This window comes from Salvelinus fontinalis, chromosome 10 (assembly GCF_029448725.1).
Source record: "Salvelinus fontinalis isolate EN_2023a chromosome 10, ASM2944872v1, whole genome shotgun sequence".
In the NCBI taxonomy this organism is placed as follows: Eukaryota; Metazoa; Chordata; class Actinopteri; order Salmoniformes; family Salmonidae; genus Salvelinus; species Salvelinus fontinalis.
Genome location: NC_074674.1, coordinates 22,234,518 through 22,378,696, shown reverse-complemented (window position 1 = coordinate 22,378,696; position 144,179 = coordinate 22,234,518). Strand labels below are relative to the sequence as shown.

The following is a 144,179-nucleotide window of genomic DNA, read 5'->3' as shown; positions in this document are numbered from 1 at the left end:
AAGACAAAGAAACATCTATCCAACAATCTTTGGGTTGCTTTGAAATCAAAGCCTTCTGACGATTACCTCATTTCAATTACTTGGAGAACATACCGTTTCAAAGTCAAAGCGTATAACTTCTCTGAAAAGGAAGTGGTTTGCGGGTCATAGATTAACAAAGTAATGATATACGAGCTATCCGTGGATAATTGATGGCACGTTTTAATTAGAGATCGATATGGGGGAATAATATCATACTTTCTAAGGGATAAAAAAATGTAAACCTCTGTGATGCTGTAATGTAATTTTACCTATAGATGACAGCCTCGATCTCAAGATACCCAGCATTGGTGTTTTTAATTCACTTTCACTGAAAGATGACAGTCCACAAGTGGGCCTGAATATCTAATTGCGCGTGACTGATGGTACAGTACAGCAGGGTGTCTTTCTCTGGTCTCTGGTAATCAAATAGGCACTGTGGAAATGACAGCGATGGCATTAGCTCTGATTAGTGAGAGTGAATTGTAGTACTGTATGAAACACGGGTGTGTCGCCATAAATTACGTTTGGTAGTGGCGTAATGCATGCATTTCACAGGGCTGACCCGAGATCAATGTGTGCATTGAACAGGACAGAAGCTTTGCTGTTGTCCTATGGTTTTGTAACGTCTGCTTTAAAAGAAATCCTGTTTTAAGGGCTGCAAAGGATTTTATTGGTCATGTCTGATTTGGAGAATCAAATAGGCCTATTTGCAATGACCCTAATTCACAAAGGATCCATAATGTCTATGAGTGATATCTTAAGGACATAGGTCCTTATGTAGCCTACCCCAGACACTAACAAATCATCCTACAACACATTTAAGACTGTGTTGAAATTGAACAAAGTACAATTTCATGATTGCATGGCGTGAGATTTCTTGGCTTTAGTCCCCTGCTGGTTTCATGAATTGAGTGCAGACACGGGTTAATTTGGGATTATGGATTAATTGTAGCTGCCTCCACCAAAAAAGGCTGGCTCTTCAAGATACATTTTGAACTGACAGTTTTGTATTCAACTGTCACCGCAAATCAGTTTTCTCCATCAGAAACTGGTTCCGGATAGCTATCCTCCCCTCCAAGTCAACCAAGACATGGAGACAGGGCTGGGGCTGAGGCTAAGATTTGACTATAGGCAATGGTTCTTCTCTGCATGTACAAGTCTAACCTTTTACATTTCTGAGACATTTGCAAATTGCCAAAGGCTGTAGGGCTAACCTTTAAGGAAATGTTGGAACTTTGAATATGAAGAAGGGCGATAGGTCATCAACAGCAGAAGGATCCATGATCAATATACCAATATTCTCCGACCATAAGATTAGTATATGGTAAATGATCTGTAAGCAGCTGTCACGAACATCTGAGCTACCCAAAGTCCAATATAGATGTCCTATATTTGCTCTGCAGTATTACAGTATCTCTTACAGAACTGAACGGACGGACGGACAGGTAGGTAGGTAGGTAGGTAGGTAGAGGTAGGTAGGTAGGTAGGTAGGTAGGTCACCGATAGGGGAATGAGTTTTGGGGGAGAATGAGGCTAATGCTGACTTCCATCATCTTATCCAATGTTGAGTGGCATGCTTGCTCTTCACCTAGTATACCAACTCCTTGCTATTTCCTCTCAATGGGAGAGGAAATAGACATTTGAGTTATACACATTTCAAATGAGAATTCAGCACTATTAGCCCTGCTCAATACTTGATTATTACTTATTTTTGCATTCCATGGGGTTCTTGAGGCATGGAGCTAAGGTGAGTTTAAGGAACCTGGCGCAGTGGACATGATCTACATTCAGTATCACCAACAGAGACAGTTGTTGAAAAGACTACCTTCTAGTCAACATCCATGGTGCGTGCCTCTAGCATTCCCTCCAGTTTCAGTACCTCCCAACCTAAAGGCACTTAAATGACTGTGCCCTCTGATATATGGAAAACAGTCTGATGTGAGGCGTAAAGAGAGTCACCAGCAATATAACATGATGGAATTTCTATGTGTCCAGTAATACAACCTTAAATATTGTAACATGTCTTTTGCTAGAAGCATTTTATGTTTGGTGTCATGCATTGTGTAGTGGGGTCACCTTTGCATTGATGGTTGGTTCGGCTTTAATAAGAGGAAATAGTCAGTGGAGATGTTTACCTCGTAATGAGGATATACAGTATTTCATAAGAAAAGGTTTGGCTTGGAGGAGTAAATACAAATTCTGTCACTGACCATGCAACAATAACTATTGCTCTGTCTCAATGCAGCTGATACATTTCTTCACATACTGCAAGTTCCAATGGAAAATTGTAGTAAGTTATTTATGTGTCACGCCTACTCCCACTCTCCCACTCAGGCATCGATGTCGCCGGTCTACTAACCATCCGGTCCTGGCAACCCACATTAAGCACACCTGCTCCCCATCGTTATGCACACCAGGAATTCATCATTACCTTGATTACTTCCACTTTATTTAGCCCTCAGAAGCCTCAGTCTTCAGGCAGTATTGGTTTTGTTTCCGTTCGGTACGCTACTCCTGGTTTGATATCTTCATGTTTCTTATTATTAAACTCACCTTCTGCACCTGCTTCCTGACTCCCTGCGTATATTACAGTATGTCAGAGCATACAATGCCGTGGAGGTCTTGAGGTGGCCATTGGGTCTATCCTAACCTTCTTCCGTGCTTATAGGCAGCAATCTTTACCTCCTGAGTAATCAATAATCACTTCAATGACCAGTCCTCACAGTCCTGTTTTACTGATACGTTCTCCAGTATTACCTTGATTGGTTATCTTGTCTCTCAAGGTGAAGAATAGCCTTTATAAATATCCTTATAGCAGTAGTATAATATAACACATATTTCATAAGCCATAAAACTGATACATTAACTCTTCGTGCTGGGATATATATCAGAATTACTTAGAAGATAACCACAAAAAGCAAAGTTGCCAACTGAAAATGTTTTTCCACTGTAGAGATAGCCTACAGCTATAAAAATAACATGACACAATTTTCTTTGTAGCTGTTCTTATGTAGGCATTCATAAAGCCTTTATAACTGTCACATAAGAAGACATTATACCTAAACTTGGCACCTCACATTTGAACCCCTACACAACTATCTGCATTCATACATATTTCACCATCACCATTACTCAGTATGTTTTCTAATCATTATTTCTTAACTTTTTAGGGCTGCAGGGGCAGTATTGAGTAGCTTGGATGAAAGGTGACCATTTCAAACGGCCTCGTACTCAATTCTTGCTCGTACAATATGCATATTATTATTACTATTGGATAGAAAACACTCTCTAGTTTCTAAAACCGTTTGAATTATATCTGTGAGTAAAACAGAACTCATTTTGCAGCAAACTTCCTGACAGGAAGTGGAAAATCTGAAATCGATGCTCTGTTCCAGGGCATTCCTATTAATTTGCTTGATATGTATTAGTATACATGCACTTCATACGCCTTCCACTAGATGTCAATAGGCAGTGAGAGAAGAAATGGAGTGTATAGCTTGATCTGAGGTCGAATAAGAGCTCTTGGCATGACGTGACACCAATTTCCTGTTTTCAGGAAGGTGCGAGAAGGAACCGGGGATTGCCTTCTGAAAAGCTGTCGTTATAGACGGCTACTATCTCTGGCTTTGATTTTATTTGATAAATGTGACCATATCATCGTAAAGTATGTTTTTTCAATATAGTTTTATCATATTATTGAATTTTTTTCGGGAGGTTAGGCGTGTTGCGTTCTTTGCGTTTGGTGACGAATGAGAGCTTCGCGCCACTTGGCTAGTGTGCTTGCTAATTCAAGAGGGAAAAATGCCATTCTAAAACCAAACAACGATTGTTCCCGACAAAGGACCTCTTGTACAACATTCTGATGGAAGATCATCAAAAGTAGAACCTATTTATGATGTTATTTCATATATCTGTCGAACATGTTTACTATTAGTTTGCGCCCAGATTTTGTGCGCTCTCTCGCTATAACGTAAACTGGATGTCGTAATGAAGTTATTTTTCGAATTCTAACACGGCGATTGCATTAAGAACTAGTGTATCTATCATTTCCTATACAACATGTATTTTTTAGTAACGTTTATGATTAGTTATTTGGTCGGAATAGGTGAGTGTCATAAATATACCCGGACATTCTGGGAAAAAGATGCTACGTTAGCACAATGTATAACCACGGATATCAGCTCTAAATATGCACATTTTCAAACAAACCATATATGTATTGTGTAATATGATGTTATAGGACTGTCATCTGATTAAGTTTATGAAGGTTAGTGAAATAATTAATATCTTTTGCTGGTTTTGTCGCTATCGCTACCGTTTGCCTTGAATCAATGCTGTTGTGTGGTTGGCTATTGTAGTAAGCTAATATAACGCTATATTGTGTTTTCGCTGTAAAACACTTAAAAATCTGAAATATTGGCTGGATTCACAAGATCTTTGTCTTTCATTTGCTGTACACCATCTATTTTTCAGAAATGTTTTATGATGAGTATTTAGGTATTTCACGTTGGTGTCTGTAATTACTCTGGCTGCTTCGGTGCTATTTGTGACGGTAGCTGTGATGGTAGCTGCAATGTAAAACTGATTTATACCTCAAATATGCACATTTCTCGAACAAAACATAGATTTATTGTATAACATGTTATAAGACTGTCATCTGATGAAGTTGTTTCTTGGTTAGTTTGGTTGGTTCTTGGTTAGTTTGGTTGGTTTGGTGCAAGCTACCTGTGCTGTGAAAAATGTCTGTGCTTTTTTGTATTTGGTGGTGAGCTAACATAAATATACGTGGTGTTTTCGCTGTAAAACTTTTTAAAAATCGGACATGTTGGCTGGATTCACAAGATGTTTATCTTTCATTTGCTGTATTGGACTTGTTAATGTGTGAAAGTTAAATATTTCTAAAAAATATCTTTTGAATTTCGCGCCCTGCACTTGAGCTGGCTGTTGTCATAAGTGTACCGACATCGGGCTTGCAGCCATAAGAAGTTGTTAACCTGTACTGCTCTGGCGTTCCGCCAGCGGAACTCCTCCCACATTCCACTGAAAAGGCAGAGCGCGAAATTCAAAATATATTTTTTAGAAATATTTGGCCCTAGCCCTCACCCTCCGATCCAACAGGTCCCATACGTGCTCAATGGGATTGAGATCCGGGCTCTTCACTGGCCATGGCAGAACACTGACATTCCTGTCTTGCAGGAAATCACGCACAAAACAAGTAGTGTGGCTGGTGGCATTGTCATGCTGGAGGGTCATGTCAGGATGAGCCTGCAGGAAGGGTACCACATGAGGGAGGAGGATGTCTTCCCTGTAACGCACAGCGTTGAGATTGCCTGCAATGACAACAAGCTCAGTCCCAGACAATGACGGAACCTCCACCTTTAAATCGATCCTCTCCAGAGTACAGGCCTTGGTGTAACGCTCATTCCTTCGACCATCAACGCAAATCCGACCATCACCCCTGGTGAGACAAAACCGTGACTCGTCAGTGAAGAGCACTTTTTGCCAGTCCCGTCTGGTCCAGCGATGGTGGGTTTGTGCCCATAGACGACGTTGTTGCCGGTGATGTCTGGTGAGCAGCTGCCTTACAACAGGCCTATAAGCCCTCAGTCCAGCTTCTCTCAGCCTATTGCGGACAGTCTGAGCACTGATGGAGGGATTGTGCGTTCCTGGTGTAACTCGGGCAGTTGTTGCCATCCTGTACCTGTCCCGCAGGTGTGATGTTCGGATGTACCGATCCTGTGCAGGTGTTGTTACACGTGGTCTGCAACTTTGAGGACGATCAGCTGTCTGTCCTGTCTACCTGTAGCGCTGTCTTAGGCGTCTCACAGTACGGACATTGTAATTTATTGCCCTGGCCACATCTGCAGTCCTCATGCCTCCGTGCAGCATACCTAAGACACGTTCTCGCAGATGAGCAGGGACCCTGGGCATCTTTCTTTTGGTGTTTTTCAGAGTGAGTAGAAAGGCCTCTTTAGTGTCCTAAGTTTTCATAACTGTGACCTTAATTGCCTTCCGTCTGTAAGCTGTTAGTGTCTTAACGACCATTCCACAGGTGCATGTTCATTAATTGTTTATGGTTCATTGAAAAAGAATGGGAAACAGTGTTTGAACTCTTTACAATAAAGATCTGTTAAGCTATTTGGATTTTTACGAATGATCTTTGAAAGTCAGGGTCCTGAAAAAGCGAACGAACACACACACACACACACACACACACACACACACACACACACACACACACACACACACACACACACACACACACACACACACACACACACACACACACACACACACACACACACACACACACACACACACACACACACACATACACACACAAGATGCTTAGATCTTGAGCTAGGTGGGGGCAGAATATTTTTTTTTTTCCTAATGCTAACGACCCTGTATAAAAAAATCTGGTATGTGGTTCTCGGTAACGGCCGAACGGATCAAGATGAGTTGATTTGGGAAGTTTAATCAACATTGGTGTCATTTTGGCTTAGATGTGATGGAAGGAAGATTTGCTGTTGCCCCCACAATAATGATGGTGTTGAATTAGAGAGCTTGTAATCAGTGAGAATGCTCTAACATGGAAATTAGGTCAGAAAGGTCACTGCCCCAGATGCCAACTGTGGGACCCATTCTGTATAGAAACAGAATGAGGTTGTGAGCCTCCAATGGACTAGTTTGCCGTTATTGGTGGAATTGTAACTAACTGCATGTCATGCTCCAGTTGCAATCCTCTTAGGTAGGCTAACTCTATATTATGTGCATCGTGTACAACAGTACTTTGAAGGGCACGTTACATGATATACAGTGCTGTGAAAAAGTATTTGCCCCCTTCCTGATTTCTTATTTTTTTTGCACATTTGTCACACTTAAATGTTTCAGATCATCAAACAAATTTTAATATTACACAAAAGATAACCAAAATAAACACAAAATGGAGAACATTTGGAACAGAACCTTCCCAGGAGTGGCCGGCCTACCAAAATTACCCCAATAGTGCAGCGGCGACTCATCCAAGAGGTCACAAAAGAACCCACAACAACATCTAAAGAACTGCAGGCCTCGCGTTCCTCAGTTAAGGTCAGTGTTCATGACTCAACCATAAGTTCCAAGGCGAAAACCACTGCTGACCAAAAAGAACATAAAGGCTCATCTGACTTTTGGCAAAAAACATCTTGATGATCCCCAAGACTTTGGGGAAAATATTCTGTGGACTGACGAGACAAAAGTTGAACTTTTTGGAAGGTGTGCGTCCCGTTACATCTGGCGTAAAAGTAACACCGCATTTCAGAAAAAGAACATCATACCAACAGTTAAATATGGTTGTCACGCCCTGGCCTTAGTATTCTTTGTTTTCTTTATTATTTTAGTTAGGTCAGGGTGTGACATGGGTATTTAGCGTCCAGAGCCGTCAGCCAGCCATGAGCGTCCAGAGCCGTCAGCCAGTCATGAGCTGTCCCTCAGCCCAGAGCGGCTATTTATTCAGAACTGCCCCTCAGTCCAGAGCTGTCTCTCTGTCCGGAGCTGCCTTTCAGTCCGGAGTTGCCCCTCCATCCTGAGCTACCTCTCTATCCTGAGCTACCTCTCTATCCTGAGCTATCCCTCTGTCCTGAGCTATCCCTTTGTCCTGAGCTATTCCTCTATCCCGGTGCTGCCCCTTGTGTCGATGTTACCCAAAGGATTAAGTGGGGGTAATATGAGGGTGGTCATTTGTAGGGGGAGATATAAGCTGGGATTGACTATGGTGGGGTGGGGACCTCGCCCTGAGCCTGAGCCACCACCGTGGTCAGATGCCCACCCAGACCCTCCCCTAGACTTTGTGCTGGTGCGCCCGGAGTTCGCACCTTAAGGGGGTGGGCTATGTCACGCCCTGGCCTTAGTATTCTTTGTTTTCTTTATTATTTTAGTTAGGTCAGGGTGTGACATGGGTATTTATGTGGGTTTTGTAGTGTCCAGGGTGATTGTAAGGTTTAGGGGGTTTATTTAGAGTAGTTGGGTTTATGTTTGGTATAGTTGTCTAGCTGTGTCTATGTTGTGTGTAGTTGTCTAGGAAAGTCTATGGTTGCCTGAATGGGTTCCCAATTTGAGACAGCTGGTTTCTGTTGTCTCTGATTGGGAGCCATATTTAGGGTAGCCATAGGCTTTAGTTTGTTGTGGGGAATTGTCTATGTTGACCGTTTGTAGCATGTGTACTACGTTTATAGCTTCACGGTCGTTTGTTGTTTTGTTAGTTTGTAAGTGTTTTGTTTCGTTTTTTCTTCTATAATAAAAGAAGATGGCTTATTTGACAATGGTGACAATGGTGGTAGTAGTGTGATGGTCTGGGGCTGCTTCAGGACCTGGACGACTTGCTGTGATTGATGGAACCATGAATTCTGCTCTCTACCAAAAACCCTGAAGGAGAATGTCCGGCCATCAGTTCATGACCTCAAGCTGAAGCCCACTTGGTTTCTGCAGCAGGAAAATGATCCAAAACACACCAGCAAGTCCACCTCTGAATGGCTTAAAAAAACAAAAAGAAGATTTGAGTGGCCTAGTCAAAGTCCGGACTTGAATCCGATTGAGATGCTGTGGCGTGACCTTTAAAAGGCGGTTCATGCTCGAAAACCCTCCAATGTGGCTGAATTAAAACATTTCTGCAAAATAGAGTGGGCCAAAATTCGTCCACAGCGATGTGAAACGTCATTCAGGCGGAAATTGAGAAAAAACAGGCCTAACCCTAACAAAACTGTAACTAGGCCACACAAGAACTTACCAATGTCATATTGGTAAGCAACTCCAGTGTGGAGTTGGCCTTATTTTAGGTTATTGTCCTGCTGAAAGGTGAATTCGTCTCCCAGTGTCTGTTGGATAGAACCAGGTTTTCCTCTAGGATTTTGCCTGTGCTTAACTGTATTCCATTTCCTTCATGTCAATGACATGATGCAGCCAACAACTTGCTTGAAAATATGAAGAGTGGTAACCATTAAACTATGTAACCATTTTAAAATCATCATTGGCCTCATGGTGAAATCCCTGAGCAGTTTCCTTCTTCTCCAGCAACTGAATTAGGAAGGACACCTGTATTTTTGGGTGACTGGGTGTATTGATACACTTTCCAAAGCCTACTTAATAAATGCATGCACCAATGGATATGCACCACCCTATGGGACTCCCAATCACAGCCGATGTGATGCAGCCTGGATTCAAACCAGGTACTGCAGTGACACCTCGTGCATTGAGATGCAGTGTCTTAGACCACTGCACCACTCGGAAGCCCACCAATTTACACATCTACCAATCGGTGCCCTTCTTTGTGAGACATTGAAAAACCTCCCTGGTCTTCGTGGTTGTAATCTGTGCTTGAAATTCACTACTTGATTGAGGGACTTAACGTGTGCACTACAGAGATGGAGTAGTCATATTATTGAACACAGAATGACTCCATGCAACTTATGTGATTTGTTAAGCACATTTTTACTCCTGAATTTATTTAGGTTTGCCATAACAAAGGCGTTGAATACTTATTGACTCAAGGCGTTTCCGCTTTTCCTTTCTCATTAATATAAAAAATGTTCAACAAACAAAATTCCACTTTGACATTATGGGGTATTGTGTGTATATCAGTGACACAAAATAAAACATTTAAATTCAGGCTGTAACACAAAAAGTAAAGGGGTGTGAATACTTTCTGAAAGAGCTGTGGTACTAAAGTGCCCAAAGAGTTTTGCCATGTTATGTTGCTAGCTAGTAGATGATAAAAAAACTAGGCCATACAAAACGAACTGGACTACTGACACGGATGTAGCATGGAGTTAGGCAATGGAATAAGCTAGCTAGAAAGTAAGCTATAACAACTCCATCAACAGAATACGGCACGTTTTGCAGAAATGAGTGGTTAAATACCAATCGGATTAATGTCATTGTTTATTTCAAGGTGTGTCTTTATTTTCGCTGAACTGCCCGATCTTTATTTGCAAATATAACTTACAGGATATCATGGCAGCCAATGTTTGTTTTAGCCATTGTACCTGGATTTACTGCTGCTAGTACTAGCACTCAGGTTAGCATGTGGCTAGCTATAGCTACCAACCGCCAACAACAGAGTTTAATCCATTTTGGTTATAGACGCTCAATGTCTACTATAATGGTAACGGCAATTTTAGTTGCGCACGCGTTGGTTTTCTTGCTAAACAACCAATCCTGTTTTGTTAGACTTCAGTGCGGCTTTTGACATTATCAATCATAATCTGCTGCTGGAAAAACATATGTGTTATGGCTTTACACCCCCTGCTATATTGTGGAGAAAGAGTGCAAGACTTAACAAGAGCTGCAGTTAGTTTCAGAATGGGTGGCAAGGAATAAGTTAGTCCTAAATATTTCAAAAACTAAAGACATTGTATTTGGGACAAATCATTCACTAAACCCTAAACCTCAACTAAATCTTGTAATGAAAAATGTGTAAATTGAGCAAGTTGAGGTGACTCAACTTCTTGGAGTAACCCTGGATTGTAAACTGTCATGGTCAAAACATATTGATACAACAGTAGCTAAGATGGGGAGAAGTCTGTCCATAATAAAGCGTTGCAATGCCTTCTTACAACACTATGATCAGGGCAGGTCCTAAAGACCCTAGTTTTGTCACAAGGACTTAGGAGAATTACAATTGGCTCAGAACAGGTCAGCTGGCCATTAAAACCTTTTCTCAATAGGGGGTGCTGTTGGGACTTTGTAATATTTACGTTCCCAAATTAAACTGCCTCGTACTCAATTCTTGCTCGTACAATATGCATATTATTATTACTATTGGATAGAAAACACTCTAGTTTCTTAAACTGTTTGAATTATTTCTCTGAGTGAAACAGAACTCATTCTGCAGCACATTTCCTGTCAGGGAGTGAGATTTCAGAAATCGAGGTCCCTGTTCTGAGGCCAGTTTATAAGTCCCCATGTAAGCCATCGGGCTACATGCACTGCATACGCCTTCCTCTAGATGTCAGTAAGCGGGGAGAATTTGAATGGAGTGGATTGCGCAATCTGGGCCACTATAAATGATCATGGAACGGAAGTACCATTCTTTTCAACTGGGAATCTGGCGCAAGAAGACATCACAATGGCGTCCTGCAAACGCTTTTGTTTTAGCAGTTCTATATCTCCGGTCATGTTTTTATTCGTTATAGGTGTTAAAGACATCATAAGGTAGTTAATTTAAACCGACTTATAGCAGTTTATATCAGTTTATTGCGATTTTCCTGGATTTCTTTGTGACGGGCTTTCACTAGTTGGGCACCTCTCCAGTGGGTGGCTATTGTTAGCTGCTATTTCTCAATGAGAAGAGGACATCTTTCAACCAAAAGACGATTGTTCTGGAGAAAGGACACCTTGCCCAAGATTCTGATGGAAGCTCGGCAAATAGTAAGCAATCTTTATGTTGTTAATTCGTATTTATGTTGAAAAATGTCAAATAATAATTCCGCCATGAATTTCGGTGCGGTCTTGCTTTAGCGCACGCTGTATGCTGAAGTAACGTTAATTTAAAAAATGTAACACAGCGATTGCATTAAGAACTAATTTGTCTCTCATTTGCTGCCCAACTTGTATTTTTTAGTCAAGTTTATGAATAGTTTTCGATTAGAATAGGTGCCTCTCCAAGATGGCGCCGGACAGATTGCTTGAAGTTTTGGCCACTAATCACGTTGTATAACCACGAATTGTGCCGCTAAATATGCACATTTTCGAACAAACTCTATATGCATTGTGTAATATGATGTTATAGGACTGTCATCTGAAGAATTCTGAGAAGGTTAGTGAAAAAATTAATATATTTTGGTGGTTTATACGTTATCGCTATTTTTGACTTGAATCACTGCTGTTGTGATGTTTGCTACTGTGGTAAGCTAATATAACTCTATATTGTGTTTTCGCTGTAAAACACTTAGAAAATCTGAAATATTGGATGGATTCACAAGATCTGTGTCTTTCATTTGCTGTACGCTGTGTATTTTTAAGAAATGTTTTATGATGAGTAATTAGATGATACACGATGGTCTCTGTAGTTATTCAAGTTGCTTTGGTGAGAGTTGTGATGGTGGCTGCAATGGTAAACTATGATTTATACCTGAAAATGCACATTTTTCTAACAAAACATATGCTATACAATAAATATGTTATCAGACTGTCATCTGAGGAAGTTGTTTCTTGGTTAGTGGCTATTTATATCTTTATTTGGTCGAAATTGTGATAGCTACCTATGCAGGGAAAAAAAGTTGTGTCTTTTGCTATCGTGGTTAGCTAATAGATTTACATATTGTGTCTTCCCTGTAAAACATTTAAAAAATCAGAAATGATGGCTGGATTCACAAGATGTGTATCTTTCATCTGGTGTCTTGGACTTGTGATTTAATGATATTTAGATGCTACTATTTACTTGTGACGCTATGCTAGGCTATGCTAGTCAGCTTTCTTACTGGTGGGGGTGCTCCCGGACCCCGGATTGGGAGGAAGTAGAAGTTAAAAGTACACGGGGAGCTAATATTAATGATATGCAAGTCAATCTCTCATGGCTTAAAGTGGAAGAGCAATTGACTTCATCACTACTTGTGTGACAAGCTGAATGTACCGAGCTGTTTGTTTAAACTACTAGCACACAGCTCAGACATCCATGCATACCTCACAAGACATGCCACCAGAGGTCTCTTCACAATCCCCAAATCCACAACAGACTATGGGAGGCGCACAGCACAACATAGAGCCATGACTACATGGAATTCTACTCCACATCAGGCAACTGATGCAAGCAGCAGAATCAGATTTAAAAGAACTGGTACAAATACACAATTTTGAACAATGGGGACTGTGAAGAGACACACACAAAGGTACAGACAAACGCATACGCACACAAGCGCTAGCACACGCACTCTACACACACGTAACATTGTAATATTGTTGTATGGTGGTATTCTTCATTTTGTATTGTAGGTATGTAGTGGTGTAATAATGTTATATGATGTACTGTTTTATATTTTGTTTTATATATAATATAATTGACTCAATGGGGCGACAGGTAGCGTAGTGGTTAGAGCGTTGGACTAGTAACTGAAAGGTTGCAGGATCGACTCCCCAAGCTGACAACGTAAAAATCTGTCATTCTGCCCCTGAACAAGGAACACTGTTCCTAGGCTGTCATTGAAAATAAGAATTTCTTCTTAACTGGCTTGCCTAGTTAAATAAATGTTTTTAAAAAAGTGGACCCCAGGAAGAGTAGCTGCTGCCTTGGCAACAGCTAATGGGGATCCATAATAAATTCAAATTGGCTGCTCGTGTAGTGTGCCTCTTTACACTTTTCGACATGACTTTGATCAAATTCAGATCAAATAAAATTCGGATAAAAAATGTTGTATTGGGACTTTTATGTTGTATTGGGACCAGCAACAGTGTGTGAAAACCTTGTGAAGACTTACAGAAAACGTTTGACCTCTGTCATTGCCAACAAAGGGTATATAACAAAGTATTGAGATAAACTTTTGTTATTGACCAAATACTTATTTTCCACCATAATTTGCAAATAAATTCATTAAAAATCCTACAATGTGATTTTCTGGATTTTTTTTCTCATTTTGTCTGTCATAGTTGAAGTGTACCTATGATGAAAATTACAGGCCTCTCTCGTATTTTTAAGTGGGAGAACTTGCACAATTGGTGGCTGACTAAATACTTTTTTGCCCCACTGTATAAGGTCCCACAGTTGACAGTGCAAGTCAGAGTAAAATCTAAGCCATGAGGTCGATGGAGTTGTCTGTAGAGCTCCGAGACAGGATTGTGTTGAGGCACCATTGTTCCTGTACCCAAGAAAGGTAACTGAACTAAATGACTAGCGCCCCGTAGCACTCACTTCTGTCATCATAAAGAGCTTTGAGAGACAAGTCAAGGATCATATCACCTCTACCTTACCTATCACCCTAGACCCACTTTAATTTCCTTACCGCCCCAATAGACCCACAGACAATGCAATTGCCATCACACTGCATACTGCCCTATCCCATCTAGACAAGAGGAATGCATATGTCAGAATGCTGTTCAGCATTCAACACCATAGTACCCTCCAAGCTCATCATTAAGATCGAGGCCCTGGGACTTAACCCCGCCCTGTGCAACTGGGTCCTGTACTTTCTGACGGGCCGCCCCCAGGTGATCAAGGTAGGAAACAACACCTCCACTTTGCTGGTCCTCAACACTGGGGCCCTACAAGAGTGCGTACCTAGTCCTCTCCTGTACTCCCTGTTCACCCATGACTGCGTGACCAAGCACGCCTCCAACTCAATCATCAAGTTTGCAGTAGTAGGCTTGATTACCAACAATGATGAGACAGCCTACATGGAGGAGGGGAGGGCTCTGGGAGTGTGGTTCCGGGAAAATAACCTCTCACTCAATGTCAACAAAACAAAAGAGATGGACTTCAGGAAACAGCAGAGGGAGCACCTAACTGACTAACTGAAATGGTACATCCACTCAGACAGTGTGGTGAAGAAGGCGCAACAGTTCCTCTTCAAGCTCAGGAGGCTGGAGACATTTGGCTTGTCACCTAAAACCCTCAAAAACCTTTACAGATGCACAATCGAGAGCATCCTGTCGGGCTGTTTCACCGCTTGAACGGCAACTGCACCGCCGTGACCGCAGGGCTCTCCAGAGGGGGTTGCGGTCTGCCCAACGCATCACCGGGGGCAAACAATTGAAATGTTTTATTTTTATTTCACCTTTATTTAACCAGGTAGGCCAGTTGAGAACAAGTTCTCATTTACAACTGCGACCTGGCCAAGATAAAGCAAAGCAGTGCGAAAAACAACAACACAGAGTTAAACATAAACAAACATGCAGTCAATAACACAATATAAAACAATGTATGTACATTGTGTGCAAATGTAGAAGATTAGGGAGATAAGGCAATAAATAGGTCATTGAGGCGAAATAATTACAATTTAGCATTAACACTGCAGTGATAGAAGTGGAGATGATGATGTGCAAGTAGAGATACTGGGGTGCAAAAGACAACAGGATAAGTAACAATATTGGGATGAGGTAGTTGGGTGTGCTATTTACAGATTGGCTGTGCACAGGTACAGTGATTGGTAAGCTGCTCTGACAGCTGATGCTTAAAGTTAGAGAGGGAGATAATAGTCTCCAGCTTCAGGGATTTTCGCAATTCATTCCAGTCATTGGCAGCAGAGAACTGTAAGGAAAGGCAGCCAAACTAAGTGTTGGCTTTGGGGATGACCAGTGAAATATACCTGCTGGAGTGTGTGCTACAGGTGGGTGTTGCTATCGTGACCAGTGAGCTAAAATAAGATGGGGCTTTACCTAGCATAGACTTATTGATGACCTGGAGCCAGGGGTTTGGCGACGAATATGTATTGAGGGCCAGCCAACGAAAGCATACAGGTCTCAGTGGTGTGTAGTATTATAGGGCTTTGGTGACAAAACGGATGGCACTGTGATAGACTACATCCAGTTTGGGAAGTAGAGTGTTCAAGGCTATTTTGTAAATGGCATTGTCGAAATCAGGGATCGGTAGGATAGTCAGTTTTACAAGGGTATGTTTGGCGACATGAGTGAAGGAGGCTTTGTTGCGAAATAGGAAGTAGATTCTAGATTAATTGGATTGGAGATGTTTAATGTAAGTCTGGAAGGAGAGTTTACAGTCTAACCAGACACCTAGGTTATTTGTAGTTGTCCACATATTCTAAGTCAGAACCGTCCAGAGTATTGATGCTAGTCGGGCGGGAGGGTGCGGGCAGCAATCGGTTGAAGAGCATGCACTTAGTTTTACTAGCATTTAAAAGCAGTTGGAGGCCATGGAAGGAGTGTTGTAAGGCATTGAAGCTCATTTGGAGGTTTGTTAGCACGGTGTCCAAAGAAGGGCCAGATACAGAATGGTGTCGTCTGCGTAGAGATGGATCAGAGAATCACCAGCAGCAAGAGCGACATCATTGATGTATGCAGAGAAAAGAGTCGGCCCGAGAATTTAACCCTGTGGCATCCCCATAGACACTGCCAGAGGTCCGGACACCAGGCCCTCCGAATTGACACGCTGAACTTTATCTGAGAAGTAGTTGGTGAGCCAGGCGAGGCAGTCATTTTTTGACGCCAAGGCTATTGAGTCTGCCGATAAGAATGCTGTGATTGACAGAGTCGAAAGCCTTAGCCAGGTCGATGAAGACAGCTGCACAGTACTGTCTTTTATCAATGGCAGTTATGATATCGTTTAGGACCTTGAGTGTAGCTGAGGTGCACCCATGACCAGCTCGGAAACCAGATTGCATAGTGGAGTAGGAACGGTGGGATTCGAAATGCTCGGTGATCCGTTTGTTAACTTGGCTTTTGAAGATTTTTGAAAGGCAGGGCAGGATGGTTATAGGTCTCTAAGAGTTTTAGTCTAGAGTGTCTCCCCCTTTGAAGAGGGGGATGACCGCGGCAGCTTTCCAAACTTTGGGGATCTCAGATGATACGAAAGAGAGATTGAATAAGATAGTAATAGGGGTTGCAACAATTTTTGCAGATAACTTTAGAAAGAGAGGGTCCAGATTGTCTAGACCAGATTGTCTAATCCAGATTTTGCAGCTCTTTCAGAACATCAACTGTCTGGATTTGGGTGAAGGAGAAGCGGGGAAGGGATGGGGACTTGGGCAAGTTGCTGCAGGAGGTGCTGAGATGTTGGCCCGGGGTAGGGGTAGCCAGGTGGAAAGCATGGCCAGCCGTAGAAAAATGCGAAATGAAATTATCGATTATCGTAGATTTATCGGTGGTGACAGTGTTTCCTATCCCCCAGGCAGTAGACAGCTGGGAGGAGGTGCTCTTATTCTCCATGGACTTTGTTCCAAAACATTTTGGAATTAGTGCTACAGGATGCAAATTTCTGTTTGAAAAAGCTAGCCTTAGATTTCTTAACTGACTGAGTATACTGGTTCCTGACTTTCCTTAAAAGTTGCATATCGCGGGGGTTATTCGATGCTAATACAGAACGCCATAGGATGTTTTTGTGCTGGTCAAGGGCAGTCAACTCTGGGGTGAACCAAGGGCTGTATCTGTTCTTCATTCTACATTTTTTGAATGGGGCATGCTTATTTAAGATGGTGAGGAAAGCACTTTTAAAGAGCCACCAGGCATCTTCTACTGACGGGATGAGGTCAATATCCTTCCAGGATACCCTGGCTAGATCGATAAGAAAGGCCTGCTCGCTGAAGTGTTTTAGGGAGCGTTTGACAGTGATGAGGGGTGGCTGTTTGACCGCGGACCCATTATGCGCGCAATGAGGCAGTGATCGCTGAGATCCTGGTTGAAGACAGCAGAGGTGTATTTAGAGGGCATGTTGTTCAGGATGATATTTAAGAGGGTGCCCATCGTTACGGATTTAGGGCTGTACCTGGTAGGTTCCTTGATAATTTGTGTGAGATTGAGGGCATCTAGCTTAGATTGTAGGACGGCCGGGGTGTTAAAAACCTCTTTGGGCTAGGGGGGCAGTATTTTCACGTCCGGATGAAAAGCGTTCCCAAAGTAAATTGCCTGCTACTCAGGCCCAGAAGCTAGGATATGCATATTATTAGTAGATTTGGATAGAAAACACTCTGAAGTTTCTAAGACTGTTTGAATAATGTCTGTGACTATAACAGAACTGATTTGGCAGGCGAACCCCGGAGCACAATCCATCCAGGGAATTCTTTTTGGAGGTCAATGTGTTTTCCATTAGGTTTCTATGGTAAGCCCTTTTTAAGAGGAATCTGCTTGCAGTTCATATGGCTTCCACTAGATATCAACAGTCTTTAGAAATTGGTTGATGTTTTTATTTTGAGAAATGAAGTAGTCCTGTTCTTCCCATGTGTCACTCAGATGGACTCAAGTCTTTTGGTGCGCATGACCTGGAACACATTTCACTTTGTTTTCGTCCGGTATTGAACACAGTATATCCAGTCTTAAATTTGAGTGATTATTTACGTTTTAGGATACCTAAATTTGGATTAGGAACGTTGTTTGAAATGTTTTGACCAAGTTTACAGGTAACTTATTAGATACTTTGTAGTCATGTTGGGCGAGTTGGAACCGGTGTATTTTCTGAATCAAACGCGCCAAATAAATTCACATTATGGGGATATAAAGAAGGAATTTATCGAACAAAAGGACCATTTGTGATGTTTCTGGGACATTTTGGAGTGCCAACAGAAGAAGTTCTTCAAAGGTAAGGAATTAATTATATCGTTATTTCTGACTTATGTGTCGCACCTGGCTGGTTGAAATATGATTTTCATGTTTGTATGCGGGGCACTGTCCTCAGATAATCGCATGGTCTGCTTCGCCGTAAAGCCTAAAATCTGACACTGCGGCTGGATTAACAAGAAGTTAAACTTTATTATGCTGTATTACACATGTATGTTTTGTGAATTTTATTATGACTATTTCTGTTTTTGAATTTGGCGCACTGCAATTTCACTGGATGTTGTTAAATCAATCCCATTACCAGGATTCGAGTGGGAATGGGGGTGAAGGGATCCCTAAGAGTTAAGCATGTACCAATTTAGGTCACCTAACAGTACGAACTCTGAAGATAGATGGGGGGCAATCAATTTACATATGGTGTCCAGGCCACAGCTGGGGGCTGAAAGGGGTCTATAAAAAGCGGCAATGGTGAGAGACTTGTTTCTGGAAAGGTGTATTTTTAAAGTAGAAGCTCGAATTGTTTGGGCACAGACCTGGATAGTATGACAGAACTCTGTGGGCTATCTCTGCAGTAGATTGCAACTCCGCTGTCACGATCTTCTTTAGGAGAGAGTGAGGACCAACATGCAGCGCGTGGAAAGTACATCTTCTTTTATTATAGAAGAGAGAAAAAAAAAGAAACTAACAACTATACAAAAACTAACAAAATAACAAACTGACGACCGTGAAGCTATACATATAAATAGTGCTGACACAAACACTACACACTGACATAGACAATTACCCACAAATGCATGATGCCTATGGCTGCCAATCAGAGACAAATGAAAGACATCTGTCTCTGATTGAGAACCACCCAGGCAACCATAGACATACCTAGAAACATACACTCCACCATAGACACAGCTAGACTTCTATACTAAACATAAACCCAACTACTCTAATAAACCCCCTAAACCTTACAACCACCCTAGACACTACAAAAAACACATACATTCCCCATGTCACACCCTGACCTAACTAAAATAATAAAGAAAACAAAGAATACTAAGGCCAGGGCGTGACATAACCCCCTCCCCTTAAGGTACGAACACCGGGCGCACCAGCACAAAGTCTAGGGGAGGGTCTGGGTAGGCGTCCGTCCACGGCGGCGGCTCCGGCACTGGTCGTGGTCCCCACCCCACCACAGTCACTACCCGCCTCCGTAGCCTACTCCAAATGGCCACCCTCCACATTAACCCCACTGGATTAAGGGGCAGCACCGGACTAAGGGGCAGCACCGGACTAAGGGGCAGCACCGGACTAAGGGGCAGCACCGGACTAAGGGGCAGCACCGGACTAAGGGGCAGCTCCGGACTAAGGGGCAGCTCCGGACTAAGGGGCAGCTCCGGACTGAGGGACGGCAGCTCCGGACTGAGGGACGGATCCTGGCTGGATGACGGCTCTGGCGGATCCTGGCTGGACGGCTCTGGCGGATCCTGGCTGGACGGCTCATGGTTGGCTGACGGATCTGGCTGCTCATGGCTGGCTGACGGATCTGGCTGCTCATGGCTGACTGACGGATCTGGCTGCTCATGGCTGACTGACGGATCTGGCTGCTCATGGCTGGCTGACGGATCTGGCTGCTCATGGCTGGCTGACGGATCTGGCTGCTCATGGCTGGCTGACGGATCTGGCTGCTCATGGCTGGCTGACGGATCTGGCTGCTCATGGCTGGCTGGCGGCTCTGGCTGCTCATGGCTGGCTGGCGGCTCTGGCAGATCCTGTCTGGTTGGCGGCTCTGGCAGATCCTGTCTGGTTGGCGGCTCTGGCAGATCCTGTCTGGTTGGCGGCTCTGGCAGATCCTGTCTGGTTGGCGGCTCTGGCAGATCCTGTCCCGTTGGCGGCTCTGGCAGATCCTGTCTCGTTGGCGGCTCTGGCAGATCCTGACTGACGAATGGCTCTAGCGGCTCCTGACTGACGAACGGCTCTGACGGCTCGGGACAGACGGGCGGCTCTGACGGCTCGGGGCAGACGGATGGCTCTGACGGCTCGGGGCAGACGGATGGCTCAGATGGCGCTGGGTAGACGGATGGCTCAGATGGCGCTGGGTAGACGGATGGCTCAGATGGCGCTTGGCAGACGGGTGGCTCAGATGGCGCTTGGCAGACGGGTGGCTCATATGGCGCTTGGCAGACGGGTGGCTCAGGCACCGCTGTGCAGACGGCAGACTCTGGCCGGCTGAGGCGCACTGTAGGCCTGGTGCGTGGTGCCGGAACTGGAGGCACCGGGCTAAGGACACGCACCTTCAGGCTAGTGCGGGGAGAAGGAACAGGGCATACTGGACCCTGTGGACGCACATTAGGCCTTGTGCGTGGTGCCGGAACTGGTGGTACCGGGCTGGGGACACGCATCTCAGGGCTAGTGCGGGGAGCAGCAACAGGATGCACAGGACTCTGGAGACGCACAGGAGGCTTGGTGCGTGGTGCCGGAATTGGTGGTACCGGGCTGGAGACACGCACCATAGGACGAGTGAGTGGAGGAGGAACAGGGCTCTCGAGACACACTGGAAGCCTGGTGCGTGGTGTAGGCACTGGTGGACCTGGACTGGGGCGGGGAGGTGGCGCCGGAAATACCGGACCGTGCAGACGTACTGGTTCCCTTGAGCACCGAGCCTGCCCAACCTTACCTGGTTGAATGCTCCCCGTCGCCCTACCCGTGCGGGGAGGTGGAATAACCCGCACCGGGCTATGTAGGCGAACCGGGGACACCATGCGTAAGGCTGGTGCCATGTATGCCGGCCCGAGGAGACGTACTGGAGACCAGACGCGTTGAGCCGGCTTCATGACACCTGGCTCAATGCCCAATCTAGCCCTACCAGTGCGGGGAGGTAGAATAACCCGCACCGGGCTATGAACATGTACAGGAGACACCGTGCGCTCTACTGCGTAACACGGTGTTCGCCCGTACTCCCGCTCTCCACGGTTAGCCTGGGAAGTGGGCGCAGGTCTCCTACCTGCCCTCGGCCCACTACCTCTAAGCCCCCCCCCCAATAATTTTTTGGGGCTGACTCACAGGCTTCCTACCGCGTCGTCGTGCTGCCTCCATTTGCCGGTATCCCTCCTCGCACTGCGCCAGAGAATCCCAGGCTGGCTCCGGCACTCGCCCTGGGTCAATCGCCAACCTGTCGATCTCCTCCCACGTAGTGTAGTCTAGATTACGCTCCCATTTCCATTCCTCCTTGCGCTGCTCCAGTTGCCGCTTTTCACGCTGCTTGATCCCGCATTGGTGGGTAATTCTGTCACGATCGTCTTTAGGAGAGAGTGAGGACCAACATGCAGCACGTGGAAAGTACATCTTCTTTTATTATAGAAGAGAGAAAAAACAAGAAACTAACAACTATACAAAAACTAACAAAATAACCAACTGACGACCGTGAAGCTATACATATAAATAGTGCTGACACAAACACTACACACTGACATAGACAATTACCCACAAATGCATGATGCCTATGGCTGCCTTAAATATGGCTCACAATCAGAGACAAATGAAAGACATCTGTCTCTGATTGAGAACCACCCAGGCAACCATAGACATACCTAGAAACATACACTCCACCATAGACACAGCTAGACTTCTATACTAAACATAAACCCAACTACTCTACTAAACCCCCTAAACCTTACAACCACCCTAGACACTACAAAAAACACATACATTCCCCATGTCACACCCTGACCTAACTAAAATAATAAAGAAAACAAAGAATACTAAGGCCAGGGCGTGACATCCGCCCCCTTTGGCAGTTCTATCTTTTCGGAAAATGTTATAGTTAGGGATGGAAATTTCTGGATTTTTGGTGGCCTTCCTAAGCCAGGATTTAGACACAGCTAGGACATCCGGGTTGGTGGAGTGTGCTAAAGCAGTGAATAAAACAAACTTAGGGAGGAGGCTTCTAATGTTAACATGCATGAAACCAAGGTTTTTTCGGTTACAGAAGTCAACAAATGAGAGCCTGGGGAATGGGAGTGGTGCTGGGGGCTGTAGGGCCTGGGCTAACCTCTACATCACCAGAGGAACAGAGGAGGAGCAGGATAAGGGTACAGCTAAAGGCTATACTAACTGGTCGTCTAGTGCGAGAGTCAAAGGAGCAGATTTCCGGGCACGGAAGAATAGATTGAAGGCATAGTGTACAGACAAGGGTATGGTAGTAGATAAACCTAGGCATTGAGTGACGATGAGAGAGGTTTTGTCTCTAGAGGCACCATTTAAGACAGGTGAGGTCACCGCATGTGTGGGGGGTGGAACAAAAGGGCTAGCTAAGACATATTGAGCAGGGCTGGAGGCTCTACAGTGAACAAAATACCATTAACACTAACCAAAACAGCAATAGACAAGGCATATTGACATTAGGGAGAGGCATGTGTAGCCAAGTGACCATAGGGTCCAGTGAGTAGCTAGGCGAGCTGGAGACACGGCGATTCAGACAGCTAGCGGGCTGGGGCTAGAAGGCTAGCAGATGGGCCTCCGGGGGACTAACTGCCCTCCAGGACACCTACAGCTCCTGATGTCACAGGAAGGCCAAAAAGATCATCAAGGACAACAACCACCCGAGCAATGCTATGTTCACCTCACTATCATCCAGAAGGCGAGGTCAGTACAGGTGGATCAAAGCTGGGACCGAGAGACTGAAAAACAGCTTCTATCTCAAGGCCTTAAGACTGTTAAATAGCCATCACTAGCACATAGAGGCTGCTGACTATATACATAGACTTGAAGTCACTGGCCGCTTTAATACATGGAACACTAGTCACTTTAATAATGTCTACATATCTTGCATTACCCATCTCATATGTATATAGTGTATCCTATACTTTTCTACTGCATCTTATTCTATGTCGCTCTGACATTGCTCGTCCATATATTTTAATTTTCTTATTCCTTTACTAGATTTGTGTATATTAGGTATATATTGTGTAATTGTTAGATATTACTTGTTAGATATTACTGCACTGTCGGAGCTAGAAGCACAAGCATTTCGCTACACCCGCAGTAACATCTGCTAAACACGTGTATGTGACCAATAACATTTGATTTGATTTGATTTGACAGCCCGCTTGGAGTTTGCCAAAAGGCACCTAAAGAATTTTCAGACCATGAGAAACAAGTTTCTCTGATCTGATGAAACCAAGATTGAACTCTTTGGCCTGAATACCAAGTGTCACATCTGGAGGAAACCTGGCACCATCCCTACGGTGAAGTATGGTGGTGGCAGCATCATGCTGTGGGTATGTTTTTCAGTGGCAGGAACTGGGAGACTATTCAGGATTGAGGGAAAGATGAACGGAGCAAAGTACAGAGTGATATTTGATGAAAACCTGCTCCAGACTGGGGCGAAGGTTCACCTTCCAACAGGACAACAACCCTAAGCACACAGCCATGACATTGCAGGTGTGGCATTGGGACAAGTCTATGAATGTCCTTGAGTGGCCCAGCCAGAGGACTTGAACCCAATTGAATATCTCTGGAGAGACCTGAAAATAGCTGTGCAGCGACACTCCTCGTCCAACCTGACAGAGCTTGAGAGGATCTGCGAATCTGTAGAGAAGAATGAGAGAAACTCCCCAAATACAGGTGTGCCAAGCTTGTAACGTCATGCCCAAGAAGACTCGAGGCTGTAATCGCTGCCAAAAGTGCTTCAACAAAGTACTGAGTAATTGGTCTGAATACTTATGTAAATGTATTATTTCTGTTTTTTTCTTTGTCGTTATGGGATACTATGTGTAGATTGATGAGGGTAAAAAAACTATTGAATCCATTTTAGAATAAGGCTGTAACGTAACAAAATGTGTCAAAGGTTAAGGGGTCTGAATACTTTCCGAATGTACGACCCTCCCATGGACTATATTCTCATCAGTAGATTGTCATTTAGGCCTACAGTAACTGCATGCCATGCTCTTCTAATACAGTTGAAATCTTCTTAGGCCATAGTCCAACATATACAATTCATGTACAGCACTTTATATAATGTACTATGTCAGCTATGCCATCACCTTAGATTAAATATTGGAAAATGCTTTTATAGAGTCAATGAGTTGAGTCAGGGTACTTTAGGGTATAACGGCATTTAGGTTATGGCCCTGCTGTGTGTAACCCTCAATGGACTGGCTTCTTCATGTACAGCAACTCCATTTCAATTTCCTTTGCAAAATCTTTAACTTTATGTGCTCCTTTTTCAGCACATCAAATTTCTCCATCACCATAGAATATTGGATGTACAATTAAGGTATTTTATTCTCATACATCCTGTAGTACAAGCAGGAATATTAATTTCACTAGTGCTGTTGTACAACCTAACAAAAGGAATAAGTATACCAATTCAACCAGAACAAAAGGATGAATTGTAATTCAACCAGCATGCAGCGAAAGAGTCTGAAATTCTCTCTCTCTCTCTCTCTCTCTCTCTCTCTCTCTCTCTCTCTCTCTCTCTCTCTCTCTCTCTCTCTCTCTCTCTCTCTCTCTCTCTCTCTCTCATATATCATCTATACAGCCTCATTAGCGTTGGTGTCGCGTAACAACAAACGTAATTGCCACGGAAGAAAAAGAACACGGCTTTACCATGCCATCATGTTTCAGACATTACAATGACCGTCGTTACTTAGAAAACGTAAATAAAATTATTAATTTACCATTTAATTCTGCTCCCGTCCCTCCCCTCCTTGCCCATCTAGCCCTATAGTGCCTGGGCACAATTGCTCCGCTCCACAAAAATGAACAATAGCAACAGAAATCCATACATTTGATCCTGAGCAATTAACTTAATGGGCAGCGTTGTTTATCTCGTATGACACTCCTTTGGTTTATTAGAGGGGATCATTCAGCCTTTTGATAGGCAATAACCTCCACGTGTGTGTGTGTGTGTGTGTGTGTATGTGTGTGTGTGTGAGGTCACTGATATTCTCAGCCACACTGATCATGCAAGGTCTACTCTTATTTTCTTACCCATAATTACGAGCACACATTCGTTATAAACATCCATTTTAAATCTCCAATATGTCAGCAGGTCCTGCAAATTATTCCTCATGACCCTTTGTGTATTGTGGACAAATTGTCTCATGTTCTCTGTTATCGATTCTTAAGTATGGGAATGGAAAAGCCTCTATGTAAGATAGATACTGATCATGAAAAGCTAATGAGAGTGTGTATTTTTTATGTAAATTGTAATATCCTAGCATGTTGTCGGATCATCTTTCACCTATGCCAGCCTATTGGTTGCATTATTAATGCACTAAGCCCTTGTAAAACACTCAAACCATCCCAGATAACCTTGACTATAAAGCTCCTATTATCTCCAAATACTCCCCCCTTTCATCTGGTGTCTGTTTCTGGTTGGACCAGGATGTCTTTGGGTTGAACATGGGCTCCATCCAACAACAAAAAGGATGGGCTGATCATTCTTGGCAGAGACACGTGAATTGAACAAGTGAGTTCCAAGAAGGCGAATAGTGTTCCTAGAAGGCAAATAGTGAGTTCCTTGAATGCAATCATTTCCAACTGGATCCCCAGGCTCAGGCTGTCTTCATCCTCAAACCTGTCATCTATGTCATATTTAATTTCAAACATGATGGATGTAGTTGTTAAGATTGGGAGATTTAGCTTTGGCTTCAATTCCAACCTAGCCTGTCTAGCTCTTTCTTGAAGGGGCATGACAGTGTTCTAAATTAAATCTTTTGTTTATACAAACACACATTTTTAAGCCTTTATGAAGGACGAAATGGAGTATTCCCTGCCTTATTTGGAATTTTTTCTATAACAGATTTCTTACAGTAGTGTGGAAAGTGTGGAAGTACAGTGACAGCCCTGTGTCAGATGTGTTGGGCCACAGTGTCAGGGACTCTGGACTGTGAGAGTACAGCCAATTCAAATATAACACAGACATACAACAAACTCTTGGGAAAAGATTTCCTTGAAAAACGTGATTAATGACAATCCAATGAGTTCCTCTGAGGCCACATGTGATGGCCAATGTAAACAGGTTCCCTCCGGACACACGCTAACCTTTGCACAATGTGGACTAGTACAATGTGGAAATGTGGAACTACTTCTTCATTGCCGATTTGATTCAATAGGATAAACAATGAAAGCGGAATACACTGGCATAGCACAAACCCGCAAGTCATGGGGACCCACGAGCTTTGGGCACGTCATAAGCCATGAAAAAAATGTTTAGAATTACAGGAAATTTGCTTTAAACTGCAACATTTTCTCTCAGCCTCGTGGCAAAATGTAGAATAGCAGGAAATTAGCTCAGAGATTCTTGAAATTCAGGGCAATCCCTATCCGAAAGGGACATTTTATTTTTATAGTTGAAAACAATTGATTTTGTTGCATTATGTGAGCTTAAAACTTACATTTAGGGGAATTTTATTAGGGAAAATATTTTCTTTTGGAATTTTCAAAATACTTTTAATATTATTAATTTCCATCGGCTCTATGCCTGGAAATGCCTTTGTCCAGAGCAAAGGATCCCAATTCCAAACTCTCCAAAAATAATGGATATTAACTGAAAAATGTTCTTATGTAGTTTCTTGCAATAGCAATCTGTGACTTTAAAGCATATTTCTCTCAAAACTGTGATTCCTAAAAGATGTGTCTGGAGATTTGTTCAACTTTTTTGTCTAAAATCCTAAATGAATCAGGACTGAGCAGGGTCAGCTATACCATAAGGACCCCTTATTCATGTCCTCATGACATGTAGCGCAACATTGGGGATTTTCAAATTCATAATTTTCCATATTTTACAAATGTTTGTATTGAACTTTTATATTTAGAGGTAAAAAATATGTCTGTTTTAAGTATCTGTTGTCAGTGGTTTGTCAACTACGTCACTGATGGAGTCAATGTTTTTTGTCAATATTCAGAAAATATATTTTAATCACTGTTTTGCAACATAAGCTTAAAGAATTGAAGTATTTGCTGTGCTAGAACTAAGGGACAGTGTTTGCTTTATAAATGTTGTTTTATGTTCTAAATCTAGAAAAACATGCCAAAATGCTAACGAAACAAAACCAAAAATGAAGTTTGGAGATTTGTATTACATATTTGAATAATATAATGTTAGAATTAAACAATCAAGGCCTTTAAACACTTGCTAGACAATAAGTGTGGGGGGGGGGGGGGGGCTAATAAAGGGGTATGTATCGGGTAATACAAAGCATTATTGAATTTGCATACAGAGTAGTTTACCACCAATGATAATGTCATCACTAATTTGCTTTTGATGAAGAATGGAAAATATGTACACATGCACATACATTATTATTTGACTCACATGACATGGGAAAGCAGAACAAACTACCAAACGTTGAAACTGGGCTTTCTGAAAAAGCACCACTGTTAGGTTGGATAGGTCATGAATTGCATTACATCCGTAGGAACAGCTTATCTAATAGACTCTTTGAGCAAATAATGACATAACTCTGAGTTAACATTGACAGGCACAATACGCAGCGGCGCCATGACAGTTCCTAGAATCATTGTCTAACTTTGGATCACATCCGTTGTATATATTGTGTTTTATAGTGTCCTGGGGGGCCTAGAGCCTTTCAGAGTGAGGCCTGCCTCTGTGAATGACTTAGGGATAACCTTTTGGAGGTGAGACGTTGCCAAACAAATGCGCTTTGTTTCAGGGAATACAGGGTAAATCTGAAATTACACCCTATTTCTCATATAGTTCACTGTGTTTGACCAGAGCCATATCATAAGTAGTGCACTATATGGGGAATAGGGTGTCATTTGAGTAGCCATTTTTAGTATAATTATCATGTATACAATATAATAGACATTACTATCAAATTTAAAGACTGCAATTACATACTGCAAATACCATGTTGTTAGTACAGTGTGGCAGGTAGCCTAGCGGTTATCCTTCGTCTGCGTTTCTGGACTGCCTACTTCAAGTCAAACCACAGATTTCCAATGGGGTTCAAGTCCGGAGACTGAGATGTTGATTTAGTGGTCAATTAACCATTTCTTTGTGGATTTTGATGTGTGCTTGGGGTTATTGTATTGCTGGGAGATCCACTTGCGGCCAAGTTTCTGGCGCCTGGCAGAGGCAACAAAGTTTTGGGCTAAAATGGCCTAGTACTGGGTAAAGTTATGGATGCCGTTGACCTTAACAAGCAAAATAGCGTTACAACATCAAAGATCCAGTACATATGGGGTTCTTATCTGCGTATGATTCCACTTTGTGACGTAAAATCCACCACTATTGTGCGTGGGGCTATTTTGCTTCCACTGGTTCTGGGGCCATTGTTAAGGTCAACGGCATCATGAACTTCCAATCCAAGTGCCAATGCCATTTATCAAACTCCAGGCGGTGCTATGGTCAGATTACATGAAAATAGAGGTTTTTAACCACGCAAAGCCAATGCAGAAAAGTACCTCATACTGACTGTAAAATATGATGGTGGATCTTTGATGCAGGATTATATTTTTCTATCTATCTATCTATCTATCTATCTATCTATCTATCTATCTATCTAGCTGGCTGGATAGACTCATATTTCTCATGACCTAGATTGCGATGACAGGAATCGGGTCAGGGCCCAGTTTCATCCAGATTACAATGCAAACACAATGACAAGGATCAAGCAGCAGCAGAAGAAAGAGAGATAGTAAACCATGGAGCTGGTTGAGGCCTGATCAGCAAGTAGAACATGGTGTGGTACAGAAGTTATGACTCACGCTGTATGAGAACTGACCTGTCCACAAAAAAAGTATAGTAGTGGATTTGTTCAATTATTATAACTTTTTTTTGTCAAATTCCTTGTTTGATCTGCCAGTCTGTTGGTATCATCAGAATGAATAGTGGTTCGGTTCATCCTGCTTGCTTCCTAACTCTTTACTATAGCTTAATTTGCCAATATCTAATTTACTGTAATATTGTCTGGGCCAGTACATATGCCTCCTACATACACAAATTACTCATCATACAAAATACATCTGCAAGACTAACCACCTCCTCTAATTACCTGGTTCCATCTGCACCTTTGTTTAAGAAACTCAATATCTTGTCTAGTTATGACATCAATGTACGCCAATTATTTATTTTTATCTACAAATATTCATACCTCCCAGACAGTTTCCCTAAACCCTTCCATGGATTCTTCCAGATTCATTCTGAAATGCATCTATATAACACAAGACACTGTGATAACCTTCACCCTCCCCACTGCTGCACCTCACATAGAGAATTGACTATCAGATACAGAGGTACCATAGTCTGCAATTCTTATCTTCAAATTGCAAAACCTCATCATCCATCAATAACTTTTGTATTTTATTATTTAACCTTTATTTAACTAGGCAAGTCAGTTAAAGAACACATTTTTATTTACAATGACGGCCTACCCTGGCCAAACCCGGACGACGCTGGGCCAATTGTGTGCCGCCCTATGGAACTCCCATTCACAGCTGGATTTGATACAGCCTGGATAACTTCAAGCTTGATGAACCAAACTACTCAGTAATCTCCTCCATATAGCCCAATTCTCACACACTCACATCCACGCATGCACACATGCACACACACATTTAACATTTTTGGGGTGATTGCTGATTGGTTCGTTTGTACATTTATGATTAGTGGGTTTTGTTATCTGTTTTAACAAACCACTTTTATTTTTGTACTTATGTATTGAATATTTTTTTTTTGGTGTGATTTTTATTTAAGCCCTTGGGCTTCCATCCACCCCTGCACACCGTTTTTTATATTTTTTTTATCTGTATTGTTGTTTATAACTTATTTTCTTTGGCGCAAATAAATTAAACCTAAACCTAAATTTGAGATGACAGTGATAAATCCTTAGCATGGATATCTTCTGTGGTTCTTTGATTTTTTTATGCTGTCAACAAATATTTTTTATTTATTTATTCTCCTAATCAATTAATCCTTTTGATTTCCCACTTATTTTTTTTATTGTTTACCCTACATTACAAAAAGACAACATTAAAGAGCCACTTTTACAGAAGAAGCCTAATTAGTTGACGTGTGCTATTGTTTTGTTGAATACATTTGCTATTTAAATTGTAGACCTATTAGTTAATATACTCTCAATCTGTGTGACGTTGCATACTGATTAGTACTTTTCTTATGATGAAGGCATGACACATGAAGACTCAACACTGCCATCTGCTGTTAATGGAAAACGGGTACTGTATATAAAGGGTACTGGTAAATTTGATATGGGCAGCCAAAAAACAAAGTATTAACAAAGTATCTTTTATTGTATCGAGGGTTACATATAGACATCTGTTTTTCATTCAGTTGAAAACAGAATTAAAGCATCATTTAAACCGGTATTCAATTATATCCGTGGTTCAAACCCCTACTGTGATCTTCTCAAGAACATCATTCAAATCGGTTGGAAATAATAGAAAATGTCATTCTAAATATCAATCACTCAACATGAAACAAATGCCTAATTTAGTCGGTATTTCCCTCAAGTCTGTTGAAGGATTTACTGTATGAATAGAGGGGAACTTTGTTAACCTATATAGCTTTATTTTCAGACCTCCTTAGGAAGACTGAGGGATGTGGCATCAAGCCACATTATTATTGTCACGTTTCTCTGAAATGTTGCTAGTTGAAAAGTTCAACTGTGCCGACTGCAGTAATGTACAATGGGTTCTGAATGCTCAGACAGCTTTTCAATCAACTACCAGAGAGAAAGAACGTGAAAGTGTGGGAGATTAGAATGTAAGAGCGAGTGTCAAAATTGGAATAGGACTCTTTTTACCCCTTCTGTAAAAATAGTAACTGAAATCACCTTCATTGTTTCACATTTCATAATCAATCTGCCTTATTGCTAATCGGCATATTCAAATATCTTTGGACCTATAAGGAGCCATGTTTTGCCTGTACATTTTCCAATGAACACAAACAATAAAATAAATCAAACACACAAAAGTCAAATTCTGCCGTTTTTGGTATAACGTATCCATCCCAATAGTGACAGCTAGTTGGATAAAAACACATTCAGTAACATGATTGTCCTTGCTTGATGTGCGACTTGGTGAACTGAAGATTGAGGGTCAAAAGAGGGTCAAGGGGTGATGCTCCTGGGAGGGGGGGGGGGGGGGGCTTGGAGAGAGCTAGGGGGGAGGAGGGCAGTATAAAGTCTATGATCTTTTCCTTCGACTTTCAAAGTTTCTGAAGTTGACTGGTCTAATCTTCATTTCGGCGAACTGTATTGAATGCTCGTGTCCCTTCCAATGGAACCAGTTGATACCCTGAAAAGAGTATAATTGTTTTACACACCGCAATATAACTACAAGCCTACAATAATCTTGTTTCACACTCTGATCAGAATATAATACTCCCACACACAACACACGTTGATTTTGTGAAGCAGAAAGATGGCTTCCGTACCTTGCTGTGACTATCGTCACCATATCTTCCCATAAGGTTGACACGATGGCAGTTCTTGTACCAGAAGGCACCCTTATAGGACAGGGCACAGTTGGTGACAGCGATGTCATTGTCATTGTCATACGTGGAGAAGGGCCGGCCCTGGTGATAAGTCATCGAGTCACCTAGGAAATACGGGGCACACAGTGACTGGTGTGAACAAATGTGAATAGGTCAATCAGAGTTATACAGTTTACTGTAAAGTGTATTGGGATATCTAAATGGAGTTGAACAAAATCCAGATTTGATTTGATGTTCTATACAGGAACACTAGTAAATAAAGCTATTATCATCATTGTCCTTACCTGCTGTGCCGCTGAACCCTCCTATGTGGATCTTGTAGCGGCTACGGGGTTCTGCGATCGTGAACTTGTCATACTGAGCATAGGCCGACTCCCCGTTGTCCCTCAGGTCCACACGCAGCTCGTACTGGCCTGCTGTTGTCATCTTGTGGAGGTTGGCTAGACCTGAAACAACAAGAAATGACATCACAGAACTATTCTGTGGTTCCTGGGTTGGGGCCCTAGGTCTGTGCAACTGGGTCCTGGACTTCTTGACAGGCTGCCCCCAGGTAGTGAAGGTAGGAAACAACACCTTCCACTACGCTGATCCTCATCACAGGGGCCCCACAAGGGTGATTGCTCAGCTCCTTCCTGTACTCTCTGTTCACCCATGACTGCGTGGCCACGCATGCCTACAACTCAATCATCAAGTTTGCAGACGACACAACAGTAATAGGCCTGATTACCAACAATGACAAGACAGCCTACAGGGAGGAGGTGAGGGCCCTGGCGGAGTGGTGCTAGAAAAATAACAACAACAAAATGAAGGAGCTGATCGTGCACTTCAGGAAACAGCAGAGGGAACACAACCCCATCCACATTGACGGTTCCACAGTGGAGGAGGTGAAAAGCTTCAAGTTCCTTGTTGTACACATCATTGACGATCTGAAATGGTCCACAGATGCAGACAGTGTGGTGAAGAAGGCACAACAGAGCCTCTTCAAACTTAGGAGGCTGAAGAAATTGGCTGGTCCCCTAAGACCCTCACAAACTTTTACAAATGCACCATTGAGATCATCCTGTCGGGCTGTATCCCCGCCTGGTACGGCAACTGCACCGCCCGCAACCGCAGGGCTCTCCAGAGGGTGGTGCGGTCTGCCCAAAGCATCATCGGGGGCACACTGCCTGCCCTCCAGGACACCTACAGCACCCTATGCCACAGGGAGGCCAAAAAGATCATCAAGGACATCAACCACCCGAGCCATGGCCTGTTCACCCCGCTATCATCCAAAAGGCGAGGTCAGTACAGGTTCATCAAAGCTGGGACAGAGAGACTGAGAGACTGAAAAACAGCATCTATCTCAAGGCCATCCGACTGTTAAATAGCCATCACTAGCCAGCCTCCACCTAGTACCCTGCCCTGAACTTAGTCACTGTCCCTAGCCGGCTACACCCTGTTACTCAACCCGGCACCTTAGAGGCTGCTGCCCTATGTTCATAGACATGGAATCACTGGTCAATTTAATTATGGAACACTGGTCACTTTAATATATTTATACTCCAGACATGACATTGCTTGTCCTAATATTTATATATTTCTTAATTCCATTATTTTACTTTTTGATCTGTGTGTATTGTTGTGAATTGTTAGATATTACTGCACTGCTAGAGTTAGAAACACAAGCATTTCGCTCTACCCGCAATAACATCTGCTAAATTTGTGTATGCGACCAATAACATTTGATTTGATTTGATGGCTTAATTGGCTGGGGCATGGTGATGCAACACCAGGACTGTGGTTTGATTCCCGCATGGGCCACAAACGCTGAATAAAAAGAGAAACACAAGGAGGGGTGGAGAGATGTGGACTCACCAAACCAGAATTCACCATTAATGTCCCCAAAGCCACCAGTGTAATTCTTCCAGTTCCTGAAGAACTCTAGCTTTCCACTCTGGCGCCTCAGGAACACCTGTAAAGAGAGTTCACAGGACCTGTCATACAAGCCCTGGTGTCTTTGGCTTTCACAAACATGTAAAGGTAAATCCAATCAAACCTGGTGTTTAGACCTGTGTGTGTGTGCGTTCCTCACCATCCATCCACCTCCGTCGGTGGTCATGTCACAGTAGACCTGGATGGGCTGGCTCTCTTCTCCTCCCACGTAGATGGTGTAGATGCCAGAGGTGGTGTCTCCATTCAGCAGAGCCTGTGAGCAGTCCTTAGGGTATCTGTACAACACTCCGACTACACACGTACGTGCAGGAAGGCACGCGTACACACACAGTTGTCAAAAACAGTACACTGGGCAGTTGTCAAATTATATCCTATTTCCTATGCAGTGCAAAGCTGTGAGGAGTAGAAAATGGTGTGTAGCAGTCTACTTACTGGTGGTGAAGACGGTGGTGACGTGGCGGCTCCGCTGGGCTCCAGCGATGGCCTGTAGCCTGACGTTGTAGTCGGTAGTGCCACTCAGCTGAGTCATGCTGTATGATGTGGCTGTAGGGCTCAGAACCACTTCCTGTATTCAATTCAAATCAAATCAATCTTTATTCATCATGTTAAGCACTTTGGAAAATGTACCTGTAAAATAACCACGGGCGATTGATTGAATTGAAGCCAGAGTGTGCTGACTCATATAAAGACCTACGTACCCGGACTGTGCTGTCAGATGAGGTGAAGGTGAGGACGTATCCGGTGATGTCGGCACGCGGGGGCTTCCAAGTGAGAGTGGCACTGTCTGTCTGGACGTTACTGGCTGCCAGGTCACGAGGAGAATCCACATCTACAGACAAAAAAGTGAGAAAGGATCATATACAGTACGTGTGTTACATATGATATGTAACACATGTAAAAGGGAGAATCCACTCAAAACTATCTTTTGGTATGTTTTTATTAGTTCACTGTTGATACAGCAGCAACATGTTTTGCATGTGAGCAGTCAAGTTTTCAAGATATTGGACTTTCAAGAGGGAAAATGTCACCAGCCACATCATCGTGTTGCAAAATGCAAAATATTTTATTATTACTTTATTATTGAATTTATGGACAATACAATACTGCACAGAATCAAGTGTGTGAACAATAAAATACTACACACAGAGTTAGATTTTTGATTTAAAATCAGACCCAATGCTCATGTATAAAGCATCTAATTGGAGCATTACCTGTGGTGAATTCGGTGGTGGTGGTGCCACTCTTCAGTGCCTCCCTCATGGCGTATACCCCAACTGTGTAATGGGTGGCAGGGACCAGAGAGCCCATCTCAAACTCCACTGTGTTCCCAGAAACATGCTCCATCACTGGGGACACTGCAGACGGCAGAGGACAGAGAACAGTGTTACCGCTAGGTTACCACTACCAACACTCCTGTTGTGCTGTGTCTATTTGGCTAATGATGAGGGATACCTTCGATAGATACATCATGTACACAAATACAGGTCGGCTCCTGGCAATCTGTGCCTTGGGACTCTTGCGAAACACACACCTGAATCTGCACTGTAGGTGATGACGTAGCCATCGACAGTGGCCCGAGTGGGTTGCCATAGCAGCAGGGCGGTCGTGTCAGTGACGTTGACAGCAGAAAGACCCTGAGGCCTGTCCAGAGCTACGGAGGAGGAAAACACAGGCTTGTTACAGGCCAGCAGCCACAACAGCTTCAGCAAACAAACGTGTGTACTGACAATACTGGGACTTGGGACGGCCTGGGGCTGTGGCGGTCATTACATTTTGTCAGCAGCTTCTTGCCATGCAAACGACTGCCGGTCTCACGCTAATTTACCGTTAATTAACATAAATATGTTTAGCATCTACAGGCCTCCACCCATACAAGCCGCTGATGAGCGCCTTTGGAACATCTAGATAAAAAAAAGTCTAATAAATCAATTGAATGTAGGCTACATCATCGCAATAAATCCATTATTTATTTTTAGTCAGCTCCAAAGAAACATTGTGATATGAAGAAAATGTATTTCAGAAGAAAATAATATGACTTGGCTTACTGTAGGCCTATGTTACAGTATCTGTCTATGCTCCATGACATAGGCTGTAGGCGAGTTCATTTAGCTGACAAGATACAGTATGCTTATAAGTCCTGCTGCCACCCAGTGCTTCATTTGGGAAACCAAATGAAATCTGTTCGGGAACATCGATAGTAACATGTTTTCGCAACGAAACATATCTCACTAAACTGTTGACAGCCCGCCTGCGCGCTCGAGAAAGTAACACAGGAGAGAGAGAAGATGGAAACGCATGAAGGGGAGCTATTCTGTAGGCCTTTAGCTAACGGTAATATGTCACTTAATGAATAATAAAAATATATAAAAAATGCCCTATTACTAGGCTATTCATTATCAAATACAAATTCACTAATTGTAGGCTAACTGTAAACCACCCTGCGCAATCAATGAACCAACAGCATCGCCTAGGGCTATACGTTCTCTTCCAGACTCATGGATACACATTTTGGAGCGTAGCATAAGGTAACCAGTCCATCCAGTATGCATAATAACACAGTTCACACTCAAAGGCAATTACTCAAATGTGTTTGATTTTGGAGTATAGGCTAGACCAATTATGTACCAAAGACATCTTAAATCAGTTTTGTTTTATGTTTTTCTGCCATGCGTAATATGCAGTAGACTATGTATTGTATAACGGCACAATCATCATTTTAATACAGTATTTTTTTAGGGCTCATAAGCCTATGCATATGCATAAGCTATAATATGCATATGTGTGTTTTTGAATTAATCATCACCTTAGAAAGCGCTGTCCATTTCGTTGTGTTAGGCTTTGAAACAACACCCACAACGACCATGTTTTACACCGTTTCAACCTGCTGTTGAACTTCTTTCTTTAAATTGATCATCACGGTGGGATGAGTTTTAAAAGCACCGTAGGCCTACTGTTTTGATGATATGTGTTTGATATGATTTTCGAAAGCATTTGCATTGACGTCAGAGTGGTTAGAGGAACAATAGAGCCCTGAGTGCCAGGTGATATGGACCTGATGGTCGTTAGCAAATTGGATACTCACTACAAAAGCTTGACCAGAGTGCATAAAGGAGATTATCGTGACTCAATGGTCACGTGGAATTTTACTGCAGTCATGACTCATGACTGCCTGTGTGTCTGTAATATGGTTTACCGCAATGGCACTACTACTGCCTCTATACAATGGTGTGATACTTTTTCATGGAATAATTGACTGGTTGGGACAAGTAGAGAAGTACTATATCTGCTACTGAGTAAGAATGTATGAAAGCTAATGAATTATGAAAGGTTCATAATGTCTATGTATGACCCAGACATTTCTGTCTATTCTCATCATAGAAGTGTGGCTTTAATGTAAATGTATATGTAATTTCATGTATTTAGTAAAAGGTCAATTCAGATTGATATAAATGTAGGCTAAACAGAAGTCACACACACCTGTGGTGATGGTGTCTGTCCCTGGGTCACTCTCCTCCAGGCCCTTCATGGAGAATATGGTCACCTGGTAGGTCACCCCTGGCAACATGTTAGGCAGCAAGGCCTGGGTCTCAGTCCCATCCGCTAGCACTGTCATTGGGCTACCTGTTGATGAGAGAAAATATAGCTTTTTTTGTCACATTACATTCTTCTACTCAAGAGTCAATCAATTTTCAAAAACAGATTTCCTTTTTGTTAAATTGTACTGTTAAATCCACTTCAAGTAAATAGTTTCCTTTCTCTCCCACGGTAGCAGCTGGAGAGACTATTGTGATTGTGTGAAGAAACCTATGTTCCACTAGAGGGAGTGCTTTGTCCAATTAGAGAGACAATTCCTCCTAACCCATCCAACATTAAGCCCTTTTGAGGCCTAAAGTACTATATAAATGCAGTTCAATATCCTTATTAGAATGGGTAGACTTCACTGTCACTACTAAAGCCTGTTCACTCACCTCCTTGGAGGGGCACATAGATGATGCGGTAGCTGTCCACTCTGGCACGAGGCATGGTCCAGTGGACTATGGCCGAGGACTCGGTCACCTCAGAGAAGCGGATGCCCCTTGGAGCGCCCAGGCCTGGCACGGCGATGGGGTCAGGGTTAAAAAGGCAAGCACAAAAACAACAAAAGTTAGATTGATCTGTATGAGTTTGGTTTTTGATCAGGAATCGATTCTACTGAGGTCAGTTTATTTGATGCAATAGTCCTATTGCCTAGGGTTTGTCAATATGTGCAGTGAGAAATCAGAAAAGCACACAAATGTACTCAAAGACTTTGCTAAAATGATAACTCCAGAAAGACATGAAATTCCAGTGAGAAAACACAGTTCCTGAAAACATACAAAGGCCCACCACAATCACCCCAGCCAGAGTAGGTTTGAAACATGTGCTGCAACCCACAATCTACATATCAACAGTGGTGCATATCATACATCCCTATTATAGGCTATCAAGGGGAGTACATTTAATGAGTACATTTCGATGCATGAATACCAGTACATTCAACTTTTGTCGAATATGCTGCAAAAAAGCGAATGTGTCTAACTCTTTAACCAGTTTAATCAGTAAAATGTATAGGCAATGAAAATGAATCTACAATGGGCATCAAAACACATGGAATGTGATCTGCATTTAAAGCATAAGAAGCACCACAGATCGAATGCAAAAAAAGATGGTGTCGCCATATTCCTGAAAATAATATCAAATGTGGAAAAAGAAACATGAAAAACCAATTGTTATGCCCCTTAAACCCTGAAGTATGCTCAGCAGGCCTAGGATTAGCACATCAAAGAATGATCAGTGGCAATTAAGACATTCCCTTGAAGGCATACCCCTTGAAAAAATAAAACCAGTCAAAACAAAATGTATTATTAGAAAACCCAGTCAAACAAAGAACAGTAGCCTATTGTTTCTTGTAGACACCCGTTTCCAGAAAAACCAGACAGTTAAAAGTTGTGTGAGATATAGACCACATTGTGCTTTGGCACAATAGATCCTCTATTAAAATATCTGTCCGAGCAACACCGGTAATTGGTTTGGAGCTCCATTCCAATGTAACACCGTACAGTTCGATTTTACACTCGGTGCCGCCGGTGAGTCCTGTTAAATTTAAATCTTTGGTTCGCTCATCACCGAGTACATTTCATTCTTGTGGATGCTCAAACTTTGTGGAGTCCCTAATTTTGATCACAAGTCTATCAAACATTTCTTCATCCGTAATCGAGGCCTGGTGTAAACTGTCTGATATGATGTCCGAGACAAACATGTGCTCCACTTCTGGCTCAGCCTCTGGTTGGAAACGCAAAACACTTCAATTTGTCACATTTGTCGAGAAACATACATCCAATTACTAGAAAGCAAAATTGAGGAAGGCATCCTTTTGGCGATCAGACGGAAAAGGTGAGTAGACATACCAGTTGTTGGTTACATTCTCATTAACTTGCCGCCACTCTGCCATGCTTTCAAATCGTTAGCGTGCGGTCACAGTCAAGGTGCTTTGCATTCCTTTGATATTTTATTGAGAAATAGACACGCTCATGGTTGTGGAGACATTTATTGAATCAGTTAGCAAGTTGACATCCACTTACAGGCCCACGGTTCTCCATTATTGTTGTAACAAGTCAAGGATTTGGGCTAAACAATCCATCCACACCCGCATGCATCCTTAATGCCAGTCCTACATTCAGTGCATTCAAAGGTAAAGAAACAAATGAGTGGATAGGTCAACTGACATTTCATGCTGAAAATGGCATGTTGATTTGTCTGTGTTTTCCTGGTCCAAAGGCCTAACTAGCTATAAAAAATATTGCCTAGTCAGACCGTTACTCTATTTTAGCTGGTGAATAGGCATTATTAGATAGGTACTGTTTAGCATAGCACAGATCATTTTCGACCAACCTTAACTTGTCAATACTTCCTCAATTCCTGACTTGGAAGACAACCAATGTCTTCCAAACGTCTGTGTCTAATTGCATGGGGTTCGATTGAATTTAGAAAATTGAGCGAAGAGCAACACCGGTTTTGAAGATAGACAAGATGGCGGTGTACACATTGTTGGATTACCTCATGGAACAAAACATTTATTGCATTTTCTGGGGGGAGAAGAAGATGGCGTCGAGTGCAGACAATAATTTGTCTTGCTCAGAGTAACCTTAACTTTTATCCCTCTCAAACGTACTTAAATGTAACAAAACTCGGTTTACAAGAAACACAACAGAGAACGCTCAGTAGACTGCTAATTTGATCGGAAACTTGGCAAAGTCGAAGAAAATAATGCGCGAAACAGCAAAGGGAGGAGAATGCAGTTGCTAGCTGACCACTCATAAACCAGAGAGAAACCGCCACCTGACTCCTCAGGAAAAGAAATTGAGGAATCTGGGAATTCAGTTGATTCAGAAACTCCACTCAATAGCCTTGCACCCAAAAATACGCAGAAAGAAATGTATTTGTGCAAACTCCAGGTCAACATTTAAAAATAAAAAAATAAAAAAAAATCGGTGACCTCGAGACCTCTCTGGATCATGCATACAAGAGTATCGAAGATCTTAAATGTGTACTGCACAGGAGAAGACCATGGCTGACATGCAAAAGCATTGTTGGAAGCAGAGCGATATCTGAGAAGGTGGGAGCTACGGCTTTATGGTGTCCCCGAGGACCAGGGTTAGAATGTAAAGCGCAAAGTAAGTGACATGTGTAACCGTGTGGCCCGGGACTTCCCCGAAGGATATATGTACATGACTGTGAATGTCGCTCATTGTATTGGGAAGAAGTGAAATGCCGTCGACTGCTGCTTGATCCTTATCCAGTTTACTTTCCGCACAGCAAGAGATGCAGTTTGGAAGAAAGCAAAGTAAAGCACCTTTCTGAAAGAGAGAACTTCAATTTGGTGAGGACCTGACTGCAGTAGACAAGGCAGCAAGGGAAAAGTTGTGGCCTCTCGTCCGACAGGTCTGAAATCAAGAAAGGGTGGACACTACAGGGGAATCTGAGCCTTTTTCGTCGTCAGGAAAATAAATTTGACCTGAGTGATTTGATCCGTCAATAGGCTAACAAGGTAGCCCCTTCCCCAACAACATACTGAGCATTCTAGTTTTGAATTGTGCTGCTATTGTTTAGGAGGTAAGACTTCTGTTACTATATTTATGAAGCACCTTTTTATAGGAGAGGGTAGTGTAGAGATTGCATAGGATTTCCCTTTCTATTTTGTATATATGGACTTGAAGTTTATGTCAATCAATGCCAGGGGGATACGAAACCTGCTGAAGTGGAACGTTTTGTAAGGACTGCAGCGCAGATCTTGTATTCGTTCAAGAAACACATTAATGCAAAGAGGACTATCATTTGAAAAAAAATCAGAGACATTTTCTTGGCCTACGGGACTAATCACTCAGCTGGGGCTACAATTTTACCACACAATTTTAATGGGCCATTTTTGTTTATTCAAATGGACTCCAAAAGACATTGGGTAGTAGCAGTCATCAACCATATGGACAGTTTATTTGTGTTGTGTAATGTATATGGATACTGTTCTAGTCCTCCAAATGACTTACTTATAGAGGCAATTGAGGAAATTCTTAAAAGCCTTCTGAGAAATGATCCATCCAGTCAGATTACAGTTGGTGGGGATTTTAATAGGGTTAATTATAATGAGACTGATAGATTGCCCCATAGGCCTAACATTGGTGTGAACAAATTGGTGAATTTCTGCCAAAGCCTGGACATAATTGACATACGGAGAATTAAAACCCCTGGAGAGAAACAGTACACATGGAGTAATAGATATCGTTCAGTACAATCAAGAATTGACTTGTGGGTGATATAATAACCTCAAGCCTTGAGCCCAACACTGTAGAGGTAAAAATATTGCCAGCAGTCCTGACGGATCATAAAGTCAAATGGCTGATGGTAAGAAAGTGCATTAATGATGAAAATAAATACTCTGGTGGTTATTGGAAATGTAATAACCCATTGTTATTTCATGATGATTAAATTTTTTAAATTCAATAATCCATTTGATTTTTATTGGAATTTAGCTACCTCTAATGCAGAAATGGGAAATACTGGGAACTGCTGAAATTTAAAATCCGTTCAGCCTGTATTACTTATGGGAAACGGCTTGCTTTAAGGAGGAGATTAGGTATCTGAGCTTTCTAAGTACATTGCTGATATCACAGATATTGAGCATCTTGATCTTAATGTGAAAGCTAAATTGAATGATTTACAGTATCAACTAGATACATTTTATGAGGAAAAGGCTAGAGGAGCCTTTATAAGGTCCAGAAAACAATGGCTTGAAAAAGGCGAAAACAGTAGATAGAGTTGAAGTCGGAAGTTACATTCTGTAACTGAAAAAGTGTGTGCGATCAAGGAGGCCTACAAACCTGACTCAGTTACACCAGCTCTGTCAGGAGGAATGGGCCAAAATTCACCCAACTTATTGTGGGAAGCTTGTGAAAGGCTACACAAAACATTTGACCCAAGTTAAACAATTTAAAGGCAATGCTGCCAAATTTTAATTGAGTGTATGTAAACTTCTGACCCACTGGGACTGTGATGAAAGAAAATAAAAGCTGAAATATATAATTCTCTCTACTATTATTCTGACATTTCACATTCTTAAAATAAAGCGATGATCCTAACTGACCAAAGTCAGGGAAATTTTACTAGGATTAAATGTCAGGAATTGTGAAACTGAGTTTTAATGTATTTGGCTAAGGCTATTCTGGAACATCTGCTATTTTAAGCGAAATCCAGGTGAATGGCATAGGTTTACTAGATAAGAAATTCAACAATCGTTATATATAAATAAATTATTTAATTTTCTTAATTCAAACAAACCCCCTTCAACTAGACGTGGACGTTTTGAAAGTTGAGGAATTGAGGAAGTATCGCTAAATTAAGGTTGGTCAAAAATTCTCTGCTACGCCCATAGACATTAAATCCAGGAGATCGTGATAGCGCTGCAGTCATCCACGTATTCCTATGGAAAACTCTCAATGGCTCATGAAGCCGTAAGTATTTGAATTTGAAGTGCGCCATATTGCTGAATGGGGCTGAATGGCTCCAAAACAATTGCTAAGAATCACGATGAAAGTGTCTGTAACTAACAAAAGGATCATGGTCAATGTAGTCCTTTTCATCCTGGCTGAGCGAGTCAACCCGGAGCCTCCTCTTAGCCTGCTGGCCCGTGATTGGTCTGTGCCAGCACATTGTCCTGTGTGATGACAAATGTAGCGCTCAGAATGGATCAGTATTTAATTAAATATCTACATTTGTAGCAAACTTTTAAATAATTTACTGCGGGGATCGAACTTGATCATAATAAACACATTTTAGAGCCCAAAATGGCCGAGTCTGTTCTGGCGATCATAATAAACATAGGCTTTCTAGGGCAGACCAGGGATTTTGGCACCACTAGGTTTCTATGCAGAAGCCAAAAAGCAGAACTCCTGACTTCACGCTCCAGACTGGACCCTAGGGCATGGCTACGCCAAACAGTTCCTAACCTATAATGCTAATGGGCGTTAGCTCGTTACAATCTGCGAGCTAACTCCTAACCATCCTCTGACGTTTTCAACTGGAAACAAAGACTGGTTTTGTTAATGCCTTATCAGTCTAATATTTACAGGTGAAACTTAGATATTGCTTGATTATGTCAAGCAATTCTTAGTGATGTGACAGTGATGTGTCCACTGAAAACAGCATCCTTTACACCGTAAAGTTTAGCGTCACATTATGATGAATCTGAGGAAAAACACAGTTTAAAATATAAAAACACGTTTTCATATTTTGGAGAGAGGAAAAAGCAGAGCACCACGCACTGCTTCACTGTAACAATGAAGCTTCAAACTGAAAACACAAGCAAAACCTTGAGGAGGAAGAGGATGAAGAAGAGATTAAGAGTAATCAGATCACTCTGGAAAAGGATGAGAAATGTTGGAGGTGGTGAGTTGGGTTGTGTGTTGAGGGCTCTCCACCAAAGCAAGGAATTTATGGCATCAATTTCTTATCCTTTCTCAGAAGATTACAGTGTAACGGCTACTCGTTTTTGTGATAGGCCTACAGTAAAAGTTCAAGTTGGGAACCAATCACCCCGTTGAATATGGCAATTAAGTCTAATGGCTTAATTGTCCTCAGAATCAAAACAGTAGGCTAAGTAAAGTACACCTGTGTTTTCACTTCAACTGTATGGTGACCGATCCCACAAGCTGTCCCAATGACACCTCACTGTGATGGAGAAGCACCTCTGTACAGGGCCAAATCCTAGAGGGATAGGGCACCCAAATTACAAAATTACATACTGTACTGGTTTCCTTACCCTTTAAGCAGTCTATAGACAAGGTATAACAGCAATCCATGCCTTGGTTTAGTTTCGCTGGCACGGTTTGCAAATGCTAATGTTTTAGCATTTGTGGCACAAATCCCATTGAAGTCATGGAACCGATAAGCATTTTTCGCCAATCATGTCTAAATAATCCGAAAGTATCTCAAATTGGTTGTGAAGCTCACCAAAGTCACGCATGATGCCCGAAAAATGCTAATATCGGTCCCATGACTTGGATGGGATTTGAGCCACAAATGCAAAACCATGTGTCCTTTTGTAATTTGGGTGAACTATCCTTTCAAGTTACTTGTGTATATCTCAGAATTTGACCTACAGTGTGTAGTGTGGCCAGAGTACCAAATTCAATGTATTTGAATGAATTGCGTGTGAAATAATCTATATCTTTTATCCTACAAATTGAAAGGTTGCTCATAACCTCTAATTTTCAACGGCCATGCCGCCTCTGTGGGTGGTACCAGTCACAGCCACTGTGGTCAGTGGTCGGGAGACCAGCCCAGAACTGGACACCCCAGTAAGCCTGACCTCATAGGCTATGCCAGTGATCAGGCCCCAGATGTTCAGGAAGCTCTGGTTGCCAGGGACAGTGAACTCCTGGGCCTCCAGTAGCCAGCCTGTCTGAGGGCCCTATGTGAAAGTGGCTGAAGCCAAAAGCAGAGGGAGCCCCTTACTTTTGTCGAGGATGAGGCGGCTCCCAGGACACAAGGAAGCCGAATGAGGTGATTGCTGAAAGAGTCAAGTTTTCAACTTTGGGTAAGGATGCTGAAGAGAGTGAGAGTTTTTTGGGGGGAGGGGTGGTTATGGTCGAATAGGGGAAGGATAAGACGTGGGTAGAATACATATGGTAGTTGATGTGTGCAATGATTGCAAAGGTAACCCAAATTCAATAAGCAGAATCTAGTAGCAAAATATATTGTTGTAGCAAAATATATTGATATTATGTTTATAAATGGGTGATAAATTCACAATAAAACTGTAAAATGTCATGCAGACAAGGGGGTGTTGAAACGCTAAAGTGAAGATTCTCATAAAATATTATTGTGTCCAGAACAGACCTTTTTGTAATGTTCACTGGAACACAGTATTCAAATCTTGCAAATTAGTCCCTCTTAAACTTGGCTGTGTCCCTGGAGAGGTCATTATCAATTATTTTGCTACTGGGGCACACATTTCTGCCTTGTCAGTGTTTCAAAATAAGTTTTAAAAGGTCCAATGCAGCCGTTTTTATCTCATAAATTATTTCTGGGTAACAAAAAAGTACCTTACTATGATTGTTTTCAATTAAAATGGTCAAAAATACCTTCTAAGCAAAGGGAAATGTAGTGATATGTCTGTCCTGTGTGTGTTAAAAATGTATGAAGATTCTTTCCCCCCACTGGTTTATCGCATCCCAGCTAGCAATGAGGAATCGGCCCAGAAGCGGCCCTCTTCTGGGGGGCTGGAACTGATTGAATCAGCCCGGAATCGGGTGTCGGACTCGGCCCGATATCAAAATCAATGACTGCCCAGAATCGGCCCAACTACATTGGGCCATTTCTGTCTACCGGAATTCAGCCGACTTTGCCGGCATCTTATCAGAATCCCCCCAGAAGCAGCCCGATGCAAATTTAAATAAATGTATACAACATTACCCGATTTAGTCATTTTAAATATTACTATTATACATTTTATGCATACAAATTATACCTATCCACCCCCCAAAAAATTGTCGGAGGAACACCGTACACCTGGTTACCATGTCAGAGTGCATGCACCTGGCCCACCACAGGAGTCGCTACAGCGTGATGGGACAAAGACTTCCCGGTCGGCCAAACCCTCCCCAAACTCGGATGACGCTGGGCCCGGTCTCCCGGTCACAGCCAGCACGGGTATTGAACTAGCATCTGAAGCAACACAATTTGCATTGCGATGCAGTGTCTTAAACCACTGCGCCACTCGGGAGGCTCCATCCACAAAGTTAATGCTTATTAATTGCCATAATCAAGCAACATCAAAATACAACTTAAACAGGACTCTTAAAGAATTCATTTGAAATGTTAATTGTATTTTTTGATAACAGAACAACGAGAAAATATGGAAAAATAAATAAATAATGAAATGTTAATTATATAAAGCAGACTGTGTAATCATCTGCCAGAGAGTAGCCCCAATCGGCCCGAGCCCCAAGTAATACATTTGGGCCAGATAACTCACACCGGAATCGGCCCAAGCTCATTCCCTGCATCCTAGCCATAAGAAATAGTGCCTAAGGTGGCCCAGACTGGGGCCACATGACGTCAGCCGAGTCTGACTCTCAGCTGAGTGCCCCGACTCTTAGCCGGAATCGGCCCAGATCCACTGTGCTAGCTGGGATGGTGATGCCACCATGGAAGGCCAAAACTCCCTCTCACCAAAACAGGCGGAAATATCAGGTGGTCTTTTCAAACAGTTCTTAAACTAAAAGGGCATTATCATAAATGTCATAATTTCACTATATTATTCCAAACTCATAGTGTGGAAATATATATAAAAAACTGAAATATCTCATTTTTGACTGCACTGGTCCTTAAAGATATGAGTAACTTACATAGTACCTGTGAGGGCACATGCTAAGAGGGAAGGGGTATGGCGCCCATGAGAAATACCGTACAGCTCAAGGTTGTAGTAAATGGCGTCTACTAGGCCAGTGAAAGTCATTTTACGGACCTCGCCAGACGATGTGAACTCCAAACAGATGTTCAGGGTGACCTGACCCGGATGATAAAGTCATCAAAGTGACCGGCCTGTGTGCCCCAGGACAGGGTGAAGTTATCTGGGCTAGAATCCGACACAGCTATTGCGCCCAACTGTGGGACAGCCTCTGGACAAAGATAGTGATTTTCAAATAGTGGAGATGAGGAATGTGATATAAAATCTGAGATGATCTTTTTGACAGTCTTCTCCCCGTCCTCCACGACAGTGAAAGTCTGAGGTAATGTTAGAAACAGCTAACCTGGACAGGCTCTGCAGCTACATAGGAGAGAAAAGTCAGTGAAGTGGCACAATGTTACTGTCCTTTTTTTCCCTCAATGATCTGTTTTCCTTTTAATCCAGTCTCATACACTTCAAGTGATCCAGGTTATAATGAATAAGTCAATGAGTAGTCAACACATTTTGGTTTTCATATCATAAAAACATTGTAAACTTAAATATAGAGCAAAGTGATCATATGCTTTGGCTTTTCAAAAAATAAAAGAAAAGAAAAAATACCTATTGATGCAAAACAGATGACAGCATGGGTTCGAGATCCTTTGACAATCCCAGTGAGGTAAACTACAGTTGAAGTCGGAAGTTTACATACACTTAGGTTGGAGTTTTTCAACCACTCCACACATTTCTAATGAACAAACTATAGTTTTGACAAGTCGATAAGGACATCTACTTTGTGCATGACACAAGCAATTTTTCCAACAATTGTTTACAGACAGATTATTTCACTGTATCACAATTCCAGTGGGTCAGAAGTTTACACACACTAAGTTGACTGTCTTTAAACAGCTTGGAAAATTCCAGAAAATTATGTCATGGCTTTAGAAGCTTCTGATAGGCTAAGGGACATAATTTTAGTCAATTGGAGGTGTACCTGTGGATATATTTCAAGGCCTACCTTCAAACTCAGTGCCTCTGCTTGACAGCATGGGAAAATCAAAAGAAATCAGCCAAGACCTCAAAAAAACAATTGTATAAACACCATGGGACCACGCAGCCGTCATACCGCTGTCACGACTTCCGCCGAAGTCCGTCCTTCTCCTTGATCGGGCGGCGTTCGGCGGTCGACGTCACCGGCCTTCTAGCCATCGCCGATCCACTATTCATTTCCATTTGTTTTGTCTTTGTTTTACACACCTGGTTTCAATTTCCCAATTACATGTTCATTATTTAACCCTCTGTTTTCCCCATGGTTTTTGTGCGTGTTTGTTTTATGTATTTCGGTCCTTTTGTGTGGGCTTGGTATTACTACATATATTTGGTCATTTTGAGTAAAGTTACTTCTATTACTCATCTCTGCTGTCCTGCGCCTGACTCCTCTGCACCAGCTACACCCAGACCTTTACAACCGCTCAGGAAGGAGACCCATTCGGTCTCCTAGAGATGAAAGTACTTGTGCGAAAAGTGCAAATCAATCCCAGAACAACAGCAAAGAACCTTATGAAGATGCTGGAGGAAACAGGTGCAAAAGTATCTATATCCACAGTAAAACGAGTCCTATATCGACATAACCTGAAAGGCGGTTCAGCAAGGAAGAAGCCACCGCTCCAAAACCGCCATAAAAAAGCCAGACTATGGTTTGCAACTGCACATAGGGACAAAGATCATACTTTTTGGAGAAATGTCCTCTTTTCTGATGAAACAAAAATAGAACTGTTTGGCCATAATGACCATCGTTATGTTTGGAGGAAAAATGGGGAGGCTTGCAAGAACACCATCCCAACTGTGAAGCACGGGGGTGGCAGCATCATGTTGTGGGGGTGCTTTGCTGCAGGAGGGACTGGTGCACTTAATAGATGGCATCATGAGGGAGGAAAATTATGTGGATATATTGAAGCAACATCTCAAGACATCAGTCCGGAAGTTAAAGCTTGGTCGCAAATGGGTCTTCCAAATGGACAATGACCCCAAGCATTCTTCCAAAGTTGTGGAAAAATGGCTTAAAGGCAAAAAAAGTCAAGGTATGGGAGTGGCCATCACAAAGCCCTGACCTCAATCCTATAGAAAATGTGGGCAGAACTGAAAATGCATGTGCGAGCAAGGATCCTCCAAACCTGACTCAGTTACACCAGCTCTGTCAGGAGGAATGGGCCAAAGTTCACCCAACTTATTGTGGGAACCTTGTGGAAGGCTACCCGAAACGTTTTACCCAAGTTAAACAATTTAAAGGCAATGCTACCAAATTCTAATTGAGTGTATGTAAACTTCTGACCCACTGGGAATGTGATGAAAGAAATAAAAGCTGAAATAAATAATTCGCTCTACTATTATTCTGACATTTCACATTCATAAAATAAAGTGGTGATCTGACCTAAGACAGGGAATTTTTACTAGGATTAAATGTCAGGAATTGTGATGAACTGAAAGTGGTGAACTGACCTAAGACAGGGAATTTTTACTAGGATTAAATGTCAGGTATTGTGAAAAACTGAGTTCAAATGTATTTGGCTAAGGTGTATGTAAACTTCCGACTTCAACTGTATATAGTCAGTACTGGGCCTTATTGTAACAGTATAAATTTATGGCGTCCCCTCGCCCCGACCCGGGCGCGAACCAGGTACCCTCTGCACACATCAACAACGGTCGCCCACGAAGCATCGTTACCCATCACTCCTCAAAGGCCGCGGCCCTTGCAAGGCAAGGGGAACCACTACTTCAGGGTCTCGAAGCTAGTGACGTAACCGATTGAAACACTATTAGCGCGGACCACCGCTAACTAGCTATCCATTTTACATCCGTTACACTTAGCCCTGTGATGACATGGGACATTGCATTCTGGGAAATGCTATATTCATCTGGCTTCCTCATCCAGTTAGAATCAATCAATAATATCCAGGACATAACCGCCAATCTCTCCCTCAGTGCCATTCCAGGAGATGGAGAAAGTCTCGGACGTTAAGTAAGATACATACAGTTGCCAACCGTTGGTTCGCTCACTAAAGGAAGAAACAGTTGTTGGATTTCCAAATAAGCTAAAATGTGCAATACAATATGCCTATAATGTCGCGCTGTTGGCTGTAACATAGTCAATTATCTATTGAAGGTGAGGAAAACAGATTGTGGATAATTTTGATATGAGAATAATAAGTGCAATTTCACATGGCACTCCCCTCCCACCTGCCATTCTCTATAGTCTTTGAATATAATGAAAAATGTATTATGTGAACATTTTCATTTTGACAATACAACGGAAAGCTTTTGGATTATGTGGTGAAGAATAAAGATCATGTATTGCAGTGTAACAAATCAGAACTGATCATGTGTCACGTGAATAATAATGACGTGTGGCATATAAGTGTATCATCATTATTCTAATTTGAGCCAGGTCAGGACCAGCTTGTATTCCAAAATAGATGTATAGCCTAGGTTTTGTTTAGTGCACAGACAAGACACAGAGGAAGACACTGACATTAACACAAACCAGGAGAGTGACAGACAGACATAGATTCGGAGAGAGAAAGAGGACAGGACAGAGATTCTTTGACAGTAAAAGTTTGCTTCGGATTTGCTAGACTTGACGATTATGGTTGACAAAACTGTACTGTTAAATTTAGTGTAAAAATGTGATCAAGGCAGGGGTCTCCAACTTCAGTGCTGAACAGCTGCTGGGTGTGTAATGTAGGGTTTTGTTCCAGCACAGCACTAACACATCAGTTTCAAATAATTAATTATTCACCTGTACTTAGTGCTGGACTGGAACAAAAGGCGGCAAGTCCACTAGCTCACCATGACAGGATTTGGATAATTTTTTGTTGACATTTTTGGTTTTACCGCCTCCTGACCAATTCTGCTATTTATTACATTTTTTGCAATGATCTTAACTTAATGTTACTTACATAATGTTTTCGCCTTTGTTTAATCGGCAGAACAGAATGGCAGCGTTGGATAAGCTCTTTGTTCAACATCAGCTGATGCACAATCTATAATATTAAGGAAGTCTCGAGGTTCTGCTCGCCCGAGTTAGAATACCTCTTGATAAGCTGTAGACCATACTATTTATCAAAATAGTTTTCATAGCTGTCTATTTACCACCACAAACCGATGCTGGCACTAAGATTGCACTCAATGAGCTGTATAGGGCCATAAGCAAACAAGAAAATGCTCATCCAGAAGCGGCGCTCCTAGTGGCCGGTGATTTTAATGCAGGAAAACTGAAATCCGTCTTACCTCATTTCTACCAGCTTGTCACTTGTGCAACTAGAGGTGAATAAACTCTAGATCAACTTTACTCCACACACAGAAACACATGCAAGTTCTTTCCTCACCCTCCCTTTTGTTGATTCTGACCATAACTCTAGCCTCGTGATTCAAGCTTACAAGCAAAAACTTTAACAGGAAGTACAAGTGCTCAATACAGAAGTGGTCCAATGAAGTGGATGCTAAGCCACAGGACTGTTTCACTAGCAAAGACTGGAATATGATCCGCGATTCATTCGATGGCATTGAGGAGTTTACCACATCAGTCACCGGCTTCATTAAAAAGTGGATCAACGACGACGTCCCCACAATGACCGTACATACATATCACAACCAGAAGCCATGGATTGCAATCAACATCCGCACTGAGCTAAAGGCTAGAGCTGCCGCTTTCAAGGATTGGGACACTAATCCAGATGCTTATAAGAAATCCCGCTACGCCCTCCGACAAACCATCAAACACAAAGCATCATGACAGGTCAAAGATCGAATCCTACTATACTGGCTCTGATGCTTGTCAGATGTGGCAGGGCTTGCAAACTATCACGGATTATTAAGGGAAACCTAGCCGCGAGGTGCCAAGTGACATGAGCCTACCAGACGAGCTTAATGCCTTTTATGCTCTCTTCGAGGCAAGCAACACTGATCCATGCATGAGAGCACCAGCCATTCTGGACAACTGTGTGATCACGCTCTCCGTAGCCGATGTGAGTAAAACCTTCAAACAGGTTAACATTTACAAGGCTGCAGGGCCAGGCTGATTACCAGGGCACGTACTCAGAGCATGTGCTGACCAACTGGCAAGTGACACTGACATTTTCAACCCCTCCCTGACACAGTCTGTAAAACCTACATGTTTCAAGCAGACCACCAAAGTCCCTGTGTTCCCAAGAATGCGAAGGTAACCTGTCTAAATGACTATCGCCCCATAGCATTCACATCTGTAGCCATTAAATGCTTTGAAAGGCTGGTCACAACACCCTGAACCCAATCCAATTCACATACCGATCCAACAGATCCATAGATGACGCTTTCTCTATTGCACTCCACACTGTCCTTTCCCATCTACAGTGTGTGAGGATGCTGTTGATTGACTACAGCTCAGCATTCAACACCATATTGCCCTCCAAGCTCATCACTAAGCTAGGGACCCTGGAACTGAACACCTCCCTCTGCAACTGGATCCTGGACTTCTTTATGGGCAGTCCCCAGGTGGTGAGGGTAGGCAACAACACATCACCTCAACACAGGAGCCCCTCAGAGGTTTGTGCTAAGTTCCCTCCTGTACTCCCTGTTCACCCCCGACTGTGTGGCCGCTCATGACTCCAACAGTATCATTAAGTTTGCCGACAGCAGTACGGTGGTAGGCCTGATTACCAACGATGATGGGGAGGAGGTCAGAGACCTGGCAGTGTGGTGCCAGGACAACAACTCCTCCCTCAACGTCAGCAAGACAAAGGAGCTGATCGTGGACTACAGGAAATAGACCCCCATTCACATCGACGGGGCCTGTAGTGGAGCAGGTCGAGAGCTTCAAGTTGCTCGGTGTCCACATCACTAAGGATCTATTAGGGTCCACACACACCAACACAGTCGTGAAGAGTGCAAGACAAGACTTCTTCCCCCTCAGGAGGCTGAAAAGATTTAGCACCGGCCCTCAGATCCTCAAAAAGTTCTACAGCTGCACCATTGAGAGCCTATTGACTGACTGTATCACCGCTTGGTATAGCTACTGCTTGGCATCCGAACGAAGGCAGTACAGAGGGTAGTGCGTATGCCCCAGTACCACACTGGGGCCGAGCTCCCTGCCATCCAGGACCTCTATACCAGGCGGTGTCAGAGGAAGGCTCTAAACTTGTAAAATACTCCAGCCACTAAGGTCATATACTGTTTTCTCTGCTACCGCACGGCAAGCAAAGCAATACCGATGCATCAAGTCTGCAACCAACAGGACCATGAACAGCTTTTACTTCCAAGCAAAAGGTTGCTAAATAGTCAACCAAATAGCTACCCGGACTCTCTGCATTTACCCTTTTTGCACTAACTTTGACTCATCACATACGCCTCCCTCTGGAGTCATGCCTTAACTGAGTGACCAGAACGTCCCAGGTTACTCAGCCGCTCTGTCCACTCAGTTAAGGCATGACTCCAGCAGGCAAATGAGCTATCAAGGTTAATGACTCAGTCTATGAGGATGGGGGGGATTTATGGTATAAGGATGAATGGACGCTGTTTAAGGTGGTGGGCTGTTGGTTGTTTTTCTTTTGCATTTATTGCAGCACATCAAAACTCACCACAATACATCTAATGGGAGGATGGGAGGGCTTCATGCACGAAATGTGAGGATGGGGCAAGGAGAGACAGGGTCAGGTTGGTCACTTGCGGGCAGCTTGCTTGTTTTGGTTAAAGGGTTTGTGTGGGTGATGCCCAGCACCCTGCCCTGTGGTGACAAGACTGACACAGTGGCTGGTGGGTAAGAATGACACATGGCATGGTGTTGTTAGAATGGAACATTGTCATTGGTGATAAAAGGCAAAATTGAAGGGTTATGTGATCTCACTTGCTTGCTAAGTACAGTGCTGTGAATGCTTAAGTGTGAAAGGAAACAGGCAGAGGTGTGTGTGCGTGTGTGTGCACGTGTTTGCGTGTGTGTGTGTGTGTGTGGCTCACCACAGATCCCAACTAGAATAGAAAAAAACTGATCAAAAGGCACAAGGAAGAAAGATTTTAAAAAATAAGAAAGAAAGAAAGAGCGATAAGGACAGAACCCTGGGGGACACCTCCTTTCGCAGGTACCTGTAGTGACTTCGGTATACACCGGCTCCTGGAAGGAGCCCTTGTGGAGCCCGTACAGGCCAATCCTATACGAGGTGTTAGGACTCAGGCCAGAAATGCCCAGGCTGAAGGCATCACCAGACAAGGTGAGGTTCTCGCTCTCTAAACCTTCCTGTAAGTTTGTCACCTCAATGACAAAGCTCTCAAACTCCCCGTCCTCGGGAGTCCAGGACACATTGAAGCTGTCCCATGTCACGTCAGAGACTGTGAGGTTGGCCACCACAGGCCTCAGGTCCTCTAGTAGAGAAACAGATCATGGTAGAGTCAATTAAATATATATGTGAAATATATCCTAAATAGATTTTTCACATCATATTGTATATGCCATATACAGTATGTTATATTGACATATCACATCAACTATACAATGTATTGCAGGGATTAAACTGTGATGTGTTTCAGCAGAACTTTGTTAGTCAGTTTTGATGACACGGAACACATGAATACAAAGACAGGTGGATGAATCAGATGATGGATGAAATTAATACGGATGGGATGGGATGGAGAGAGCGAGAGATGACCGATGGCTATGGATGTCTATAGCAAAGAATCACTGCTATGTGTACCTGTATTGACATAAGCATAAAGAGGCAGAGACTGCTCCCCCTCCAACTTCCCATACAATGAAACCTAATATCATGTCCCAGGGGACAAGCCTTCTATTTGGGCCATCTTGGCACTTCCTGGTACCTTGGTCACATGAAATTGTGCCATCCCTGACAGAGCATTCACCTCCACCAAAAAGCTATCAACGGCTTCATCTGGGGTTGACCAGGCGGTCCCCTAGAATCTCCAGGCTGGAGCTGGAGCCCTCTGGTTCAGCTTCAGCCCCAGATAGGAGGTCCCCTGTGGAGAACAGAGATGGAGGTCCCTCTGTGACCAGAGGAGCCAGGGGAAGGACTGTTGGATGAACAGCTCCTGTGTCAGGAGCTGTCGCCTGAGCACTTTTGACATTCAGAGCGACTACATCAGGAGAGGTAGACTTGGGTGCTAAATCAAAGTACATCCAAAAGGATTAAAAGTGTAACCTGTAACCTCTAGAGGGCAGAAGAAAAAAAAAGAGTGGTTAACCTGTGTGAAGAAGATCTGGATAGAAGAAATAACTGGTGGAGTAAAAGCTGAAACATAAATAGCCACACAAACACAATTACAGTAACAAAAGGTTCATTACCTTTTGACTAACTTTCTCCTATTGAGGTTTGGAAGTGATAATTCTCCATTCATCACCATTTACTCTCTATGGCACTGTGCAGGTTCATTTGTCAGGGACCATAAACATCCACATGCATCAGAGACGTACATTTACACTGAGCAGCTAATGCATTAATGGCCCCTGAACGAGGGCCATTAATTTTTGAAGGTTCTGAGTAGTCCACCGTAGTGACAGTACCCAGTACACTTCAAACAGATGAAGAAGCCATGCACTGCCAAAGTTATCCTACGGCTTTGTCTGCGTTCCAATATCTATACATACAGTAAGCACTATGTAATATGAAAATGTCGATATTGGAACAGGACCCTGGTCAAACACCATAGGGTTCAATTTGAGAGTCTTGTTGCTGCAGGACCTGTACAGTTGGTTCAAGATGCAAAGTACACTATAACATTATTCTTCGCAAGCAATACCATGAACATCTGTGGATGAAAATGCAATGTGAATGAGGCGCAAGCAATGACACTGAAGTGGATGGATTTTTCAGAACTTGGCATATACCTACAGAGCGCAAATGGTTGCTTTTAAAATTGCTACTGAAGGAGTAAATTGGTGTGCAAATGTAGTCTAATCAACTTTTCTGAATGACATGCTGATCTGCAGGGAAACAGTGGTTGTGACCACTGAAATAGCCATTCCGGGGAAGACGGAAGATGCATTATCTCTTCAGCTAAGGTGTCAACTTTTCTATTTTCACAAGGTGTTTTTAAACAACCCATATGTATTGATGCCCTGCAAATTACAGTATTTACAATCACGGTATGCATTGCTATATTTGCTACACCCAATTTTAGTAAGATCCTTCAACTGAATTTCTATGGAATAGAAATGGCATGGATTCCTCTTCATAGTTTGAAAGCAACACACTCTGTTTTAGGAGTGCCATCCTCAGCATGCAAGAAGTGACTAGATGGAATGAAGCCAAATGGCCATTTTGTAAAGAATTGCCATGCGTACTGTCTGCTCTAATGCAGTTTAAAATTGCAATACCATCATGCAAAACATGAAAGGCTTGATTTTGAACTTCGGAACTCTTTTGTTCAAATCCTAACTTTGTTATCCAGGTAGACTTAAAATGAGAGATCTTTCAACAACAAAGGGATATATATCATACTGAAGGCATGCAGCCCAAAAGAAAAGCACACAGTATACCTGTAACTGTGACTGCTTCAAGTGTCAAGGATCTTTGCTTGCTCCATAAAGCTTTACTCAATATTCAGTGGATTCCCTCAGGCCTCGAATTCTAGAACTGGTGGCATCTCCACAGAGATGGACCTCTTTTAATACCCATAATCCCAGATTGTCTCTACATTCTACAACATAACTATCATAGACAACATGTGCCTTTGGTTCCCACGAGAATTCAAATCCTTTGGACGTTACAACTGAGACCGTCAGATCTGCCAGCTCATACTTGAGCTCAACCCCATCCCTGAGATCTGTCGGTCTGGGTTTGTGGCGTCTAACGACACAAAGCTAATGATGTTGTTCTCCGATCATATGACAGTGGTAAACTCAGGGACCGGGTTGGCTAAATAAAATGTTAAAGATGCCTCAACAGAAACAAAAATGCACAAATTCAGAGAAGGGAGCTTTTAGAGGTTGTGTCTTACCGCACTGTTAACTTCTGTGTATTACTGCACTGTTAGCCTCAGTGTCTTACTGCACTGTTAGCCTCAGTGTCTTACTGCACTGTTAGCCTCAGTGTCTTACTGCACTGTTAGCCTCAGTGTCTTACCGCACTGTTAGCCTCAGTGTCTTACTGCACTGTTAACTTCTGTGTATTACTGCACTGTTAGCCTCAGTGTCTTACTGCACTGTTAGCCTCAGTGTCTTACTGCACTGTTAGCCTCAGTGTCTTACCGCACTGTTAGCCTCAGTGTCTTACTGCACTGTTAACTTCTGTGTATTACTGCACTGTTAGCCTCAGTGTCTTACTGCACTGTTAGCCTCAGTGTCTTACTGCACTGTTAGCCTCAGTGTCTTACCGCACTGTTAGCCTCAGTGTCTTACTGCACTGTTAGCCTCAGTGTCTTACCGCACTGTTAGCCTCAGTGTCTTACTGCACTGTTAGCCTCAGTGTCTTACTGCACTGTTAGCCTCAGTGTCTTACTGCACTGTTAGCCTCAGTGTCTTACCGCACTGTTAGCCTCAGTGTCTTACTGCACTGTTAGCCTCAGTGTCTTACCGCACTGTTAGCCTCAGTGTCTTACTGCACTGTTAGTCTCAGTGTCTTACTGCACTGTTAACTTCTGTGTATTACTGCACTGTTAGTCTCAGTGTCTTACTGCACTGTTAGCCTCAGTGTCTTACCGCACTGTTAACTTCTGTGTATTACTGCACTGTTAGCCTCAGTGTCTTACTGCACTGTTAGCCTCAGTGTCTTACTGCACTGTTAGCCTCAGTGTCTTACTGCACTGTTAGCCTCAGTGTCTTACTGCACTGTTAGCCTCAGTGTCTTACTGCACTGTTAGCCTCAGTGTCTTACTGCACTGTTAGCCTCAGTGTCTTACTGCACTGTTAGCCTCAGTGTCTTACTGCACTGTTAGCCTCAGTGTCTTACTGCACTGTTAGCCTCAGTGTCTTACTGCACTGTTAGCCTCAGTGTCTTACTGCACTGTTAGTCTCAGTGTCTTACTGCACTGTTAGTCTCAGTGTCTTAATGCACTGTTAGTCTCAGTGTCTTACTGCACTGTTAGTCTCAGTGTCTTACTGCACTGTTAGCCTCAGTGTCTTACTGCACTGTTAGCCTCAGTGTCTTACTGCACTGTTAGCCTCAGTGTCTTACTGCACTGTTAGTCTCAGTGTCTTACTGCACTGTTAGCCTCAGTGTCTTACTGCACTGTTAGTCTCAGTGTCTTACTGCACTGTTAGTCTCAGTGTCTTACTGCACTGTTAGTGTTGAAGGCAGTGCTGTCCATTTCTGCCCCCCAATTAAAGTAAGTTAAAGCCTACAACTTCCACACCTTTGCCCTCAGTTATTCAACATTCTTCTGTCAAATATTGGTATGTATCTGAGAAAGAGCTTGTGTTATGACATATGTTTGGATTGGTGAAGCTATTGCATCCCAAGCCAGAAGAGCAGACATATTTCTTCATGTTTCTCTTAGGATTATAAAATGCAATTCAAAACTGTTAGTGGGTGCAACAGGATCCTTACATTTAGCACTCAGCATGTTGAATGTTTCCCACCTGATACAATGGTTTTATCCATGCCTGGAACAGAACTAAAACAATTTTCTTTACGGATCATCCACACATATTTGTGCCTTGCAATATGAGGGTGGAGTCAGTTGTAGAGATCCTGTTTGAACCCTCACCTGTAGATGCGGACAGGGTTACGGGTGTGCTCTTCTTTGAGCCCCTCTCAGCGACCAGGGTAATGGTGTACAGCATGCCGGGGGTCAGGTTGTTCAGGACGTAGGTGGTGGCAGTTCCAGGGACCTCCACCTCCTCCCTTCGACCATCCCTGGAGATGTACACCAGCCTGTAGATGGTGATCTTGGCTCTGGGTGTCCTCCACACCAGGGTCATGCTTGTCTCTGTGGACTCGCTCACTTCCAAGTCCTTGGGCCCATCGAGATCTGTGGGGGAAAGTGGTCAAGTTTTCAATCAGCAATGATCAAGCCTTTAGTAAACTCATAGGATAGTGAAAGGCAGAACATAATTTTAGTATTTCAAATGTGGATAGTACAGTTCTTTCATATTTCATTCTCTTCTATCATATCTGCTCCATGTAGTCCTGAGGTTTTAACTTTCTTTTTACAAGTTTCTTTGCCAAACCTCTTGGAAATATCAGAACCTTCAAAACCATAAATGTTTGCCTCATATTAGCTCACATTGTTGCCCAACTTACACCACCTACATCCTGACCAACCTGACTAAACACATCCCTCTGCAACTGGATCCTGGACTTCCTGACTGGCCGCCCCCAGGTGGTAAGGGTAGGTTACAACACATCCGCCATGTTGGTCCTCAACACAGGAGCCCATCAGGGGTGCGTGCTCAGTCCCCTCCTGTACTCCCTGTTCACTCATGACTGCACGGCTAGGCATGACTCCAACTCCATCATTAAGTTTGCCGATGAAGCAATAGTGGTAGTTCTGAATACCGACAACGACGAGACAGCCTATAGGGAAGAGGTCAGAGACCTGGCTGTGTGGTGCCAGGACAACAACCTCTCCCTCAACGTGATCAAGACAAAGGAGATGATTGTGGACTACAGGAAAAGGAGGACCGAGCACGCCCCCATTCTCATCGACGGGGCTGTAGTGGAGCAGGTTGAGAACTTCAAGTTCCTTGAACAAACTGATATGGTCCAATACACCAGTCGTGAAGAGGTCACGACAAAACGTATTCCCCCTCAAGAGACTGAAAAGATTTGGCATGTGTCTTCAGATCCTCAAAAGGTTCTACAGCTGCACTATCAAGAGGATCCTGAATGGTTGCATAATTGCTTGGTATGACAACTGCTTGGCCTTCGACCACAAGGCACTACAGAGTGTAGTGCGTTCGGCCAAGTACATCACTGGGGCCAAGCTTCCTGCCATCCAGGACCGCTATACCAGGCGGTCTCAGAGGAAGGCCCTAAAACTTGTCAAAGACTCCAGCCACCCTCATCATAGATGGTTCTGTCTGCTACCGCACTGCAAGCGGTACCGGAGCTCCAAGTCTATGTCCAAGAAGCTTCTGAACAGCTTCTACCCCCAAGCCATAAGACTCCTGAACATCTAATCAAATGGCTACCGAGACTATTTGCATTGCCTCCCCCCTCTTTTACGCCGCTGCTATTCTCTGTTATTATCTATGAGTAGTCGCTTTAATAACTCTACCTACATGTACATATTACTTCAATTACCTCAACTAACCGGTGCCCCCGCACATTGACTCCTTACTGGTACCCCCTGTATATAGTCTCGCTATTGTTTTTTTACTGCTGCTCTTTAACTACTTGTTACTTTTATTTCTTATTCTTATTTTTTAAACTACATTGTTGGTTAGGGGCTTGTAAATAATAATTTCACTGGCAGGTCTACACCTGTTGCATTCGGCGCATGTGACTAATGTAATTTGATTTGATAATGATGTGTTTGCATTGAAAGTTGAATCTACAGCTGCAGAGTGTGTCTGGTCACTGTGGTGGTGGGTATTTGGGCAGCTGTTGAACAGTGGCTATCCTATGAGAATGTGTTGACGTATGCTCTCACCGGTGGCTGCGTTTGTAGTGGCAGGCAGGCTCTCCCTCTCGTTCTTCACTGCGGTCACACCAATCCCGTATTCTGTACCCGGTTTCATTCCTATAATTGGGGAGAACAAAGATGGATTTGACTACCTGATTAGTTTCAGTCCAGTAATCGAGAAGAACATAGGTGGATTTCAGTTCCTGTTTTGATTGGCATTAAGAATAACAGTTTTGTGATTGTCATAGCAAATCCTATCGTGCGAAAAACCCTTATACCGTCTACTGACATAATTGCATGTTAAGATTTGGTCATGGTTGACCCTCACCAGTGATGGTGGCCTGAGTGTTGTCTCCTGGCCCACGGGGGAACACCTCCTCGCCATGGGAACCCCCAGAGATGGGGCTGTACTTCACTCTGTAGCTGTCAACATCTGCCCGGCTGTTTCTCCACTCCAGTGTGACGCTGTCGTCTGTCTGGCCCAGGGGCTGCAGGTCCTTGGGGGCGTCCAGGTCTGTAACAATGCAAGAAGAAGAAAGGAGTATAATGAGGACTGTTTACAGTCAACCCTTGATAAATCAAGCATGTACTAAACCAAAGTATGCTGTTATCAGGAACACTTTAAAAAGGGGACTGGAAATGGCGACTACTGTCAGGACCCAGTGTGAGAAACAGTCACTAATAGTCGGCAGAACCCAGAAGATGAGGCAGACACAGCAGTACTTGAGACGGTGGTTTAATCAAGGTAAAAGATCTTCAGGCAAAAAATATAAATCCACAACGTCAAAAGTAAAGCCAAGAGAAAAAAATATGAATATCTCCAAAATACAATGAAAATCCACAAAGTGGTAAGAACAGCAGGGAAAAACAAACCTCAAATGACTAATCAAAAATAAACAAGAACCAGAGTACCTCAGGAAAATCCAACTAGAGAAATATATGTTCACAGCATGGCTAGGGCTGGGTGCTAACATACAAACACAGAGCAAAGAACTGAGGAACACTAAGGGTTTAAATACCTACAAGGAAATAAGGCACAGGTGCAAACAATAACTAGAACAAGGGAAAAACAAAAGGTTCAAAAAGGCGCAATGGGGGCATCTAGTGACCAAAACCTGAATAGTCCTGGCCAAAACCTGACAACTACATCAGGAGAGGTAGACTTGGGTGCTAAATCAAAGTACATCCAAAAGGATTAAAAGTGTAACCTGTAATCTCTAGAGGGCAGAAGAAAAACAGCAAGAGTGGTTAATCTGTGTGAAGAAGATCTGGATAGAAGAAATAACTGGTGGAGTAAAAGCTGAAACATAAATAGCCACACAAACACAATGATTGATTACAGTAACAAAATGTTCATTACCTTTTGACTAACTTTCTCTTATTGAGGTTTGGAAGTGATAATTCATCACCATTTTCTCTCTATGGCACTGTGCAGGTTCCTTTGTCAGGGACCATAAACGTCCACATGCATCAGAGACATACGTTACACCGAGCAGCTCATGCATTAATGGCCCCTGAACAAAGGCCATTCATTTTTGAAGGTTCCGAGTGGTCCACCGTAGTGACAGTACCCAGTACACTTCAAACAGATGAAGAAGCCATGCACTGCCAAAGTTATCCTACGGCTTTGTCTGCGTTCCAATATCTATACATACAGTAAGCACTATGTAATATGAAAATGTCGATATTGGAACAGGACCCTGGTCAAACACCATAGGGTTCAATTTGAGAGTCTTGTTGCTGCAGGACCGGTACAGTTGGTTCAAGATGCAAAGTACACTATAACATTATTCTTCGCAAGCAATACCATGAACATCTGTGGATGAAAATGCAATGTGAATGGGGGCGCAAGCAATGACAGTGAAGTGGATGGATTTTTCAGAACTTGGCGTATACCTACAGAGCGCAAATGGTCGCTTTTAAAATCTCTAATGAAGGAGTAAATTGGTGTGCAAGTGGGCTAATCAACTTTTCTGAATGCCATGCTGATCTGCAGGGAAAAAGATCAAATAGCCATTCCGGGGAAGACAGGTTTTCTTAATTCTCTTCATAGTTTGAAAGCAACACTCTCTGTTTTAGGAGTGCCATCCTCAGCATGCAAGAAGTGACTAGATGGAATGAAGCCAAATGGCCATTTTGTAAAGAATTGCCATGTGTACTGTCTGCTCCAATCCACATGAAAGGCTTGATTTTGAACTTCGCAACTATTTAGAACAAATCCTAACTTTGTTATCCAGGTAGACTTAAAATGAGAGATCTTTCAACAACAAAGGGATATCTATCATACTGAAGGCATGCAGCCCAAAATAAAAGCACACAGTATACCTGTAACTGTGACTGCTTCAAGTGTCAATGCACAATGCAAATAGTCCAGGTAGCCATGTGATTAGCTGTTAAGGAGTCTTATGGCTTGGGGGTAAAAACTGTTAAGGAGCTTTTTGTTCTAGACTTGGTACTCCGGTACCGCTTGCCATGCGGTAGTAGACAGAACCGTCTATGACTGGGTTGGCTGGGGTCTTTAACAATTTTTAGGGCCTTCCTCTGTCACCGCCTGGTGTATAGGTCCTGGATGGCAGGCAGCTTAGCCCCAGTGATGTACTGGGCCGTACGCACTACCCTCTGTAGTGCCTTGCGGTCAGAGACCGAGAAATTGCTGTACCAGGCAGTGACACAACCAGTCAGGATGCTCTCGATGTTGCAGCTGTAGAACCTTTTGAGGATCTCAGGACCCATGCCAAATCTTTTTCGTTTCCTGAGGGGGAATAGGCTTTGTCGTGCTCTCTTCACGACTGTCTTGGTGTGTTTGGACCATTCTAGTTTGTTGTTGATGTGGACACCAAGGAACTTGAAGCTCTCAACCTGCTCCACTACAGCCCTGTCGATGAGAATGGGGGAGTGCTCGGTCCTCCTTTTCCTGTTGTCCACAATCATCTCCTTAGTCTTGGTTACGTTGAGGGATAGGTTGTTATTCTGGCACCACCCGGCCAGGTCTCTGACCTCCTCCCTATAGGCTGTCTCGTCGTTGTCGGTGATCAGGCCTACCACTGTTGTGTCGTCTGCAAACTTGATGATGGTGTTGGAGTCGTGCCTGGCCATGCAGTCATGAGTGAACAGGGAGTACAGGAGGGGACAGAGCAAGCACCCCTGGGGAGCTCCAGTGTTGAGGATCAGCGTGGCACATGGGTTGCTACCTACCCTTACCACCTGGGGGTGGCCCGTCAGGAAGTCCAGGATCCAGTTGCAGAGGGAGGTGTTTAGTCCCAGGATCCTTAGCTTAGTGATGAGCTTTGAGGGTACAACATGTGCCTTTGGTTCCAACGAGAGTTCAAATCCTTTGGACGTTACAACTGAGACTGTCAGCTCTGCCAGCTCATATTCGAGTTCAAGCCCCATCCCTGAGATCTGTGGGTCTGGGTCCGTGGCGTCTAACAACCCAAAGCTAATGATATTGTCCTTCGAGCATATGAGAGTTGTAAGTTCAGGGACCGGGTTGGTAAATAAAATGTTAAAGATGCTTCAACAGAAATAAAAATGCACAAATTCAGATAAGAGAGCTCTTATGGGTTGTGTCTTACTGCACTGTTAACCTCAGTGTCATACTGTACTGTTAACCTCAGTGTTTCAATGCACTGTTAACCTTAGTGTCTCACTGCACTGTTAACCTCAGTGTCTTACTGCACTGTTAACCTCAGTGTCTTACTGCACTGGTACTATTGACAGCAGTGCTGTCCATTTCTGCCCCCCAATTAAAGTAAGTTAAAGCCTACAACTTCCACACCTTTGCCCTCAGTTATTCAACATTCTTCTGTCAAATATTGGTATGTATCTGAGAAAGAGCTTGTGTTATGACATATGTTTGGATTGGTGAAGCTATTGCATCCCAAGCCAGAAGAGCAGACATATTTCTTCATGTTTCTCTTAGGATTATAAAATGCAATTCAAAACTGTTAGCAGTGCAACAGGATCCATACATTTAGCACTTAGCATGTTGAATGCGTCCCACCTGATACAATGGTTTTATCCATGCCTTGAAACAGAACTAAAACTATTTTCTTTACGGATCACCCACACATATTTGTGCCTTGCAATATGAGGGTGGAGTCAGTTGTAGAGATCCTGTTTGAACCCTCACCTGTAGATGCGGACAGGGTTATGGGTGTGCTCTTCTTTGAGCCCCTCTCAGCGACCAGGGTAATGGTGTACAGCATGCCGGGGGTCAGGTTGTTCAGGACGTAGGTGGTGGCAGTTCCAGGGACCTCCACCTCCTCCCTTCGACCGTCCCTGGAGATGTACACCAGCCTGTAGATGGTGATCTTGGCTCTGGGTGTCCTCCACACCAGGGTCATGCTTGTCTCTGTGGACTCGCTCACTTCCAAGTCCTTGGGCCCATCGAGATCTGTGGGGGAAAGTGGTCAAGTTTTCAATCAGCAATGATCAAGCCTTTAGTAAACTCATAGGATAGTGAAAGGTAGAACATAATTTTTGTATTTCAAACGTGGATAGTACAGTTCTTTCATATTTCATCCTCTTCTATATTATCTGCTCAATGTAGTCCTGAGGTTTTAACTTTCTTTTTACAAGTTTCTTTGCCAAACCTCTTGGAAATATCAGAACCTTCAAAACCACAAATGTTTGCCTCATATTGCCTCACATTGTTGCCCAACTTTCACCACCTACATCCTGACCAACCTGACTAAACACCTCCTTCTGCAACTGGTTCCTGTACTTCCTGACTGGCCGCCCCCAGGTGGTAAGGGTAGGTTACAACACATCCGCCAGGCTGGTCCTCAACACAGGGGCCCCTCAGGGGTGCGTGCTCAGTCCCCTCTTGTACTCCCTGTTCACTCATGACTGCACGGCCAATCACGACTCCAACACCATCCTTAAGTTTGCCAGTGACACAACAGTGGTAGTCCTGATCACCAGCAACGACGAGACAACCTATAGGGATGTCAGAGACCTGGCCGGGTGGTGCCAGGACAACAACCTCTCCCTCAACATGATCAAGACAAAAGAGATGATTGTGTACTACAGGAAAAGGAGGACCGAGCACACCCTAATTCTCATCAACAGGGCTGTAGTGGAGCAGGTTGAGAGCTTCAAGTTCCTTGGTGTCCACATCACCAACAAACTAACAAGTTCCAAGCACACCTAGAAAGTTGTGAAGAGGGCACGACAAAATTTATTCCCCCTCAGGAGACAGAAAAGATTTGGCATGGGTTTTCAGGTCCTCAAAAGGTTCTACAGCTGTACCATCGAGAGCATCCTGACTGGTTTTATCACTGCCTGGTATGGCAACTGCTCGGCCTTCGACCACAAGGCACTACAGAGGGTAATGCATACAGCCTAGTACATCACTGGGGCCAAGCTTCCTGTCATCCAGGACCTCTATACCAGGTGGTGTCAGAGGAAGGCCCAAGAATTGTCAGACTCCAGCCACCCTATTTATAGACTGTTCTCTCTTCTACAGCACTGCAAGCGGTTCCGGAGCACCAGGTCTAGGTCCAAGAGGCTTCTAAACAGCTTCTACCCCCAAGCCATAAGACTCCTGAACATCTAATCAAATGGTTACCCAGACTATTTGCATTGCCCCCCCCCCCCCTCTTTTACGCAGCTGCTATTCTCTGTTATTATCTATGCGTAGTCGTTTTAATAACTCTACCTACATGTACATGTTACCTCAATTACCTCGACTAACCGGTGCCCCCGCACATTGACTCTGTACCGTTACCCCCTGTATATAGTCTCTTTATTGTTATTTTACTGCTGCTCTTTAACTACTTGTTACTTTTATTTCTTATTCTTATTTTTTAAACTACATTGTTGGTTAGGGGCTTGTAAATAATAATTTCACTGTCAGGTCTACACCTGTTGCATTCGGCGCATGTGACTAATGTAATTTGATTTGATAATGATGTGTTTGCATTGAAAGTTGAATCTACAGCTGCAGAGTGTGTCTGGTCACTGTGGTGGTGGGTATTTGGACAGCTGTTGAACAGTGGCTATCCTATGAGAATGTGTTGACGTATGCTCTCACCGGTGGCTGCGTTTGTAGTGGCAGGAAGGCTCTCCCTCTCGTTCTTCACTGCGGTCACACCAATCCCGTATTCTGTACCCGGTTTCATTCCTATAATTGGGGAGAACAAAGATGGATTTGACTACCTGATTAGTTTCAGTCCAGTAATCGAGAAGAACATAGGTGGATTTCAGTACCTGTTTTGATTGGCATTAAGAATAACAGTTTTGTGATTGTCATAGCAAATCCTATCGTGCGAAAAACCCTTAAACCTACTGACATAATTGCATTTTAGGATTTGGTCATGGTTGACCCTCACCAGTGATGGTGGCCTCAGTGTTGTCTCCTGACCCACGGGGGAACACCTCCTCGCCATGGGAACCCCCAGAGATGGGGCTGTACTTCACCCTGTAGCTGTCAACATCTGCCCGGCTGTTTCTCCACTCCAGTGTGACGCTATCGTCTGTCTGGCCCAGGGGCTGCAGGTCCTTGGGGGCGTCCAGGTCTGTAACAATGCAAGAAGAAGAAAGGAGTATAATGAGGACTGTTTACAGTCAACCCTTGATAAATCCAAGCGTGCACTAAACCAGAGCATGCTGTTATCAGGAACACTTTAAAAAAGGGACTTGGAAGTGGAATTGGGACTGTAAAAATGTTGTTTAATCAAACAGAGTTTACACTTATCAGGAGTGCACTTATCAGGATTGGATATAATCATGCCCTTACCTGTGGTGAATATCTCAGAGACTGGCTCACTGGTGGTGTCTCCCCTCCTGGAGATCAGGGACACCTGGTACTCAGTGTCTGGGCTGAGGCTGTCGATGCTATACTGTTTGTCTGAGGTGGAAAGGTCCACGCTGGTCCTCTCTGTGGGCTGGGAGCTGGGGCCATAGGACACAGTGACACCGTCCACCTGGGCCACGGGCTGGAACCAGGTGACCAAGCCTGAGCAGTCCGTCACGTCACGCACCTCTACCTGTCTGGGGCCATCAATCCCTGGGGGAGAGAGACAAGGAGGATGACCGATCTGTGCATAGGCTGTTATGTTCTATGTGTTATGGACAATGATCCCATGCATTTTTAAGTGATCACTTAGGGCAAAAGACACAAGGACACATATTTTAAATACATTTAAAGACCGGTACAACATGTTATAATTATGGCATAACAAATGTCATTAAGTTTGGTTACTCTGACTGCTTGGTTGTGATGTCACTGTTCTGTGTTCTAATAGGACCTTTGATAAGTTCCTGTATTTATTTTCACAGGAGAAATTGCTAAATTCTGTGCTGTGGTGACATCAGTGTGTGATATAGGCCATATAGGTTCATATAGCCTAAATCCCTGACTCTATTATTCATTATTCCTGAATACTGTGCTGATCTTAAGTCTGCAAATACATTATGCAGAAGTCAAAAGGAGAAGATATTTACAAGGTCCATCCATCATTGAAAAATTGTAAATTAAATGAATTTTCCATACACAAGGAGGTAGTTCATGCTAGAAAGAAATTCCTATTCCATAAATGAAGAGGAGAATTTGACCCTAATGTATGGATTAACAGTGTGCAGGAACTGCTACGGTAAACCCCTGTCAAGAGTTTACGGCAGGGCTCCTTGAAAAATACAAAGACTCTATTGCAAAATGTTGGTTGGCCTGAAATTCAGCGTATTTCACTTCTGCAAAAATGCTTACATTTAACTGTGTAAAACAACTATGGGAGTTTAGCCACTTTTTCCATATAGACCTAATACTATGACTGAAAGTTAAATTCGTCTATTCAGTTGTTCCTCTGTCTGCTTGTGTGATTTGTGAGGTGGAAGGATTTTCCTTATCTAACCCATGGGATATGTGTAGTCGCCAGGATGAATGGGAGTAGCCTGGTCCAGATTCATTCATGTAAGGCATGACAATGTCAGAAGAGTTGAGTTCTCAGCTGGGACATGCAGATCTACACCAGGCTGGGAAAAAGAAAATTACACACATTCAAATGTGGTGTAAGCTTACTGGTGGTAATGATTTTAGTAGACTGAGGTCCTCTGGTATTGTTCTTGATGATGCCCACTGAGACCTCGTACTCCTGACCAGGACCAAGCCCGGACTGCTCATACATAGTCTGGGAGGATGGAAGGGTTGTCAGGATCTTCCCATTCTCCTCTTTCTGAAAGGTCAAAGACATATACGGTTTTAAAACAACACTACTTCTGGAATCATACATAGCCTACTTACATACCCAACAGTCTGAGGTAAGCCACATCAATTTTTTCTTCGGATCAAGGAAATAAATCTTTCACACAGTTAATGTTGACTTAAACAATACCAATTATTACAATATTTCATTTTTTTGCAGCGGAATCTTTTGTAAGTCTTTGATGGCTTCACATAAGAATGCTGCAAACAAAGCCCATTTGGCCCATGGTGATAGTGATTGAGTGCTGATCATCGATTACAGGTCCTTTCATTTTATGTATGGGGACAATAAAGCCAAAGTGCACAGGAGAATGGGTTAAGGACAGTGAAAGGAATAAACACCACTGAGAATGTCCTGGCATCCCGAGACCTCCCCGAGGAGTATTAAAACGAGGTTACACAGCCCTTCGTAAAAATGTACTCATGGACAATAAGAAGGGATTTATGGTTTATGGTTGCACAGACCTTTGCCATATTGCAGCTAAGCAGATTTGTGATTTGTTATTTTCCATGTACCGGTTCACATCAACATCATTGAGTAATGTGTAAAGTACAGCACACTTTGGTAGTGTGATGGCAATTTGTGGTTTGTTGTGTGTGTTAAATGTTTTCCTTTGTTATTCTGAGTTAGATGAGTTGAAAGCTGAACTGACCTCAACCCTGATAGCTATTGTTACTTTGCTGGACACGATAACTAGCCAAGCATGCCAAGATCTCACTAAAAGAGCAGCTTGTGCAGATCTGCTGTCTTGTCCCTAAGGTTTAGGGAAATCCTAGGCAAGACCTAGCAGAGATCGCTTGCATAGAGATGGATAAATTGCCAGAGAGAGAAGGACAGACTCACCGTGTTACGGACATAGAGCTCCCAGGCATCAAAGGGAATGTCCAGCTGATCCCACAACACCTCTACTGAGGTGTCCCTCACCGATTTGAACTTCAAGCCATCTGGCTCTGGTAGATCTGACAGGACAGAGTGAGACAAAGGAATGTATTATGCCGGATGCCAAAATATTGTACGTCGAGACAGTGTGGGGTTTTAAACGTTGTGAAGCATCAATGAAATGTAGTTTTTTTTTTTTAAATCGCCTATTCTAAAAGGAAAGCCTTGTGTTAATATTGTGCTGTGAAAGTTTCTCCACTGTACCGGATAGCATTTTGATTATGGTTAATATGTGCTAATGGTCTTTTCCTGACAGTCCAAAGAGGACCGCATTCCCATGAACGCAGGCTGCTCAGCGAAGTCTTCAGATCTGAGCTCCATTAAGAAGGTCTGACCTACTTGTGGCCACCCTGGCGCTGATTGGGATGCTCTTCTTGTTGCTGAGGATGGCATAGACGTTGATCAGGTACTCGATGCCGGGCTCCAGCTCGCTGACTGTGGCAGCAGTCCTGTCTCCGGGCACTCTGAACTCCTGGTACAGACCCCCAGGACTAGTGGGCACATATGCAATCAGATACTCTGTCACCAGCATCTCGTTGTTCCAGGTCAGATCCACTGTCTCGGTGGTGACCTCTGTTACAGTCAGGTCCTTTGGAGGTGAAACTAGAGAGAGCGAGAAAGAAAGAAAAAGAGAGAGACAGGAAATAGTTTGACCTTTCTATTGTCTCAGACACTTGGTTTCCCATGCACTCATCCGCTAACAGTCCTCTACACAAAGAAAATGCATTCCCCAGACTTCCATCTGGCAGTGGTCTGGACTGCCAAAGATCTTTGAGACAGAAATACAGACTTAAGTGCACAGCTTTTGGAATCAGAGGAAATCACAATGGAACTTTTAATCCTTTTCTCAATCTCTTTCAATTTTTAAAAAATGGTTTTCATTATTTTGGGATTTGATTCAGTTTTGGATTTAATGTGTCATTCAACAAGCACATGGAAATATCAAACAGAACAATTACTGAAATGAACTGAACTCAATTATCCACACATAGTTTATTTTTCTTAGTTGAAAGAAACCGTTCTTACCTTCTGAGCAGTCTTCTCCGATGTATCCCTCATCACAGAGACATTGTCCATTCACACAGCGGCCCATGTCCTGGCAGTTGTTGAGGCAGCTCAGCTCTCCACAGTTGTCTCCCATGTATCGCTCCTCACACATGCACTTCCCATTAACACAGTGCCCCCTGTTGTTGCAGTTATCAGGGCAGGTGAGTTCAGAGCAGTCGACACCCGCATAGCCCTCCATGCAGACACATTTGCCATCCACGCAGTATCCCCTGTCCAGGCAGTCATTGGGACAGTGCTTCTCAGTGCAGTCTTCCCCTGTAAAGCCCTCGTCGCAGACGCACTGCCCGTCAACGCAGCGTCCGCGGTTCAGGCAGTTGTTGGGGCAGCTCAGCTCGCTGCAGTCCTCACCGGTGAAGCCAGCATAGCAGACACACCGGCCATCCACACAATCTCCACTGCCATAGCAGTCTGAGGGGCAGATCTTGATGCTGCAGTCCTCACCACCGAACCCTTCATCGCACACACACTGTCCGTTAACACAGCGGCCCCGGTTGAGGCAGTTGTTGGGGCAGGAGAGCTCAGAACAGTCCTCTCCCTGGTAGCCTACATTGCAGACGCACTGCCCGTTGACACACTGTCCCCTGTTATGGCAGTTGTTGGGGCAAGCCAGCTGGCTACAATCCTCTCCTTGGTAGCCAGCATTGCAGATACACATGCCATTGAAGCAGACACCTCTATCGTTGCAGTCACTGGGGCAGGTGAGCTTAGAGCAGTCCTCTCCAGTGTAGCCAGCGCTGCAGACACACTGGCCGTCCACACAGAAACCATTTCCCAGGCAGTCGCTTGGGCAGGTTTTCTCCCCACAGTCCTCTCCGGTGAATCCTTCATCGCAGTAGCAGGTTCCATTGACGCAGCGGCCGCGGTCATAGCAGTCATTGGGGCAGATGAGTTCGGAGCAGTCGTAGCCCGTCCAGGGCTCTTCACACACACACTCCCCGTCCACACACTTTCCATGGCCTAGGCAGTTGTTCAGGCAGTCTGTCTGAGAACAGTCCTCTCCAGTGTAACCCTTGGCACAGACACAGACCCCACCAATACATTGTCCGTTCCCACCACAGTCCACTTTGCAAACCTTGAGTGAACAGTCGTCCCTGCCAAAGCCCTCAAAGCAGACGCACTTCCCATCCACGCAGCGACCTTGGTCCTGGCAGTTGTTGGGGCAGGAGAGCTCAGAACAGTCCTCTCCCTGGTAGCCTACATTGCAGACGCACTGCCCGTTGACACACTGTCCCCTGTTATGGCAGTTGTTGGGGCAAGCCAGCTGGCTACAATCCTCTCCTTGGTAGCCAGCATTACAGATACACATTCCATTAAAGCAGACACCTCTATCGTTGCAGTCACTGGGGCAGGTGAGCTTAGAGCAGTCCTCTCCAGTGTAGCCAGCGCTGCAGACACACTGGCCGTCCACACAGAAACCATTTCCCAGGCAGTCGCTTGGGCAGGTTTTCTCCCCACAGTCCACCCCGGTGAATCCTTCTTCGCAGTAGCAGGTTCCATTGACGCAGCGACCGCGGTCGTAGCAGTCATTGGGGCAGATGAGTTCGGAGCAGTCGTAGCCCGTCCAGGGCTCTTCACACACACACTCCCCATCCACACACTTTCCACGGCCTAGGCAGTTGTTCAGGCAGTCTGTCTGAGAACAGTCCTCTCCAGTGTAACCCTTGGCACAGACACAGACCCCACCAATACATTGTCCGTTCCCACCACAGTCCACTTTGCAAACCTTTAGTGAACAGTCGTCCCTGCCAAAGCCCTCAAAGCAGACGCACTTCCCATCCACACAGCGACCTTGGTCCTGGCAGTTGTTGGGGCATTCAGACTCGGTGCAGTTGGGTCCCTTCCAGCCAGGCTCGCAAATGCAACCACAGGTGTCAGCTCTGTAGTTGCCACGGCCATTGCAATAAGGCTTGGTCCCCACCTCACCTAAAAGAGCAGAGTTTAGAGATTATAACCATCTGAATCATAATCCCTATCTTCCCCCTTTTCACGAAGACATTTCATTTTAAAATATTGTAATCAAGTCAGGACTGTAATCATAGACAGGACACCCAATTATGTTCTGAATGACAACCTACAGTACTAATCCGTACAGAATATGTCTACGCCTCTATTGTCATTCCCTTTCTCTGTGGTGTAAAAGAGAAAGCACTGTTAAACCCAATCCCACATTCGATTCCATTGACACTTCCTAGAGGTTGAGTAAAATAGATGTGCCTCTGAAGGAAGGAGAGGTGATGTGACAGAGTAGAGAATGACGGAGGACTCTAGTGCCAAAAAAGTCCATTGTAGCATGGGCTGTGACATTCAAGACATTCACCATTTTGAAGTAGTCAACTGGGTGAGACTTCCTATGGGATAAGGAAGGACCACATAATTCCATCCAGGTCATCAGGAGGGATTAGCCAATTAATTATACTTGTGAGCAAACATTCCATAACTGCAGGTGGCAGTAAATCAATAACACTGGCTTTATAACTGTTAAAACACACTCCAGGTGGCAGTATGCACCCTTTCAGTTTGTTTACCAACTCATAGAAGTAGGAGAAGAAGACCATGTACTACTTCAAAATGGTGATGGCATCAATGGCACTGCCCTTGTGCTCACAGGTGCCATAATGGGACAGATTCCGTAGTTTTCCTTAGTTTTGAGTCTTCTATCATTCTCTATAGGTGACATTCATACTAAGTATGCTAAACTAGGAGAGGGGATGAATGAGCCAATCAGAAGCTGGGGGTGGTTAGGTCGACATGTATACAGTACCTGTGACTGGCTGAACGTTGCAGCAGCCAGCGTCTCCACTAGCGCATTGATCTCTCAGCGTGGACACTTCTCCCTCCAGCATCTCCAATCTGCTCAGGAGGTCCTTCAGATCCGGGAGCCCATCAGTGCATGCACACTCCTGCTGAGGAATGTTAATGCGGTGAGTGAAAACTATCTGGTTCTGCCCATCCAGGGTATGTTCGGTGGTGCGGAGGCCTGAAGGTGGAGCTGCGTCCTGGGGCTTGAGGCTGGTGCTTCCTAGGGCATCCAGGTCCACTGAGCATAGTGAGCCGGAAGGGACGTTGATGTTGTAGACGTGGTTGAAGACCACTGGTTGGTCAGCGCTGGTCAGGGTCACATTGTTTTCGCCAGGGGTAGTCAAGGTCGCCCGTTTATGCCTAAGTAAATTTCTCACCAGCCCAGCCTGGCAGAGGTTGAGAAGGAGAGTCAGGAAGACACACCCTAAAAAGCTTTTAGTACCCATTTTTGTCTTTCTCAACTGGACTCCTCGGACAAGCTTGGAAGTATGGCCAAATCTGGATAAGTGTAGGGGCCCTGGAAGGTAAACAAAAAGACATTGAGTCAAAGACAGCCTCAGTAATGCACGTGGATCACTACATTTTCACACAGTCACTGGGGAGACGTCCATGACTAATATTTGCAAAGGCAGTCAATAACCTGTGCACTCTGTGAATTACAAGATGGCAAAATAGGTCAACAAACCTAGTCAACAAAACTTTATAACTTCAAGCGTTCAGACTAACGCCTAACCCTCAGTATATTTTCCCGCCCACAAAAGTGACCATACACTTACTGTGAGCCACAGTAATCCATTGAAAGTCTGTGCATTTGTACCTAACCCCTAATATACTATACATACTGAAGGTTGCTTTTGCATCACGGGACGTCTTTGGAGAATTTATGAAAAATGGAGTGTCAGCTGGATGTTAAACGATTGTGATTAACCTACCCTTAGCACTCAGGGTAATTGCGGCTGGTAATTGACTTCACAGCACAAACTGAGATCCATGTAGCCATTAGACCTTGAAAGAGTGTCCTACAAAGCACCATTTCCTTGCATCAACAATTATATATATATTTCAATATATATATACACTTGGCCTATGTTTTTGGCCCTCTGAACCCTTGCTACGTGTGTTCCTGTGCAATATATTTTGTGTGCAGTCCGTTATGGCCACACTGCCCCACCGAGATTTGAAACTGCTTTTTCTCACAAAACAGTTCAAGACAAGATAATATGTTTAACATATGCAGATATATATATTGTTATTACTAGTATGGCCTCACCCTACCTGATCCCTAAAATAACTTTCCCCCCTGCTGAGCCAAAGACCCTGACCGTTTCTAGTTTTATGTTGCACCTCTGTACCCATCAAAAATTAATGTGTAGCAGGTATTTTCACAGCAAACAGCTAAATATACAGTGAGCTTCAAAATTATTGGAACAGTGATACATTTTCCGTAGTTTTGGCTCTGGACTGAAGCACTTTGGATTTGAAATTATACAATGACTACGAGGTTAAAGTACAGGGTATTTCTATTCATATTGGGTGAACCGTTTACAAATGACAGCACTTTTTGTAAATAGTCCCCCCATTTCAGGGGACCAAAAGTATTGGGATAAATACACTTACCACAGGGGAAAGTATTCTTGACTTTGTCCACATTTTGTTACGTTACAGCCCTATTCTAAAATGTATTACATGAAAAAAAAATCTCATCAATCTACACACAATATCCCATAATAACAAAGCAAAAACTGTTTTTTAGGATTTTTTGCAAATGTACTCAAAATAAAAACTGAAATGCCTTATTTATATAAGTATTCAGACCCGTTGTTATAAGACTCATAATTGAGCTCAAATGCATCCTGTTTCCATTGATCATCCTTGAGATGTTTCTCAAACTTGATTGAAGTCCACCTGTGGTAAATTCCATTGATTGGACATGATTTGGAAAGGCACAGACCTGTCTATATGAGATCCGACAGTTGACAGTGCATGTCAGAGCAAAAACCAAGCCATGAGGTCGAAGGAATTGTCCGTAGAGCTCCGAGACAGGATTGTGTCGAGGCACAAATCTGGGGAAGGGTACAAAAAAGTGTCTGCAGCATTGAAGGTCCCCTAGAATACAGTGGCCTCCATCATTCTTAAATGGAAGAAGTTTGGAACCACCAAGACTCCTCCTAGAGCTGGCCACCGGGCCAAACTGAACAATCTGGGGAGAAGGGCCTTGGTCAGGGAGGTGACCAAGAACCCGATGGTCACTCTGACAGAGTTCCAGAATGACTCTGAAGGACAACCATCTCTGCAGCACTCCACCAATCAGGCCTTTATGGTAGATTGGCCAGATGGAAGCCACTCCTCAGTAAAAGGCACATGACAGCCCGCTTGGAGTTTGCCAAAAGGCACCGAAAGACTCTCAGACCATGAGAAACAAGATATTCTGGTCTGATGAAACCAAGATTGAACACTTTGGCCTGAATGCCAAGCTTCACGTCGGGAGGAAACCTGGCACCATCCCTACGGTGAAGCATGGTGGTGGCAGCAGCATGATGTGCAGGTGTTTTTCAGCGGCAGGGACTGGGAGACTAGTCAGGCTTGAGGCAAAGATGAGCGGAGCAAAGTACAAAGAGATCCTTTTTGAAAAGGACCTCATCTTCCAACAGGATAACGACCCTAAGCACACAGCCAAGACAATGCAGGAGTGGCTTCGGGACAAGTCTCTGAATGTCCTTGAGGGGCCCAGCCAAAGCCAGGACTTGAACCCAATAGTTTTGAAAATAGTTGTGCAGCAACTCTCCCCATCCAACCTGACAGAGCTTGAGAGGATCTGCAGAGAAGAATGGGAGAAACACCCAAATACAGGTGTACAAAGTTTGTAGCGTCATACCCAAGAAGACTCGGGGCTGTCATCGCTGCCAAAGCTGCTTCAACAAAGTATTGAGTAAAGGATCTGTATACTTATGTAAATGTGATATTTCATTTTGACATTTTTAATACATTTGCAAAAATTTCCGCAAATTTTTTTTCTTTGTCATTATTGGGTATTGTGTGTAGATTGATGAGGGGAAAAAACTAGTTAATATATTTTAGAATAAGTCTGTAATGCAACAAAATGTGGAAAAGGTCAAGGGGTCTGAATACTTTACGAATGCACTGTATATGTCTATTAAAGGACTAACAGTTAAGTTGTTGGAAGGATTTGCTGTTTGTTTTGTGTTACAGATGATTTTGTACCAATAGAAATGAATAGTAAATAATGTATTGTGTCATTTTGGATTCACCTTTGTTGGAGAATAACAAATAATAGAATATGTTTCTAAACACTTCTGCATTAATGTGGATGTTACCATGATTATGAATAACCCTTAATGAGTCGTGAATAATTATTAAGTAACAAATATCATACCCCAAGACATGCTAACCTCTCTCCATGACAATAACAGGGGAGGTTAATGTTTTGGGGGGGGTATGATATTTGAGAGTCTGTGACTTTCTCACTCGTCATTATTTGACATCAGACAAGACAGGACATAACTGACGTGGGATCGTAAATCCCTCACCCGTTTTTGTCTTTGAATGACCTGTCACAGCACTCAAAGATGCTCCCTGCTTATTTTACTCCTGTTCCTCTGACACCAAGATAATTCTAGAGTGTTGATAACAGGTTTGGATGAAACATTTCCCTCCACACTGTACAGTACATGTTGAAGTCTAACCAGCTGTTTCATGCATTAAATTGATAACTCATGAATAATGCAAACCCACACACAACCCACACACAACTTGAGAAATGCATGTGTAACCGAACTTGCATTAATCATGCATTGGGAAGACAGCCAAAGACTGACAGAGGTGGAGATCCTTTGTTGCTGGCCTATCCACCAGCTGCCGTGACGGGTATGAGTGAATGAGTGGTGCATTGGGAGCTATAAGCAACAGTTTGTTACTTGTACACATATCCCATCTTAGGATTCAGCCAAAACTCAACATTTCCACCGGCCACTTCAGATCACTCTGATGACTTCATGTAAGAGCCCTGTAATTTGTGGGAGACTGATTAGAACACATCGTGGAAGAGGTCAGGGATGACTCTGAGTTTGGGGTTTCCAATAGTTTGATGGGTGGGTGTGAGAGGAGACACTAATGTAGCAAGACCCTGGTTGATCCATTGAATGTATGTGAAACCACAGATCTGGTAGGATTAATAATACCCAGCCCTATTTCCTAATTCACAATAGACTGCAAATTCTGCAGGTGACATGGAGAGTTACACTCTCCCACACTGATTTCCACTTTAACATAATAAACCATACTTGGCAACAACAGGTTAAGTTACAGCCCACATGCTTTCACAACTTTCCTGATCTAAGACAGGTTAATGTTTTATGTACTATAAAAAGCCCTCAGATGAAGCAGAAGAGGCCTGACTAATCAATATTATAGTGGCTATCAAATCCCTACAGGTTTGAAAATAATTGAAAAGAAAACATCCATTGCAACTGCGTATCCCATCAGTGATACGTAGCACAGTAGACTCTGCAAAGTTGACACCTCAAATGACAAGGGAACGAAGGTTCACACAGAGTGGAAAGGTGGCGTGCCAGTCCCATAGAGATGAGCCAACTAATGTAAGCTTACTATACACTCCCTCTTTCAGCTCTTTTGAGAAAGACCATTCCAGAGCATCTCTTTTGCTACTCTCTGGTTTCAGTGGAAATAAAGTTTAGCAGGCCCATGGTCCAGTCAGCAGTCCACGTGTAATGGTTATTCCATTTCTCCTTTTCCATTTCTACCTTACCTGCATCTCCATTTCTTTCATCTCACTGTCTTACAATGTCTTGAGCTACAGTGGTCATTTCTCCGCACTCCAACTCATTGGAGGACTCATTGTATTTTGGGTGATATTAGTAGTGGATGTCCTGTATACTATTTTAGAATAGCGTTTAGTATACGCACATCACAAATTGACCCCATAGTTTACTAGTCTCATTTACCCCTTTTTTAGGTAAATCCTTCACCACTTTAGTTGACCCAGAGATTGTGAAACCAATGACCTCTGCTTCAATATGAGGTCTGTGTTGGTCAGTTCCCAACTCCAACATGCAGTTTATCTATTAGGGGCTTGTGATTACAATGACCCCTATTATTCCCTGGAGACAGGGATATTCTTCCATCTAAGACTCGTGATGTATAGCCTTGGTGGATGATGAGTGGCCCACATATATATAGTTTCCTAGTTTGTACGTCCTAAATACCCAGAAATCCCAGAGCATAGCAACTGATAGCTGGAGTGTTACCTATCTTGGTTGCTTTTCTAGAAAGGGTTAGGAACCTGTGTTGGATGACCTCTTCCCTGGTGAGGGTGATAATGGTGGAAAGGGTAGTAATAATGAAATGGGGAAGTGCCCATTAGCTGCTTGCTTTCCATCAGGTACTCCTTTACTCCCTGAGAGACATTTGTCTCATTCTTTTCCTCCCTCGTTCTTCTGCAACTCCCAAAGGACTGGAGGATCCGCAAAATCTAACATCTCTCTTTCTCTCTCCCTCATCTTGTCCCTCCCATTGACGTCCTCAGTCTGCCTTCCCTTTGCTTTTAAAGCACAGGTATAAAATCCAGCTTGAGTTTCATTTTCTGTCTGACATCTGGTGGGAGGCTAGATAAAGGTGGGTCAGGGTTTGGGTCGTAAAGGGTTAGGGAGAAATAGGCTTGCAACCTGTTTCTGACGTTTCTCCAATAGACTTTATGGAGAAGAGTGACAGTCAGCATGTCTCTAGTCATAGGATAAAAGATGTAGTTACTGGTTTTGAATCAACCGAAAATATATTTTCTATTTGGTTCCTGACAGCATGTCTCATCAAAATTAAACCATTGGTTTCATATTATAGGATTTGATTCATTAGTAGAGTGGGGTTTCCCTGTGTTTGTGTATGAAATCGAGAACAGCGGAGAGGTGTTCCCTGTCCTTGGTCCTAATCTCTTGGAAATGATGGGAGGATGTTCAAAGCAGTAAATATTCAAGGTATTTGTTTGTGTGTGGGTGCGTGCGTTAGTGCATCAGTGTGTGTAGGTGTGTGTGTAGGTGTGTGTATGTCGTGTGTGAGTGTGAGTGTATGTCATGTGTGAGTGTATGTCGGTATGTGTGCACATGTGTGTCTTGGGGTTGAAAGTGTTTGCAGACATAAACATGTAATGGATTCCATTTCTACCTTCTAGGAAAGAATCTCAGTGGAAGGCTTGAAGTTAACTTCAAGAGTTGGTCAGAAATGTTACTGATATTCACAGCCACTAAAAAAACTTGAACAAACTATAATATTAGAGTTGTATCATTTGGACATGGGACACCTAGCCGCGATAAAGGACACATAATTCAGTTCAGAATGGGGTTGATCAAGGACATCCCGTTTCACAATGGGACTTTGGGAGACATTTGTTGAGAAGAAAAAAATCTGTGTTTTCTTTCAACTATAATCCAGAATTACTTTGGCTTTATTACACTTCCCCCGTCCTGGCATGGTCAGGGAACTTTCCCACATGGAAAACGAGGACGAGGAATCTTGGCGCTAGATTCGGGACATCTGTTTTGTCTAGCCCAAGACCAAGGCATTGATGGATGAGCCAAATGTCCAGACCGGGGCAGCCTTTATGTGTAAGAGGAACTTTCTCTGCAGGTCCAGAGGGGAATACTACGAATATAGCTAGATGAACCCATGATTTTCTGAAATTAGCTAGCTTCATTTAGCTTTACATTCCAGCTCAGGATACATCCATGTTACCAAGGTGGATAGATTGATTGTGCACCTGCCGCTTATTCAAGCCTGCTCGACCGAGGCTTATAACTGCACGTTCATGTTTCACGTGTCTAGTCGAATGCCGAACTCTTCATTGAGACAATGCTGAAACATCAATCGATGGGCGAGTCAGTGCTACATTTTCATTTGTGCCTGTAAAGGGGACCGCCCTGGTCAGTGAAGAGGCAATAATGCAGAGCTGATTTTATTGCCCAGGGTGAAGCTTTTATTTGCAAGTGGAGATAATAGCTGGTGACTGTACAATATATATCTAAAAAAAAGACAAACAGCATGATGAACATAAGGACACACTTAACTTAATCAACTAGATGCACTCAAAAGAAATCCCTTTTAAACTGGCAACATACCAACCTTACCCTGTCTCTGTCTCCCAAACATTGGGAAAGCAAGGTTTAAATACTCTACCCATGATGCCTCTGACCAATGAGAAGACAACATAACAAAATGATCAATTAACATTGAAAAGGGAATTAAAACAATACACACATGTTCAGGTCATAAACATACTGTCACGTCCTGACCTTAGTTCTTATGTGTGTTGCTTGTTTTAGTGTTGGTCAGGACGTGAGCTGAGTGGGCATTCTATGTTGTGTGTCTAGTTTGTCTGTTTCTGTGTTCAGCCTAATATGGTTCTCAATCAGAGGCAGCTGTCAATCGTTGTCCCTGATTGAGAATCATATATAGGTGGCTTGTTTTGTGTTGGGGATTGTGGGTGGTTGTCTTCTGTCTTTGTGTTCAGCACCAGATAGGACTGTCTCGGTTTTCACATTTGTTATTTTGTATTTTGTATAGTGTTCACGTTATTGTCTCTTCTTTATTAAATCATGTTGAACACTAGCCGCGCTGCATTTTGGTCCTCTCCTTCACCCCAGGAAGAAAGCCGTTACACATACAGTTGAAGTCGGAAGTTTACATACACTTAGGTTGGAGTCTTTAAAACTCGTTTTTCAACCACTCCACAAATGTCTTGTTCACAAAATATAGTTTTGGCAAGTCAGTTAGGACATCTACTTTGTGCATGACACAAGTTATTTTTCCAACGATTTTTAACAGACAGATTATTTCACTTATAATTCAATGTATCACAATTCCAGTGGGTCAGAAGTTTACATACACTAAGTTGACTGTGCCTTTAAACAGCTTGGAAAATTCCAAATGATGTCATGGCTTTAGAAGCTTCTGGAAGGCTAATTGACATCGTTTGAGTCAATTGGAGGTGTACTTGTGGATGTATTTCAAGGCATACCTTCAAACTCAGTGCCTCTTTGCTTGACATCATGGGAAAATCAAAGGAAATCTGCCAAGACCTTAAACATTTTGTAGACCTCCACAAGTCTGGTTCATCCTTGGGAGTAATTTCCAAACGCCTGAAGGTACCACGTCATATGTACAAACAACAGTACGCAAGTATAAACACCATGGGACCACACTGCCATCATACCACTCAGGAAGGAGACACGTTCTGTCTCCTAGAGATGAACGTACTTTGGTGCGAAAAGTGCAAATCAATCTCAGATCAACAGCAAAGGACCTTGTGAAGATGCTGGAGTTAACAGGTAGAAAAGTATCTATATCCACAGTAAAACGAGTCCTATATCAACATAACCTTAAAGGCCGCTCAGCAAGGAATGCAGGGCATCTTAAATCTGTTTTACCTCATTTCTACCAGCATGTCACATGTGCAACCAGAGGGAAAAAAACTCTAGACCACCTTTACTCCACTCACAGACACTCATACAAAGCTCTCCCTCGCCCTCCATTTGGCAAATCTGACCATAACTCTATCCTCCTGCTTCCTGCCTACAAGCAATAACTGAATAATTACCAGTGACTTGGTCAATACAAAAGTGGTTGGATAACGTGCATGCTACGCTGCAGGACTGTTTTGCTAGCACAGACTGGAATGTGTTCAAGCTTTCTTCCAATGGCATTGAGGAGTATATTACCTCAGTCACAGGCTTCATCAATAAGTACATCGACGACGATGTCTGCACAGTGACCCTATGTACATATCCCAACCAGAAGCCATGGATTGCAGGCAACATCCGCACCGAGCGAAAGGCTAAAGCTGCCGCTTTCAAGGAGCGGGACACTAATCCGGACACTTATAAGAAATTACGCTATACCATCAAACAGGCAAAGCGTCGATACAGTATTAAGATTGAATCATACTACACTGGCTCCGATGCTCGTTGGATGTGGCAGGTCTTGCAAACTATTACGGACTACAAAGGGAAACCCAGCCGCGAGCTGCCCAGACGAACTAAATGCCTTTTATGCTCGCTGCGAGGCAACCAACACTGAAGCATGCATGAGAGCACCAGCTGTTCCGGATGACTGTGATCATGCTCTCCGTAGCCCATGTGAGCAAGACCTTTAAACAGGTCAACATTCACAAAGCCGAGGGGCCAGACGGATTACCAGGATGTGTGGGCGGACCAACTGGCAAGTGTCTTCACTGACATTTTCAACCTCTTCCTGTCTGAGACTGTAATATCTACATGTTTCAAGCACCCCACCATAGTCCCTGGGCCCAAGAAAGCGAAGGTAACCCGTAGCACTCCCCTCGGTAGCCATGAAGTGCTTTGAAAGGCTGATCATGGCTCACATCAACACCATCATCCTGGAAACCCTCCAATTCACATACCACCCCAACAGATCCACAGATGACTCAATGTCAATCGCACTCCACACTATCTTTTCCTACCTGGACAAAAGGAACACCTCTGTGAGAATGCTGTTTATTGACTACAGCTCAGCATTCAACACCATAGCGCCCACAAAGCTCATCACTAAGCTAAGGACCCTGGGACTAAACATCTCCCTCTGCAACTGGACTTCCCGATGGGCCGCCCCCAGGTGGTAAGGGTAGGCAACAACACATCTGCCACGTTGATGCTCAACACTGGTGCAACTCAGGGGTGCGTGGTTAGTCCCCTCTTGTACTACCTGTTCACCCACGACTCTGTGGCCAAGCACGACTCCAACACCATCATTAAGTTTACTGATGACACAACAGTGGTAGGCCTGATCACCGACAACGATGAGACAGCCTATAGGGAGGAGGTCAGAGACCTGGCAGCGCAGTGCCAGGACAATAACCTCTCCCTCAATGTGAGCAAGACAAAGGAGCTGATCGTGGACTACAGGAAAAGGAGGGCGAACAGGCCCCCATTAACATCGACGGGTCTGTAGTGGAGCAGATTGAGAGCTTCAAGTTCCTTGGTGTCCACATCACCAACAAACTAACATGGTCCAAGCACACCAAAACAGTTGTGAATATGGCGCGACAAAACCTATGCCCCCTCAGAAGACTGAAAAGATTTGGCATGGGTCCTCAGATCTTCAAAACTGTTCTACAGCTGCACCATCGAGAGCATCCTGACTGGTTACATCACTGCCTGGTATGGCAACTGCTCAGCCTCCGACCGCTAGGCACTACAGAGGGTAGTGCATACGGCCCAGTACGTCACTGGGGCCAAGCTTCCTGCCAACCAGGACCTCTATACTAGGCGGTATCAGAGGAAGGCCCTAAAAATTGTCAAAGACTCCAGCCACCCTAGTCATATGCTGTTCTCTCTGCTACCGCATGGCAAGTGGTACCGGAGCGCCAAGTCTAGGTCCAAGAGGCTTCTAAACAGCTTCTACCCCCAAGCCATATGACTCCAGAACATCTAATCAAATGGCTACCCAGACTATTTGCAACCCCCCCCCCCCCTTTATTTTACACTGCTGCTACTCTCTATTATTATCTTTGCAATGTCACTTTTTAAAAAAAATTATTATATTTTAATTTAATTACAATTTTAACCTTTATTTAACTAGGCAAGTCAGTTAAGAACAAATTCTTATTTTCAATGACGGCTTAGGAACAGTGGGTTAACTGCCTTGTTCAGGGGCAGTACAACAGATTTGTACCTTGTACCTTGTCAGCTCGGGGATTCGAACTTGCAACCTTTCGGTTACTAGCCTAACGCTCTAACCACTAGCCTCACTATTGTTATTTTACTGCTGCTCTTTAATTATTTGTTACTTTTATTTCTTATTTTTTTTTTTTTTTTATTTGTAATTTTTAAACTGCATTGTTGGTTAGGGGCTTGTAAGTAAGCATTTCACTGTAAGGTCTACACCTGTTTTATTCGGCTCATGTGACATAACATTTGATGTGATTTGATTTTGATTTACCTACTGTAAAGTATGGTGGTGGATCTTTGATGTTATGGGGCAATTTGGCCTTGTTCCTGGGGCTCTTGTTAAGGTCAACGACATCATTAACTTTACCAAGTATCAAGCCATTTTAGCCAAAAACCTGGCTGCCTCTGCCAGGAGGAAGACACTTGACCGGAAGTGCATCTTCCAGGAAGGCAATAACCCCAAGCAATAATCAAATTCCCCACAGCAAGAAAATATTTGTTATTAATTTGCTGTTGACTTTCTTTGTCTCAGACTGTAAATATTATTTTGCTGAGCAAATTAATCCAAATGTGCAGTCTTGTAGCACAAGAAAAATGTGTCTTTCAGCTTGTCCAAAATAACAGTTGGCCAACACTTCAAATGTGCCGTCACCGGAGATCTAGATATCATGACCCTTCCCTTTTTATTCCTGTCAGTGGCACAATCACTCTAGAAACACACATTATCCAGTAGAGACTGTAACCTAGGTAAGTCTTTTGTATCTCTAACTCTATTAATTGATTCATTGGAAGCTGAGAGAGTCCATTGTCACTCATCCCTACCCCCTACACACAGTCACAGCCAATTTACTGTATATCGCACAAAGAAACAAAGAAAATCTAAGGAAAATCAAGCCAGTATGATCTGGTGTCTATAGCGTCTTCAGTACTAGCACTGAAATTCATAACATCATATATTCATGGGAACTGTTGGATGCAGCGTGGCAGGGTGTATCTCTTATGGAAAATGCTCTCGAGAGGCGAAAATAGCGTGCCAGGACTTCCCGGTTGGTGCCAGATACTGAGGTTGATCCTGTGCATCTGCTTGTTTGCTCATTTCTGTTTTTCTTTGGGATTTCTTTCCTTCCCGTTAATTGCAAGCCACAGGGCTAATTGTCCAAGCAGTTGGAGAGCCTTTCCACTTAGTGGGTAAGAGTAAAGGGAGTGCAGTACCTGAGGGGGCTTGTTGGTTCACACACACACACACACACACACACACACACACACACACACACACACACACACACACACACACACACACACACACACACACACACACACACACACACACACACACACACACACACACACACACACACGTCACTCTCCCTCATGTGAACCATAATACATACTGTACATGTCACACCCTGAACTGTTTCACCTGTCTTTGTGATTGTCTCCACCCCCCTCCAGGTGTCGCCCATCTTAACCATTATCCCCTGTGTATTTATACCTGTGTTCTCTGTTTGTCTGTTACCAGTTCGTTTCGTTCATTCAGACCTACCAGCGTTTTCCCCCTTGCTCCTGTCATGATTATAGTGCCTGTTTCCTGGTTTTCACGGTTTTTACCTTTCTGCCTGCCCTGACCCTGAGCCTGTCTACCATCCAGTACCTTTGCCCCACTACTCTGGATTACCGACCTCTGCCTGCCTGCCCTGACCCTGAGCCTGCCTGCCGTCATATGCGTTTGCCTGCCCGTGTTCGACATAATTAAAAAACTTTTATTACTTCGACATTGTCTACACCTGGGTCTTACCTCAAACGTGTTAGTACACAAACACCACATTTTTATGAGACCTTATGCCCTCCTGCAACAGGATGAACATGTGTACTACTAAACAGTTTGGCCTAGTTTTCTGTTGTAAAAGATAATTGCGATGCCAATAAGTAGTCGTAAACTTAACTCTACCTCGCCCTAAGGTGAGTTTGAGATATGGCATGCATTGCAGGGTCATATATTTCCTAAATGATCTGAGGTCCCATTATATTCACAATGCCTGACCAATGCAATTGTAAACCTTCACCTCTGAATTGTATCAATTTCCAAATATCCACAAAATAATCCCACAAAGAAGTGACAAAATAATATGGAAGCTCAACTGCAGTTGACAATGAGGATGCACATTGCCTCATGTGTTTTGTTTAGTAACATGTCTTTTTTTGCTCGCCACCAGATTTACTACTGCCTCATTGGCAGATCCTCAACAAAGTGAGAACAGTGAATAATAAAGCTGGACATTTTCACTGGCCGTATGGAACCATCTGCACCATGAGTCCTACATGCAACTCGTTCCACAACCCCGTCTAGATGCCCCAGCAGATTTACAGTGCAAAGCCATTATATCAAAGTCTGTATGCGCTCCCTGACACATATTCTGCATATGTAGGCAATAACTCCTGCCCCACACATAGCTGCATGGGTATTTTTAGATTATCAAATAAAATCAATGAATCCCTCCTCGTTATATCAGTTCATATGAGTAGTGCAGTCATGTTTTGTGTTTTTCCATACAGTGATGTCATTACATTATTCATTAGGATGTTGATCACAGTGACAAGGAGTCAGGGTAAGCAGGGTAGGCAGTGCTTACACTGTGATAATCTAAATAAACAAAGCTGATAAAAAATGTGTATATATATACAGTTGAAGTGGGAAGTTTACATACACCTTAGCCAAATACATTTAAGCTCAGTTTTTCACAATTCCTGACATTTAATCCTAATAAAATTTCTCTGTCTTAGGTCTCTGTTAGGATCACCACTTTATTTTAAGAATGTGAAATGTCTGAATAATAGTAGAGAGAATGATTTATTTCAGCTTTTATTTCTTTCATCACATTCCCAGTGGGTCAGAAATGTACATACACTCAACTAGAATTTGGTAGCATTGCCTATAAATTGTTTAACTTGGGTCAAACGTTTCGGGTAGCCTTCCACAAGCTTCCAACAATAAGTTGGGTGAATTTTGGCCCATCCCTCCTGACAGAGCTGGTGTAACTGAGTCAGGTTTGTAGGCCTCCTTGCTCGCAGACGCTTTTTCAGTTCTGCCCACAAATTTTTTATACGATTGAGGTCAGAGCTTTCTGATGGTCACTCCAATACCTTGACTTTGTTGTCCTTAAGCCATTTTGCCACAACTTTGGATGTATTTTTATTTTATTTATTTTTTATTTTTTTATTTTACTGTTATTTTACCAGGTAAGTTGACTGAGAACACGTTCTCATTTGCAGCAACGACCTGGGGAATAGTTACAGGGGAGAGGAGGGGGATGAATGAGCCAATTGTAAACTGGGGATTATTAGGTGACCATGATGGTTTGAGGGCCAGATTGGGAATTTAGCCAGGACACCGGGGTTAACACCCCTACTCTTACGATAAGTGCCATGGGATCTTTAATGACCTCAGAGAGTCAGGACACCCGTTTAACGTCCCATCCGAAAGACGGCACCCTACACAGGGCAGTGTCCCCAATCACTGGCCTGGGGCATTGGGATATTATATTTTTTTTTAGACCAGAGGAAAGAGTGCCTCCTACTGGCCCTCCAACACCACTTCCAGCAGCATCTGGTCTCCCATCCAGGGACTGACCAGGACCAACCCTGCTTAGCTTCAGAAGCAAGCCAGCAGTGGTATGCTTGGGGTCGTTGTCCATTTGGAAGACCCATTCACGACCAAGCTAACTTCCTGATTGATGTCTTGAGATGTTGCTTCAATATATCCACATAATTGTCCTCCGCATGATGTCATCTATTTTGTGAAGTGCACCAGTTCTTCCTGCAGCAAAGCACCCCCACAACATGATGCTGCCACCCCCGTGCTTCACGGTTGGGATGGTGTTCTTCGGCTTGCAAGTCTCCCCCTTTTTCCTCCAAACATAACGATGGTCATTATGGCCAAACAGTTCTATTTTTGTTTCATCAGACCAGAGGACATTTCTCCAGAAAGTACGATCTTTGTCCCCATGTGCAGTTGCAAACCGTAGTCTGGCTTTTTTATGTCGGTTTTGGAGCAGTGGCTTCTTCCTTACTGATCGGCCTTTCAGGTTATGTCGATATAGGACTCGTTTTACTGTGGATATAGATACATTTGCACCTGTTTCCTCCAGCATCCTCATAAGGTTCTTTGCTGTTGTTCTGGGATTGATTTGCACTTTTCACACCAAAGTACATTCATCTCTAGGAGACAGAACATGTCTCCTTCCTGAGCGGTATGACGGCTGCGTTGTCCCATGGTGTTTATACAATTGTTTTTCTGAGGTCTTGGCTGATCTTTTTGATTTTCCTATGCTGTCAAGCAAAGAGGCACTGAGCTTGAAGGTAGGCCTTGAAATTACATCCACAGGTACATCTCCAATTGACTCAAATTATGTCAATTAGCCTATCAGAAGCTTCTAAAGTCATTAAATAATTTTCTGGAATTTTCCAAGCTGTTTTCTTAATAGATGTATGTATTTTGCATGGGAGAACTGTGCTACCAGCTACTGTTCATGTGTGTATGACTTTTTGTGAAAATTAAACCAAAGGAGGCCTTGGGAATGCGTCTCCCACACGACCGTGGGCCTGCTGTGTCCATGCAGAATAAAATAACGGACATGGTTCTACTGTGACTTCTACATTGCTGTCAGCAAGAGGTTCACCCTGAAGGATAGACGAATGGACCTTACTTACCTAAATACATTTTCCTTTGCAATTTGCGGGTTAGGCTACTGTTGAATGAACATGAGAATAGACAACATCCCTTTGATGCATTTCATTTATCAAGCTACAGTTTCATTTTAATGAGACACCTTTTTGACGTTTTGAATTGCATTTTTCAGTCATTTCGATTGTTGATATGGACATTTCGTTAGAACGTTATTTATTATGTGTGTGTGTAAGAATATTTCACATAATATTATTGTGTGTGTGTCATTCTGGTTGTTGGAGCTATCTGTTCTATGGGTTTCATCAAGGTATATTTGTGTGTAAATCTGACTTTGATAATAGCTCGTGGAATCCAGCCACCGACCTCACCGCACATCACTGGTGAATCAAAGGTTCTGGTTTCGTTCTCTGGTTAATCTACGGCAGATAAACAGTAGAGAAGGATCAGATTAATTCAAAATAATGATTTTCACCTGAATTGCGTTCGCCTGAAACTACTTGTTGTACGATAGTTTGATAGAGCACATACAGTAGGCTAGACATGATGATGATATGCAAAAATTTCTAAAGGACCGCTCACCAAAAATGTTTAGGTCATGTAACAGAATTACACTGCTAGCTGATCAGTAATGGTAACCAGAGACAAAAACTGCATATTTGAGGTGTCAAGTTATACTATACCTATTCTCTCTTCTGAACTGAGGGGAGTTCAAACTGAGAGGGTAATACCTTCTCCAAAGGCAGGACGGACCCTGAGGCAAGGGGCCGGTCACTAAACCAGCTGTCTCCCTTGCAGAGATCTGTCCATCCCCATCACCCATCCCGCCCAACAGAGGAATTTCCCCATTCTCTCTGTTATAGGTTGACAGCAAGGATTTTGAAATGTACTAAACAGCTATTTTATTTGACTACTGTAAAATTTTAATTAAACACTAAATGCAGTCTGTCCCCTTTAATAGCCAGGCAACGGCACACATTTAAGCAAATAAATACTTGTTTCAAATAAATGCAGAGTCTAAAGGAATTGTTTATGAGATTACCATGCATTGTTTACAAGGTTTGATGTTTGATTTGTTACATTAAATAATTCAGTATTGACAACAACAACAAAAAAGTCAATCATCTGTTTTTATCAAGAAACTGCTAACTATTGACTGCTAACAGCTGAGAACTGCTAGCTAACTGGCAAGCACAAAAACAGTCAACTTCGGAAGTACAGACCCCCAGAAAAAGTATGATTGCTCTAATGGCTAAAGTAAGAACTGCCGAAAATGCACAGTCAAAAATAATTATTATTTCTGTCAAGGATTAACATTATTTTTAAATAGAAGCATACTAAGACAAAATAAATGTGACAAAGTGTGTAAATAATGACAAATTAGTGCAGGAAATGAAGAAATAGATTAAAATGCTGGAAGTGAATGCTGGAATTAAACAATTAACTATGCAAATGAGCAAAAGCTGTGTGCATTAAGCCAAGAAAATAGACGCATGCCTCAAATAGAAGCCTCTCTCTAAGAAGTGCCTGTTGTGTTCAGTGATTTAGTAAATAAACACCTGGGCTATTATTTAAGGTTTTCTGTTAATAACTAGTGGAGTGATTAGTAAGATTATTTAGAACACTGCTGAGACAGTTACTATGTACACATAGCCTTAATGTGTCCATCAGGACCACAGAGTGTAAACCTGAGAGGAGCTGTAGTTTATGAAAATCAACCACTCACACAGCATGGAGGGATTTCAATTAAGCGGAGCAAATGGATTTGGAAATAAATGGACAAGTGGCGTGCCTGTTTTTATCTCACAACTCACACTGGAAAAGAGTGCATCAAAGGCTGCTGCTCATGCTGCGTAATCTCCTTAAATTAAAACTAATATAAAATTAGACCATCATTGCGTCGCCCACGGTTGGACAATTATTCACCAGACAGCAAAGATTGTATTCAATTGTATTGTTATTTGGGGAAATTTAGGTGTTTGATGCATGGGAATTATAATAATGGCTAATAAAAACATTAAAACATAGGCCTAATGATAAAACAGATGCATTTGCCATTGGTAAGGAGATCCCATAGCAGCATGTAGCCTAATATGTTTCTTTACCTTTTATTATTCAGGCCTATAGCAGGATATGTCTCTCCTTTTCTGACATTACTGGTTTATTCGCGCTACTCAACAACCATTAGGCTATCATTTATCCATCTCTCATTCAATAGACGAGCATGCTCGAAAGTAAACAGACTGGTAGCCTATTTAAAACATGTGACAGTATAGGTAGGCTACAGAACTGCTGTGCGATAGGAGCGCAACATCATACCCTATTTAATCTCAGATCTTATTTTTTTCAATTATAATTTCACCTTTATTTAACCACGTAGGCCAGTTGAGAACAAGTTCTCATTTACAACTGCGACCGTGCCAAGACAAAGCAAAGCAGTGCGACAAAAACAACAACACAGAGTTACACATGGGATAAACAAACGTACAGTCAATAACACAATAGAACATCTGTATACAGTGTGTGCAAATGAAGTAAGGAGGTAAGGCAAGAAATAGGCCATAGTGGCGAAGTAATTACAAATGAGCAATTAACACTGGAGTGATAGATGTGCAGATGAGGATGTGCAAGTAGAAATACTGGTGTGCAAAAGAGCAGAAAAACAAAAACAAATATGGGGATGTGGTAGGTAGTTGGTTGGATGGGCTATTTACAGATGGGCTGTGTACAGCTGCAGTGATCGGTAAGCTGCTCTGACAGCTGACACTTAAAGTTAGTGAGGGAGATATAAGTCTCCAGCATCAGTGATTTTTGCAATTCGTTCCAGTCATTGGCAGCAGAGAACTGGAAAGAAAAGCGGCCAAAGGAGGTGTTGGCTTTGGGGATGACCAGTGAAATATACCTGCTGGAGCGCGTGCTACGGGTGGGTGTTGTTATTGTGACCAGTGTGCTGAGATAAGGCGGAGCTTTACCTAGCAAAGACTTATAGTTGACTTGGAGCCAGTGGGTTTGGCAACGAATATGTAGCGAGGACCAGCCAACAAGGGCATACTGGTCGCAATGGTAGGTAGTATATGGGGCTTTGGTGACAAAACGGATGGCACTGTGATAGACTGCGTCCAATTTGCTGAGTAGAGTGTTGGAGGCTATTTTATAAATGACATCGCCAAAGTCAAGGATCGGCTGGATAGTCAGTTTTACGAGGGTATGTTAGGCAGCATGAGTGAAGAAGGCTTTGTTTGCGAAATAGGAAGCCAATTTTAGATTTAATTTTGGATTGGAAATGCTTAATATGTGTCTGGAAGGAGAGTTTACAGTCTAGCCAGACATCTATGAATTTATATTTGTTCACATATTCTAAGTCAGAACCGTCCAGAGTCGTGATGCTAGTCGGATGAACGGGCGGGTGCGGGCAGTGATCGGTTAAAGAGCATGCATTTAGTTTTACTAGCGTTTAAGAGCAGTTGGAGGCCACGGAAGGAGAGTTGTATGGCATTGAAGCTCATTTGGAGGTTTGTTAACACAGTGTCCAAAGAAGGGCCAGATGTATACAGAATCGTGTCGTCTGGGTAGAGGTGGATCAAAGAATCACCTGCAGCCAGAGTGACATCATTGATATATACAGAGAAAAGAGTCGGCCCGAGAATTGAACCCTGTGGCACCCCCATAGAGACTGCCAGAGGTCTGGACAACAGGCCCTCCGATTTGACACACTGAACTCTATCTGAGAATAGTTGGTGACCCAGGTCTTTAGAGAAACCAAGGCTGTTGAGTCTGTCGATAAGAATACGGTGATTGACAGCGTCGAAGCCTTGGCCAGGTCGATGAAGACGGCTGCACAGTATTGTTTTTTATCGATGGTGGTTATGATATTGTTTAGGACCTTGAGCGTGGCTGAGGTGCACCGGTGACCAGCTCGGAAACCAGATTGCATAGCGGAGAAGGTATGGTGGGATTTGAGATGGTCGGTGATCTGTTTATTCACTTGACTTTCGAAGACTTTAGAAAGGCAGGGCAGGATAGGTCTGTAACAGTTTGGGTCTAGAGTGTCTCCCCCTTTGAAGAGGGGGATGACCGTGGCCGCTTTCCAATCGTAGGAATCTCAAATGATACGAAAGAGAGGTTGAACAGACTAGTAATAGGGGTTGCGACAATAGGGGTTGCGACAATTAGGAAGAGAGGGTCCATATTGTCTAGCCCAGCTGATTTGGAGGGATCCAGATTCTGCAGCTCTTTCAGTACATCAGCTGTCTGGATTTGGGTGAAGCAGAAGTGTGTGGGGGGGGGGGGGGGGCTTGTGCCAGTTGCTGCGGCAGGAGATAAAAAACACAATCATGAATTGATAAACAAAATATTGAACAACAATTCATCACTTGCATCACTTGCACATCACTTGCATTGAGGTGTGGACTGCTGTAGTCTTTTGTCTATTTTTAAATAGTTCAAGTAGACAATCAATCTTGCAGAGCGAGCGGCCAGTGTTTGGGACACTCTACAGGCTGGTTCATGCATTTTCTGTTTGAAAAAGTCACTGCAAGAGATGAAAACATTCTGCCCACACCTCTATAGAAATGTGATCGCTTTCGTTTAAAAACTATCATGGCCCTGTTCCAACATCTCCAAATACTACAGTAAATGAGGACGTTTTTGTGACCATAAAAGATGAATGGAGGGCGTTTTCCAGGCGAGGTTGTAAATGCCTGTTCACGAGCACACAAATATAGTAGGGCTCTGATTTATCAATGAAAACATGTGTATACTAAATGTTGTGTGCGACAGTTTGATCAATCCCATTAATATGTTGCTCTCTCAAATTTTGAATCTCCACGTACGCCAGAATTTAGTGAGAAATGTATGCACGGTTGCTAAATGAGTCCCCAGGTGATCAAAGGTGTGCATAACCCCTCCACATGTTCTATCACTCATCAGTCAGTCAACACAGCTGATGCTCTCCTCACTCTGTCTGTCTTCCAGTCCTCCATCTCTATCACACAGACCCAGTGTTATGCTGATGAAGGAGGACCCAAAAGCGACGTAATAGAAACAGAGTCTTTATTCCAGTCTTAGACAAAAACGATACTCCTGATATATCTAAGGTAAAAACAAAACAGGAAAACTGAAATCCTCTCATCAGTAGAGATGAACGACTGGAGACGCGACCACTAGACACCTGCTCACACGCAGCATCTGATGAAGGCAAAAACACGACAGGGCGGAACAAGGACACAGAACAGCAAACATCAAACAAGAATCCGACAAGGACTGAAGCGGAAAACAGAGGAAGAAATAGGAACTCTAATGAGGGCAAAAATAGGGGACAGGTGTGAAAGAGTAAATGAGGTCGTTAGCAGAATGAGAAACAGCTGGGAGCAGGAACGATAGAGAGAGAGCGGGAGAAAGGGAGGAGGAGAGAGAAGGATAGAAAGAGGGAAAGAACCTAATAAGACCAGCAGAGGGAAGCACAGGGACAAGACATGATGATCAAAAACATGACAGTACCCCCCCACTCACCGAGCGCCTCCTGGCGCACTCGAGGAGGAACCCTGGCGGCAACGAAGGAAATCATCAATCAACGAACGGTCCAGCACATCCCGAGATGGAACCCAACTCCTCTCCTCAGGACCGTAACCCTCCCAATCCACTAAATACTGGTGACCACGTCCCCGAGAACGCATGTCCATGATCTTCCGTACCTTGTAAATAGGTGCGCCCTCGACAAGGACGGGAGGGGGGGAGGGAAGACGAACGGGAGCGCGAAGAAAAGGCTTGACACAAGAGACATGGAAGACAGGGTGGACGCGACGAAGATGTCGCGGAAGAAGCAGTCGCACAGCGACAGGATTGACGACCTGAGAGACACGGAACGGACCAATGAACCGCGGAGTCAACTTGCGAGAAGCTGTCGTAAGGGGAAGGTTACGAGTGGAAAGCCACACTCTCTGACCGCGACAATACCTAGGACTCTTAATCCTACGTTTATTGGCGGCTCTCACAGTCTGCGCCCTGTAACGGCAAAGTGCAGACCTGACCCTCCTCCAAGTGCGCTCACAACGTTGGACAAAAGCCTGAGCGGAGGGAACGCTGGACTCGGCGAGCTGGGACGAGAACAGAGGAGGCTGGTAACCAAGACTACTCTGAAACGGAGATAGCCCGGTAGCAGACGAAGGAAGCGAGTTGTGAGCGTACTCAGCCCAGGGGAGCTGTTCTGCCCAAGACGCAGGGTTTCGAAACGAAAGGCTGCGTAAAATGCGACCAATCGACTGATTGGCCCTTTCTGCTTGACCGTTAGACTGGGGATGAAACCCGGAAGAGAGACTGACGGAAGCACCAATCAAACGACAGAACTCCCTCCAAAACTGTGACGTGAATTGCGGACCTCTGTCTGAAACGGCGTCTAACGGAAGGCCATGAATTCTGAACACATTCTCAATGATGATTTGTGCCGTCTCCTTAGCGGAAGGAAGCTTAGCGAGGGGAATGAAATGTGCCGCCTTAGAGAACCTATCGATAACTGTAAGAATCACAGTCTTCCCTGCAGACGAAGGCAGACCGGTAATAAAGTCTAAGGCGATGTGAGACCATGGTCGAGAAGGAATGGGAAGCGGTCTGAGACGACCGGCAGGAGGAGAGTTACCTGACTTAGTCTGCGCGCAGTCCGAACAAGCAGCCACGAAACGGCGCGTGTCCCGCTCCTGAGTAGGCCACCAAAACCGCTGGCGAATAGAAGCAAGCGTACCCCGAACGCCGGGGTGGCCAGCTAACTTGGCAGAATGAGCCCACTGAAGAACAGCCAGACGAGTAGAGACAGGAACAAACAGAAGGTTACTAGGACAAGCGCGCGGCGACGCAGTGTGAGTGAGTGCTTGCTTTACCTGTCTCTCAATTCCCCAGACAGTCAACCCGACAACACGCCCTTCAGGGAGAATCCCCTCGGGGTCGGTAGAAACCACAGAAGTACTAAAAAGACGGGATAAAGCATCAGGCTTGGTGTTCTTATTTCCCGGGCGATAGGAAATCACGAACTCGAAACGAGCGAAAAACAACGCCCAACGAGCTTGACGTGCATTAAGTCGTTTGGCAGAACGGATGTACTCAAGGTTCTTATGGTCAGTCCAAACGACAAAAGGAACAGTCGCCCCCTCCAACCACTGTCGCCATTCGCCTATGGCTAAGCGGATAGCGAGCAGTTCGCGGTTACCCACATCATAGTTGCGTTCCGATGGCGACAGGCGATGAGAAAAGTAAGCGCAAGGATGAACCTTATCGTCAGACTGGAAGCGCTGGGACAGAATGGCTCCCACGCCCACCTCTGAAGCGTCAACCTCGACAATGAATTGTTTAGTGACGTCAGGAGTAACAAGGATAGGGGCGGATGTAAAACGCTTCTTGAGGAGATCAAAAGCTCCCTGGGCGGAACCAGACCACTTAAAGCAAGTCTTGACAGAAGTCAGAGCTGTGAGAGGGGCAGCCACTTGACCGAAATTACGAATGAAACGCCGATAGAAATTAGCGAAACCGAGAAAGCGCTGCAACTCGACACGTGACTTAGGAACGGGCCAATCGCTGACAGCCTGGACCTTAGCGGGATCCATCTGAATGCCTTCAGCGGAAATAACAGAACCGAGAAAAGTGACAGAGGAGACATGAAAGGCGCACTTCTCAGCCTTCACGTAGAGACAATTCTCTAAAAGGCGCTGGAGTACACGTCGAACGTGCTGAACATGAATCTCGAGTGACGGTGAAAAAATCAGGATATCGTCAAGGTAAACGAAAACAAAGATGTTCAGCATGTCTCTCAGTACATCATTAACTAATGCCTGAAAGACAGCTGGAGCATTAGAGAGACCGAACGGCAGAACCCGGTATTCAAAATGTCCTAACGGAGTGTTAAACGCCGTTTTCCACTCGTCCCCCTCTCTGATGCGTACAAGATGGTAAGCGTTACGAAGGTCCAACTTAGTAAAGAACCTGGCTCCCTGCAGCATCTCGAAGGCTGACGACATAAGGGGAAGCGGATAACGATTCTTAACCGTTATGTCATTCAGCCCTCGATAATCCACGCAGGGGCGCAGAGTACCGTCCTTCTTCTTAACAAAGAAAAACCCCGCTCCGGCGGGAGAGGAAGAAGGCACCACAGTACCGGCGTCGAGAGAAACAGACAGATAATCCTCGAGAGCCTTACGTTCGGGAGCCGACAGAGAGAATAGTCTACCCCGAGGGGGAGTGGTCCCCGGAAGGAGATCAATACAACAATCATACGACCGGTGAGGAGGAAGAGAGCTGGCTCTGGACCGACTGAAGACCGTGCGTAGATCATGATATTCCTCCGGCACTCCTGTCAAATCACCAGGTTCCTCCTGAGTAGAGGGGACAGAAGAAACAGGAGGTATAGCAGACATTAAACACTTCACATGACAAGAAACATTCCAGGATAGGATAGAATTACTAGACCAATTAATAGAAGGATTATGACATACTAGCCAGGGATGACCCAAAACAACAGGTGTAAAAGGTGAACGAAAAATCAAAAAGGAAATGGTCTCACTGTGGTTACCAGATACTGTGAGGGTTAAAGGTAGTGTCTCACATCTGATACTGGGGAGAGAACTACCATCTAAGGCGAACATGGGCGTGGGCCTCCCTAACTGTCTGAGAGGAATGTCATGTTTCCGAGCCCATGCTTCGTCCATAAAACAACCCTCAGCCCCAGAGTCTATCAAGGCACTGCAGGAAGCAGCCGAACCGGTCCAGCGTAGATGGACCGACAAGGTAGTACAGGATCTTGATGGAGAGACCTGAGTAGTAGCGCTCACCAGTAGCCCTCCGCTTACTGATGAGCTCTGGCTTTTACTGGACATGACATGACAAAATGTCCAGCAGAACCGCAATAGAGACAAAGGCGGTTGGTGATTCTCCGTTCCCTCTCCTTAGTCGAGATGCGAATACCTCCCAGCTGCATGGGCTCAGTCTCTGAGCTGATGGGAGAAGATGGTTGAGATGCGGAGAGGGGGAACACCGTTAACGCGAGCTCTCTTCCACGAGCTCCTGTGACGAAGATCTACCCGTCGTTCTATGCGGATGGCGAGTGCAATCAAAGAGTCCACGCTGGAAGGAACCTCCCGGGAGAGAATCTCATCCTTAACCTCAGCGTGAAGTCCCTCCAGAAACCGAGCGAGCAACGCCGGCTCGTTCCAGTCACTGGATGCAGCAAGAGTGCGAAACTCTATAGAGTAATCCGTTATGGATCGATCACCTTGACATAGGGAAGCCAGGACCCTGGAAGCCTCCTTCCCAAAAACAGAACGATCAAAAACGCGTATCATCTCCTCCTTAAAGTTCTGATAAACGTTAGAACACTCAGCCCTTGCCTCCCAGATAGCTGTGCCCCACTCCCGAGCCCGACCAGTCAGGAGCGATATGACGTAAGCGATCCGAGCTCTCTCTCCTGAGTATGTGTTGGGCTGGAGAGAGAACACAATATCACACTGGGTGAGAAAGGAGCGACACTCAGTGGGCTGCCCAGAGTAACAAGGTGGGTTATTAACCCTAGGTTCCGGAGACTTGGAAGACCAGGAAGTAGCTGGTGGCACGAGACGAAGACTCTGAAACTGTCCTGAGAAATCGGAGACATGAGCGGCCAGGGTCTCAACGGCATGACGAGCAGCAGACAATTCCTGCTCGTGTCTACCAAGCATTTCTCCCTGGATCTCGATGGCAGTCTTGCGAGAATCCGTAGTCGCTGGGTCCATTCTTGGTCGGATTCTTCTGTTATGCTGATGAAGGAGGACCCAAAAGCGACGTAATAGAAACAGAGTCTTTATTCCAGTCTTAGACAAAAACGATACTCCTGATATATCTAAGGTAAAAACAAAACAGGAAAACTGAAATCCTCTCATCAGTAGAGATGAACGACTGGAGACGCGACCACTAGACACCTGCTCACACGCAGCATCTGATGAAGGCAAAAACACGACAGGGCGGAACAAGGACACAGAACAGCAAACATCAAACAAGAATCCGACAAGGACTGAAGCGGAAAACAGAGGAAGAAATAGGAACTCTAATGAGGGCAAAAATAGGGGACAGGTGTGAAAGAGTAAATGAGGTCGTTAGGAGAATGAGAAACAGCTGGGAGCAGGAACGATAGAGAGAGAGCGGGAGAGGGAGAAAGGGAGGAGGAGAGAGAAGGATAGAAAGAGGGAAAGAACCTAATAAGACCAGCAGAGGGAAGCACAGGGACAAGACATGATGATCAAAAACATGACACCCAGCCTTGGTTAAAACTGGTAAACCCAGAAGTTGCAGCATGCATAAAGAATGTGAATATCATTCCCTATAAACCATAATCGGTGCCCTTTAGCGAGCAATGAAAGCCGTCTTTTGCTATATAAAGAACAGAACCCGGCAGAGAGAGAACAATGTAGCTGCAGTTTTTGGAGAAGCATTATCACAGGACTGAATACTTACTGAGTTCATCCTGCTTCTTGCCCATTTATTGCCAAAGTACATTGGCTTCATAGAATTAATGAATAAATGTTGTATGATAAACTCATTATTCAACATCCTCTTATTGGTATTTCATACACAACGTGCAGATAGCCTAGCAATTGGAGCATTGGGCCAGTGACCTAAAGGTCGGTAGTTTGAATCCCAGAAGCAACTAGGTGAAAAATCTGTTGATCTGCCCTTGAGCAAGGCACCTAACCCTAATTGCTGCAGGGTCGCCGTTAATAATGGCTAATCACCAGTGGTGGAGTAAGTACCCAATTGTCATACTTAAGGAAAGGAAAGAAGGAGAGATACCTTAATAGAAAATGACTCAAGTAAAATCACCCAGTCACCCAGTAAAATCCTACTTGCGTAAAAGTCAAAAACTGTTTGGTTTTAAATATACTTAAGTACCAGAAGTAAATGTAATTGCTGAAATATACTTAAGTATCAAAATATAAATAATTTCAAATTCCTTATATTAATAAACCAATTAGGCACATTTGGGAAGTCTTGACACAACATTTTGAACAGATATGCAATGGTTCATTGGATCAGCCTAAAACGTTGCAAGTACACTGCTGCCATCTAGTGGCCAAAATCTAAATTGCAGCTGGGCTGGAATAATACATTATGGCCTTTCTCTTGCATTTCAAAGATGATGGTAAAAAATCACGTTTGTTTCTATGTATTATCTTTTACCAGATGTAATGTGTTATATCCTCCAACATTAATTTCACATACCCACAATCTTCAAAGTGTTTATTTTAAATGGTATCAAGAATATGCATATCCTTGCTTCAGGTCCTGAGCTCCAGACAGTTAGATTTGGGTATGTTATTTTAGGCGAAAATTGGGGAAAAAAGGGTCAGATCCTTAAGAGCAAACCAGACGGCACCATTTTTACGGATAGCCAGGGGCATGTTCCAACACTCCGACATCTTAACAAAGCATGTGTTTAGTGAGTCCGCCAGATCAGAGGTAGTAGGGATGACCAGGGATGTTCTCTTGATAAGTGTGTGAATTAGACAATTTTCCTGTCCTGCTAAGCATTTAAAATGTAACGAGTACTTTTGGGTGCCATGGAAAATTTATGGAGTAAAAAGTACATAATTTTCTTTAGAAATGTTGTGAAGTAAAAGTAAACGTAGTCAAAAATATAAATAGTAAAGTCAAGTACAGATACCCCAGAAAAACTACTTAAGTAGTACTTTCAAGTATTTTTACTTAAGTACTTTACACCACTGCTAATCCCTGGTCGTTGCCCCCTCTCTGAGAGTGTCTCGGGGAGTAGGATATGCAAAAGAAATTAACATTTCCATTTCACACTACACACTTGTACTTTTTGACGTTATTCAATTACCTTTAAATACGTCAAAATTAGACAATTTAATTGAGTATGATATGAAGGGTTTGACCTTAATAACCAAAAAAAAGTATACAAAATGTTTTATATCTATTCTCCAGGAACAATTAAACACATTCAATTTAAGTCTCACATGGTTTGAGCACGTCAACAATAATCACAACTGACTGTCAAGAAGACAGAAAAGATCTCATTTGCAATTTCAAAATATGGACACAGTAATCATTAGTCACTAACTATCCAAATAACAGCCACAACTCATTCAAAGATCCAAGATCAGTTTCATGCAGATAAATAAATCAATCTCTCATTCTTACCTTTAGCAGACCAGACAGTTCAGAGCTACTCCACCACAGCCTTTGGCAGCTCACACGAATTGCCTCATTGGAACTCAACACATTCAGTAAAGGGGGATGAAAGGATGTCCAACTTGAAGGCAGTTCCGCCACCTCTCTCCTTGTGTTCTAACCAGATGACACTTCTATTCCCCAAAAAAATCTATATTCTCTCTGTTTCTTCTGCCCTGACAGCTCAGCCTACTGCTCTTGTCACCGAGTACGGGCACCAAGTCAGAGCTAAAGAGAGAGAGAGTGGGAAAGAAAGAGAGAGGAGGAGAAAATGCCTTTTAAACTGAGAGAGGAGCCTTCTGTTCAAACCCCCATTCCTCAACTACAGCCCTTAAATAGCAGTCACCCTCCCTCCCTCCCTCCCTCCTTCCCTCCCTCCCTCCCTCCCTCCCTCCTTCTTTCTTACTGTTGGATGTAGCTGGACTGCTGCCTTGAAGTGGGATGCTGTTGTTCCTACTGGCAACGCCATTCAAAGAGTGAAAAATAGGGAGAGGGTGACTGTGTGAAAGAGAAAATTCCGCGGAGCAAGACAGGGGGATGAGGGAAGGAGGGAGGAAGTCATTATTTTGAGGGGTCACAGTAAAGAGGTAGAGCAGTACTACTGTATGAGCAAAGTTAGTCAAAATTCAACCTGGAAAACAAACACAAGGGGTTATTAAAAGAATCAGCTCTCACTTACGTGTCTGATTAATATTAAAGACACAAAGCAACACATCTATGAAAGTCCTGTAGAGTCCCTACCCAAGACACACCAACTGCCTCTTGACCTGTGACAAAGCAGGGCTTTTAATGGCGCCGTGGCAACTAGTGCCCATTCCCACTGACCACAGGTCTCCACTCTAAACCTGTGATGACTAAGTCCCTACAGTCATCTGTTCCCCATCTTAACACAGATTCCCAAGATGAAATAGAGACCTGGGGTGAGGCAGCCAGCCTCCCACCATAATCACTCTCTTTATTTTCCAACATAGGCAATTCATCAAACACAAAAACAGACAGATAGACAAACCGACCGACAGACACACCAGGCGGCAGCCAAGGTTGGTTCTCCCGCTGATACGCCCACTGCTCATCTTCTCCCTCCTTGGTGAGTAGCTGCCCCTTATAAAACAACCAAAATCTATCAGGACAAAATCAGGATCAAATTATAGGTGATTTTCTTCCCTCGTCATCTCTGGTCCTAACTGAGGGGTTTTCTGTCTGACAGAGTTACACTTTCATTAATTTAACAGATGCTGTGTGGCTGACGAAGGCAGGAAACAGACACATTTCTAGCTGTTGTGTCGAAGCATCGGGGAATGGAGTAAAAGCCGAGTTCATGGGAATATGAGTGGTGTTTGGTGTCGGTGATTTGGGCTGTAAAATGCAACCCAGCCAACCCCCATATACTGTATAAGTCCACATCCGATGGACACAGTTAGTTGACATGTAAATGCTGGATAGGTCACATGCCATTAGGACAGTATACAGTATTGTAACTGTAAGCTAAGCCTTAGGGGGTAGTTCATTTATACTGTAGTTTATTTGTACAGTATATTTAGGAGGGAGGCATTGCATTGCAGGCATTAGCAGGCAAAATACCATGTTCATAATCATCACCGTTGCCACTGTCTAATAACGGATGTAAAAAAAGAACGATAGCAAAACTTGGTTATGTAAAAATTATTTCATACTCCACATTTAGGGGGGCCACAAGGGGGTCCAAAACTGTTGTCACAGGGACACTGGCCCCCGCTACTGGCCCATCGATAGTGATACTGTATAATAATTATTATGGCAGTGTGCTGCTCGTGTACAGTAATGCTTCACTTTTTTGATATGGTAAAAAAAAAAAAGCTGTCTCAAATTGACATGCTTGTTAAAACTTCTCTAGGGTAGGGGGCAGCATTGGGAATTTTGGATGAAATTAAATAAAAAGATTAAACTGCCTGCTACTCAGCCATAAAAGCTAGAATATGCATATAATTAGTAGATTTGGATAGAAAACACTCTGAAGTTTCTAAAACTGTTTGAATGATGTCTATGAGTATAACAGAACTCATATGGCAGGCAAAAACCTGAGAAAAAATCCAACCAGGAAGTGGGAAATCTGAGGTTTGTAGTTTTTCAACTCTTTGCCTATCAAATACACAGTGTCTATGGGGTCATATTGCACTTCCTAAGGCTTCCACTAGATGTCAACAGTCTTTAGAACCTTGTTTGATGCTTCTACTGTGAAGTGGGGGCGAATGAGAGGGGATTGAGTGAGAGGACTACCAGAGAGCCACGAGCTGACCATGCACGTTCACGTGATAGTTAGCTTGCGTTCCATTGCATTTCTGAAGACAAAGGAATTCTCCGGTTGGAACATTGTTGAAGATTTATGTTAAAAACATCCCAAAGATACATCGTTTGACATGTTTCTATGAACTGTAACGGAACTTTTTGACATAGTGATCGCGCCTCATGAATTTTGATTACTGGGCTAAACGCGTGAACAAAAAGGAGGTATTTGGACATAAATGATTGACATTATCGAACAAAATAAACATTTATTGTGGAACTGGGATTCCTTGGAGTGCATTCTGATGAAGATCATCAAAGGTAAGTGAATATATATAATGCTATTTCTGACATCTGTTGACTACACAACATGGCGGATATCTGGTTGGGTTGTTTGGGCTCTGAGCGCTGCACTCAGATTATTGCATGGTGTGCTTTTTCCGTAAAGTTTTGTTGAAATCTGACACAGCGGTTGCATTAAGGAGAAGTGGATCTAAAATTCCATGCATAACAGTTGTATCTTTTATCAATGTTTATTATGAGTATTTCTGTAAATTGATGTGGCTCTCTACAAAATCACCGGATGTTTTGGAACTACTGAACATAACGCGCCAATGTAAACTCAGATTTTTGGATATAAATATGAATTTTACCAAACAAAACATACATGTATTGTGTAACATGAAGTCCTATGAATGTCATCTGATGAAGATCATCAAATGTTAGTGATTAATTTTATCTCTATTTCTGCTTTTTGTGACTCCTTCTCTTTGGCTGGAAAAATGGCTGTGTTTTTCTGTGACTTGGCTCTGACCTAACCTAATCGTTTGGTGTGCTTTAAAAAGCCATTTTGAAATCGGACACTGTGGCTGGATTTACATCAAGTGTATTTTTAAAATGGTGTAAAATACATGTATGTTTGAGGAATTTTAATTATGGGATTTCTGTTGTTTTGAATTTGGCGCCCTGCAGTTTCACTGGCTGTTAATGAGGTGGGACGCTACCGTCCCACATACCCTAGTGAGGTTAATTAACAGAGGACTTCTGCGTGTAAACCAAGCCAAGGGAAACTCAGCGAATGCCCCAATGATGATTTCCAAAAGGGAGCCAAATTCCACACTTCACATTATATTGTACACTTATTCTCCATAATTAACATGACAAAGCCAGTAGCAGAACACATCCCTGAGAATTTATTTTTTCCCCAGGTTCATCTGATAATTGTATTATCCAAAAGGATTGTGATAGTTATTTAATCAATAGCACCATGTTGAACGTAAACGCTGTAATAATTGATTATGACATATCATGAAAAAAGACCTGGCACATCAACCTGCTAATGATAACTGACTGACTGTCATAGGTCTCGAATAGCCATTGTCATAAACTTGACATCTTTATTTGGATAAGATGTTCATATATGAAGACAGGTTGACATTGTTTCCATAGACTCAGACAGACGTTTCCATCCACTCTAGATACAAACCTCTGTCTGGTTCCTCATCAAATAAAACCGAGTCATTCACAGCTGGGTGCCCATGACATTAACCCATTTTCCATAACCATGTCTGGTTGAGAGGTATGGACAGAGAGATCTATATAGTCATCGAAATAATGCCAAATGCAGTTCTCCATTCAAAGCACAAGGTCTCAGTGAACTTGTATACAGAGTTTCATTTCAAAATGAAGCATTTTTTGCATTGCAAAAAATAAAATCAATAATCTTTTAAACCTATCCAACTCCTACCATCTCCTACCTGGGCGTCATGTAGCATTTGAGACTTCCAACATGTCACATCCTGCTAATCACAAACAGTTAGCCCAATTAGTTCTGTATGTTGACAAATTTACAACACACACACAGACATTTTTTTTACAGTATCTTCTCACAAATGATATAACGAAGTCATTCATGTAAATATATACTGTAGAGTATAACCTTTTTTAAGTGCTACAATAAACGAGAACACATTACTTTCATTTCCAAAATAGACCTCCTAGTGGCTATCAAGTGGAGATCTATCACTGCATTTAACTCAACCTTCTCTCTCATAGATACAAGTATATCAACATTAAATCCTCAGTAATTAATGGAGCTTCTATTAACACGTTGTCACTACGTAAACACAAACAAAACTAAATTAGACACAATACCTGTCTCTGCACCCAACGCCCCTCTTCTCTGGAAGTGGAAGCATTGGATGCGTGTATCTAGACACAACAATGGAAACAGAAGCTTAACCCAAGACCACAGAGGACGCTGACACATTTCATCTTATAGTAGTTTTGCTCGATTCCAACTAAAGAAAAACACGTGGACGTTGGGCTCAGGATGTGCTTTTCTTTTGTGTATGTTCAGGATTTGTCTGGAATTACTGTCAACTACAGTCTAGTATTGCAAAAGAGTTTGACATTGGGCCATAATAAATATTTACATGTAATAAACAAACAGTGTCACATAAATTATGCCCCCCTTGGCTGCCTCAGCACAATGGGGATACAGTCTGTTGGAGAGACCTAGAGAGGGGGACGGTCCCTGTGGACATTTATTTATTTGGTGGTGAGGTTAGGGGGTTACGCCGTGGCCTCTTTTACTGAACAGAGGTGAAGGCTCTGTTGACATCACAACAGTCAAGACCCTTGTTGTATGTATTTCCAAGGTGCCAATGGAACAAACCCTCATACCAAAACAATAACTGATGTCATTGAATGTTGGTTTCTATCCAAGGTTTGAGATTCATTGGGGACCCTCACGGTGTGCACACTTTTGTTCTCACACATTTTTGTTTTAGCCCAGGACTAACACACTTGATTAAGCTCATCACCGCTTGATTAGTTGAATCAGATGCATTAGTGCTGGGTTAAAACAAAAATGTGTGGCGTTTTTTTCCCTTAATTCCGTTGAGGCATGATAGAAAACCACTAACATTCAGTTTGATTGTATCAAAAGAGATTGCCACTCTGTTTATTATTTTTAAAACAGCAACTGCTGGTATTGTTTGCATTAAACAATCATTACTGAAACAAATTATTATACTCTACAATTATATATACAGCACCAGTCAAAAGTATGGACACAACTACTTATTCCAGGGTTTTTCTTTATTTTTACTATTTTCTACATTGTGAAATAACGCATATAGAATTATATAGTGACCAAAAAAAGTGTTAAACAAATCAAAATATATTTTATATTTGAGATTCTTCAAAGTAGCCACCCTTTGCCTTGATGACAGCTTTGTACATTATTGGCATTCTCTCAACCAGCTTCATGAGGTAGTCACCTGGAATACATTTCAATTAACAGGTGTGCCTTGTTAAAAGTTTGTGAACTTTCTTTTGTGCTTAATGTGTTAAAGCCATCAGTTGTGTTGTGAAAAGGTAGGGGTGGTACACAGAAGATAGCCCTATTTGGTAAAATACCAAGTCCACATTATGGCACGAACTGCTCAAATAAGCAAAGAGAAATGACAGCCCTACATTACATTGTCATAAAGGTCAGCCAATCCAGAACATTTCAAGAACTTTGAAAGTTTCTTCAAGTGCAGTCGCAAAAACCATCAAGCGCCATGATGAAACTGGCTCTCATGAGGAGCGCCACAGGAAAGGAAGACCCAGAGTTAACTCTGCTGCAGAGGATAAGTTCATTAGAGTTACCAGCCTCAGAAATTGCAGGCCAAATAAATGCTTCACAGAGTTCAAGTAACAGACACATCAACTGTTCAGAGGAGACTGCGTGAATCAGGCCTTCATGGTTGAATTGCTGCAAAGAAACCACTACTAAAGTATACAAATAAGAAGAAGAGACTTGCTTGGCCCAAGAAACATGAGCAATGGACATTGAACAGGTGGAAATCTGTCCTTTGATCTGATGAGTCCAAATTGGAGATTTTTGGTTCCAGCCGCCATGTCTTTGTGAGACGCATAGTAATGTAGGTGAACGGAGGATCTCCGCATGTGTGGTTCCCACCTTGAAGCATGGAGGAGGAGGTGTGATGGTGTGGGGGTGCTTTACTGGTGACACTGTCTGTGATTTTTTGGGGGGAATTCAAGGCACACTTAATCAGCATGGCTACCACAGCATTCTGCAGCGATACGCCATCCTGTCTGGTTTGCGCTTAGTGGGACTATTATTTGTTTTTTTCAACAGGACAGGCTGTGTAAGGGATATTTGACCAAGAAGGAGAGTGAAGGAGTGCTGCATCAGATGACCTGGCCTCCACAATCACCTGACCTCAACCCAATTTAGATGGTTTGGGATGAGTTGGACCGCAGAGTGAAGGAAAAGTAGTCAACAAGTGCTCAGCATATGTGGGAACTCCTTCCAGGTGAAGCTAGTTGAGAGAATGCCAAGAGTGTGCAAAGCTTTCATCAAGGCAAAGGGTGGCTAATTTGAAGAATCTAAAATCTAAAATCAATTTTGATTTGATTAACACTTTTTCGGTTACTACATGATTCCATATGTGTTATTTCATAGTTTTAACGTCTTCACTATTATTCTACAATGTAGAAAATAGCACAAATAAAGAAAAAACATTGACCGAGTAGGTGTGTAAAAATGTTGCACAAATTTCTAAAACCTGTTTTCGTTTTGTCATTATGGGGTATTTTGTTCAGATTTTTTATTTAATCCATTTTAGAAAAGGCTGTAACATAACAAAATATGGAGAAAGGGAGGGGTCTGAATACTTTCCGAAAGCATTGTACATAGGGAATTGTTGATATGTTGTCAAATTTCTATTCTAGATTTCATTTCATTCAAACAAATACAGCAAAAATGTATTTACGTACCTTTCTTTAGTGTTTTACAGATAGAAAGATGAAAAAAGTTTTTAATCTGGAATTGGCTATGTGTAAGTCCGGTCCTGGAGTGTCTTAACAACATTAAATACAAATATTAGGCTGATATCATCCAGTATCCAGATACGTTTTTTGTGTGATTTGCAAATCTGCATATTGTTAATGATATCACCTACGATATTTCAGAAATTGTAATACAAAAGTGTTGGATATTTGTTTCAATGCTCAACTGGTAAAAGGTGATTGTGATATGATTAAGGGGGGAAAAAATACCCTGTTAGGGTGTGGTGTCTGGCCTTAATTTTTAAAGTATCCAAAATATGTTTTAAAAAATTCCACAAATTCTGATTTTCATTGCATTTTGTCTTTTTCTCAACAATGAGTCAGCTCGACATCTGTGGGTGTCTCTCTGGAATGGTTTTAGAAACACATTATGTATACAAAGTAAAGGGGTAATACAGGAGCCTACTGTAGGACACAATATTGAAACAGACTAGCGCTCAGACATTTTCACAAGCAAAATCTGCCAAACAGATGGCAAGATGGTAATAAAAACAAAGGTACAGGACAGCAGGCAGGGTCAGGTTTGGCAGAGGTCAGTAATCCAGATAGGTGGGGCAATGGTGCAGGACAGCAGGCAGGCTCAGGGTTGGGGTCAGGCAGAAAAGGTCAGAACCAGGAAAACTAGAAAACAGGAACAATCGAGAGACAGGAACAAAGGGAAAACGCTGGTAGGCTTGACGAAACAAAACGAACTGGCAACTGACAGACAGAGAAAACAGGTAAAAATACACAGGGGATAATGGGGAAGATGGGCGACACCTGGAGGGGGGTGGAGACAATCACACAGACAGGTGAAAAAGATCAGGCTGTGAAACTAACTATTAACAAGGGATTTTAACGTCTTAGTGTTGTTACATGGAATTACACCATAACAACAACACTACTAATTTGGAAAAATATAGTTTTCAACTCTGGTAAACAAATACAAATGTTTGTCTGCAGTAGCAGGCAGATAAATTGCTCTGGCCACTTTATGTTCAGCATAAACACATGCAATTGAAGTAGCATTCGCTCAGATACATTTCTCATTGACTACGAGGACATGGTCAGAAGGCTACGTTGACAGCAGGTAGCCAGAGAAATCCAGATGTTTTAAGTATAGAGTGCGAAATCTAATACTTTTGGCCAATGGAGTTCCAGCTCCAGTCTTTCATTACCAACACACTACAATTAGAACAGTGGAAACAAAAGGCATCTGACACAACCTCAGGACCAAGCTGTCATTATCAAGCAGCATGGGTCGTACGGTGTATTCCACTCCTGTCATTGGTCGAATGAAGAGATACGGAACACCTGTGCGATTTGAGGTAAAACAGTGCATCATGAAGGATTTATTAACAGAACCAACATAGACTATCTGTGAAAACAGTTGAATCTTGAAACAGAGTTTTGCCAGACTCTTGGCCAATGACTCTGTCCAGAAGGGGGTCTAACTGTAAATTACAAACAAATAACCAGTTATTCATCAACAATGTGACACAGTGAGTCAGATAGAGAGAAATCACCTTGCCAAGAAGCAAGTCATACAACAACATAAGGAACATGTAGAAAAAGAGACAAATGTCAAACTTGGTATCTGTATTGGATGTGTTACATGATGGATTTTAGAAAGTTATTCTCTAAACCCTTGATTTAGAACGTCATAACTAAGACAAATTGTTGAAATGTTGAAATTACAATTGGGTGAGGTCCAAAATCCTCAGTGTGTCATTTTCATAGTAAAGACAAAGAAATATGACACACATTCCCAGAAACCTGTTATGACATCATATAGAGAACACAACACATAAATCTCATTATCAAATTTACTGTGGGTCATAAAACTGAAGCAGGAAAGAGCGGAGGGAAAAAGAACGAGCAAGGGGAGCTTCAACGTGTGAAAAACTAACTAAAGTGGCTTCCTGGAAGGGGTAATACACTATAAAGTGCAGTCGGAAAGTATTCAGACCCCTTTTTCCACATATTTTTTACGCTAATCTTATTCTAAAATTGATTAAATACATGTTTTCCCTCATCAATCTACACACAATATGCCATAATGAGGAAGTGAAAACATTGTTTTTTTTTTTGCAAATGTATAAAATAAAATAAACTAAATTCCTTATATACATAAGTACTCATACCCTTTGCTATGAGTCTCAAAATTGAGCTCAGGTGCATCCTGTTTCCATTGATCATCCTTGAGATGTTTCTACAACTTGATTAGAGTCCACCTGTGGTAAATTCAATTGATTGGGCATGATTTGGAAAGGCACACACCTGTCTATAAAAGGTCCCACAGTTAACAGTGCATGTCAGAGCAAAAACCAAGCCATGAGGTAGAAGGAATTATCCATAGAGCTCCGAGACAGGATTGTGTCGAGGCACAGATCTGGGGAAGGGTACCAAAACATTTCTGCAGGATTGAAGGTCCCCAAGAACACAGTGGCCATCATTCTTAAATAAAATAAGACTCTTCCTAGAGCTGGTAATCAGGGGAGAAGGGCCTTGGTCAGGGAGGTGACCAAGAACCTGGGCCAAGATTCACAAAACCGTCTTAATTAAACTCAGGGCAGTGAGAGAAAAAGCTCATGAAAGCAATTGAACATGTTTAATTCACACACAAACTTCATCTGAACATTTCATTATTGACTTTTTTAGAACAGTAATCTCAGTTGGAAATTTGCTAACATGATTGCCATTGCTAGCTAGATAACTAGCTAAATCGGTTGCCTAGCAACAAACATCTTAAGAAGATATTTGAGGAGTTCGTAAGAAAAATATTATATCTCAAGATATTGTTGAGGAATTGCACTTATTTTTTTCTTAAGCAGCTTCTTAAGTTTTTGCGTAAGAAGTGTTTTGTGAATCTAGGACCTGATGGTCACTCCGACAGAGCTCCAGAGTTCATCTGTGGAGATGGGAGAACCTCCCAGAAGGACAACCATCTCTGCAGCGCTCCACCAATCATGCCTTTATGGTAGAGTGGCCAGACGGAAGCCACCCCTCTGTAAAAGGCACATGACAGCCCGCTTGGAGTTTTCCAAAAGGCACCTAAAGACTCTCAGAAACAAGAGTTTCTGGTCTGATGAAACCAAGAACTCTTTAAATGATATATATATTTAATTTAACTAGGCAAGTCAGTTAAGAATAAATTCTTATTTACAATGACGGCCTACCTACTCCGATATGATACAGCCGGGATTCGAACCAGGGATTGTAGTGATGCCACTTGCACTGAGATACAGTGCCTTAGACCGCTGTGCCACTCCGGAGCCCATGTGTGTATAATGTGTGTATAAATATGGAGGAAGTGGGTGTAAGGGAAATAGAGAGTTAACGTAGAGAGAGAACGACAATGATAGAGAGCGAAAGCTGAGATACACAAAAAGAGAGACAAGAGGCATTCTTGCATTATGACAATTCAACTACAACAGCCAAACACACTGACTCATCTGCAGATGCTGAGCAGAGCAGTGGTAACAGAACCTGCATAAACATGAACAAATATGGGTCTGAAGCCACCAGTCTCCCTCCCTCCCAGGTCACACCCAGAGCTTGCCAGCACGTTTACTTCCCATTTCCACCAAGGGCTTATGGTACCCAAGACTGGCATGCTGTCTAACCATCATCCAAAACAAAAACATGAGTTTGAAATGGGCACAAAAGTTCCTCTGAGCTTGATATGATGATACATTTTACAGTTGAAGTCGGAGGTTACATGCACCATGCCAAATGCATTTAAACTCAGTTACTCACAATTCCTGACATTTAATCCTGTAAAAACTCCCTGTCTTAGGTCAGTTAGGATCACCACTTTATTTTAAGAATGTGAAATGTCAGAATAATAGTTGAGAGAATTACTTATTTCAGCTTTAATTTCTTTCATCACATTCCCAGTGGGTCAGAAGTTTACATACACTCAATTAGTATTTGGTAGCATTGCCTTTAAATTGTTTAATTTGGGTCAAACGTTTCGGGTAGCCTTCCACAAGCTTCCCACAATAAGTTTGGTGAATTTTGGCCCATTCCTCCTGACAGAGCTGGTGTAACTGAGTCAGGTTTGTAGGCCTCCTTGCTCGCACACGCTTTTTCAGTTCTGCCCACACATTTTTTATAGGATTGAGGTCAGGGTTTTGTGATGGCCACTCCAATACCTTGACTTTGTTGTCCTTAAGCCATTTTGCCAAAACTTTGGAAGTATGCTTGGGGTCATTGTCCATTTGGAAGACCCATTTGCGACCAATCTTTAACTTCCGGACTGATGTCTTGAGATGTTGCTTCAATATATCCACATCATTTTCCACCCTCATGAAGCCATCTATTTTGTGAAGTGCACCAGTCCCTCCTGCAGCAAATCACCTCCACAACATGATGCTGCCACCCCTGTGCTTCACGGTTGGGATGGTGTTCTTTGGCTTGCAAGCCTCCCCTTTTTCTTCCAAACATAATGATGGTCATTATGGCCAAACAGTTCTACTTTTGTTTCATCAGACCAGAGAACATTTCTCCAAAAAGTACGACCTTTGTCCCCATGTGCAGTTGAAACCGTAGTCTGGCTTTTTTATGCTGGTTTTGGAGCAGTGGTTTCTTCCTTGCTGAGCAGCCTTTCAGGTTATGTCGATATAGGACTCGTTTTACTGTGGATATAGATATTTTTGCATCTGTTTCCTCCATTATCCTCACAAGGTCCTTTGTTGTTATTCTGGGATTGATTCTCACTTTTCGCACCAAAGTACGTTCATCTCTAGGAGACAGAACGCGTCTCCTTCCTGAGCGGTATGGCTGTTTAAAGGCACAGTCAACTTAGTGTATGTCAACGTCTGACCCACTGGAATTGTGATACAGTGAATTATAAGTGAAATAATCTGTCTGTAAACAATTGTTGGAAAAATAACTTGTGTCATCCACAGAGTAGATGTCCTAACAAACTTGCCAAAACTATAGTTTGTTAACAAACAATGTGTGGAGTGGTTGAACAACGAGTTTTAATGATTCCAACCTAAGTGTATGTCAACTAAGGTCATTGTATTCCTAAAGTGAGATCTGCTTGATCACAGTTCCTTCCAAGACTACTCTTCATTAGTTCTAAGAATATTACACAGCAAACTCCCTACCAAGTGTTTCCTTAAACACCACATCAGTCACACTGATGACTGGCAAAGTTTGGCTATGAAATGTGGTGCATTATTGTCTGAAAGCCATCTGTTCCTCTGCACTTGGATGGCCTGGTCTTTCCTGAAAATAAACACTTCCATTTTCCATAGTAATTACTGTACATTTTCAACATCTTCCCACAGTCCCAAATGGAAGGTTTGGACATCATCTCTCGGAGTCTCTGTCATTGGTCACCAGTAACATAACACCAGGGCTGTGCACAGACCTTTCAAGGGTCATGTGCTCAAAATGAAAAAAGGGGATTTTTTACTGATTGTGATTTATCTTCAATGCTCTTAAATAATAACTTCTTAATAATATATTCATAATCTTCTAACTCATGATATACAGTGAGTATCATAAGTATTCACCCCCCTTGGATATAAAAAAAAACATTTTGTTGCTTTACAATGTAACGGATGACGCTCTCCTCATCCTCGGAAGAGGTGAGGAGAGAAGGATCTTCAGACCAAAACGCAGGTTCAGGGAAATAAGCCATCTTTATTATAAATTACGATGGCACACGAAACGAAACAAAACACTTTCCAAACTACAAAATAAGAAAACGACGTTGACGCAACCTGAACATAAACTTACATAATTAAACATAAACTTACGTACAGGAAAACAGACGACATCAAAACGAAAACAAAACAAACAAACGCTACAGTCCTATGTGGTACGAACATAACATACGGACACAGGAGACAATCACCCACAAACAAACAGTGAGAATGCCCTACCTAAATATGACTCTTAATTAGAGGCAAACGCAAACCACCTGCCTCTAATCAAGAGCCATACCAGGCAAACCAAAACCAACATAGAAACAGATAACATAGAATGCCCACCCAACCTCACGTCCTGACCAACTAACACACAAAAACTAACATAAATAGGTCAGGAACGTGACAGTACCCCCCCCACAAGGTGCGAACTCCGGACGCACCAGCACAAAGTCTAGGGGAGGGTCTGGGTGGGCATCTAACCACGGTGGTGGCTCAGGCTCCGGGCGCGGTTCCCACCCCACCATAATCCATCCTAGCCCCCTCCCTTCAAGAATGTCCACCCTCTTACTTCCCCCACAAAATCCTCCTAATAACATATCTAATAATGACAATACCGGGACAGAGAGATAAACCAAGACAGAGGGATAGATAAGACTATAGAGGTAGATAAAGATAGAGAGGGAGATCAGGATAGAGGGGCAACTCCGGACTGAAAGGCAGCTCCGGACAGAGAGACAGCTCTGGACTGATGGGCAGTTCTGGGTATCTAGCCTTTTCAGGCTGAAGGGCAGCTCATGGCTGACTGACGACTCTCGATGCTCATGGCTGGCTGACGGCTCTCGACGCTCATGGCAGGCTGACGGCTCTCGACGCTCATGGCAGGCTGACGGCTCTCGACGCTCATGGCAGGCTGACGGCTCTCGACGCTCATGGCAGGCTGACGGCTCTCGACGCTCATGGCAGGCTGACGGCTCTCGACGCTCATGGCAGGCTGACGGCTCTCGACGCTCATGGCGCTCTGACGGCTCTGGCTGCTCATGGCGCTCTGACGGCTCTGGCTGCTCATGGCGCTCTGACGGCTCTGGCTGCTCATGGCTCGCTGGCGGCTCTGGCAGATCCTGTCTGGTTGGCGGCTCTGGCAGATCCTGTCTGGTTGGCGGCTCTGGCAGATCCTGTCTGGTTGGCGGCTCTGGCAGATCCTGTCTGGTTGGCGGCTCTGGCAGATCCTGTCTGGTTGGCGGCTCTGGCAGATCCTGTCTGGTTGGCGGCTCTGGCAGATCCTGTCTGGCTGACGGCTCTAGCGGCTCCTGTCTGGCTGACGGCTCTAGTGGCTCCTGTCTGGCTGACGGCTCTGTAGGCTCATGGCAGACGGGCGGCTTTGCAGGCTCATGGCAGACGGGCGGCTTTGCAGGCTCCTGGCAGACGGATGGCTCAGATGGCGCTGGGGAGACGGATGGCTCAGATGGCGCTGGGGAGACGGATGGCTCAGATGGCGCTGGGGAGACGGATGGCTCAGATGGCGCTGGGGAGACGGATGGCTCAGATGGCGCTGGGGAGACGGATGGCTCTGGCCGGATATGGCGCACTGTAGACCTGGTGCGTGGTGCCGGAACTGGAGGCACCGTGCTAATGACAAGCACCTTCCTACTAGTGCGGGGAGCAGGGACAGGGCACACTGTATTCTCAAAGCCTACTCTATCCCTGATGCGTGGTACCGGCACTGGTGACACCGGGCTGAGGACAAGCACATCAGGATTAGTAGGGGGAGAAGATACAGTGGGTTCAGGGCTCTGGAGACGCACTGGTAGCTTAGTGCGTGGGGCCGGAACTGGAGGCACCGGGCTAGATACACGCACTACAGGGAGAGTGCGTGGAGGAGGAACAGGGCTCAGGATACGCACTGGTAGCCTAGTGCGTAGTGTATACACTGTAGGTACTAGGCTGGGGCGGGGAGGTGGTGCCGGAAATACCGGACCGTGGAGGCGTACTGGCACTCTTGAGCATTGAGCTTGCCCAACCTTACCTGGTTGAATACCCCCGGTTGCCCGACCAGTGCGGGGAGGTGGAATAACCCGCACCGGGCTATGTAGGCGAACCGGGGAAACCATGCGTAAGGCAGGTGCCATGTATGCCGGCCCGAGGAGACGCACTGGAGACCAGACGCGTTGAGCCGGCCTCATGACACCTGGCTCAATACCCAATCTAGCCCTACCAGTGCGGGGAGGTGGAATAACCCGCACTGGGCTATGCACTCGTACAGGAGACACCGTGCGCTCTACTGCGTAACACGGCGCCTGCCCGTACTCCCGCTCTCCACGGTAAGCCTGGGAAGTGGGCGCAGGTCTCCTACCTGCCCTTGGCCCACTATCTCCTAGCCCCCCCCAAGAAATTTTTGGGAATTACTCACGGGCTTTTTTGGCTTCCGTGCCAGACGCGTTCCCTCATAGCTCCGGTTCCTCTCCTCGGTAGCCTCTGCTCTCCTCCGTGCCTCCAGCTCAGCTTTGGGACGGCGATTTTCTCCTGCCTTAGCCCAGGGACCTTCTCCATTCATTATTTGCTCCCATGTCCAGAAATCCTTTCTCTCCTGTCCCTTACTCCGTTTAGTTTCCCTTTGCCGCTTGGTCTTAGCTTGGTGGGTGATTCTGTAACGGATGACGCTCTCCTCATCCTCGGAAGAGGTGAGGAGAGAAGGATCTTCAGACCAAAACGCAGGTTCAGGGAAATAAGCCATCTTTATTATAAATTACGATGGCACACGAAACGAAACAAAACACTTTCCAAACTACAAAATAAGAAAACGACGTTGACGCAACCTGAACATAAACTTACATAATTAAACATAAACTTACGTACAAGAAAACAGACGACATCAAAACGAAAACAAAACAAACAAACGCTACAGTCCTATGTGGTACGAACATAACATACGGACACAGGAGACAATCACCCACAAACAAACAGTGAGAATGCCCTACCTAAATATGACTCTTAATTAGAGGCAAACGCAAACCACCTGCCTCTAATCAAGAGCCATACCAGGCAAACCAAAACCAACATAGAAACAGATAACATAGAATGCCCACCCAACCTCACGTCCTGACCAACTAACACACAAAAACTAACATAAATAGGTCAGGAACGTGACATACAAAGTGAGATTGAAATGGATTTAATTGGGACATTTTTTGTCATTGATCTACACAAAATTCTCCATAATGTCAAAATGAAAATATAACTCTCCAAATATTTACAAATGAATACAAATTAAATGACTAAAATATAGCTGTTGCATAAGAATTCACCCCTTTCTTTAGGCAAGCCTAAATTCGTTTAGGAGTAAAATGTGGCTTAACAAATCACATAAGTTACATGGACTCTCTGTGTGAAATGATAGGGTTTGGGATGATTTTTAACGACTAGCCCTTCTCCCTCACACATACAACATCTGTAAGGTCTCTCAGCCATGTATTGAATTTCAAGCACAGAATCAACTACAAAGATCAGGGAACTTTTCAAAAAGCTCCATAAAGAAGGGCAGTGATTGGTAGATGGGCAACAATAAAAACTATCTGACATTGAATATCTCTTTAAGCATGGTAAAGTTAATAATTATGCTGTGGATGATGTATTAAACCATCAAGACACAACAAAGATACAGTCATCCTTCTGAACTGAGCTGCAGGACAAGAAGGAACTGCTCAGGGAAGTGACCTTGAGGCCATTGGTGATTTTAAAATACCTACAATTTAAAAGCTGACATATATAATTGTTTTAAGCTATTTGATTTGGAATTCTAGGACTCCTTCACGTATCAAAATAATATATATAAATATTGGTGGTCATATTAGTTTGCAGGCCAAACCATTCAGACGCTAAAGCCATTTTCGCGATGTTTCATAGTCTGACAAACACCGCTGTAGCTTGGCCACCTTCCACCGCTGATGCGGAAGACCACCATAGGCGGACGCGGTGGATTGAGATGCAGCCCCTGCAAAAAATATCTCTAGCTTAAAATGACAGATTTTTATGGGGATGGTTTTATTATGTTACTTAGATTGACGCACCTGTGGTCTGGGACCCGTCAATAGACTCTACGGAGTTTTAACGGCTGTGATAGGAGAAAACTGCGGACAGATCAACAACATTGTAGTTACTCCACAATAATGACCTAAATGACAGAGTGAAAAGAAATATACAAATATAAAGAATACTAATATTCCAAAACATCCGTCCTGTATGCAACAATATACTGCAAAAAAACGTGGCAAAGGAATACACTTAAGGCAAAGCCTTATGTTTGGGGCAAATCCAACAGAACACATCACTGAGTAACTGCTTCCTTATTTTTAAGCATGGTGGTGGCTGCATCATGGTATGGGTATGCTTGACATCGGCAAAGACTGGGTCGTTTTTCAGGATAAAATAAATGGGATTGGAGCTAAGCACAGGAGAAATCCTAGAGAAAACATGATTCAGTCTGCTTTACACTAGACACTAGGAGAGGAATTCACCTTTCAGCAGTACAATAACCTACAACACAAGGCCAAATCTACACTGGACATACAGTGAATGTTCCTGTAATGGTTATCGTTGCATGAAGAAGTGGACCAAAGCGCAGCGTGGTAAGTGTTCATGATTTATTCATAAAACTGAATACTGAATAACAAAAACAACAAAGAGAACGAACGAAACAGTTCTGTCTGGTGCAGACACAAAACAGAAAACAACTACCCACAAAACACAGGTGGGAAAAGGATACCTAAGTATGGTTCTCATTCAGAGACAACGATAGACTCTGATTGAGAACCACACCCGGCCAAACACACAGAAATAGAAAACATAGAACACAAAACTTAGAATGCCCACCCCAACTCACGCCCTGACCAAACCAAAATAGAGACATAAAAAGGATCTCTAAGGTCAGGGCGTGACAGTTCCTTAGTGGCCAAGTTAGGTTTGACTTAAATCTGCTTGAAAATGTATGGCAAGACTTGAAAATTGCCATCGAACCATGACCCACAATACTTCGACAGAGCTTGAAGAATTTTGAAAAGAATAATGGTCAAATACTGCACAATCCAGGTGTGCAAAGTTCTTAGAGACTAAACCAAGAAGACTCACAGCTGTAATCGCTGCCAAAGGTGTTTCTAACATGTACAGTGCATTCGGAAAGTATTCAGACCCCTTTACTTTTTCCACATTTTGTTACGTTACAGCCTTGTTCTAAAATTGATTCAATTGGGTTTTCTCCTCATCAATATACACAATATACCCCATAATGACAACACAAAAACAGTTTTTTAGACATTTTAGCAAATGTATTAAAAATAAATACTGAAATATCACATTTACATAAGTATTCAGGATGGTGCCAGGTTTCCTCCAGACGTGATGGTTGACATTCAGGCCAATGAGTTCGATCTTGATTTCATCCAAACAAAAAATCTAGCATCTCATGGTCTGAGTCCTTTAGGTGTCTTTTGGCAAACTCCAAGCAGGCTGTCGTGCCTTTTACTGAGGAGTGGCTTACATCATTCTACCATAAAGACCTTATTGGTGGAGTGCTGCAGATATGGATGTCCTTCTGGAATGTTCTCTCATCTCCACAGAGGAACTCTGGAGCTCTGTCAGAGTGACCATCAGGTTCTTGGTTACCTCCCTGACCAAGGCCCTTCTCTCCCGATTGCTCAGTTTGGCCAGCTCTAGGTAGTAGCTTGGTGGTTCCAAACTTCTTCCATTTAAGAATGATAGAGGCCACTGGGTTCTTGAGGAACTTCAATGCTGCAGCACTTTATTGTTACCCTTCCCCAGATCTGTGCCTTGAAACAATCCTGTCTCGGAGCTCTATGGACAATTCCTTCAACCACAAGGCTTGGTTTTTGCTCTGACATGCACTGTCAGTCAACTGTGGGACCTTATATAGACGGGTGTTTGTCTTTCCAAATCATGTCCAATAAATTGAATTTATCACAGGGGGACTTCAATCAAGTTGTAGAAACATCTCAAGGATGATCAATGGAAACAGGATGCACCTGAGCTCAATTTCAAGTCTCGTAGCAAAGGGTGTGAATACTTATGTAAATAAGGGGTTTATTTATTTAGAAAATTTTCTAAAAACCTGTTTTCGCTTTGGGGTATTTTGTGTAGACTGATGAGGGAAAAAAAGTATTTCAAACATTTTAGAATAAGGCTGTAACGTAACAAAATGTGGAAAAAGTCAAGGGGTCTCAATACTTTACGAATGCACTGCGTTCAGAAAGTATTCACACCCTTTGACGTATTCCACACTTTGTTGTCTTACAGCCTGCATTTAAAATGGATTAAATTGAGATTTTGTGTTACTGGCTTACACAAAGTGAAATTGTTTTTAGACATTTTTACAAATTAATAAAAAATGAAAATCTGAAATGTCTTGGGTTGTGTGCTTTGTTGAGATGTTGACATCACTGGTGGGATCCACCTGTTCCAGGACAGTTGTGGCCAGGCCTGTGTTTGCATACACTGTGGCTGGTGTTTGCATTTGTTTGTGCTCTGCGGTTGAGTGTGCAGTTCTGGACAGGAAGTCAGCTACATTTAGTTATTTGGCTTGTTTGTATTGAAGATGGAGTTGGTATGTTTGTAGCCTTAGCAACATTCTCTCCAGTCGCTTGGGTGCTGTGAGTAAGGATTTCTTGAAGATCGTCCCGAGCGGTTTGTGGTTGCCGTGCAGATACTGGTCAAACTTGTCATATGCAAAAACAATGGCGATTTTGCATATCTCTGTTCGGTAACACTTTATTTGTATAGTCCAGACTATCATAAAAATGTCAACTATCTACTAACCATAACCTTAACCCTTATACTAAACCCTTATTCTAAACCTAACCCTAACCTTAGCAAGCAGTTGCTTATCAACAGATAGTTTGTTGATAGTATGACCATCTGTAAAGCATCTACAGATCTACAGAAAAATCCGAACTATCCAAATAAAGTGTGGCCCTCTGTTCTGTCTGAGTCAATGTTTTGGAGGCAAATGCCACAGGTTGTCCTTTCTGTAGAAGGTCTGTGTCCAGATCTGCCTCACTGGCGTCACATTGCAGTGCGAGTTCATCATTCAGGTCGTAATATTTTATAGTCTTAACTTCTTATAGTCTTAACTTCTGCTTTATGCTGTGGTAGCCATGTCCATACAATACAAATACATTCAATGTCTTTGTCTTCCAGCCTTGTAATTGGCTCGCACACATCACATAGGTGAGGCATGAATTTTGCAAGATAGTTCACAAACCCCAACATCCGCTGTAGTGACTTGATGTTGGTCGGTGTCCCCACTTTCTAAACGGATGTTATCGTCTTTGGTTTGTGTGGTGAGAAGATGACCCATGTACGTCATGCTAGATAGCTTTAACCTGAGTTTATTTTTGTTCAGCTTCAGGTTTGATATCTCTTGCACTCTGCAGGAGAGCTGTAAGGTTTTTGTCATGATCAGCCATCGCCTCTTGGTTTGTGTCGAAACGTACATAGAGTAGAATGTCATCTGCGATCACACTCACTCCAATTAGTACCTGTAGTGCTTCACACGGTCTGTGCTGGTATTCTTCAGCTGCTTGCTTGATTCCAAATGGCATTCACAGCCATCTAACCCTGCCCACAGGTGTGCTGAATAGCTACTCGCTTCATCAAGTTTGACTTGCCAATATCCATCTTTATTGTTGAGTACTGAGAATACATTTCCATTGGATATCTCTGGTAGAATCTCTTCTATGGTGGGAATCTGGAAGTGCAATCTCAGTAAGGCTTTGTTGAGTGCACTCGGGTCCATGCATATTCATTGACGACCAAGTTGCTGATCCACAGTGTTGGCTCTGTGACTTTTGTGATGATGTCTGCATTGTCCATCGAATATATGGCCTTTGTGATCCTTTTATTCAGTGGAATAGGTATCAGTCTTGGTAGCTACTGCACAGGCCGGGCTGCGGTGTCTACTTCTAGGTGTAGCTCTCCAGGAAGGCAGCCAAGACTGTCTAACCCATAATTGTACTTGGAGATAGCTGTGGCTGTAGTTAACATGTAGTAGGCTGGGTCTCTTACACGTGTCAACTGACAACAGAGGAATATAGGATGTCTCCATGACCTGAAACTTGAGATTACATTTTTTCCATCATGATCTGCTTTGAGATTGCATTCTCCAGTTGGCTTTATCAGTTTGCCATCATGTAGCTTGAGTATAGCTTTGATCAAAAGGAGAGATGGATTGCCGTCTTACATGACACACTGTAGGTCTCCATAGCTTATGACACTGTTGATCCTGTCTATTTGACATTGAATTGTATGGCAGGGGCAATACGTCAATGGCTCATCACTGTGTGGAGCTTGCTTAAGATTACTGAACCATTAGTTTGCCTTGTCTTCCATAGAATGAACATTTGAGATGCATTACTTAAAATAATATGTGTGAAATGCTTGATAGTGTATGTGATGTAAACAGAGAGGTCTACTTTCTTGGGGAACTGAATATTGACTGGTTTTCATCAAGCTGTCCACTCAAGAGGAAACTTCTTACTGTAACCAGTGCATGTAATCTGGTTCAGGTTATTACTCAACCTACTAGGGTGTTTACAAACACTACAGGAACAAGATCATCCACATGTATCGACACCTATTTTTACTCATGCTGTAGAACTTTGTTCTAAGTTGTATCCGTACCCATTGGATGCAGTGACCACAATATAGTGGCTATATCCAGGAAAGCCAAAGTTCCAACAGCTGGGCCTAAAATAGTGTATAAGAGGTCATGCAACATATTTTGCTGTAACTGTTATGTGGATGATGTTAAAAATATTTGTTGGTCTGATGTGATTAACAAGGAGCATCCAGGCGCTGCACTTGATGAATTTATGAAATTGCTTATTCCAATTATTGATAAACATGCACCTGTTAAGAAACTGACTGTTAGAACTGTTAAGGCTCCATGGATTGATGAGGAATTGAAAAACTGTATGGTTGAATGAGATGGGGCAAAAGGAGTGGCTAATAAGTCCGGCTCCACATCTGACTGGCTGACTTACTGCAAATTGAGAAATTATGTGACTAAACTCAACAGAAATAAGAAGAAACGTTACTGTGAAGCCAAGATCAATGATATAAAGAATGATGGAAAATAAACGTTACTTTAAATGTACTTTAAATTAAATTATGGGCAGAAAGTCAAATTCAACTCCATCTTTCATCGAATCAGATGGCTCATACATCACAAAACCATTTGATGTTGCCAACTATTTTAATGATTATTTCATTGGCAAAGTTTGCAAACTTAGGCAGGAAATGTCAACAACCAACAGTGAGCAATTGTATACATGCATAAATAAACTATGAAAGAAAAGCATTGCAAGTTGAATTTTGTATAATTAGTGTGGGAGAGGTGGGAAAATTATTGTTATCGATCAATAATGACAAACCTGGCATTGACAACTTAGATGGAAAGCTACTGAGGATGGTAGCTGACTTCATAGCCACTCCTATCTGTCATATTTTTAATCTGAGCCTAGAGGAAAGTCTTTGTCCTCAGGCCTGGAGGGAAGCTAAAGTAATTCCGCTACCCAAGAGTGGTAAAGCGGCCTTTACTGGTTCTAACAGCATACCTATAAGCTTGCTAACAGCTCTTAGCAAACTGTTGGGAAAAATTGTGTTTGACCAAATACAATGCTATTTCTCAGTAAACATTTTAACAACAGACTTTCAGCATGCTTATGGAGAACGGCACTCAACATGTACTGCACTGACACAAATTACTGATGATTGGTTGAAAGAAATTGCTAATAAGAAGATTGTGGGAGCTTCACTGTTGAATTTCAGTGCATCCTTTGATATTATTGACCATAACCTGTCGTTGAAAAAAGGTATGTGCTATGGCTTTTCAACCTCTGTCATAATGTGAATTCAGAGCTATATCTATCTAATAGAACTCAAAGGGTTTTCATTAATGGAAGCTTCTCTAATGTCAAACATGTAAAGTGCGGTGTACCGCAGGGCAGCTCTCTAGGCCCTCTACTCTTTTCTATTTTTACCAATGACCTGCCACTTTCATTAAACAAAGCATGTGTGTCCATTTATGCTGATGATTCAACCCTATACGCATCAGCAACCATTACTAATGAAGTCACTGAAGCCTTAACAAAGAGTTGCAGTCTGTTTTGGAATGGGTGGCCAGTAATAAACTGGTCTTGAACATCTCTAAAACTAAGAGCATTGCATTTGGTACAAATCATTCCTTAACTGCTGGACCTCAGCTGAATCTGGTAATGAATGGTGTGGCTGTTGAACAAGTTGAGGATACTAAGTTACTTTGCTTTACCTTAAAAAGTAAACTGTCATGGTCAAAACATATAGATTCAATGGTTATAAAGATGGGGAGAGGTCTAGCCGTAATAAGGAGATGCTCTTCTTTTTTGACACCACACTCCAAAAAACAAGTTCTGCAGGCTCTAGTTTAGTCTAATCTTGATTATTATCCAGGCGTGGTCCAGTGCTGCAAGGAAAGACCTAGTTAAGCTGCAGCTGGCCCAGAACAGAGTAGCACATTTTGCACTTAATTGTAATTAGAGGGCTGATATAAATACTATACATGCCAATCTCTCTTGGCTAAGAGTTGAGGAGACTGACTGCATCACTTATTTTTAAAAGAAACATTAATGTGTTGAAAATCCCAAATTGTTTGCATAGTCAACTTACACACAGCTCTGACACACACACTTATCCCACCAGACATGCCACCAGGGGTCTTTTCACAGTCCCCAAATCCAGAAAAAATTCAAGAAAGCACACAGTATCATATAGAGCCCTTTTTGCATGGAACTTCCTTCCATCTCATATTGCTCAAATAAACCGCAAACCTGGTTTCAAAAAACAGATAAAGCAACACCTCGTGGCACAATGCCTCTCCCCTATTTGACCTGGATAGTTTGTGTGTATGCATTGATATGTAGGCTACATGTGCCTTTACAAAAAATGTATGTAGTTCTGTCCTTGAGCTGTTCTTGTCTATTGATGTTCTGGGGCAGTGATTGGGGACACTGCCCTGTGTAGGGTGCCGTCTTTCGGATGGGACGTTAAACGGGTGTCCTGACTCTCTGAGGTCATTAAAGATCCCATGGCACTTATCGTAAGAGTAGGGGTGTTAACCCCGGTGTCCTGGCTAAATTCCCAATCTGGCCCTCAAACCATCATGGTCACCTAATAATCCCCAGTTTACAATTGGCTCATTCATTCCCCTCCTCTCCCCTGTAACTATTCCCCAGGTCGTTGCTGCAAATGAGAACGTGTTCTCAGTCAACTTACCTGGTAAAAATAACGGTAAAATAAATAAAAATTATGTCATTTTGTATTAGGTTTCATGTTTTGTGTGGACCCCAGGAAGAGTAGCCGCTGCTTTTGCAACAGCTAATGGGGATCCTACTCAAATACCAAATACCACATTGCATCTGTTGTTTAGTCATCTGACTCATTGTCTTCCTTGACAAGATTGAGTTGAGGTTTGTGCTGTGCTTGTTTACAAACTCTGACAAAATGGTTTTGTTTGCCACACGTTTTATAGGTGATACTGTATACTGTGCATTTGGCTTTGGCACGTACTGAACCACAGAAATGACAGGGTAGGTTTTTTTGGCATTCTATTTTTATTAGTATCCCCTGTAAACTCAACCCCTGTAAACTCAACCAAACTTACAACCATATGTTTGGCTTTTTGATTCGGAAAGTTGCTCACGGTAATTAAAATGTACGGTCTCTGGTTCACCTCCACCAATTTTCTTGATATGCATTTGTGGTTGTCCACTTGAACAACATGTCCATGGCTTAGTTCAGAGTGAGGTTCGGGTCTGAGCATGCTCATTCACAGGTGGCATTCCTTTCCAATCACTGTTGGCAGTTGCTAAGCGGACTATTGCCTCCTTTTTGTTGAGACCGCTACCGATCTCATAGTTTTCTCATTGTGCTTCAAATCCTTTCCAGTTGTTACTGTATGTATCACCCTTCGTGTCCATACCTTCTGGGCACAGACATCAGATCAACATCTAGTTTTGATATGTGTGACCACCCTCCCACTCTGTCTGCCGAATTCTCTCTCTTTGCTCTTCTTTTCCTTAATAGGATGTCGGTGGGCGGAGCCTGGAGGGTGATCAGCGAAATGGGACACACCTGGGCCCGGGTGTGTCCCGGGATAAATACACCTCTTCCCCATTCATTGAGGAGACTCTCTCCAAGCAGACACACTGTTAGATTTTGGTTGTGGCATTTTTGTGGCCGGTTTGTTTACGTTGTTTGTTTACGTTGTTTGTTTACGTTGTTTGTTTGCTTTGTTTGTTTGCTTTGTTCACTTTGGCACCTTTCAACACCCCTCATTATCACATCTATGCATGCAATCACTCACTTACACTACTGATTACTGACTACACACACCATTGTTAATTGTATGTATGCTATTTCAGTTAATAAATATATTTTTGTTATTCCTTTTCTCCACGTTGTCTCCCTTTTTGTTACGGACTTCGAGCCGGTTCGTGACATATGCATTTGGTTGAATTGTCAACTAATGTGAATTCCACGTGAAATCAACCAAAAATGTCACCATGTCATTGGATTTAGGTTAAAAGTTAGATGAAAAAGATCTGAAATTCCCTTACATTGATGACTTTTTGCAAATCCAATCAGTTTTTTCACTTTTATTGAAAGTCATTGCATTAATTAAAACAGTTTTAGCCCAGTGGGTAGGCTCTGGTACGGGAATTACCAGGTAAGCCATATGTTTTGCTTTCGTCATAGCTGGCTAGCTAGTGGGCGAGTCTGTTCCTAGAGAGTGCTTTTCGCTGTGTATTCTTTTGATCTTTTGATTCAAGGACATACCTATTTGGTTCTGACTTCTGATATCATGTTTTATGTACTGATTATTCAATACAAGAGCAAGGTAATGTTCATAAGAATGTATTTACTTCAACATCATTGGGTAGCATGCATACAGCTCCCTTAAATGCATAGTAGGTAATGCCTAAGTTGGCTCATTGATACAGAAAAAGTACCACAACATCTGCTCCATCAATTGGCTTGGTGACATCTCATCACATGTACCAACACAATACTATAAAACTCTGCAACCGTATTTTATTGCCATAATCAGAGAGGGTATAACTGAAGAAATGTAACAATTTTAGCTGTATTCACTGCTTATCTAAATTATCTTTGTTGTTTGAGAAGCAAAGTTCTGTGAGGAAACTGTTATAAGTTGGATTCAATTTGACCGATGTGCAAAATTACATGGACGAGTTCTATAAACCTAGTTAAGTGATAGTGTGTTAAGACATGGCCAGAGGGCAGAGACTTACTTGGGGCAAAGTAAAGACCTGTTTCAGTGTCATGTGTGGCAAATTGATATAATTGGATTGTCTGCTGCAGTGACATGTGGCGTGGCGTTGCTGTGACAATGTGCTTTTTAAGGTATAAGCAGAAGTAGTTGGCTGTAGTCATGGTTACAGTGCATCACATTTGAGTGTGGGACCATTAACGGGAGAAAGAAATCTGGCCGTAGAATGCTTCATTTTTCTAGGAAGTTTTTTTGCATGCAATGTGTTGGACATCTTGCAGGTGATAGATTGTGTTGAGTGATGCCTTTATTACATTTGGACAGTCTGCAAAACCTCCCTCGGTCCCCTACTAGCACACAAGCTGTGCTGTTTCCTACCACTTAATGTTTACCACATTTACTTCTCTCTGAATTTGCTAATCAAGCACCCTGGTGTATAAGTATAAGTGAAGTACATTAAGTGTTCATATGTTAAGTGTTCAAGTGTTCATCTCTTTTATTATTCGCTGTGCTGTACAGTCATGCGCCTTCTTGTGTTGAACATCATAGACCCAGACAAGATGATGATGATTCCCAGGCGTCTACTGTAAGTCTATCCTGCTGTCTACGGAAACAATGTTCCCTCGCCATCTTTTGACAGCTAGAAATACATCTGCGCTCTGTGTTTATCTTAACTTGATATATGTCCTATTTACATATTTTGCATTCAAGGGAGCTTTGCCATATACAAATCAGCTAACACAATATTGTTTGGGATAAGATGATTTACCAGTGGCCTTTCCCACAGACACAAGCGCAAAACCTTTACCCACGCTTTGTGTACAGTATGTTTACCCTCTCCCCGATTGTGAGTATTACATCTTAAACGCCATTAAATTTATCCAAATCAATCTTTCATGCTACATAAATATCCCTGTTACCATAACACGAAAGCCCTGTTTCACAGAGTTTAGCCCTTTCACAACCTCTACAGTATGTTCTAACCTATGCTTCTCTGGATGTTCATGGTGCAGTAATAATAATCCTCCTCTGTTCCATTGTGATCTTCAATTTAAGAAGTTAGACAAATGTCCTCGGCTTAGGGCACGAGGATAGGCCTAACTCTGTGTACCATAATTCTCCACATACAGTATGCATGAGTCTTGTGCAATTAGACTTCCGACAGTGTTTCATAACGTTCCCAGCAGACCTCCACAGTTTCTCCTAGCTGCTGTGGTACAGTACTCTGCAAGATTGGGAACTCCTTGTAAAAGACCTCACTTCAGTGAGAAGGTCCCGTCTTTCACTCCCACACATTTTCCATCCATATGTCCAGGTCTCCAAGTAGTGTTTCTGCAGCTGTGAGCGTAAAAGTGCTGAGTAGCTGCTAATCACAGCCATGTTGTGGAGCCTTCTCTGAAGGCCGGCCATCTCTCAGTGTAGGGAAATGTCAGATGGATGGTATTAACTAAGCAGGCCTGGAGCAACGTGGGATGGAATACAGAGAGGCCTGCCTATACAACAGAGCACACTAGAGATCTGCATAGACTTGTGGTTACAACCAAGCTGTATGGTGCCGCAACCCACCCTGAAGCTTCTTGAATTGTTTGTTACAAAACAAACAATCAAAGTTTCAGGGCAGAATTTATAATGGTTTAAAGTCTCCTGGCCAAAATAATATGGCAAGACCTGGTCCCGACCCACTGTTTGGGAAGCACTGCTGTAGACCACCATAATGGACCTTCATCTAAAAGTGCTCAGTATATGTGGGAACTCATTCAAGACTGTTGGAAAAGCATTCCAGGTGGAGCTGGTTGAGAAAATGCCAACAGCGTGCACAGCTGTCATCAATGCAAAGGGTGACTATTTGAAGAATCTCAAATATAAAATATATTTTGATTTGTTTAACACTTTTTTGGTTACTATATGATTCCATATGTGTTATTTCATAGTTTTGATGTCTTCATTATTATTCTACAATGTCAAAAATTGTCAAAAAGAAAAAGAAAAACCTTGAATGAGTAGGTGTTTTAAAACTTTTGACCGGTAGTATATATCAGAAAAAACTATCATTAATATAACCCATGGACAAAATAACTTCCCCATTTCCATACTTCAAAAGCTGAATGGAGTTTTAAATTCGCATTGTTAATGGATAAATCAGAATCGTAATTTTCTTTAAACCCGACATCACAGCGTGGGTTCATGTGTAGATCAGATGTTAGTCAATGCACAATATACAATAAAATAGCTGACGAACGCATGTTCCGGCCACCATGGATCAATACAGTATGTTCTGTTTTAAGTTCATTCAAATTTAGTCATTGTACCACTGTTCCGCAATTTACCATATCAGTGTTGTACCATTCATTCCAGATGCGTCTTCTTACAAGCAGATGTGTATACAGTGAGGTCACCCACAAAGACACTGCTGATGCTATTAAATGTGGGGAACTGCATTGTGGCAGAGCATACCACAAAGATTAAAGATAAAATCACAGTAAGATTCAAGTGGACATGAATGTCATCGACACCCAATTGATGGATTATGGTCCCGTGCATCGATTTAAAAACAAATAGTCTTGAAAGCGTACCACAAGACAACCATGTTGACACATTCTTCTTATGATCATGCTGACAGTTTCCTGTCTTGTGGGAATTAGTGGGATATAACCACGTGGATGGAGCGGTCCAACACTTTCAAGGGGACAATACCCATCCTTTGTCTTGTTCAGAGCCCAAAGCTAAAAGATTCCTCAGAGGAAAACCCCATGTTGTCTCCGTGCCATGGGTAAGCTTGGATTCGGCTTGTCAGCTACGAGGCATCAAAGGGGAATCCATAACAATGGCCAATAGTCAAGAAACTGGACATTTCAAAAGAGATCACACTTGAATGTGACCGTGTTGAATGAATGTTATTCGTTCTTTGCCTTCAGGGCATTAGCGTTTGGAAACGCTACTGTATGGCTGCCGTCTTGTGAGCTCCGACCTAACTTTTGTATATTTGTGACTTTTTGGGCATTTATCTTAACTTTCTTTTGCACGAAATGTATCCGTTATCATTTCTTATGATCGACAAGAATTTTTGAACATCAGATTGGCAGTTACTAACCTCTATTCCGGCTTCAAATTCGACTCATCTGCTCTGGGCTCAATCATGAAGTTCTTAGAAAGGCTGGTTATGGCATACATCAACTCCATCATCCCAGACACCCTAGACCCACTCCAATTTGCATACTGCCTGAACAGATCCATAGGGCAGCGCACAATTGGCCCAGCGCCGTCGGGTTAGAGTTTGGCCGAGGTAGGCCGCCATTGTAAATAAGAGTTTGTTCTTAACTGACTTGCCTAGTTAAATAAAGGTTAAATACATGTTTGTTTTTTTAAATAGACGATGCAATCTCAATTGCACTCCACACTGCCCTCACCCACCTAGATAAGAGGAATAACTATGTAAGAATGCTGTTCGATGACTACAATTCAGCATTCAACACCATAGTCCCCTTCAAGCTAGTCACCAAGCTTGGAACCCTGGGACTGAAACCCCCCTCTGCAACTGGTTCCTGGACTTCCTGACGGGCCGACCCCAGGTGGTGAGGGCAGGCAACATCACCTCCCCCATGCTGACCCTCAGCATGTGGGCCCCACATGGGTGTGTGCTTAGTCCCCTCCTGTACTCCCTGTTCACCCATGACTGCATGGCCACACACAAGTCCAATACCATCAAGTTTGCTGATGACAAGACGGTGGTAGGCCTATTTTCCAAGATTCTAGCTCAAACAATATGGCCACTATTAGCCAATGATCTTGTATTAATGTTTTTTCTTGTCCAACAGCACCACCATGGGGCCAAACAGAACCACACTCCACAGGTTAGCTAGACTCACCTCAGAGCACGTGTGCCAAAGTCAAACAAATCAAGAGATAATAAATATGTGCCCGTTTTAGTGCCCCCATATGGTCGATCTGAATGTGTTTGTATATATTGAGTCTTGACAGTTTTTTTATGGGTATCAAGTTTTGTTACAGTAAAAAGTAACTTTGATTTATTTTACTTTTTTTTGTCAGCCCACGTGAATGTTCATTGGTCCATAGTGGCCCTACAGTTTGAGATACTAGGCTGGAAAATATTGAGTTGAGAGACCTTGGCCAATAAATGCTACATATCAAGTTGCGTGCACATCAGTCTTTCTGAGTTTTAAGAGTAACATATTAAAAATGGTGGAAAATCTATCTTGGCGGACCTTCTGGGTCCTTGAGGCAAGTTTGTTCCAAGTGAAGAGAGGTGCATCGAATTTCATGACTTTAAGTCTCACGGGGTGAGGGGCGAGACCTTTCAAAGTTTCCATCTTCAATTATTTGTTATTGTAAGGACCGACGCTGGAGATGGGAAGCAAGTACAAGGAATGAACATTTAATGGAAAACTGACATCAAACAACACAAGAACAGCGTGATGACAATAATGCTGACACGGGGAACATAAGTGAGGAACAGACAGATATAGAGGGAGCAATCAACAACATGAAGGAGTCCAGGTGAGTTCAATGATCGCATATGCGTGTAATGATGGTGACAGGTGTGCGTAATGAAGGGCAGCCTAGCGCCCTCGAGCGCCAGAGAGGGGAAGCAGGAGCAGGCATGACATTCCCCCCCCCCCCTAAAGGCACCACCCGGCGTCCCACCTGGGCGAGCCTGACAGGCCAGGGCGCTGGACTAGCCGGCTGAGGCGTAGAAGCCCGACGAGTCGGCTGAAGCGTGGGAGCCCGACGAGCCGGCTGAGGCGTGGGAGCCCGACGAGGCGGTCTGGGATGTGGGAGCCTGACGAGCCGGCTTAGGCTTGAAAGTCTAACGATCCCACTGAGGCGTGGGAGCCTGACGAGCCAGCTGAGGCGTGGGAGCCTGATGGGCCAGCTGAGGCATGATGTGGGAAGGGAGCCTGATGGGCTGGCTGAGGCGTAGGATCCCAACGAGCCGGCTGAGACATGACGTGGGATGGGAGCCTACCGAGACAACCTGGGCAAGGAAACCTCTCAAGCCAGCTAAGGCGTGGAAGCCCGACGTGCCAGCTGAGGCACCCCCGGTTCCATCGGCGGCGGCACCCGGACCCAACGTCACCACCAAAAACAAAAAACAAGAACTCCCAGATGCTTCAAACAGTTGTGTCAGCATTCTGTAAGGACCAACGCTGGAGACGAGAAGTAAGTACAGTGAGTGAACATTTAATGGGAAACGGACATCAAACAAAACAAGAACAGCATCTGGACAAGGGGAACAAACGACATGATGACAATAATGCTGACACGGGGAACATAACTGAGGAACAGACCGATATAGAGGGAGCAATCAACAACGTGAAGGAGTCCAGGTGAGTACAGTGAGCGCAGATGCGCATAATGATGGGGACATGTGTTCGTAATGAAGGGCATCCTGGCGCCCTCGAGCGCCAGAGAGGGGAAACGTGAACAGGCTTGCCAGTTAGAGCCAACATATTGCTAATTGACATGTGCATGATGGCACTTTACCATCATGCAAGGTTGCATCCTCTTAGGCATTATTATCTCACAGCAATTAGCAATTTTCCCTGAATTGGCGGAAGAAGGAAAATAATGAACGCAAACAAATACAATAGGGTTTCTCCCAGCTTTGCTGCTTGTACCCCTAAAAAGCAATATTCCCAACCCCACTAAGACTCATTTGCCTGCCTGTCTGCCTGTCTGTCTGGTTAGCCTTTTTATGAACTTAATTGATATGGTGTCTGAGAGACCATAAAAAGGCTAATTTATCTCTTCTCCCCTTTTGGTTTGTAATTAAATGTTGCCCCTGGGAATAGATTTTAATTAGTGGCACGCTTGATTTTCTGGCTACGCTTGTCCTTAAGCAGAGGTTTAGGATCAGTTTACCCTGCCCAATTTCTAAATGTAACCATTAGGTAGACAAACAGAAACCAGCCTTAGATCAGTGTCTGGGCCCTAGTGTCTGGACCCTAGGGGCATCTAGCTAACGTTAGCTGGCTGGCTCCCTAGCTGACGTTATTATTTGTTTCCCAGACCTGTTTGCTTTTCTAGTCAGAGCATTGTTGGCATTTTGTTCATTGTTGTTTAACTAGCTAACTTTGGCTGGCTGGCTCGTTAGCTAACGTTACGTGACATGTGTGATCTTAAATGTTCTTTACCTAGCTAGGTTCATTGTTTACCTAGCTAGCTAGCTAACGTTAGTTGTCTTAAGCTAAAGTGTACTGTTAGCTAGCTAGCTAACGTTAGCTGGCTGGGTCCCTAGAGGACTTTATTATTTGTTTCCCAGAGCTGTTTGCTTTTCTAGTTAGAGCCTAATGTTAGCTAGCTAACATTGAACCTGGTTTGTTAGCTCCCAGCACTGTGGCATTTTTGGCATTTTGTTCATTGTTGTTTAACTAGCTAACATTAGCTGGCTGGCTCGTTAGTTAACGTTATGTGACGTGTGTACAACACCCATTGAATATGGCCGGTGTCAGTAAACGTCTGCAAAAAAGCGTAATGAAATTGTTGCCAGCGGAGCTGGTTAGGCTGTTTTCATGTTATCCAGAGGTAAACAAATCATCTGCCAGAGCGTCAAGTGTGCGCTCTGAACACTCCGAGAGCGAAACGAGTTGGGTAGGGCTAAAGCTTAAGAGAGTGTGAACGATGCTGAATGGCTGTAGACAAAGAAGAGCTCTTCACTAGATACCAAAACATTCAAAGGAGTTTTTCTTAAAAGTTAGTTTACAAGTTGATAAACTTTCAAAGCAGAATTACTTTCCCATTGTTCCTCAAATGCAGTGTATGATACACCATTTTGTAGCTCTGAGTCTCTACTTTTATCGAATGTAAATAACACTTTCCCATTTCACAAAACCAAATCCAGGTGGTAAGTCACATATGGTTTGCACTAGAAATATTTGGCTTTGTCAGTTCTATGATGAACAGTCCAGTATCCCCATTGGAAAATTACTTCACTGTGGATGGGATCTTAAAAAACGGTCCAGGAGGAGGTAGCTTCTCCTCAAATCCCTTCTGACTCTTTGTAATATCTATTTAACTTTTATTTATCCAGGTTAGTCTCTTTGAGATTACATTATATTTTGCAAGAAATACCTGACCCAAGATATTAGATCTGGTCCAAGATAGTCAACCTCTAAACCATTGCCAAAAGAGCACCAGGGTCAGCAATGTTACAAATACTTTACTACTCAATCCCCCTAGGTCACTTAGAGTCTCCCAGCTTCTGCGGATGTACGGACTATGGAGAGGACATGGCTTTTGTTTTAGAGAGACAGGAGAAAGTGGGCTCCTTCAGACAGAGCTGTCCAAAATCCAGGGGCCTGTCAACGACGCATGCTCCACAGCTGCTCTGTTGTCTAAACAACACCACTCCATACATCGGAGAGGATGGTGATGTCATCATTGTTAAGCTACTGTATCTCAGAGGTTGGTCAGAGTTGGAATGAGATAGACATACCACTTTCAATGTATCTATTTCAATGTTCCCCTACTTTTTCCATAACTTTCGAATGAGCGGCTAAACCTAAAAGACCTAAAAAAAAGCCAATTGAACCTTGACAATTTGCAATGCTAACACTTCTCTGAGCCAAACCATGACGCTTTGAAAGGAAGGAAATGCAGCTGAACCAGGATACTGCGTATCATGCGTTGCGGCGAGCACCAAACCCACTTTTCCACATTTCCCTCTTTCGAACACGAGTGAGGCTTCTCCAGAGATGATGTCAGCCTGCTGAGTAGCCAGCCCTGCAGTTCTCGTGGTGTGCCTCAGCTTCACCATGGCCAACCAGTGCAAACGGTGACATTAAAAACAGCTGGCACATCACACACTCTCCTGCTGGCACAGGGTGCCCATGGCAGTATTCCCTCCTCACTGAATTCTCCAAGTGACTGAGAGCAGAGCAGAGCAGAGCAGGCTGGTGAGGAAAGAAAAAGGAACAGGCACCAGTCATCGCAGTAGAACACACACTTTGCAAATATAAATTCTATGAATACTGACAATGTGATACCTGACAGACAATCATATCTGTTCTAAATAATATATTTATATCTGATCCGTCTTCTGAATAGGCCACAGGTCATAAGTGTAGTCTGTACAAAACAGAGCATCCTAGGAGGTGGGGGTTATCTGTGGAGTCAGCAGAGTAGATGTGGATGGTGGCTCCGCAAAACAAGCCAATGAAAGTTGTGTCATGGAACCTTTACCCTGCAAATTAAACCATAGCCATGAATCTCTTTCTATGAGGTAGCCTACTATTTGGATTGATATACTGTACATGCTAAATTCAAAGATCTTATATATTGCTTTCATATGTATCTGTACTTTATATCCTTGAGACAGATATAATGAGGTAGAGCAGACCTGTTTCCAAGACTACTAAACTCCCTCTGCCTCTCTATCCAGTCTCTGTCAGAAGAACCTATATCCTCACATTTCCTCTCCCCCTTCTATCAGTAACACATATTTTTGAGATGCCAGAAAACACTTGACTTCTGCTTTACCTCCGGAACCTAGATCAGGTCCAATCGTGGGACGTCAAGTGGAGATGTCTTGACTAGGGCTGTGGCAGTCATTCAATTTTGTCTGCCAGTGATTGTCAAGCAAATAATTGCAGGTCTCATGGTAATTTTCCGTTAATTAACATAAACACATTTAGCATCTCCTGGCTTCCATGCATAGTCTACAAGCCACTGATGCAAGACCTTTGGAACATCTACATTTTAAAAAGTCTAATAAATCCATGTAATATAGCCTACACCATCAGGATAAATCCATTATTTATTTTAGACAGCTCTAAAGAAACATGATATGAAAAAAATGTAATCTATTTCAGAAGAACAGAATAGCATACTCTGAGTTGTCCTTAAGTTAGGCCATAATCTGGCTATGCCATATGGTTGTGGGCTATACTAGTTCATTTAGCAGACAAGATTTGCTTAGAATTCCGTGGCATTATTTTATAGTATGAAGAATACAATTGTGTCACGATCGTGTGGTGGATTGACGGACCAAAACGCAGCTTTAGGAAAATAAGCCATCTCCTTTTTATTTGAAGAAGGCAAACGAAACAAACACACTTAAGAACTAAACAAAACAAGAAAACGATCGTGAAGCTAAACAACGATGTGCGCACACACAGGCTACAAACGTATCACATAGACAACTACTCACAACAAATGAAAGCCTATGGCTACCCTAAATAAGGCTCCCAATCAGAGACAACCGAAATCAGCTGTCTCTAATTGGGAACTCATTCAGGTAACCATAGACTCTCCTAGACAACTAAACATACATAGACAACGCTAGACACATGTACTCAACACAAACCCATATACTACACCAACAACCCCTTTACCATAGAAACACCCAAAACTAACAAAACACAAACATTCCCCATGTCACACCCTGACCTAACTAAAATAATAAAGAAAACAAAGAATACTAAGGCCAGGGCGTGACAAATTGAACAAATCTGAATAAAATAGAAAGTATATTTTCTCCAAACGATTTGAGGGAATGCGCACGTGGCTATTTTGTGTTGAGCGGTCAACAAAGAAACAGGTCCTCCTATATGTTTAGAGTTATTTATGCAACTTTAGTTGTGATACAAACGTTGGGCTATATGTTTTGATTTTTTAATACATGCTAAAGCTGCATGATGCAACTAATGATGATTTGAAAACAATTGCATGAAAGGCATGAGCTCTGTTTTGTTTTTTTTTGCACAAGCTGCACACACTTAATCAGTCTCACATTCACAATTTGACAAGCACTTGATAATACCTTGAATTTCCCTGTGGCATCCCCTTTGTGTGGCTGTAATGCCCCCTAAAAAAATCCATGCCTTTTGCGGCCAGTGGCCGTTGTGCCCTTGGGCTGAATATAATAATTATAATTCCCTTCTCCCGGCTGCGTGCTCCAATGCACCTCTCACTCACATTGCTCTCTCAGATATCTCAATTCTTATTAGCTGTCACGTGATGGGGTCCTTCTCATAGGCTACAAGTGAAGACAGACACATCGGGGACGCAACTGCGCGCGTCCTTATCGAATTCTGAAGATCTTGGAAGAAATGTCCACATTTACTTTTCGTCAGTCAACAAGATGAGTAGGCCTAACGAATAGCAAAAGCACTAGCCTATGTCAATCTACTATCCCCATAGTACAAAGGTTGACCTATTCTGTGCAAAAAAATAATATTTCAAACATAGTCTGGGACAGTTGTGGGATGCGATAGATCCCAAATTAAAACCTCTCTAGGGTATGTAGGACGTTAGCGTCCCACCTCGTCAACAGCCAGTGAAACTGCAGGGCGCCAAATTCAAAACACCAGAAATCCCATAATTTAAATTCCTCAAACATACAAGTATTTTACACCATTTTAAAGATACACTTGTTGTAAATCCAGCCAAAGTGTCTGATTTCAAAAAGGTTTTACGACGAAAGCACAACAAACGATTATGTTAGGTATGAGCCAAGTCACTGAAAAAGACAGCCATCTTTCCAGCTAAAGAGAGCAGTAACAAAAAGCAGAAATAGAGATAAAATTAATCACTAACCTTTGATAATCTTCATCAGATGACACTCATAGGACTTCATGTTACACAATACATGTATTGTTTGTTCGGTAAAGTTCATATTTTTATCCAAAAATCTGAGTTTAGGCAAGACTCTACTGTATCACTTGGCAAAAAGCCTGAAAAAATGCAGAGCGCCAAATTAAAATGAATTACTATGAAAATTGCTATAAAATCAAACTTTCATTAAATCACACATGAAAGATACCAAATTAAAGCTACACTGGTTGTGAATCCAGCCAACATGTCAGAATTCAAATAGGCTTTTCAGCGAAAGCATACGACACTATTATCTGAGCATAGCACCATAGTAAACAAAAGAGAGAAAACATTTCAACCCTGCAGGTCCGACACAAAACGCAGAAATAAAAATATAATTAATGCCTTACCTTTGACGAGCTTCTGTTGTTGGCACTCCAATATGTCCCATAAACATCACAAATGGTCCTTTTGTTCGATTAATTCTGTCGATATATATCCAAAATGTTCATTTATGTGGAGCGTTTGATCCAGAAAAACACCGGTTCCAACTTGCTCAAATGTGACGACAAAATATCTCAAAGGTTACCTGTAAACCTTGCCAAAAAATGTCAAACTACTTTTGTAATACAACTTTAGGTATTTTTTAACGTTAATAATTGATAAAATTGAAGACGGGATGATATGTGTTCAATACAGGATTAAAACAATATGTAGCATGCCTTCTGTTTGATTGAAGCGCATGTCCAGGACACCTGGAGTGCCTCGACTTCAAGATGGCCGTATTTCTTCATTACACAAAGGAATAACCTCAACCTATTTCTCAGGACTGTTGACATCTAGTGGAAGCCGTAGGAACTGCAAGCAATTCACTTAGAAATCTGGTTTCCCAATGAAAACTCATTGAAAAGACAGTGACCTCAAAAAAGAAAAAATCTGAATGGTTTGTCCTCGGGGTTTCGCCTGCTACATAAGTTCTGTTATACTCACAGACATGATTCAAACAGTTTTAAAAACTTCTCCTGGGGATGAGTAACTGGCAGTTGAATTTGGGTATGCTTTTCATCCAAACGTGAAAATGCTGCCCCCTACCCTAGAGAAGTGAAGACAACCACTAGCATAATTTTTTTTTAATGGCAATGATGCAATAGATCACAACATTTAGCTTAAAATGTTGATAAACTATTAGGCTATTTCTTCACATTATAAGCACAGCAATGCGCACACAGCGGTAGGCTATAAGCGCAAAGGTTCCAAAATGCAATCAGTTAGCAGGAAAACCCCGTTCTCAAAAGTGACCGCAAATGTGATTATGCATGTAATGCTTTTAGTATAAAGGTGCATTTTTATGGTGAAAATGTTCTTCTTCAAACTTGAAACTCCCATGATGTATGCCAGTTAGGCTCTACACCCGTTGTAAAGCAGATTATTTGGCAACTTTAGTTCTGACACTAACCTTACCAAAACACATAGGTCTATGGGCTAGGCTACATGAGGTGTGCGACTATGATTTGAAAAAGTTGCCCAAAAAAAGGCATTCCCTATTTCTTGCCTTACTGCACATAAGCTGGGCATGATTCACAAGTGATAATATGTAATTCACAAGTGATAGTCGCCCATCAGACTATTCTTGATTTAATCTTGTCTTTAAAAATGTACTAAATAATATATGTGTGAAATTTGTTTTGATTTAGAATGGCGCATTATCATTCACCTGTCTCGAAACAGGGGAAGTGGGAAAAATACATGTCATCGATGCACTTAAACATCAAATGGAGGATGCTTTTCCCATGGTTCATTTTCATGCCAGCCAGGTAAGCTATACTCCTGTTGAAAAGAGAAGCAATGTGCTTAATATTAGGAAAGTTGAGAAACGAATACACACTGAACAAAATATTAATGCAACATGTAAAGTGTTGATCCCATGTTTCATGAGCTGGAAAAAAATGACATTTTCCGTTCACACAAATTGGTTTACATCCCTGATAGTGAACATTTCTCCTTTGCCACCTGAAAGGTGTGGCATATCAAGAAGCTGATTAAACAGAATGATCATTACACAGGTGCACCTTGTGCTGGGGACAATAAAAGGCCACTTTAAAATGTGCCGTTTTGTCACACAACATAATGCCACAGATGTCTCAAGTTTTGAGCTAGCGTACAATTGGCATGCTGACTGCAGGAATTTCCACCAGAGATGCTGGTGCTGAGGTGTATTTCTGTCTGTAATAAAGCCCTTTTGTGGGGGAAAACTCATTCTGATTGGCTGGGCCTGACTCCCCAGTGGGTGGGCCTATGCCCTCCCAGGCACACTTATCGCTGCACCCCTGCCCAGTCATGTGAAATCCATAGATTAGGGCCTAATTTATTTATTTCCATTCACTGATTTCCTTATATGAACTGTAACTCAGTATAATCTTTCAAATTGTTGCATGTTGTGTTCAGTATAGTAGGCCTAGTCTCCCCTTTTTAAAAGAGGCCATCAAAACTCTGTTTTCTCACGCAGTTGCATGTCCTATAGAAATGTTCCGCAACATGACCTCATGGGCTCTCGTGAAGTGTTTGATTAGATTTTTAGATTACATTTGCATTTTCAGAGTGATTAGCGAGACAATAGAGTGATGAGTACCAGGCAGTTAGGTAGGCTACTAATGACCAGCTGCAGCATCAGAGCTTGGAAAAGCTTAATTACCATGACTAAACGGTCAAGTGGAATTTGACAGCCATCATGACTCGTGATTGCCGGTTTGGCTGTAATACGGTCACCGTAACAGCCCTAGTCCTGTTTGACAGACCCAGGAGCCAATCGCTCTTAACTTCCTACCTCATTCTAACCTTTGACCTAACAAGTGGCATACCGTTGTTCACAGTGCTTTTTAATCTCCCAGCACCGCATGGAGTGATGTTATCATGGAAGGAATGCCTCTCAGTTTAGCGTTATGCTGACATCTAATCTTGTATTTCTGAGGGAAGCCTATGGTAGTAGGGGAATGGCTGCCTATTCACCTGTCTCTGAGGAGGAGATGCATACATCATTATGTCAATCAGACATCCTTAGCCATTTAATCATGAGGAGAGGGGATTATGGAAGTAATCACAGTAGATAATAAGGCCTCTGAGACAAACAACCCTTTTACCCTGTAATTCATCTTTTCATGCATTCCTGGTTTGATTAAATTGTGTAACAAGCAAAGCAGACATGCAGGAGCAATCCTGGGCTGTGGCTTAAGAAGTGAAACCTAATCACTTTTTCTAGTAACTTTATCTGTGGTGTGTCGGGGAGATATATTGTTCTCCATATTGATGCTTTTCTTTCAACAAACCATAATCAAGTTCATGTCACTCGGAAGTACACACATGCCAACGATCTGTTACATTAGGGTATTCGCCATTAATGGTTGCCATTGTTACAATATACAATGTCCATTTTCCTGACATTTAAATTTCAACAATCCCAGAGAAGTTAAAAGCAGAAATGATAAGGTAGCCCTTTATCGTTTATATGTTTGGCTGTGTCCAAAGGTTGCAGAGAAAGTTCAGGGAATGCTCCTAACCACTGCCAAGATGTGGTGGCTTTTCATGCACGTTTCAAGAACCGTGGCATCACCCAGGTGGGTGGTACATTCCTGGCAATGGAGGACCAGTACCAGAGAAGAGGCTCCAAAGGAGTGACTGACCATTCAGAGAACCAGGTGTGGTAAAGAGCTGTTTTTTCAGATTGTCTGTGTTTCTCCTTAGCTGTCCCGTCAATGCCCTCCCCACTGAACCCACACTGCCTTTTCAACCCTGACTGCCTCAACTTCGTCACCAACCCACCGCGACTTTCAATCTCCATCATTTACATTTTGTTGTTTGTTGTTTTACTTTATGTGAGATTCTTTAAAAAGCACTATACAGGTTAAAAATTATTATTAGTTCTGTAACCCGAAGTATGCGCGTAGTAGGCAACATCAAAACATTTAGTAATTTAAGAGGACCACAAACATTTTTGTCATCCTCGATGATTTTAAAAGTGTGGTTGTATTATTGTGTTTTAAATTATCTTTCTATCTATCTATCTATCTATCTATCTATCTATCTATCTATCTATCTATCTATCTATCATCCATAGTTCTGGTAGGCTGCTGCCATAGTGATAACCTGTGTACGGGTTGAGAGTGGTAGACTTGGGCACTGATAAGCGGCACAATTGGAACGCCATCGCTGTACAGTAACATGCTATAAACCAATCTGTTCCCTTTCAATTGATACCATGCTTATGCATATGCTTTTCATATTTCGTCTGTAAGAAACATTTCATATAGGCCAATTCCCATGTGTGTAAAGGGTTCAAAAGAAAAGACACAGGGGTCATTGTCCTCTGGCACGGCGCACGCTTTATTGAAATCTTGCCAGCAGAATGCTCTTAAGCGTACACACCAGTGCAAGAGACAATTAATGTAATATGGTCAGAAGATGGTTTGAGTTACAAAAGATTAGGCTGAATCCTATTTGAGAACTCCAACTGACATCAATGCAAGATGTAGCCTGCGTGAAAGGTTGAGTGCAAGATTAAGTATACTGACAAGTTAGATTATTCCAAACTGTAGCTAAAAGGCTGCTATACTGTGGGTCTTTCTGAGGAAAGACAGCTTGAACCGATTCTGGTGTTATTACATCATGCAGAGGGAAATCATGCCAAAACAAGGATTTGATTGGATAACGGAGGAAACTATCTTTAGTTCATGAAGTGACTCATCCCTCTCAGTATTTCGGGGCAAGTTGTTTCAAGGTGAGACATTCTCCACTATATCCAACTAAATGGACAATTAAACTGAGATTTCAGACAGAATTATTGGAGTCCACAGGGTTTCAAACCAATAAACGTAACCCATTTTTCTGAACATACATATTCACTGTTTTGGTATGGTTATTGAGGCAGTTGAACATAATGGATTTGATAAGAGGCAATTATTCCAATGGGCCTAAGTACTGTTTTATTGCAATGAAGCACTTTCCATTGCAATAACCAAGACGCTGAATGGACAATAGAAATGGGTCCTCTTGTTGCTTTAGAAGGGAGAGGGAAAAATCTGATGACAAAGCAGAGAAGCCACTGCTCGTAAAGAAGGAAGCCTAACCAAAACCAACCAAAACAATCTGGTGTCTCTATGGTAACTGCACCATCGCCCCTTAGATGTGGACACCAGCGGGAGGTGGAACATTTATGAAGGTCTAGCTCATGGTTTATCCTCCTCACTTATATGCCCTCGGTGTGAACACGCACAGCAAATGTGCAGAGAATTTTGGTGTATTCTATTACCTCCAAATGGTTTCCCTCTCTTACAGAGATGAGTCAAATCTGGCAGGCTATATCAAGCCTACTCCATTGAGTGCTTTCCAGAAGTATGCTTAAACCTGGTTATAAATCCTTTATAGAAGGTACTGTACCTAAACGTAACGTGTTACCCAACCTACTTGTATTTTTCTCCATCACTGAGTTAATGATGTGTGTTAGTCTAGACTACTGAGAAGTCTGTAGGCAACCGTCCAGTGACCTCTAACCGTTTCAGTCTTTGTCGAAGACACACTTCTCTGGTGGTAGTTAGCGTCCATCTTTGTCTAGAGCAAGTGGCTCCTGTCTTTATCCTTTTTCCCCCAGCCAGCCAGCCCGACAGATGGCCAGACGGACGACTTCACAAACCTGTCAGCTGCCGTTCTGGCTTTACCTCAACAATCCTGTCTGACAAAAGCTGGGAAAACACTTGACTGGGTCACCCACTTTTCACTTGACACTAAAAACATAGTGAGAACAACACATTCAATGTCCGATAAGGGAAATATAATTATGAATGATGAAATAAACTATTTGTAATCTGAATCGCGGACATATTTCGTAGTATTCTGCCAGAACAACGAGGTTTTGCTTGTACACTGACAGTCACATGAACTTGGCTGCCACACGATGTCTTCATTTGAAATATTACATGTGAATTCACTGTCTCATTGTGATTGTACAATTTTAGTCCAGCCTGCCTAGCTCCACGAATAATTCACTAACAATGCAGTAATAGGGACATACGTTTTTCCCAGCCAAGTGACCAGAGTAGAAAAACAGTAACTACGCTATAGGACCCAGCATTTTTCATAGTCAGATGACTTGGTCAGTAAAAACCTCTGGCCCTTTAATTACTGATCTGAAGTATTTTAATATTGAATACTGTTCCAGTCCCTGTAATGTGAGTCACAAATAACCTTTTCAGTAGCCATGTTTCCCCATCCACCATGATCATTGTGTCAATCATGGGCGGACTGGCCATCTGTCATTTCGGGCAAATACCAGATGGGCTGGTCCGTTTTTAGCCCAGTGGGCGTGTCTAACTTGGATTTTCTGTGTTCAATTATCTTTATCTGGCTAATAATGGGTGCCTCAAGGGAAAAAATGGTTCGGTGTCAATAATACTACAGATTCGACATCCAAAGTTTGATTGGAATCTGTAAAGATCTATGCCACAACACTGGAATAAAATCAAAATCTTTGAGCCTGAAGTTAATGTAAATCCACTGGGTCTGGGAGGAGTATCCTATCAAAAATAACTGTGCTGGGTATTTCCGGCCTCACTGGCTATCCATTATTCCCTGGATATATCACGCCTGGAAAAACGTAACCATTTCCCCCATCGTAAATTAGAAAAAAGGTGCTTACTTCTTGTCATAAGCATGAACCAGATTTGCACTTTGTCCCAATTTGTGGCTAGCTGATTTAGACATAATGTGCTTTTTTATTCAGCAAAAATAAAGACATCTAAAG

The 144,179-nt window shown here is 43.0% G+C and overlaps 1 protein-coding gene across 2 annotated transcripts; it reads right to left on the bottom strand.

Moving 5' to 3' along the window:
* Positions 1 to 31,328: 31,328 nt before the first annotated feature.
* Positions 31,329 to 101,042, bottom strand: LOC129863832 (tenascin-like). Of its 2 annotated transcripts, XM_055936129.1 has the most exons (25): positions 100,706 to 101,042; positions 73,104 to 73,658; positions 70,301 to 72,265; positions 69,614 to 69,877; positions 69,179 to 69,294; positions 68,152 to 68,305; positions 66,871 to 67,140; positions 66,464 to 66,649; positions 66,166 to 66,255; positions 64,261 to 64,524; positions 60,457 to 60,642; positions 60,156 to 60,245; positions 58,269 to 58,532; positions 53,697 to 53,972; positions 37,591 to 37,713; positions 37,100 to 37,243; positions 35,154 to 35,273; positions 34,834 to 34,977; positions 34,321 to 34,451; positions 34,055 to 34,187; positions 33,762 to 33,913; positions 33,545 to 33,641; positions 31,975 to 32,136; positions 31,631 to 31,794; positions 31,329 to 31,491 (listed from the first exon to the last, which is right to left on the bottom strand). In XM_055936129.1, exons 2-25 carry the CDS (start codon positions 73,585 to 73,587, stop codon positions 31,381 to 31,383), a joined length of 6,090 nt encoding a protein of 2,029 aa, XP_055792104.1. In that variant the 5' UTR covers positions 73,588 to 73,658; positions 100,706 to 101,042; the 3' UTR covers positions 31,329 to 31,380. The 2 variants fall into 2 exon arrangements, with proteins under 2 accessions (XP_055792104.1, XP_055792105.1); XM_055936130.1 differs by lacking the exon at positions 53,697 to 53,972.
* Positions 101,043 to 144,179: the final 43,137 nt, after the last annotated feature.

Coding starts and splice junctions, on each gene's coding strand:
- LOC129863832 (XM_055936129.1), bottom strand. CDS start 73,587: ATGGGTACTAAAAGCTTTTTAGGGTGTGTCTTCCTGACTCTCCTTCTC. Junction 72,266..73,103: donor CAACGTTCAGCCAGTCACAG/GTACTGTATACA, acceptor CTGCTCTTTTAG/GTGAGGTGGGGACCAAGCCT. Junction 31,795..31,974: donor AGGGTTCAGCGGCACAGCAG/GTAAGGACAATG, acceptor CGTATTTCCTAG/GTGACTCGATGACTTATCAC.